This window comes from Lepus europaeus, chromosome 5, assembly GCF_033115175.1.
Source record: "Lepus europaeus isolate LE1 chromosome 5, mLepTim1.pri, whole genome shotgun sequence".
Taxonomy (NCBI): Eukaryota; Metazoa; Chordata; class Mammalia; order Lagomorpha; family Leporidae; genus Lepus; species Lepus europaeus.
In genome coordinates, this window is record NC_084831.1 from 20,598,237 (window position 1) to 20,723,723 (window position 125,487).

General features: G+C 59.2%; 2 protein-coding genes across 8 annotated transcripts; both read right to left on the reverse strand.

The window, feature by feature from the left end:
- Positions 1-2,820: 2,820 nt before the first annotated feature.
- AHDC1 (AT-hook DNA binding motif containing 1) lies at positions 2,821-64,492 on the reverse strand. 6 transcript variants are annotated; one of them, XM_062190736.1, is made up of 7 exons: positions 64,478-64,492; positions 63,747-63,844; positions 23,897-24,074; positions 18,316-18,426; positions 18,125-18,162; positions 12,891-17,831; positions 2,821-3,408 (listed from the first exon to the last, which is right to left on the reverse strand). In XM_062190736.1, the coding sequence occupies exon 6, from the start codon at positions 17,755-17,757 to the stop codon at positions 12,934-12,936; it is 4,824 nt and encodes a 1,607-aa protein (XP_062046720.1). In that variant the 5' UTR covers positions 17,758-17,831; positions 18,125-18,162; positions 18,316-18,426; positions 23,897-24,074; positions 63,747-63,844; positions 64,478-64,492; the 3' UTR covers positions 2,821-3,408; positions 12,891-12,933. The 6 variants fall into 6 exon arrangements, with proteins under 6 accessions (XP_062046720.1, XP_062046721.1, XP_062046725.1 ...); XM_062190737.1 differs by lacking the exons at positions 63,747-63,844; positions 64,478-64,492 and adding an exon at positions 37,964-38,550; XM_062190741.1 differs by lacking the exons at positions 63,747-63,844; positions 64,478-64,492 and adding an exon at positions 32,519-32,538.
- A 7,001-nt stretch (positions 64,493-71,493) lies between these two features.
- Positions 71,494-90,654, reverse strand: FGR (FGR proto-oncogene, Src family tyrosine kinase). Of its 2 annotated transcripts, none has more exons than XM_062193197.1 (13): positions 90,568-90,654; positions 83,510-83,572; positions 82,417-82,649; positions 81,822-81,924; positions 79,806-79,904; positions 75,777-75,880; positions 75,506-75,655; positions 74,435-74,590; positions 74,162-74,341; positions 73,715-73,791; positions 73,308-73,461; positions 72,266-72,397; positions 71,494-72,174 (listed from the first exon to the last, which is right to left on the reverse strand). In XM_062193197.1, the coding sequence occupies exons 3-13, from the start codon at positions 82,634-82,636 to the stop codon at positions 71,966-71,968; spliced, it is 1,584 nt and encodes a 527-aa protein (XP_062049181.1). In that variant the 5' UTR covers positions 82,637-82,649; positions 83,510-83,572; positions 90,568-90,654; the 3' UTR covers positions 71,494-71,965. The 2 variants fall into 2 exon arrangements, with proteins under 2 accessions (XP_062049181.1, XP_062049182.1); XM_062193198.1 differs by lacking the exon at positions 90,568-90,654 and adding an exon at positions 84,500-84,585.
- Between the last annotated feature and the right edge of the window lie 34,833 nt (positions 90,655-125,487).

A 125,487-nucleotide genomic window follows, 5' to 3' on the forward strand; every position in this document is an offset into this window, starting at 1 on the left:
AATCAGACTCTAGGTCAACCTGCTTCTGGCACCTGCGAGTGACCCTGGACAAGGGCACTTCCTTCAGGACTGTGAGCCAGCTTTCTCATCTGTAAACGAAGTCTCTTGCCTACCACCTCCAGGGTTGTTTTGAAGGGTAAACCTTTTAGGTGTGTACTTACTCAATGCTGGCAAAACCTAAGTCTCTGGGAGCCATGTTGCCCTGGTGCATTCTGGGATCAGGTGTGGCTGTGGTTGGACCCCAACATCAGAACAGGGTGATCCCCAGGCCTGTGGGCACACAGAACCTTCTACCCCAAAGGCTGGCTCTAGTCTCCGGCCATGTCTAAGATCCCTCTCGCCCCCTTCCTCACTCTCCTGGAGCCCCTGTTCTGTGTACCGCTTCTCTGGTGCCCTTCCTTCTCCTCCCAGGCATTTCCTGTCCTTTAAGTGAACACCACCACCTCTCTGCACTACAGCCACCTGCCTGAACTCCCATTTCCTTCCTGTGTCTCCCCTCTCTGCCTCAATTCCGGAGCCCTGGGCCCTCATCTCTTCACTGGCCTTCTCCCTTCTCAAAGCCCATCTCACGCTCAGCATCAGTCCTTTGCGTGGAAAAACTCTCCCTGGGGCTGGCACTGTGGCATAAAAGTAACGTTGGTGGGCCGGCGCTGTGGCTCACTAGGCTAATCCTCCACCCGCGGCGCCAGCACCCCGGGTTCTAATCCTGGTTGGGGTGCCGGGTACTAGTCCTGGTTGCTCCTCTTCCAGTCCAGCTCTCTGCTGTGGCCCAGGAGTGCAGTGGAGGATGGCCCAAGTGCTTGGGTCCCTGAACTCGCATGGGAGACCTGGAGGAAGCACCTGGCTCCTGGTTTTGGATCAGCACAGTGTGCTGGCTGCAGCGGCCATTAGGGGAGTGAACCAATGGAAGGAAGACCTTTCTCTCTCTCTCACTAACTCTGCCTGGGGAAAAAAAAAAGTAGCGTTGGTTAAAGCAGTGCCAGCATTCCATATGGGAACTCTGGTTTCAGTCTCGGCTGCTCCACTTCCGATCTAGCTCCCTGCTAATGCGCCTGGGAAAGCAGTGGAAGATGACCCAAGTGCTTGGGTCCCTGTATTCATGTGGGAGACCCAGCTGAAGCTCCTGGCTCCTGGCTTCAGCCTAGCCATTATGGCCATTTGGGGAGTGAACCAGAGTATGAAAGATCTCTCTCTCTCGCTCTGTCTCTCTGCCTCTGCTTCTCCCCCTCTGTAACTCTTTCAAATAAAGGAGTCTCCTTTTCTTTTTTTTTTTTTTTTAACAGAAAACCTCTCCCTCGTCCCCCACACTCCCGGCTCAACCTAGCAGGCCTCACCCTCTTGGCGATCTGTCCCTCTCCCACTCCCCCAAGGCCAGCTCAGCCCAGAGGCCCCTGCTGAGCACATCTCTTCTGGCTTTGGCCCAGCCCAGCCTCGCCCTCTGGTTCTGCCTCCACCCAGCCCCCACCTTGCCCAGAGTGACCTCTCCAAAGCCCTGCCCCCTACCCAAGCAGACCTCACTGTATAGCTTCTCCCTCCTGCCACCCTCTCGGCCCCTGGGCCTTTGCTTATGCTGTCATCCTCTGGGAATGCCCTCATTTTCCTGCCTAGCATCCTAGCCTTGGCTCTTTAGAAACGGTCACCTGCCTGACCCTCGGGGAAGTCTCCCTGCTTCCTGCTCGCCACCGGGAGGCCAGCACCGGTGTGGCATTGGTGCCTCCCAGTCTGCAGGCAGGAAGGGCAGGACAGCGTGTTAGTCTCTGAGCCTTGGGGACATGCCAGGCGGACAGCGCGCGAGCCTGTCCTCTAGCACAGCGGCTGCTGTTTTGGGGACTGTGACCTGAGTCCTGCCTCTTCTTCCAGGCAAGGGTGCCCAAGAAGAGGTGCGTGTTGCCCCCTCAAACCTAGGGTTTTGCTGGTTGGGTCAGGGAGGGCAGGGCATGTGGAACTGCACTGGGTGTCCCCCTGAGCGTCACTGAGCAGGGACATGGAGAAGCCACGTTCAGCAAAGCTGTAACACAAGATATTTGGTCACGGGAAAGCCTCCCAAGGCCCAGAATGGCCTGGCTCAGGCAGGGCAGCCAAGAGCACCCATTGGCCGGGAGAGGGAAACTTCAGCCCCTCCAGGGCCCCTGACAGCTGAAAGCAAGCACAGACCTGTCATGTGGAAGGCAGGAGATGGGAGTGACTGGCCTGGTCCTGTCTTGGGTTCTGCAAAGCAGATGTGGTGTGCTGGGGTCAAGTAGGGGGCCAGAGGCGCAGAAGTTGGGGCAGAGACTCACAAACAGGGGCTCACAGTGTTCTTGGGCTCGGGATGGAATGAGGGTCTCAGAGGTAAGTGGCCCTGAACCAGGCCAGATCGACGGGGCCCCGAGGCCAGGGCCACACAGGACAAATGAAGGGACGTGAAGCAGAGACCTGGGCCCTCGGCTGGAATGAGGGAGTCGGACAGGGGAGACCTATGATCTGGCCCATAATGACCAGGGCAGGTCTCAGGGAGAGGAGACCAAGGACTGGGGGTCCACAGAAAGGGAGACCTGGAACTTGGCAGGGGTGGGGGTCCCAGGATCGGGGTGAAGTGAAGATCCATGAACGGGGTGACTTGGGGCCTGGGTGGGAGTGGTGGGCTCAGGCGGGCAATGGTGACACAGCTCTCGGGCAGAACGCAGAACTCCAAGGTAAGGAACACGCGGAGGTATTTCAACCCCTCTGGGGACCAAACCCAGCCACCCCCACTCACCCCTGTTCACAAGACACGAGGTTGTTTTTTTTTTTTTTTTTTTTTTTTTGCTTTTTTTCATTTCTTTTTAATACAAACTTGGATCTTTGGGTGTGTCCTGCCAACAGAAAACAACAACAACAAAAGAGAAAACCCAAGAGTGAAAAATAAGAAAGAAAGGAAAAAAAAAAGCTCCCGCAAGAGGTTCTTCTCCCTCCCCCCGACCATGCGAATTTGCACACCACGGGACCACAGCAGGTTTACAGAATGCAATATACAATCCACGATTTATAATAAAACAGTATGTACAATAAATAGGATATTGTTCATTTGTGTCAAACGACCTGTAGATAAATTGCTCAGTGCATTCTTGCAGGGGCTCTGGACACCTCGGGCCCCGCTCGCGACCTCTTGCACACTCTCGCGCTCTCTCGCTCTCTCTTTTTTTTTTTTTGTCTTTTTCTAAAACTGTGTTTTGTTTTTAAGTTTTGTACATTTTTAAAAAGTATTTACAATTGCTGGTTTTGTGCAGAAAGGGCTCACCTTCGGCTTCTGCGTGGAGGAGATGGGCAGGGAGGGGTGGGGGGAGATGGGGCGCAGGGGGTGCAGGTGGGGCGGGGCGGAGGGGCAGGCGCTCCTGCCAGAGGACGATGTGGACGCTGGGAGGGATCTTGGCGTTGGTTTTCTGAAAGCTGCAAAGAAACAGACGAGAAGAGGCAGAAGTCAGCGGCAGGTGGACACTGGGCTTTGAGTCTCGGGAGGGACGGGGACCCCCGCCGCGCCTCCAGATTGCAGGGCTAACTGCATTGTCCCTTCTCCCCAGAACTCCACACCGGCCCCGGGGGATGTCAGGGTAGCTCTGGGACCTCTCGGAGCTCAGTCTGCCCGCCGGGGAGATGGGGTTGCAGGCAATGGAGCAGGCGGAGCGCTCTGGCTCTCTCTGGAGTCAGACCCAGCCAAGTTTGGATGGCAGCACACTGAACACTCTCTAGGATCCTGCAAGTCAAGGGTGGGCCCTGTGGGCCTCAGTTTACTCTGCAGTACAAAGGTCTGTCTAAGGACCCAGCAGCTTTATGTGGCATGATCAATTAAGCTAATTACTATTTGTTAGCATTTTCCCAGCCACAGGCTCCCCGTGTAATAGGAGCAGCTCGGTCATTTCTCCGCCCCAGGCTGCTCTGAGGGGTGACAGCCCTAGGCCAGCTCAGGTGTGGATCCCACAAAGTCGCCCTGTTCTGTGGAGGGTGAGGCGTCGAGGAAGTCTGACTCAGGGACTGAAGAAGGAGCCCAGCTCCGCGCCACCATCTGTGTGAGGCTGAATGCCGCCCTCCTGGAGACGCCCCAGCCCCTACTCCGCGCCGCCACCTGGGCTTGGGAGAACCCCCTTTTCTCAGGCAGTCCTTATGTTTGCAGAGCCTTGGGGCCCTGATTTCCCTATCCAGACCCCAGCCTGGCGGGACCCTCTGGGCTCTCAGTTCTTCAAGGGGTCAGTGGGAAGGCACCCAGAACAGCACCTGGTTAGGCCACTCTCAAGACCCCCAGCCATCAGCCTGGCCTTTTGAGGGTCTATCCTCTTTCGAGAGCTGGACCCTCGCCTCCCACCTCCAGCGAGCGACGGCTGTCACACGGGGTGCTCAGGCTCCTCGGCGAGCCGCCCATTCTCCCCACCAGCGGCACGGAACCTCCTCCCCATTCCCTTCCTCAGCTTCCTCGTGCGACGGGGCCACATTTAAATTCCGCTCAGCCTCGGCTGCTGTCTGCCGGGCAGTCAGCCTTGGGGAGGACTTTTGTCCCGAGGCTGGACTTGCCAGGGCTCCCCCGAGGGCCAGGAGCAGCCCCTCTCCTGGTGCACAGACCAGGTGGCAGGCAGAGGTGTGAGAGGGAGGGCGAGAGCTGCGTGTCGGCCCGGCTGTCAGGCCTGCGGTGAGGGCCGACGGGGTATTCGCTGTGGGGGGAGCCATGTGCCCACCAGGGAGGCGGCTGGGCTCCAGTGGGGGCAATAGGTAGAAAAGCTGCTCTGGGGACTCCCCAGTTAGGGTGACAAACAGGCCAGCTGCCCAGAGGAGAGGGGTACCCAGCAAGGGGCGGGGTGAATGTATCTGGGGGTGCAGGCTCAGCCAGGGAGCTGGGGGCCTCTATCTAGAAGACGGCTTTGTTGGGCCGGTGAACAGTTGCCAAGCTAGAGGACCCTTGTGGGGGTGGCAGGTAGAACGTGTGTGGGGGGGTGACAAGTGAGGGGGAGGTTTAGGCAGCTGCTCCAACCCACTTGGCAAACCAATGGTGCTGAACCCCAGCACTCCCCCCACCCAAGGGCCCAAGGGCAGGCTGGAAGTCTCCGCACAAATCCCTGCCGCCCCCGCCCCCTCCAGCCCTTAGCCACTGCCAGTGACCCTCTCCAAGCCAGGTCTCCATGGTGATCTCAGCCCAGCAGGCAGCTCCTGCCAGAACCTTCCCTGCGGTGCCCGCGGCCAGGCAGCAGGAGGCTTTCTCACCCTCTGCTAAGCCGCCAGGCGAGGCTCACCTTCCTCCTCCCCAGCCCTCCCCAGCTTTTAGGACTTGGCCAGCCAGACTCTGGCAGGATCTGGGGGATGGGGCAAAATCGAAGGCCAGGGATCCCGGCGGCAATGGCGGGGGGGGGGGGGGGGGGAGCGCTGTGGCTGTGGCTGTGGAGGGCCTTGACCTCGCTGGGCTCAACTATCCGCCCAAGGGAAGCCAGCATGCCCCAACATGGCGTTGGGTGCTGGGGACAAAGCAGAGAACAGGACAGCTCTGGTCCTGCTGTTGACAGGCTCCCAGAACGGAGAGGAGGCAGAGCAGACCCCGAGCCAGGCAATTACAGTGCACAGAGACGGAGGGCTGTGCCAAGCGAAGTCCTGGGGGCTCGGAAAGAATGGAGGGGGGCCCTCACCCCATCTCGGCAGGAGGGGCCGAGGCTCTGAACTCACTGCTGGGGTCCCATATGCGTGCACACTGAACAACAGAGCCTTAAGGGGTATAAGGGTGGCTGGCGTGTCAAGGTCCAGCTCGGGTCTTGCACACCTCCGGGACGCTCCCTAGTCATGGTCACCCGTTACCATAGCTACCTGTGCACTTGGCATTCCTGTCCTGCTACTCAGGGCAGAGACCTGGGTGCGTGCGGCACCTCTGTACCCCAATGCCGGCATGCACCCGGCCCCCAGGACACCCACCACTGGTCCTACAACTTAACCCTTTAGTGCTCCGCGAGCAGCATCTGCCACACCACGTTCTGCCGAGTCCTCATGCTCTGAGAGTTTTAGCACCCGAGGTGCCAGGGCATTAAGTGGCCTCTGCCTGCCGGGGGGGCTGGCCCTGGCGCCGCTGGGGGACAGCTGAGCAGAGTCAGAGTGCTACAGACCAGCGATAAGTCAGGTTGTCCGGAAGGAGCTGCTCACACCAGTAGCTGCCGGGGCGCGGGTAAGGCCTCAGCTCCCCTCTCCAGCCTCCGCCCTCCAAGGTGGGGGTCTCAGTGTCGAACAAGGCAATACAGCACAAGGCCAGGACAGGACAAGAGAACCCGAGAGTGATTTGCTGTGTGACCTAGAGCAAGGCCCTTCCCTGTCTGGGCTTGTTTCTACTCGGTAAAGTAAGGGTGTTAAAATGGCGCCCTAAATGGAAGGCCCAGCACAGGCGCGAAGGTTGCCCCACCCCCACCTGCAGGTGGTCATGCCTGTCAGTCACCTCAGCGTGCAGAGGATTCTGCTTCCCAGGGCTCAGGCCACACCTGACGGACAGAAATCCCGTCAGGCTGGCTGGGCCGGCAGCCCCCGAGAGGCGATGGGAACTGCGGGGCGGGGGTCCGAGTGGGTCTCCTAGCTCGAGAAGCACCTCAAAGCCTGTGTCCACACTGAACTGGAGCTCTGCCAGTCACTGCCTCGGCAGTGGGCACAGAGGTCACTCAACAACCCGCATGGGGTCCGTACCCACGGTCACTCAGCAACCTTGGGGTGGCTCCTGCCTCCCTGACCCCCACCGCAGCCACCACCAGCCCGGCTGCAGATGCCCTATGGCAAGACGGGCGCTACCAAGGGGCACTACATGTGCCACTGAGGCGGAGCAAGGGGCGAGAACAATGCACTGGGCGGGCCTCACGGGCCCTGCCTGGCTCTGCCCTTCTGTGCTTTGAGGCCTGGGTGGCTCCGAGCCCTGCGGCGAGTCGTTCCCCACCCCGTGAACTGCGAGAGACGGCACTCTGGGAACTGCAGAGGCTCGGTGACCCCAGAGAGCTGCGAGCTGCGGTCGGTGTACTTACACACCTCCTCTGGGCCCCACCTGCAGCCTTTCCTGAAGACAGGGGGCAGGGGGTGAGGGTGCCCCATGCCCAGCCTCTGCCACTCAGCCTTTCTCCCTGTTCTACACATTTGACTGGAGGTTTGTTTGTTTATTTTTTAACAAACAAATCAGAAATGACCCAGGTGTGAGGAGATGCAGTGGGGGAGGGGAGGGTGGTGGGCACAGATGAGTAATGGGCCCAAAGGAGGAGGTGTGGAGGGCAGGACATTCCCAGGAAGGGCTGTCATCCTGCCATAGAGAGCTACAGTTAACTGGGTCTGGGAAGGATCCTGGAATGCTTCTTGGAGGAGGTGAGGTGTGAGTGAAAGATAGGAACTGACAGGTGGGAGACCACGGTGGGCAGGAAAGGGCAACCCAGGCCAGGGAACCGCAGGAACGCAGGGCGATCTGGGAAAGAACACAGCGGAAACTCCCTCCTGATCTGACCCGCTCCCCGGGGGCTGCTAAGGAAGGGGGTGCGTGAGGGAGGTCAGGCTGGAGCAGGCTGGGTGCCAGGACAGAGCCCTGGATACCTCCAAGGCCACGCCAGGAAGCTGGGTCTTGACTCTGCAGGCAAGGAGGCTGGAGCGGGAAGGATGCAATCCAAAGGTGTGAAGCTACAGTCACAGGAGCAGCTGTGTTTTAATCAATTCATCCAATAAATATTTTAGGGGCTCCAGACACCATGCATCGAAGAACGCCGAGGAATAAGCACTTTGGCGGGCAAAATGAGAAGCACGGGGGTGAGGATGGGGGGTGGGCCGGAGACCCAGGTGGCTGAGCTGAAGACAAATACAAGACCCATCTCTGGCCTCCAGAAGCTCCCGATGCCCGCTCGGTTCACATGGGGCCGGGGGTGGTCCCTGGCGACCCCTGTGGGAGTGTTCGGGTCCTTCCCCGGGAAATGGCCACCTGCAAGCCCCAGGAGGGTGGGCCGTCGCCTGTCTTGTCCAGAGGCCCCCTCGGTGCCAGGTGCAGTGCCCGGCCCAGAGCAGGCTGCACGCTCACGCAGGCTGGACGTGGAGCTGACCCGCCTCCCCTCGTGCTGCAGCATGAAGAGAGGGAAGCATGGCGGCCCAGGCTGTGACAAAGACAGCAAGTGCTCCAGGAGACAAGTCACGCGAGATTACAGTCACACGGCCATGTTTCCGGACTGTTTGCTCTGGGAGAGAGGCCCCGGTGGGTCTGTGTGGACAGGGTTCCCAGTGGATTCTGGTTATTTTTGAGTGAGTCTTGTTGCCTGTCAGGCCTTGGGTCCCTGGGGGGGAGGGGGTGGTGTATATCTGTGACTCACCTTGTCCCGGGGCCCCCCAGGGAGGACTCAGCCCAGCTCTAAGGTGAAGAATGAAGTGGTACTTTGGGGCCTCCCTTCAAAGGCCCCAAACCCACATTAGAATCCAAGACCCTTCCTAGGAGAGCAGCTGGGGACCTGTGGTGCTGGGCAGAGGGGCAAGAGGCAGGGTGCACGACTCGGAGAGCCGGGGTCAGAGGCCCCAGAACCCAGTCTGTGGGGAGGAGCCGATCCATCCAACCACCTGCCACGGATCACAGGCCCACTGCATGCCAGCGGCCAGAACCTCACATGGAATCACAGTGGATTCTCCCAAGAGACGCAGAGAGCCACTAGCTGGTGAGTGACAGCACCAGGCCGTGCACGGGGAGGTGGCCAGCCACCAGCCTGGCGTGGGGGCCCTGCTCCAGGACGTGGGCAGCGGGTAAGGAGAGACTGCCTTCCCAGGAAACAAGGACCTGGCCTAAGCTCAGCTGCGGGAGCAACGATGGCCTGAGAGGGGTCCGAGCACAAGCCCAGAAGGGGCAGGGCAGGACTGGCTGAGCCGGGACGTGAGGCCTTTTGCTCAGAGCCAGAGGCAAGATCAAGTGACCTCCTGAGGTTCCAAGACTTAGACAAAGCCCAGAGCAGCCGGGGCCTGGCCCAGGCCTGGGCATGCCTGATGACCCCAGTTGGATGGTGGCTTTGGGAAGGGTTTCCTGCTCCAGTCAGGCCCCAGCTGGTGTGGCCTTGGAGGACCTGTGACATTTGTCTTGGCCTCAGGTCCAGACCCGAGAGGAGAGAGGGACTCGAGATTCCTGGACACTTTGGAGGGCTCATCCTACCCTTCCCGTCCCACCCCAGGGGCTGGAAGGGCCCATCTTCAGCCTGAGGGGTCTCACGTGGAGCCAGTCTGTCTGGCTCTGCTTTCTATCTACGGAACCAGAGATGCCTGCGTGGGCCCCAGGCCCCCCTCCCTGGACCCATCAGCCACAGCTCGGGCCAGCCGGGTCCCACATTCCCGCTTCTGCCTCCTCTGACCTTTCACGTCCTAATTCACAGTGGGAGGTGACCTGCCTTGGCTCACAGTTCCCCCTGCCTGGAATATCCTCCCTCCAGTCTCCTAATCTTGCCTATCCTTCAAGGTCAAGTTCAAAAGCAGCTTCTTCCACAGAACCTCAAAATTCTTTGAAAAATGTCAGACTCAGAAGGAACCGCAGTAATTGCCCACCCCAAGCCATAACTCTGCAGATGGGGAGTTGGGGTTGTGGGGCTGGAGCAGCCCCCAAGCTGTGCAGAGGCAGCGCGGGGTCCATTATGACAGTGGCTTCACCACTGGTGCCAGCGCTGTGGTATGATGGGTGAAGCTGCCTGGTGCAATGCCTGCATCCCCTGTCTGAGTGTTGGTTCATGTTCCAGCTGCTCTGCTTCCAATCCAGCTCCCTGCTAATAATGTTCCTGGGAAAGCAGCAGGAGGGTGGCCCAAATCCTTGGACCCCTGCACCCACGTGGGAGACCCGGATGGAGTTCCTGGCTCCTGGCTGTGACCTGGCTCAGCCCTGGATGTTGCAGCCATTTGGGGAGTGAACCAGATTATGGAAGATCTTTCTCTTCCTCATCATTCTGCCTTTCAAATAAATCAATCTCAAAAACAAAAACAACAAAAAACCAAAAAACCCACACCAGCTCCACCATTTTCTAACTACGCATCCCCTGTACAAGGTTCACAGCTGCACCTGTTTCCTCAACTCTGCAGTGGGGGCGGGGGCAGGCACTCCGCCCAGGCTGCTGTGAGGGCTCTGGGAGGCAGCACAGCAGAAGGGACTAGCACAAATGTGCGTCCCTCCTCTCCCAAGGGGGCAGAGGGATGGCTTCTGAACACAACCCCGGCCGGCTGACATGCAGTCTTCGTCCCTGCCTGCCTCTGGGCACCTGGTCCTGGCTAGCACGTGCTGTCGGGTTCTCTGTGTACTTGCATTGGCTTCCTGAGGTGGACGCTGGGCGCGAGGACAGGGGCCATTTCTGCTTTGTCTGCCCAGCGCCTGGCACTGAACGAGCCCGCTGGGGCTCAGGACGCGAGGCTGAGCTGAATTACTGCTCCTCCAGTGCCCGGCGTCACAAGTGCTCACTGCCCGTTCGTTGGGGAATGAGCGTGTCATTGTCCTTTCTGCTTGTGCTCTCTGGTGACAACATGATTCCCTCTTTCCTGCATCCCCAACCTTTACTCCCTCCCACGATGGCTGCAGCCAGTCCCTAGTCCCAGAGGGTTGCCACCGACGAGGAAACCTGCCTTGGAGAAGCGAGACGGTTCTTCCACCACCTCGGTCCAAGCTCACCATCACTGCCTGCCTGCCTGGACTGCCCCAGTGTGGTCTCCCCACCGCAGCCCCTGGCATCCCGGCTGAGGACTCCTGGGTGGCTCCCCATTTGTCTCAAGACTTCAAGTCCTAGCAGTGCCCTGAACGGGTGGCCCCTCACTCAGCTTTACGGCTGCCCACGGCTTCCTCGAAGCTGAGCCCCTGCCGCCATGGCTCCCTGCTGCGTTCCCTCTGCCCAGAACGCACCTGCTGTTCCCTCGCTTCCTTCAGCATTAGCCGAGGTCTGGTCAGCCTGGCAGAGGCTCTCACAGCCTCCTCGCTGGTTTTCTCCTGCACAGTCCTTTTCATGGCCATAATCATCAAATGCTTTGTGTCACTCTGTTCACTGTCTCTCCCTCCCAACTGGAAGTCCCTCGAGGACCCGAGCCTCATCTGCAGCGTTCACTGTGGTGCCCCCAGTGCCTGGCTTATCGGAGGTGCTGGACAGATGTCCCTGGAACAACTGAATGCATGGGTTTGAGGACAGAGCTGTTAAGTCCCTGCCTGAGTGGGGAGTGCGGCCAGGACGTGGGGCTGGATGGTGTCCCAGTTTCTCCTGCGTCCAGGCCTCCCTGGGTGGCTCTGTTAGGCATTTCACTGAGCTGTGACCTGCCCAAACACCCAGCCCCCACACCCGCTCATTCTCCCTCCTGGAGCCTGGGAGGAACGGTTTTTGGATTATTTCACATTTTTGGATTATCCACGAGACATCTCCCCTCCAGTGAGAAGGATCAAGAGTTTGACATTTTAAACCCTAAGCAGCTTCTTCCTGGCCTGCTTCAGATCTGCAGTGAGACGCAAGGGGAATGGAAGGCCATTTTAATCTTCGCCTGGCCTCGCGAGAAAGGAAAATACGCTGCCAAAGGAAAAAAAAAGACAACAACTTTGGCCCATTGTCTCCGCCACACAGAGCTGCAAGAGCCTGAGAGATTCTTGGGGTCCATTTCCTTGGACAGATGGGGAGACAGAGGGCCAGAGGGGCAAAAGCTTGGTCAAGGGCATGCAGCAAGTGGGTGGTCAACCACAGACCGCACCTGCCCCAGACCTCCTGACCGCCATGTGCGGTCCTTGCCACTGGGCCCTGGGGAGGGGGGTACTGGCAGTAACGGGGCACCAAATGCCCATGGACACGGCCTCAGGATCTCGAGTCACCCCGGCCACGAATGGTGCCCCCAGAGCACGGACAGAGCTGTCCAGGCAACCTGCTCTCTGGAACAGCAGCTCCCAGGAGGCTATGGTGGCAGTAGGGGTGAAGGGCTCCAGGGCTCGGATGTGTCCCCAGGCCACCCAGCTGGGCCACCGTGGCCAGGCCAATCTGTGAAGCTCTCTTGGCCCAGAGGGGGCTGGTTGTGACTGTATTTCTGGAGCAGGTTGTTCTTGGAGAAAATCCCTTCAACCCTGCTCCCTTTCACCATTTTGGGGGCACTTTCTCTTTTACTTTCCTTTCTTAAACACCAAATCTTGAGGATACTAAAACTGACTCCGCCTAATGAGGTCACAGTGCCTGACAAAAATCACACAGGGAGAGCTCGCAGTATTTAACTGAACTCTTAGAAAAGCCTTCGGCTGCAAGACAGGCGATGGCTTCTCCAGGGGCACAACACTGATGGGACAGCCCCTCTGCCAGGAGTCCCCAGCAGTGCACGAATCCCAGCACCCCTTCTCCATCACTGGACCCCTACCTGGCCCATAGTCTCTGACCACAGAGCCCACCTCAGGCCTAAGACATCACAAAATGGCCTGTGGGGGTATCCCCTGGGGGGCCGAGAGCAGACTCCTTGGGCCACTCCGTAACGCCCTCGATGAGTGTGTGACCAAGACCACGCGCTGGCTGAGTCTTGGTACCACTGAGGCGCCCAGGAAGTGGGGGTGGCCCTTCACCTGCTCACACTGAGCAGTGCAAAGCCCTGCCTTGTAAGGAGCCCGGTGGTGAGCCTTTCCCAGGAACTCACGAGCTGGCACGAACGAGGGAACAGACGACGGGGCCCCACCCTGGCCATGGTCTTCCGGCCATTTCAGTAGCAGGACTTCTGGGATGTCCGAGCCCACCGGTGGGCTCCCCACACGAGCACCCAGCTCTTCCCCGCCCAGCTACAAAACATCTAACCCCGAGTCCCTGCTTGCCACTGCCAGGCCCCGCGTCTCGCGCTCAAATGAGACCCAGGGGTCCTGCACATTCCCTGCCCTTCCCCAGCTCCATGGTCCTCAGCCCTCCGCCCCCAGCCTCTGCCCACTGCTCCCATATCCCCAGACTCACCCAGGAACAAAACCTCGCGGTCCAGTCGGCACTTCAGTTGGCACTACAGGGAGGTGACGGTGAATGTGTCCTCAGGGTGAGGTTCTGCCATGGGCCCCAGGAAGCCGCTCTTGGGGCCCCCACCCAGGCCAGGATGCGCCTGCGGCATAAAGCCCGGATACCTGTAGGCGCTGTCCTGCAGGGGCAGCAGCGAGTCCCTCGGCACAGGGGAGAGGGTCAAGTCACTAAGGAGAGGACAGCCATAGCCAGCAGCAGCTGCAGCAGGGCCACGGGGTGGGCCGGGCGGCCGGGCCATCTCCAGTGGCTCTTTGTCGGCCTTGGGCGTGGCCGGTGGGCTAGCCAGGTGGGGGGCACTGAGGCACGCGGCCTCCGTCCTGCCCAGGAAGTCAGCAAGCAGTCCTGCCCCTACCTTGCCTTCATAGGGCGGGCTGCGGGCAGCTGAGCCTGGCGGGTACCAATAGGCTGTGCCCTTGCAGCTGGGGGAGTCGTAGTGGGGCTGGCCCAGGGGCAGGTCCCGGCAGCTCAGGTGGGCCTGAGCTGCAGCCGTGTGGCCCAGGCTGGCCCCCTGGAGCCCGTGCTTGAGAGGCTCGCAGGCAGTCAGCTTTGTGGGCGGCGGCCGCAGTTCTTCCTTGAAGCCCAGCGTGGGCGAGCAGGTGGGCGAGTATGCCTTCTGCAGGCCAGCATCGAACACCGTGGGTGGGTGGGCCAGCGGCGGGAAGTGCTTGCCATCGAGCTCAGGGGCACCCAGGCTGGGCGAGTCACAATGGAAGCCCTGGCCAAAGGTGCCGTCAGAAGGCGTGGACGGGTTCATGGAGTAGGGTCCCATGAAGTCACAGGGGTCTCGCTCTCCCACGCCGAAGGCCCTCGACTGCGAGGGGAGTGGGGACATGCTGCTGTCCCCGCTGTAATAGTCCAGGCCGAGGTCCGGACTGTCCTGGAACAGTGGGTTGACGGGCTGAGGCTTGGGGATGAACTTGGCTTTGGCCGCCGCCCCGCCCCGCTCCTTCTTGGCGGAGCAGGCCCCACCGCCCCGCCCTCCCCGTGGCTGCCGGGGCCCGGTACTGCGTTTGGACGGGTAACCCGAGGCAGCAGCTGGGGCGGACGTCGGGAAGCCGAGGTGCGAGGCCTCGAACAGGTCCACCTTCTTCCGCCGTCCACGGCCCGGCTTGGAGCTGCTCTGGAAGAGGACACTCTGGTTCCAGTTGTAGCCGGGGGCGGAGGAGGCCTCGTTCCAGTCCATCATCAGCTTCTCCAGGCTGGACAGGCTCGACTGGCCCTCGCTGCTCGAGGCCTCGCTGTTGGCACGCCGGAAGCCGCCGCCGCCACCGCCACCCACGGGCTGACTGAACTGGGTGCTGTCGGAGGACGACTCCGAGAAGGTCTCGGACACGGCCGTCTGCTGCTTCACCTTCTGGGGCGTGTAGTTGGAGATGTCCAGGATCACGTTGGGCTCACTGACGTGGCAGTCGAAAGTGGGATTGTAGAGTTGACTAAAGGCCTCGGAGGCCCAGTCCAGGCCCCCATAGCCCTGCCGGAAAGGCCACTGAGAAGCCCCCGCAAACTGACGACAGTTCTCGGGCGAGGGCTGGAAAGAGGAGGACGAGGAGGAGGCGGCAGAGGCTGCAGAGGCGGCAGAAGCCGTGGTGCCCTTGGGCACCATGTAGCCACCGGGCGAGACGGTGCTGGCCCGGCTGTCACAACGCAGGGGTGTCGGGGCGGAGCCGGAGAAGGGGGCCGCCTCGGAGCTGTTGAAGAAGGAGGCCTTGCTGGGTGGCAGGCAGGGGCCCCCGGTCGGCGGTGGGGCATAGCCAGCGCTGTGGGCGCTGCTGGGCGAGGCGGGCAGGCTGTTGCCGCTGCCGTAGGCGAAGCTGCAGTCCTTGCTGTTTGCACAGTCTTGGCCCGTGAAGGGCTTAGCAGGGGCGAAAACGCTCTGTCCAGTCCCATAGCCGCCATACTGGGGTGGGTAGGTGTTGGCAGGCGGGTGGGCCGTGGGCGAACGGGCCACGGCTGAGGGTGGGGGAGCCAGCTTGGGGAAGGTCTCGGCCGCCCGGCAGTCTGAGGTGGCCGGGGTTATCCCATAGCTCGCAGCCCGGCCCGGCGGGAAAGTCTGGCGAGAGGGCAGGACAGGCTGGAAGGAGGGGTCTGCCCCAGCCCCGCTGCTGCCCACTGCCACCGGGCTGGCTTTGGTTCCCCGACTGGGGAAAGTGGCCAGGCCCCGCTGAGCAGGCAGGGCGCTGGTGGGCGGCCCCGCGTAGGTGCCTGATGCCTTCCGGGACTCTGGGCGAGAGGCTGAGAGCGCGAAGTCCAAGAGGTCGGAGGAGTCATCGGAGTCGAGCAGTGAGCGGAAGTAGCCAGTGAAGAGGTTCTGGCGCTCCTGGCTGAGCTCGCTCTGGCCCGAGGGTGTGCCCGTGCCATAATAGCTGCCTCGGCCCGAGGCCCCACTCTCCAGCCCCGAGGAGGCAAAGACCCGGGCCTCGGTCCCCTGAAACCCGCAGTTTCGGCCGGCCTGCCCACCTGGGTGCCCATGGTGAGGGGCCCAGCCGCCGGCCTTGTCTCCGGCCCACTCAGCGCCCGCCTCCCCGAAGCCGGGGCCACCGGGCACCTGCTCCGGGAACAGAGTCCCATTCTTCCGGGACCGCCTTTTGCGCTTGGGTTTCCCAGTCACGGCGTCCACCTCCCCCCGGCCCCGCTTGCGTGGGTGCCCCAGCTCAGTGAGGCCGGGGGCCCCGAGCCCGGCGCCTGCCACTGCCACCACCTTCTTCTTCTTGCCGATGCCCTCGAAGAAGTCACTGAAGGAGCACCGGGCTGCCTTGGCCGCGTGGCCCCCGCCCCGGCCGCCGAAACCGCCTGCTTTGCCCCCGCGCCGCCGGAAGCCCTGCACGCGATGCAGGAAGTGGGAGATGCTCTGGGTGTCAGGGGCCTGGTGCACTGACTCGGGCTCGCTGGGTGTCCAGCAGCGGGGCGGCGAGCACCGCCCGGCGCACTGGCTTTGGCGGTTCAGGAAGGCCAGCTTGGCCAGCACGTCCGAGTACTCAGCCTTGCTGTCGTTGGCGTCGGCCGCATAGGACGGCTGAGGCGATGCCAGCTTCTGCTTCCTCCTCCGTCGCTTCTTCACCTCTGGCATGGCCATGGTGGCTGCTGCCACAGTGGCCGTCTCGGCGGCCACCACGGCCGGCTCTTTGGGCTTACCGGGACCCAGCAGCAGGTTCTTCGGGGGACGACCGCGCTTGCGTTTGAGGATGATGGGCATCTCGCCGGGCGGGAAGACCACCACCACGTTCCGGCCGTTGTTCTTCATCTTCAGCAGGGGCGTGGGCTCCGCAGACACGCGGAGGCCCAGCTCCTTGCCCTCCACGCTCAGGCTGCTGCTCAGGGATGACACTTTGTACGTGGTCTTGTTCCGCCGGCCCAGCGACACAGGGATCTTGGCCATCTTCACCACCATGCGCCGCACACCCCGGCACTTGCCTTTGCGGCTGGGGACCATAGGCGTCTGGGAAGATTCCGGCTCCAGCTCCGGGACTGGGACTGGGCCCGGGCCCGGCAGCGCAGGAGGCGGTGGAGGCGGTGGGGGGGGAGGGGGCTCAGCCAGGGCAGCCGCCAGCCCTGTGGGCATAGGCAGGGGCAGCAGGCGGCCCTCGGGTCCAGCGTCTGCCTTGCGCCCCCGTCCGGCTTTCCGCCGGCGACACAGAATCTTTGGCCTATCAGTGCGCCGCAAGGCGTACTTGGGGTGGCCCTCAGGCCCAGGGGGGCCGTGGGGTGAGCACAAGTCCAGGCGCAAGGGCTCCGCCAGCGGGCAGTGCCCCAGGGGCTGCTGAGGCTCCAGACGGCGACCCGGGACGTCCAGCAACTTGGGCAAGGGGTCGAGCGCCTGAGGGTCGAGCAGCTGCGATTCCAGGGAGTCAGGCAGGGTGTCCAGGGCCTGCAGTGTCAGAGGCGGCAGCCCCAACGGATCGGCAAGCGGCTGCAGGGGTGGCAGCTCCAAAGCTTCCCCGAGCGGCTCTAGAGCCTGTGGGTCCAGAAAGCGGGGCTGGGGGTCCAGGAGCTGAGGCTCCGGCTCTGGAGAAGGGGGCTCAAGGGCTTGGGCCTCCAGCAGCTGGGCCTCAGGGCACGTAAGGGAGGCCAGCTCACTGAGGATGTCGGCGTCCGCGAGCTCCGAGTAATCAGGGCCGTCCGGCTCCGGCTCTGGGGGCAGCGCGGGGGCTGCAGCCGTGGCTCCGGGACTATGGCCTTGGCCAGGCGGGGGACTCTCCCTAGGCTCAGGCTCAGGCTCATAGAGGGGGTGGCTGGGCCGTTCCGACTTGGCATGGGGGGTGGCCCGCTCCTCGGGGCTGCGGATGCTGTTGGCCAGGCTGGGGGAGGAGAAGAAGCTGTACTGGAGGTCGCCGGGTGGCGGGGCAGGCGGGCGGCTGAGCCGGAGCCCACCGCAGTCCAGGTGCACGCCGCTGTGCTGCAGGTCCTGGGAGAGCCGGGTCAGGTCCTTCATGATGTCAATCAGCTGCACCACTGGTCGCAGGGTCACCCGCCCGTTGTCCCAGCGGCGGTGGGAGCTGCTGCTGTCGCCCGCCGGTGTGGGGCAGCGGGCCTGTGAGACGGGCCTGGCTGCCCGCGGGGGCAGTGGGTCGTCCCCCTTGGCGAGGACTGGTGGGCGCCGGGTGCTGGGGTCCCGGCGTGGAGGTGGGCGTGGGTTCTCAGAGAAGGCGTGGGTGGAAAAGCCCTTGTCGGGTGGGCTGGCGGGGGGCCGGGAGGGCAGCAAGGGCCGGGGGGTGGGGGGGCCGCCGGGGTAGTACTTGGGCTCCCGGAGGTAGTCAGGAGAGCTGCACACGGCACTGGAAGTCACCACCAGGCCCTGGGGCTTCACACGCATCCTGACCTTGTCCTCCGAGGGCCGCCGGGCGGGGCCGGGGCTGACATGAGGGTGCGAGAAGCCGGGACCAGGACCTGTTGGGCAGGACAGGCAGGAGGTCCCTCACTGAACAGCTCACCAGCTTCCCTTCTCAGTGAGCCCCTGAGCCTTCCCCCAGCCCTCTCAAAGCGTATGCATGGGCCCCGGTTCTCACTGACAACTCACCTGCCCTGGAGACCCTGGCTATGGGCTCAGGGAGAACAGACCCCTGCCTCTGCAGGGAAGCCCAAGGGAATGGCAAGGGGAGCACTCGGGTTGACTTAAGAAGGGGGCTGGGAAATCCTACCAAGGGCATGGCCTCCCACCTCCCCGCCCCCACCCCACTCACCCTCGGCTCTGCCGCCTGGGCTGTCACACTGGAGATCTCTGTGGACGAGACAGCGACAGGGGACCTGAATTCCCCACGTGGTCTGGGGGCCACAGCTCAGTGCCTGGCCACCTGCCCACTGCTCAGGCCTCCTCCAGGAACCACCCCCCAGCTCCTTAGGTTGCTCTCTGCAGCGCGCATACCCCGCTGACCTGGGAGAGAGAGGGCCCCTGTGCCTGGGGGCGCTGCCAGTCGCTGGCCGTCAGCTGGGGGTGCTATGGAGCAACTTCGGCCTGAGCCCAGGCCTCGGGCGTGGACAGCGCCTGGAAAGGACCATTGCAGCTCAGGTTTAGTGGGCACCTACTGCGCGCCAGGCACTGGGCTGGATGCTGTGTGGGCACCGTTTCATTTAACACTTCATACAGATCCTGTGAGGTGCGGGCTAGTAATAAGCCCATTTTGCAGACAAAGAAATGGAGGTTCTAAGATGAAAGAACTCACTACTTATGGAATGCCTGCTTTGCAAAAGGGCTGGGCAGACAGATACTGATTAGATAATCGTGAATGATTTAATCGTTAGTGGCATAAGAGCTGCAGGGAAGTGAAGCATGCCTAAGGTCAGAGCTTCAGCAGTCACTACTATCGATGCCCCCAAAGACACTGTCACTGCTGCCAAACACGGGGCCATTACACGGCACCCCTTGCCTCACACCCCTGCAGACCAGAGATTGAGGTCAGCACCCTTCCCAACTCCACAGAGCCCACCACTGAAGGCACTGAGCACCATGAAGGCAAGGATCATGTCCCTTTCTGTATGTGGCTTCCAACACCCAGAGTGGCACGTGGCCCTCAAGATGGTTTCAAGAAAGATTTGTGGTGGAGCAGGTGCTATGGTGTGGCAGGTGAGGCTGCTGCTTGCAGTGCCGGCATCCCATATGGGTGCCGATTCGAGTCCCGGCTGCTCCACTTCCAATCCAGCTCTCTGCTATGGCCTGGGAAAGCACTGGAGGATGGCCCAAATCCTTGGGCCCCTGTACCCACATGAGAGACCCGGAAGAAGCTCCTAGCTCCTGGCTTTGGATCAGCCCAGCACTGGCCATTTGGGGAATGAACCAGAGGATGGAAGACCTCTCTCTCTCTCTCTCTCTCTCTCTCTCTGCCTCTCAAATAAATGAGTAAAATAAATTAAAAAAAAAAAAAAGATTTGTGGAATGAGTGAATGAACAAGGCACACACAACAGTCAATCCTGCCTCAAGTGTGACCCAAGAAGGAAGCTGAGGCAGGGAGAGGGACGGGGTTGCAGGATGGGACACTCTCTGACCCTCTGCAGTGCTCCAGCCCAGCCCCAGCCTCGCTCAGGTCCCATCAATCTCCATGTCACAGTCCCCATCACCGGTAGGCAATCACCAGAGCACCTCCCCCGAGGGTGTGGGCTCTGCAGGGGCAGGGATCACATCTGTCTTGTTTACTGCAGCATCCCCTGACCCCAGGACCTGGGCTACCGATGCTCCATAAATGTTTACCAACTGAGCCCTCAAGCTGGTCAGGGCAGAGCTGGGATTTAGATCCAGGCATGTCTGACTCCCAAGGGAGCCTGAAGCCTCAGGACCATGGCTGATCCTGAGGAACTATGATCTGGAGGAGTTGAATGGGCCCTGGTCACTGGGAGGGTTGTAAAGACAGCCCCAGGAGGCCTGGCACTGTGGTGCAGTAGGTAAAGTCACCACCTGCGATGCCAGCATCCCGTATGGGTGTGGGTTTGAGTCCTGGCTGCTCCACTTCGATCCAGCTCTCTACTAATGTGCCTGGGAAAGCAGCAGAGGATGACCCCAGTGCTCGGGCCCCCACCAGCCACATGGGAGAACTACTTGGAGCTCCTTGCTCTTGGCTCCAGCCTGGCCCAGCCCTGGCCATGATGGCTATCCAGGAAGTAAACCAGCAGATGAAGATTTCTCTCTCTCTCTCTCTCTCTCTCTCTCTCTCTAAGTAAATAAATAAATCTTAAAAAAAAAAAAAAAAAAGAAGAAGAAGAAGACAGATCCTGATCATTGTCTAGTGTCTGGCCCTGACCTAAGGGTTGGCTCACAAGGCCTAACCTCCAAAGACACAGGGAGACTCTCACTGGCTGTCACACCTCCCAGAAAGAGTGCAGAGGTGAAAGCGCGATGGGATGGCGTGGAAAGGGACACACCCCCCTGCACCTGTTCAGTGAGCAGTCATTTGCAATCTACAAGCTCCCTCACAGGTGACCCACAAAATCCTCATGGCAACCGGGGAAGCATGGTTTATTACCCCCGTGCTACAGGCTCAGAGGGGTTGTGTGACTTGTTTGAGGTCACCCAACTACTGGATGGCAGGAGTCCTAATTCTGTCCTAAGTCCAAAGCCTCCTTCTACTCCCAGCTCTTACAATTCTCCTTCAGCCACTTCCGAAAATGCTTCTTCTAGAGCTGTGGTCTAATTTAAGGCTGGGAGGAGCCTTCAAGTTATCTAACCCATTGGCTTCCAAACCCTAGGCCTGGGGGAGCCATGCAGCATTCCAGATAGCCAGGCCCTGGTCTGGGTCTCGAACACATCCAAAGGAACATCCGGGAATCTATTTCTCATCAGCCACCCCAGAGAGAACACTGCTCTAGTGTCATCTCATGCCCCACCCATTTTGCAGGTGAGGAAACTGAGACCGGAAGGGGCAGAGAGACCTTGTTGAGGCCCCAAAGGGCCCTTATGGTGCTTGCTAGGGTGGAACATCCCTCTGTCCACCGTCCCTTCCGTCTCTGTAGGCCCTGGGTCTGGAAGCTCCTCCTCAGGGTCCCACCTACTGGCTCACTCAGGGCACTGTTCACTTCCACGCCCGGGTGTGGACCCGGCCCCTCCCAGGTCAGGCGCTCTCTGCTCCAAGGACTTGGAGCACTGGTGCTCTTGCAGGACGACCACGGGGAGCACCTTCACAAAGGAGGGAGGGGAGGGGAGCCCCCAGGGCCACTCTCCAACAGCACAGCCGCCCTGTAGCCCCCAGCCGCACTCTCTGAGGTGCCACCAGAAGCCTCCAACCCATCCTGGCTGAGGGTGGGGCTCTGCAGACCTCCCACTTGGGGCCAGAGGGTGTAATCTTGGCAGGAGAGCAAACCCTCCTCTGCCGTGGCCGGCTTCTGTTCCACCCACCCGTGAAGACCTTTGGCCACGTCCTCCGGCTCTGGCCACTGCTCTCACTTGCTCGCTCGCTCGGAGCCTCCAGGATCTGAGGGAAGCAGCTGGCTCCCCTCCCTACCACACCCTGGCAGCCATTCTCTTGGACCCCTCCCAAGGGTACCACCTAGCCTTGGTCTGTGAACAAAGTCAAAAGGGTCCTTCTGTCTGCCTGTCTGCTTCTGGGTCAGTGTGTCTGGCTCTGCCCATGGGGACAGCAGCCTGCTGGGAGGGGCAGGGGGCCCCAACCTGCTGTGCACAGTGCCGGGAAGCGCCAGCCCACATCCTTGAGTCCCCAGCCCCACCCTCCCCCGCTGTGGCTGTGACCACCCCACCCCTTCCCCAGCTCTCCGCCCCCCTCCCCCACCCACAGCCTCCCCAGGGGAGTCAGCCTGCCAGCCCCAGCTCTCACTTCCGGCCTCATGACCCTCTCTCCAGCTTGCACACTCCCCCGCCCCCCATTTCCCTCCCAGCCTGGTTTGAAGGCCCAGGGATGTCCTCAAATGGAAAACACTGCCTCAAAGAGGCTATTACTGCCGCTCGGAGACCTTCCCCATCACATCACTTCCCTTCCCCTCCTGGGGCCACATCTCCCAGGATCTGCCCATCAGGAACTGGTCATGGCCCTTGTCTGCCTCCTTCTCTTCAGCCCCCTACCCATCCAGCCCTCTGGACCTGAAGACCTGATTTTGGCCCCAAAATTGTAACAAAAAAAAAACAAGTGATGGAAATGAGAGCTGCAGCGGTCACTTTTTGGCATTGAAATGGAGGCTCAGAGAGGCTCAGCTGTGCCCCTAAGGACAAACAGCCGTGTCACCCAGTTCAGATGGAGTCTGAATTTAGGTTTGTTGGGCTCCTCCAAACCAAACCGCTTTGCTGTCCAGAGACTCAGCCCCCTCCTAGGCTGCCTCCTCCAACTGTCCTAGTCCCAACCATTGGTTCCAGTTTTTGACTTCTAATCTATCCTCCTAGCTTCTGGTCACCATCTCCCACTGCAGCCATCCAGATGCACTACCCTCCCTCACCACTAGGTGTCCCCTCGGAGCCACTGATGCCCCCAAGGGGAGCTGGCCATACCCCCCCCAGCCCCCCCAGCACAGCACACCCCACCCCACCCCACCCTACCCCCAGCCACACAGAGCTCCTTTGTGCAGCCCTCGCCCACCCCCTTCCTGCTCAGAGTGGGGCACCTGGCAAGCAGGTCTGCCCCAGGACCGCCCCCTGCCAGCCGCCAGCCCCCTGCCCCGGGTGCCAGGTGTGCGGGCGCCACTGCCAGCTCTCACTGGACCTGAGGGTCACCCTGCCGGCGGCCCTCCCTTCCTCCTCCCGAGGTCACCCAGGGACTGTGCTTCCCGCCCTGCTCCGCCCCCATCCCCTCCTGCCCTTGGCCCTTCCAGACTCCTGTCCTTGTCTTTCCCTCGGGCTCCCGGAGGACTCCCCTCCTCCAGCCCCACCAGGCCCTCCCCCTCGCCTCTCACCCCCGCCCACCTCCTTCCCCCGAGAGCTCCCTGTTCCGCCCCCCCTCCCCGCCCAGGTCTGAAGGACTCCTCCTCCTGGAAAGTTGCTGCTGGAAAGGAAGTGACTTCAGCGATTTGGCCACAAGGCTGGGCACTGCTGAGCCCAGCTCAGCTCCAGGCTCGCCCAGCCACCTCCAGAGCACAAATGGAGCCACGTGCACGCACCACCCCCACCGTGCACCCGGAACCACGAGCACTCGCTTCCCCGTGGGCACACACCACGCCACCCTGGTGTGTTGAGCGTCCACCCACATCTCTCCAGTGCACACCAGCACCCTGCACACACACACACAGCATCCCCACACCTGCGCAGCACACACCCTGGATCTTGCACGCTCACCATTCTGCTGCATTGTGTACACAGCCCTTGCCTGCCCTCCAGCCCCATCTACTTACGTAACTCTTGGATACCCAGCCCTGCGCACCCTCCACACACACCTGCTTGCATGCAAGCCTGAGTGGCCTGCACATTTACAGCTGGGTACCCACAGGTGTACCCCCTACCCTTACGATCCCAGGAGGCCCCACCCCCAGACTTCAGCCCCCAGGAATGCTCCTTTGGAAGTTGGGTGGGGTCCCTGGGCAGGCTGGGCTCTGGGGAGCTTCCTGGAGCCTGAGGCTTCATGTGTCAACTCAGGGTGTTGCCTCTGCTGGGCAGGGCAGCCCCACCTGGCCTCTGCAGCTCCCGAGCTGGGTGGGCTAACTGCGGCCAGGTGGAGGGAGGCCAGCCCTGCCCCTGCCTCACTCCTTGTCCCCTCTGGGTCCTCCAAGGGCTCCCCAGGCCCTCCTGGCTCCTCCCCTTGGCCGGCCAGCTCTGGGCTTCCAGAACCTCCACTACAGAGTGTCAGCGCCTCTGCCCTGAGGCCTGGTCGCTGTCACAACCCCTCTCTTGGTTCACTAAGGGGCAGGCAGGACTCCGGGGGACTCAGTTCCCCTCCCTGGACAGTGGGGAGTTGAAGTAAGCTGGTCAACAGCTTTTAGACTCCTGACATAAAGGGCTCTTTCTGGTCTAAGTGTGAAAGGGTCTCTGCTGGGCGTGGGAAGCAGATTTGCTGGGGTGGGGGGGCAGGCCCGGCTTCCCTGCGGTTACCTGGGCAGGCTGTGCCGACAGGCCCGGCTCAGCAGGACAGGCCTGCCTCCACCAGCATCTCCAGGACGGTCTCCACGGCGGCCCAAGTGGTGCCCCTCACCCGGGGCCCTCTGCACACGCTCAGCTGGGCAGGCTCCGGGGTCCAGGCTGATGGGGAGACAGTCAGGCAAGCTCCCATCTGTGGAAGCAAACACAGGCCCCCTAGGCATAAGCACGGATGCAGGAAGAGCAGGGAACAGAGGGACACTGAGCCCAGATGGGGTCCGGTCTGGCTCCAACCCCCTGCCCAGTGGGAGTTGTGAGCCTGCAGGCTCCTCCTGAGGAGCTGCGTTCATACGTGTAGGAACACACATGCACGCATACACAGGCTATGGCAGCGTGGCCTCTGCCACTCAGATAGTCCTGGACTCGTTGACTCTGCGATCCTTGGCAAGTGGGTTAACCTCTCTAGCTCTGTTTTCTCACCTATAAAATGGGGAGACGATCTTAGCAGTGAGGAGGAGCACTCTGGGGAAGCTAGGCACAGGGCAGGTGTGGGCTGCAGCCCAGAATGATGGCGAATGCAGACTTCCACACGGGTACGCATGCAGCTGGCATTCACCTGTCTATCACCGACCGGTCACAGCTCTTGTTCTCTTTAATAGCCATGGCCTTGCTCACCAATGCCTGCTTCCTGCCTCCCTGGGTTCTGGACCAGAGTCACAAGGGGCCCGGGAAGCTGGTCTCGTGGACTGCTCGTGGATTCTGGTCGCCTGGGAAGCTGATGGCGTGTGTCAGTCACTTCCTGTAGATCACACGCCTGTCTGTGTTCAGCAGTGTGGGTGCCCACACCCGTACCTGGATGCCTGGGTCTGTGTGTGAACCCATGTATGCGAGCAGTTTGCTTGGTTGTGGTCGGTGTGGTCAGCTGAGTGCGTGCCTGGGTTCAGCGTGCTCACACGGTAGATGTGGGCATTATCTGTATTTCTGTTCTATTCGGCTTATGTGTGCCCAGCTGCACCTGCATAGATACACCTGTGAGGACACAGAGGTCTAAGTGTGCTGCTGTGCGACAAGGCGTGCCCTGTTGTCACCGGGTACGCGAGCGCCTGCATGTGCGCTCTCTGCCTGGCTCTCCACATCTCGCTGTGTCAGGAGCCAAACCGGCTCTTGCCTGTTTCAGAGCTCTCTGGATGTGTGTGAGGGGGGCGGGGGCTGTGGCTGATCCTCTGCTGTCCCTGCAGGTTTCCAATCTCGAGGCCTGTGACCACAGGCACTGGTGTCGCTGGGCATCAGCGTTGCCGCCCCCCTACCTCTGCTTGTCTCTGGTTTCCAGGGCCACAGCATGCCTGGTCACAGTGTTCCCATGAGTCTGTTTCACCAGGGGTCACAATGTGCTCACGGGTGTGTCTGTGCATGTGTGGATTTGCACGGCCTGATCACTGTACCTGTGCATGGCAGCGGGCCCTTGTGCCCTGTCACTGGGTCTCTGCTATCACAGCTCGTGTCGGCGACAATGGGCCTGAGAGGGCCTGTGTGCCCAGGATGCCTGTGCACAATGGCACAAGACCTTCTGTGCAAGCACTGTGTGTGCACAGGAAGACCCTTTGTGTGACAGTGTGTGTTGGTGTCACTGTTTGTATGTTCCTGCTCCCCTCCTCCCTCCTCCCTTGCTCCAGCGAGCACTCACTCTCTCTCTCTCACTCTCTCTCTCTCTGTAGGAGCCAGACAACTCCCCAAGCCTGGATTAGGGACAATTTATCCACAGGCAGAGAAGGAGAATTCCAACCTGCCAGAGCCTCCCTCCTCAGATCCGTCCCCCCTTTTCTTGTGGTTGGGTGGGCACAGAAACGCAGCCTAGCAGCTCCCAAGCCCTCAGGGAGCCCCCACCTCTGCAGCTCCCCAGAGGCCCAGGAGGGCGGAAGAGATGGAAATCTGGGTGGCCCCGGAGCCCTCCAGTGGGGGCGGACTGGCTGCCCCTCAACCAGGCCCTCACAGCTCAGCTCATCTTGGCCCTGTTCTCCCGCACATGGTGGGGGGGGGGAGCTACACAGGCTCTGCCTGGCCCTGGGGGCCAAGGAGACCTAAAGAGCGAGGCCGTCCCAGCCTGCCCACAACCCGATGTTGCCCAACTGATACCGGTCAGCCCCCTCCCCGCAACGCAGGAACGCAAGGGGCTGGCAGCATGCAACTGTGCCCACGCAGGCTGGGGGAGCCGCCGGGAGGCAGGCGGAGGGCAGCGTGGCGGGGGAATGCAGCAAGGGGGAGCGCGGCTGGGCTGGGACTAAGACTCCCTTCACGGTGCTCCAGGCGCAAGGCAGCATCACATGTTTCCCATTAGCTGCTCTGGCCTCCCTGTTCAGGGGGTGTCGGCTGGGGGAGATTTGTTCTGGTTGCAGACACCAGCCGAGACCACACAAGAGAGAGAGAGGAGAGAAAGAGAGAGAGGCTGAGAGAGAGAGAGAGGGGGGCTGAGAGATCGCCAGAAGGAAAGAGAAAGACAGAGACAGGGACAGAGACACACAAAGGGAAAAAGAGACACGAGACACGCAGACAGGCAGAAATGGTGAGACAGGCACACAGACACGGGCAGAGAGCTGAAGACTGGCAAGGAGAGGTGATCAGTCGGGGACAGGACAGGCAGGCACAGGGGCGGGGAGATGAGACCCGGTCAGAGGCTCAGCACTGAGTGCAGGTCAGGCAGCCACTCAGTGAGACCAGAGCCAGGAGGGCCAGAGGGGACAGGGCCACAGGGGAAAGGGAGAACCAGGGACAGCTGGTGCCACAGGAGCCTGGCACGGAGGCGGAGCAGGGTGGGCCTGGGGGAAGGCTGTGGGAGTGGGCGGCCAGCCTCGTGCCTGCTGACCCCCGGGGCCTGGGAGATAACAGGCCGAATAGTGCTGACTTGCGGTTTAGAAATCCAATATCCTCGTGGCGCACTAATCGACTACCTGAGCTCCCGGCCCGCGCCGAGCTGCCCCGATTAATCCTGCGGCTCCACAGCCTTAATTAGTTTAACAGTTTCGGGGGCAGAAGAGGCAGGGAATAGGGTCCCCCCTGGAAGCCTTGCCTGCCCTGGTAACAGGGTCCCAAGGTCAGTCATGTGGGACTGAGCCCCCTGGCCCCTCACCAGTCCCCTGGGCTTTGTGGCCTGCCCCGCAAGGGCCCGCCAGCTGCCAGGGTAACCAGTTGTCGTCTCAGGGTGAGAGACAAGCTCCCCAGTTCCTGACAACTTCCTAGCAGCACGAGATATCACACATGTCACTCCCCACAACAGCATGAGAGGGGCACATGGTGACACAGCTCACACACAACAGCCAGAGTCAGGCACACGCGCCCATGACAACCCTCCCAACAGGAAAAGCTGAGCACGTAACCTGTCGCTTCACCCCAAGTGTGAAATGGGCACATCTGATACCCCCAGACGGCACAAGACAGGTACACAAGCTGTCATCCATCACCACGGTGCCACCAGCACACAAGCAGGCGCCCCCCCCAACAGGATGCGGGATGCACAGAGAAATTTGTCTCACTGCCGCCCCCCGCAACACTCCCACAGCCCCATGAGAGAAGCCCCCGCTCCCAGGTGTGGAGTCCTCCCTCCAGACTATGGGATGGGTCCACAACATGTCACCTCACTGACTGCTTTGGACAGGTGACAGCCCACCCCACCCCTCCCCCACCACTGTCGCCAGCCTGGGTGGTGTTGTCCTCTGCCTGCAGAGGCGTCACAGCTCACAGGGCATGAATGTCACCCCAGCACTGCCAGAGCTGGGCACAGCCACACGTTGCCCCAGTGACAAACACCACTGGCCCCAGGAGGAGGAGGTGGAGGCACACAGGACTCTGGGTGTGACCTTGGTCCCTTGGCACCCAGAGGGGAGGTGCTGTGGCCTCCCCCGGCGTAACCCAGTGTTGGGGGAGAAGCGTTCTGGAGAGGAAGCTGCTGGGCACACAGACAGCCTGGAACTGCCACCTCCCCAAGCCCCACCTTACCCCACCTCTACTTGAAAGTAGCTGTGCATCCCGGGAGGGGGCGGAACAGGAGAACAGGCAGTGGAGGCAGGGCTGCCACTGAGGTCTAAGGTCAGTGGGGAGTAGGGGGCAGGGTTTGCTGTCCCCAGGCACTCAATGAGGCCCGAGACCCCCGCTGCTGCCAGGGGTGCCCCTCTTCCTTATAAAGGCCCTCTTTCCAAACTTCAGGCCACAGAGCTGGGGACAAGGAGGCCAAAGTCCAGGGGCATGACTCACCCAGGGAACAGGCCCAGCCTGCTGGCCAGAGTGGTAAGGAAGGCCAAGAGCCAAGAGGCTGGGGTTCAAGTCTGAGCTCCTCCCGGGCCAAGCTGGGTGACCTTGGTGCAGCAGCCCAGCCTCTTTGCCTTTGGGAAGGGGGAGAGGGGCTAGAGCCAGGAGCCCAGGGATCAGGCCACTGCGGGGAGGGAACATGGGGGGAGGACCCAGCAGGGTCCGTGCCTGACTCGCTTCCTCCTTACCAGGAACCCTCCCTTCCTGTACCTCAGTTTCCTCATCTGTAAAGAAGGGACAATAACGCCAGCCTCGCAGACAACGTGGCCAAAAGTGGGCAGCAACTTGAGAAGTGGGAAGTGTCTCACTGAAGAGGGGAAAATTAAACTAAGAAAGGACAAGAGACTGGCCCAAGCCCCAGGGCCACTCAGCAACAGCTGAATTCAGCCTCTGCCTCTGGGGAGCCCACCTGGGTTCTTTACCGCTGCTTGCAGAGGGGTGTGTGTGTGTGTGTGTGTGTGTGTATTAGGTGGGGGTGGGGTGGGGTGCAAGTGTTATTGGAGTGGTCCTGCTGCACGGGACCTGACGCGGAGTCTGTTGTACACCCCCACCTTCAAACCTTGGACTGGGGGGAAGCTTGCATGGAGGGATCAGCCCCCTCCCAGCCTCCAGCACCAGCACCAGCACCTGCTGCTTGGAAGGATTAGGCTCTGTGCAATGTCAATGTCTGGGGCCTGCTCACTGCACAGGAGCCCAGAGAGGGACAGGCCTACCCTGAGGTCACACAGCATGACAGCAGCAGAGTCCAGAGACCTGGTCAGGGACAGCCTCTGAGCTGAGTCCCTCTAGCCCCTGGGGGTGGCTGGAGCTGGGGGGCCCCGGGGGACTGAGCAAAACGTGGCGACAGATGGCCTGCCGAGGCAGCGGCGATCTGGGCGGCTGGCAGGCATGCTTGCTCCCGCGCAGGGAAGCGGCTAATTTTAGCTGAGGCCTCGATGCCAGCTTTGTTCCCCCCCACCCACCCGCTGAGGGGGCCCAGCATGCCTTGCGTGCAACCCGCCTCCCCCAGGCACCCCTACTCCCCCGCCTGGCCCCTTGGTGAGTAGTGCCCAGACCCCAGGGTCCTAGAACTGCCTGCCTGACCAGGCCTCACCGCCCCCAGAGGCAAGAACTGGGCCCTGAAGCCTGGCTTCCCAACCACAGGGCTTGTCTGCCCAGGACTCCAAGCTCCTTCCTTGAAGAGGAAAGACAGGGGAAGCCTAGAGGCCACTGCCCAGACCGAGGGAGGGAGGCCGGACAGCAGGGGCTGCCAGTCCTGACGGAAGGCGGGCCCGTCCTCCACCCTTCACTTAAGGAGACAGGACTGATTCCCCTGGGGGCCCTGGACCGCCCCTGCCAGAGCCCTCCTGTCGGCACTGGAGAGGAAGAGAACGGAGTCACTGGAGCCTTCTTCCTCCTAACTCTGACTTCGCCACGGGAACTCAAAGTCCTTTAGAGAAGTCAGAGAGAGCAAGCGTAGCAACCCTGTGTCCCTGGGGTAAACTGAGGCACGGTCTGGAACAACTAGCATTCTAGCAGGGGGAGACAAATCCCTGGAACTAGGGGGCTTCTTGGTGGGCTTAGCCCCTGGGACCACCCCCTGCCCCGGCCTGGGCTGACGGAAGGTGGACTGAGAGTCTGGAAAGGGAGCTGTGGCGTTTGCTTCCCAGCGCCCCTCTCTGCAGGCTATCAGCACCAGGCCCTCCCCATCTGGGGTCCAACCGCGCATGCTCGAGGGGGCTTCCAGGACATCTGGCCCCTGCCGGGAAGGGGGATCCTTTGGGGTGACGCTGGAGCATCCTCCCCTCTCCCGCTCTGCAGCCTGGGGGCTTTGATCAAGCAGGAAGTAGAGGGAAGCAGACCCAAAAGGCAAGTCAGAGGAAGAGGGGGAGGGAGAGGTCAAGGCAGAGAACCAGAGACAGAAGGAGGGAGAAGGTGGTGGGGTCAAGAGAAAGAGGGCGGGTGAGGCTTGCGGAGGAAGACACGAGGGAGGGATGAGAGGCAGAGCAGGCGAGATGGAGGGAAACAGCAGGAGAGACTCAGGAAGAGAGAGAAGGAAGAAAAAGACAAAGAGAGACAGGAGGAGGATGCAGAGACAAAGACCCACACACACAGCGAGAGGAAGAGACACATGGAGGGGGAGAGCCGGGAAGGAGCTCCAGGAGCCTCCTCAGAGAGGGCAAAGCAGGGGCGCACCCAGGGAGCCGCAGGCAGGCAGAGGGACGGACACACCCAGAGGCCGAGAGACAGTGGAGAGGGTGAGACACACGGGGAGAACAGGCGGGAAGGGGAGACACCAAGTGATCCAGTGTGGGGGAGCAGCAGGAGGAGGCAGAGGCGAGGAGGGAGGGGGCGTGAGGAGCAGGAGGAGGGGCGATGTTGTCGCCAGAACTGGGGGGGACAGAGGACAGAAATGGAATGTGGGTCTGGGCATGAGGCTCACAGATGCATGGGCTCCGGTTTCAGCTGGGGCAGTTGGCTGCTAGGCTGGGGGGAGGAAGGAGCAGAGCTGGCGAGGGAGGGGGGCCTGTTGCCATGGCGGCGGGCACGGCAGGGGCACAGTCTGCTGGCACTTGGAGCTCTGGGCATGGTAGGGGGCTGGCTGAGGGGGAAAGAGGGGGGGAGGTGAAGCAGCCTTGCCCCTGCCCTGGGGCTCAACAGGAAGAAAGTTTCCAGAGATGCTGGGAGTGGCAGGGCTATGGGCCCTGCTCCCCTCCATGGAGGTTGCCAGGGGGCACTACTCTCCAGGTGGCCTGCAGGCATCCCAGATTCCCACCTGTGCTTCCCGCAGGGCCCTGAGGCCCCTCCTCCTTGGCCCCTCCAGTCTAGCTGAAGATCCCGCATGCTGCTGCTGCTGCTGCTGCTGCCGCCGCCGCCACCACCACTGCCGCCGCCGCTGCTTGCAGGGGAGCAGCAAGATTGTGAATTCAGGATCTGTAATCCTAACGCAGAGCCCAGGCCTACCGGGCTCCAGTTGCCAAGGCGACGACGGGTCAGAGGGCAGCGCGGGGCGCCCGCTCCTCCAAGTCAGAATCCCAATTGTTAAAGCCCAAGAATAAACAGCTGAAGCGGCCGTGGGGGGGCCAGGAGGGGGGCTGAGGTCTGCATCGGCTCAGTGTGGTGTTGTCAAGCGAGATGTCACTAATTGTCTGAAGGAACGGGCTGAGGCAGCTCTTAACTGCTTCCCTGCCACCAGAGACACCTTGGCTGCCTGGCCCCATCCCTGGGGCCTCCCAGCATTCCACTGGGCTGGCTTATTGGTGGGGGGAGTGCTGGCCCAGCATGCTCCTTGCCTCCCTTGCACCCCACACACTGCAGCTCCCACACTCCTCTCTGCCCAACTTGCAACCTCCCACCTGCAAGTTAAAAATCCTTACATCCCCAGAACCGCTGCCCACCGTCACTGGGCCCACAGCACTCCCTGCAGCCCAGCACTGTCCCCTTCAGCCTGCAAAGCCCTCCCAGCTGGCCCCATAGCTGGCTGCCCCTCCTTTTCCCTGAAGCCAGGGGTCCTCAGGCAAGCCATGTGCACTGCAGAGGAAGATAGATAGCCCTAGGGTTCCTCTGATCTCCGGAGGTGGGAAGAGACCCTGCTCTGAGCTAGCTCTGGACTTGGTCACCCACCAGAGACCAAGGCCTGAAAGCAGTCAGGAGCCCTGGCTCCAGCTCTGCCAGCTTAACACTGCCCACTTGCTGTGCGACAGTGCACACGGGCCTGTCTCCTCACCTATTCCTCCACACGCAGGAGTGCCTACTGAGTCCCCGGTGTCTATAACCCCTGCCCAGGGGGAGCTTCTGATCAGGTTGGTGAGAAGGGCTCCAGAGCCCAAGGTACAGAGCCATCAGGAAGGCGCCAGGTAAGGCAGTCCATGTAAAACCGTAGCAGGGTCTGGAACACAGGAAGTGGACGGCAGCTGGTACTGTTCAAGGGCCTGGCACCGTCCCCGCTGACAGCGTGCAGGTCAACCAAAGAGGTGGAGAGGAGAGGCTTCCTGCAGAAGGTGGTGGGTGGCCAGGTTGGGACTGGTGAGCAAGAGGGCAGAGCACTCCAGGAAAGAGTTCTTGCGAGGTTCCCCGGATCGCGTGCACAGCCTTGGCCAGAGCAGGAACTGCCTCCCCGCCCCATGGGCGGGCTCAGCCTCCTCCTCCACCTCCCCTCGCCGACTCCACCCACTGCGCGGCCCGAACCCGGGGGAGCGGTGCCCGTGAGGGGGCGGGTCGCCCGCGGGCACCGCTCCCTAAGATTGGTCGCACCTGGAGTGATGTCACGAGAGGCGGGGTCCAGGCTTCGGACACGCCCCCTGCCCCAGTCCCCAGTCCCAGTACCCGGGAGGGGGCGCTCAGCCCGCTCCGACGCACCTCTCAGGTGGGGGCCGTGGTCGGCTGGACCCCGGTGCTGTCCGTGGGCGGGGAGCTGGGCGCGGAAACAGGGGATCCCCTAGAGAGAGCCCAACCCAGCCTGGGGCTGGACGTGTACAAAAGGCGACTTGTTCTTTCTCGCTATGCCTGCGCCTTCTCAAACATACCTACAGCCGCACTCCGGGGACAGCTACACCCTTACAGCCGCACAAAGCCCACCGGGATGGGGGTAGGGGTTGTCGCCAGACTCAGAGGTGGGCGGTAAGAACTCTGCTCCGAAACCCATTCCACCCCATCACATTCCACATCACCTGCATTGGTCCACCGCAGCCCAGGCACACTGACCCAGTCCCATCATCAAACCCTGCCCCCCTCCCTAACCAGCTCCTCTGGAGTCAGCCGGCGCTGCACACGGGCTCCACACTGTGTGACCTTGGCACCCAACAAGGCTCCTTAATAAGGTGCTTTTGTTTGTTTGTTTTTACTGAGCACTTACTCTGTGCAGTCCTCCTAATTATTTCATTAGTCCTATTTTGTAGATAGGGAAACTGAGGTTCAGGTTAACAGCTTGCCTTAAGACAGAGGCAAGGTCCAGCAAGACGTCAGGGCCCATGTGTGCTTCCCGGTGGTGCCGCCTCTGCCTCCCATCATACCATGTTAACACCCCAGCGCCCCACCACGCACAGTCAGCAAAGGCCAAACACCTCAACATCACAGTCTAGGACCAGGGCAGTTTCTCTCACTAATCGGACAGCCTGTGTGGTGGGGGCAGGGTGGGGGAGGGGGGTGTCTCCTACCTCTGAGCGGGTCCCCACCCGGATGCTGGATGCTGGCCGTCAGAGGTATTACAGATGGGGCCCAGAGCAACGGCCGCGGGGCCAGAACAGGCTCACCTCTACCTCCCCTGCCCGCAGGATGACAAAGCACTGCACCCCGGCTGGGGGCGCCTGGCCTGCAACTCTCCTTGACCCCACGGGCCCAGACCCTCCCCTAGCCCCCAACCCCTGCTGAGAACTCGCGGAAACAAACTCCTTCCTGGGGATGTCAAAGCACCTTTCCTGGGGGAGGCGGCGCTGTGATCCCCTGAGCCTGGCTAGGGAGAAGGATCGGGTTACTCTTTCCCCAGCTGTGCTCGGGCTCCTTGGGGCTGACCTTTCACCTCATCCAGGCCAGGACCCAAAGGGGGCTGGAGTCCAGCCCTCACCTCCGGTTAACCCTGTGCATTCCTCATCTTTTCATTTCTGGGCCCCCACCAGGACCAGGGGAGTCTCAGGAAGCCTAGCTGGGAATGCCAACCTTTTCCTACCCTCCCATCCCAGGGTCTGGTTTCCCAGAGAGCTTTACAGAACGCTCCTCCCTGCCCCCTGCCCTAGCTGCCCTGCCGGGATCAGATACCTCCGCCCAAGCAGCTGAAAATGACCTGGGCTATTTTCGCTCAGGGATCACATTGCAAACTCCCCCTGGAGCTGGCAGCTTCCCACACCCCTCCAGACCATCGCCCCCCACCCCTCATCCCTCACCCGGAGCCACTAACAGGGCAGGCAGGCTTCCAGAGAGACCACTGGCCTAAGGCCCTCCGATGGGGACACTGAGGTGGTGAGGAACCGGACGCAAGGGCTGGGCAGAGGACCAGACTCCCTGGTCCCCGCCCAGGTGTCCTTCTACTGTCTAGCACGGTCTGCTCTGTACCCTAGATCTCAGCGCCTCTAACCCAGCCAGAGCCCAGCCAGCCCCCGCCAAGCACCAGAAAGCCACACTGCAGGCTACCCACAAGTCCCTGTGCTGCCCTGCCTGTCAGAAACCACCTTTGCCACACTTTGTGTAGACTTGGGACAGGTCAGTATCTGTGTCCCGGACATGTGGACCACCAGGTTTTAGGGGGTGCAAACTCAAAGGAAAGATGCTGAGCCGAGACTCAGGCTTTGTTTCTAGCCGCCCCTGCCATCTCCTTGCCTCCCCCACTGTAATCCCTACAATTTGGCCTTCCCCGGGGCCTCTGCCTTCTGCCCCTGCCCCTGCCCCTGCCTCAAGCCCCAGCCCTCCTGGGTAGGAATGTGACTGGTCAGGTCTGAGTGGACCACAGGAGAGGCAATAAGGTGACAGACCCCCATTCTCCCATCCCTCCCCCTGCCTGGGGGAGCTCACATACCAAGGGGGGGGGGAGTGCTTTAACCCTTTGCAGCCTAACAGTCCCACAGGAAGGCTGCAGGTGGCAGGGAGTGTGTGTAGGCAGAATCTGCTGCTGTAAGAGGAGTGGCACAGGGGTATCTACCAGGCTAGTCGGTATCCAGGAAAACTGCCCTTTGCCACGCTAAATGCTTAATCTCATTTCCCAAGACACCCAGGGAAACAGTCAGGAGCATCATGAACCCCAACCTCAGGAGCCCCTAGTCTGACGGGAGAAACACAACCCTGCCCTGGGGAGTCTGGTGGGGGAGAACAGGCCCAGAGACAGCCAGGACAAAGAGCTGAGAGCGCAGAAGAGCACAGAGCTACAGAAGTGGGAGGAAGCCAGGGCAGGAGCAGAACAAGCCAGGTGGGGTCAGGCCGGGCAGGCTTCCCGGAGGCCCCTCAGCCCACACCTCTCCCCCCAGGCTCTGGAATCTCGGGGGTCAGGACTGAGGGACAGCCCCACCCCCTGCTCCCCTCAGGCTCAGGAATTCCACCAGCCAAGGGGGGGGGGATGGCTGCTTCGGCCTCAGTCCAAGTTGGCTCCCACTGGACGTAGAACTATAGCTCCTCCACAGCCCCCCACCCCCAACCAAGCCCCTGGGCTGGCCCCCAGCCCCCTGCCCTCCCCCTCCCTGGCTGGCACGGTGTGTGCCAGGCACTGGCAGAAAACAAACCCGCCGGGGTGGGTTTGCAGGGAGCGGGGTAACCTTGACACAGTTGCGGCAGTCGCTAATGGCAGACACACACTCCGCCTGTTCTGGGGGGACTGTTGCCGTTGCTAGGAAACCAGCAGCCGCGTGAATGGAAATGGGTCAGTAAACCTGGGGAGAGATAGTGTGACACTCGAACCACTGCAGCTGCTCCAGCCCACACCGAAATCCCTCCTCTTCAATATTTATCACTCCCGCCAGGGCCCTTAGCTCCTGCCAGACCCCCGCACCAGCCTGGCCCTCGGGCCCCCGACCCCCCAGGGCCGGTGGGGGGGGTGAAAAGAGAGGTGGAGGGGGGCTGCTTATCCACTGTTGGGGGGGCAGGCGGGATAGAACTGGTTCTGGAGGAGATTGAACAGGAAACAGAGTCTAATCCCGTGGTGGGGAAGGGGTTAAAAGGTCAATTCACGCCTGTTCCTGACTTAGGCACCGTGGTAAAATTACTGTGAGAGTGAGCGGGCTTACGGCTGCCTGCCTGCCTGCCTGCTTACCTGCTGAGGACTGATTAAGCTTGGAGATCTCTCTCCTCAGGTCCTGAGGCCTCCCTCTATATAAGGGATGGAGGGCAAAGAGACACCCAAAACACCACCAGGATCCATGCACAGCCTGAAAATACCAGTTGATGGTCCCAGGACACTCTGACAGCACTGCAAATGGCCAGGAGCTGCGGATTGCCTTCCAACCATGTCCAGACAGTCTGCACAACAGCCCTGCACTGATACCCCCCCCCCCCAACAACAGGACAGGACAGCTGCAATTCGGAGCCATCTCAACACCCAGCGAAGAGCCCACACACCCAGGCACGGGCAGCCGTGCGCGCTCGGTCTTGCTGACACTGCCTCGCAGCCCAGTAAGGCTGGTTTCCTGGCTCACGTATGCTTTCCCCTCCCTCCATTGCCAGGCTCTTTGTTGTGCCCACACCCCGACACACTGCCCCTGTGCTAGCTCCTCTGGACACACCAGCCCACAAGCTGATGTTTCCTGCACAGCACCCCATTCCCCGGAGGCTGGCTGGCCCCGACTCACACCTTCCCTCAGCTGGAAGCCTGAGGTCGGTTGCACAGCCCCACTGACACAGCTCTGGTTCTCCACAGGCAGGCAGCACCTGGGTGATCCGCCCCCTCCGCCCATCTCCACCAGGATCCCTGAAGGGTGTGTCAGGAAGGGAGTCACTGCAGCCTTCTGCAGGGGGGGGGGAACACCTCAACAGGAATCTCCCAGCTGACAGGGTGCTCTGTGTGCACCCATCTCCTAGGATACATCAGTCAACACAGGCTAGGCGCCTGTCAGAGCTGGAAGGTGCCTTAGGGAGTCACTAATCCAGCCGCCTCCTCTATGCAGCAGGAAACTGAGACCCAGAGACAGGAAGAGGCCTGCCTGAAGTCACACAGCCCAGCCCCAGTGTCCAGACCTTCTCTTTACACTTCCTCCCTGGGAGCCTCCATGGGTTACAGAGAAATGGGAGCATGTGTGTTGAGAGTGGGGGTGGGGGGCATACACAGTCAGCCCAGACAGGCTGCCCTAAGTTAGAGGGAGCTGGGACTGGCCTTGCTGGGAGGGGTAGTGTGTTGTCCCAGGGAACAGTTCATGAGAACCACCCAGAGCGCACTTGGAGATACGGGCATCTGGCAGCCGGGAACCTGAGCCACACAAATTTGTTGAAGTACATGCTCTGCCAGAATGATCTATGGACATCCATCCTAGCTCCACTTTCTGTCCCAGGGTCCCAGTGAGCTGCCTCCACACACCAAAGAGAAGGGCAGATTACTCTGTTCCCTGTACCTGGCCTTGAACGCAAATGCCTTCAAGTCCCAGGGCATCCCTGCCTTTGATCACTCCTAGCTCTCTGCCAGGAAGCCCTTGGGATGCATGGGAGAAGAGGTGCTCTGATAGGTCGTTTTTATTTCAACGCCATTTTGCAGAAAAGCAAATTAAGGCTCACAGAGGTGGGGTGATTTGCTCAAGTTCACAGGACAACAAATGGAGCCTTGAACGCCTTCCAGTGCACCAGGTCTTTCCCAGTGGACAAGGCAGGCCAATTAAACAGGAAACCAGGAGAACTGGGCTCCGGGAGGTGGGGTGAGGAGAGGCTGGGAACTGACAGGCCCAGGTCCCACATCCTGGCCAGAGGGGGAGCTGAGGGACATGTGTATTTGAATCTGGGTGTCTGGCAGTGGTGGAGTGAAAGGTCAGCAAGGAGATGGAGGGCAGAGGAAAGCGAATTCCACCAGCCTTACAAGCCTGCCTGGGCCATTCCCTGCGGAGCCAGGCCAGCCTGCTCCGCCAGCCATCCCCCACCCCCGTGGAACAACAGAAGGAGCATTGTGCACAGGCTAGGCCCCCTCCCTGGGCCTCGGTTTCCCCATCAGCACTAAGAGCTGGTCTGGCAGGAAGGACTTCCAGCTCTCACCTCCGGTGACCAGCAGGCTCCTCAGTTCCCAGCACAAAGGCAGAAGGCTCTCCCTTTATGATCTGGGCAGCAAATAGGAGTTTTAATAAATAAATGAGCTCAATAAAACACATCTTCCCATCCTCCCCAGATGGGCTGAGAAACACTACTTACCTCGGGGAGCCCAATTTCAGCGTTGTCGGGGGGAGGGGGTGTAGACTTCAGCTACTCTGAGGGTTGCCTCCACTTCCCTCAGTGGGGCTGGATGGCACACAGGTGCCCTTAACTTCCGGCCCTTCCAGTGGGCAAACACTACACTAACTGCTTCTAAGTGCACAACAAGCCTAGGGCCTACCCACTAGGATCCAGTTTTTCACAGGAAAGGAAAAGGAGCTGGTGAAGGGACTGGCTCAAGGTCTCACTGCCAGCAAGGGGCGGGGGAGGCAGTACAGCAGGCTCATCCCCAGGGCTTCCCTTTAATGTGGTAAGGGTGTCTGGGGAGGGGCAGGAAATGGGACAGAACAGGGGCCACTGGCAGGGGGAGAGGGGATCCACCCCGGGCTGGGAGATGCCTGCTGAGCCACCAAACGGCTCGCAGCTTGCAGAGCACCAAATGGTGCAGTAACTTTGTGAAGTTGTGCGAAGGAGCCCCTCCCCTCCCCCACAAAGAACAGAGTGGCCCGCTTTCCCTCAACCCACAGTGCCAAGCGTGAGCCCTTGAGGTCACTCACCTACTCCCCTGGATCTCGGGGTTCCAGCAAAATTAGGTCCCTCCCGCCCGGGGGCCCTCTTCCCAGACAACCGGACCAGTAAGGTGCAAAAGCCGCCCCCCCGCAAAGGAAAGTTGTTTCCGCCGACCGCCGACCGACCGGGAAATTACCCCAGGGCTTTTCCAGCACGCCTGCGCCCCCACCGGCCCGGCAGGGGCTGCCGGGGACCACGGTCTCGCCGCCCTCCTCGAAGCCCCTTGCTCGAGCAGGAGGTGCCTGACGAGGAAAGCGCCTCTGCGCTTTCCCGCCGCCTCTCAGGCTACCTGGCCACCCCCGCCCCCTCCCCGAGATGAGGCCGCGGAGCTTCTGACTCCTGGAGGAGGTGACGGGGCCGAGAGGGAAACCAGGCAGCTGGGGGAGGGGCGGTGCCTGCACCTGGCCCCTCTCCCCGCCCCGGCCCGGAGAGGCGGGACTGGACCCCCGCCAGACTCGAAAACGGAGGGGAGGGGAGGGGAGGGGAGCTCGCTCCTCTCCCGCAGCCGGGGGCCTGGCGGGGAGCCTTCCTCCCCCACCCCCGGAACCCGGGCCGCGCCAGCGCCCCCTAGGGTCGGGCAGTGGGGCGCCCCTGCGCGAGCGGCGCGCTCGGCCCGCTCCCCGGGACGGCCGCGCTCTCCAGCTGCAGGAAATTCCAGAAGCTCTCCATCATCCCGGCGCAGCGCGCGGCCCGGGCTGCCAAGGCTCCCCGAAGGAGAGCCACATGCCGGCCGGCCGCGCGGCCCGCCCTCGCCCCCCACCCCGTCCAACCGGGCCGGGCAGCCACGTCGGACCGGGCGGGGACGGGCCCGGCCGCCCCTTCCCGCGCTCCGGGCCGGGCGGAATGCGTGGCAGCCCCGGCTGGGGGCTATTTTGAGCGGGAGGGGAGCGGCCCAGCCTCGGTGTTTTCGGCTTTTTCCTGGCCCCCGGCCCGCCGGCCCGGGGCCCTCGGCTGCCCAAGGGGGAGAGAGGTCACGTGGCGGGGGGAGGGGCGGCCGCCGCGATCCGGCTCGGCTCGGGTCCCGGCCCAGGAGGCGCCCGGCCGCGGACCGGACCCGCGCTCTCAGCCCGGGCCAAAGCGGAGCGATTATTAATAGCGCGCCTGGCTCGAGCGATGGCTCCGAGGCGCCCGCTACCTGCACGCCCCTCCTCCGGTGAGCCCCAGCGGCGGACTAAGACCTCACTGAATAGCGCCACTGTGCACCAGTGGCCAATCACAGGCCTCGATTTCCTTACCTGTAGATTGGGGACGAGGTACCTGGCTTTATATGGTGAGTACCATATAAAGCTGCTTGCTGCTCGCCTTTCCTTGGGCAAAACGCCTTCACATTTGGGGGACTGTTTTCCCCTTTATAAAGGGGGGGGGGGGTGTCGGAGGAGGCCTTTTCCACGGAAAGGCTCTTACATTTGGGCAATGCATTTTTCACTTGGCGCCCCCTGAGCCTAGCCACCACGAAAGGCTAACGGCCGACGCTGAGCACTTGTCCCGCGTTATTTATTAGCATGGCTCCTTGATTATCAGGTACCCATTAGAAGGCAGTATTATCCCCGTTTTGCTGACCAGGAGACGGGAACTTAGCAAGGCTAAGTGACCACCCAAAGGTCACGCAGTGGCAGAGTCCAGGGGCTGGAAAGCAGGACAAACACTGATTGTACCCCTTACACAGAGGGAAACTGAGGCTCCAGGTGTGATTTGCCAATTGCCCCTGGCCAGCTGCAGCCCAGCCGGCTCCTGTGGCAGAGCAGCTGGAGGACACCCAGGACAGAGTCCTACAAGTGACCACCAAGCTGTGCCCAGTGCCCCAGGGACCATCATCCCTGCCAAGTATCAGTCCCAGACTGCTGGCCCCCCAGAGTTTAGTAACCCATCACATTCTAGACTCAGATCAGCCTCAGTGTCACGGGGTAAGGAAAGATGGCATCCAGGGGAAACAGCTTGGGACAGGACCTGGAGCTGCTTCCTGCGCCGCTTACCCCCAGCAAGGAAGCACCAAGACTGGCAGCCCCCCCCCCCAACTCCGCCCCGGAAACCTGGCAGTTTATTTCTGTCTCTGGGCCCCCTGTTTCCACAGAGTCGCTCCAGGAAGGCTGGTAGCAGCTGGCTGAGAGGGGTGGAGCTCCGGTTCCCTCAAGGGTCCAGCTGCCACTCTGCCCACTCCTCACCTGCCAGGCCAGACTCCAGAGTCAGAGGTGGCACTGGGATGAGGGAGGGAGGGACTGGGGACCTGTGCTCAGAGGTGATGGCCAGAGCCCCGACAGGGATCCCACCTGAGGCCAGCAGGTCAGGGCTCCAAGACAGGGAACTCCCCACTCCCAGCCCGCAGTCCAGATGCTCTCCCAGGCCGAGTCTGCTACACCCAATTCAAGTCGGCTAAGGGTGGAACCTCTGGCACTTCCAGCCCTATTTATTCCAAATCCTTCTAGCTCATGACTTCCAAAGAAAAAGCCTGCTTCTAAACCTGAGCTGCCCAATATAGTAGCCACCGGCTACCTGTGGTTACTGAGCACTGGCAGTGTGGAGGCGCAGTAGGTATAAAATACGCACCTGATTCTGGAGTCCTATAAAAAAAGAATGTAAAACATCTCAGTAATTTTTACAATGATTATATGTTAAAATGATAATATTTTGGATACACTGGGTTAAATAAGATACATTGTTAAAATTAATTTCACGTATCTTTTTACTGTGCTTAATGTGGCTACCAGAACATTTTAAATTACACATGTGGCTTCTATTGTAATTTTGTTGGACAGTGCTGTTCTAGATTCTGGCTTAGGACCAACACGCTGCTCGCTCCAGATCGATATCTGCGTGGCTTTAGTTCACCCACTTCCCCATATTCAGGCCACAGCCTGTTGGGTGGGCCTAAGTCTCACTACCCTGTACCACCCCAGCAGGGGCTCAGCAGGGGATTATGGCTTAGTCTGCTTTAAACCACTGTCTGATACGTTTCTTCGTCAATTCCCAAAATGTGGACCCCAACGAGAGTGCGGCTCTAGAGCAGCGTCCACGATGACCTGCCGTGGACCTCGATTCCAGCCTGTTGTGTTGGGTCATCATAGGATAAGGTTTAAAATATGCTGGCACTGTGGTGAAGCGAGTGGGTAAGGCCACTGCCTGTGGTGCCAGCATCCCATATGGGCTGGTTTGTGTCCCAGCTGCTCCACTTCCTATCCAGCTCCCTGCTAATGGCCCGGAAAAAGCAGTGGAACATGGCCCGAGTGCTTGGGCCCCTCAGCCTGGCCTGGTGCTGCTGTTGCAGCCATCTGAGGAGTGAACCAGTAGATGGAATAATCTTTCTCTCTGTAACTTTGACTGAATAAATGAATAAATAAAACTTTAAAAAAATAATTTATTTTTTTTTTAAATCTACATACCCAGGGAGAAGGATAAGGTTCTAGATCTGGGATTGGCGAACTATGTCTCTGGCCAAATCCGGCCTCTTGCTGGGTCTCTGTGGAACACCGCCCAGTTCACTGGTGTATGTGTCGTCTATGACTGCTTTAGGCGCAACAGCAGAGCTGAGGACTCGGGACAGGGACCAAATAGCCTACAAAGCCTAAAACTTCTCTCTAGCTCTCTACAGAAAACTCCCCATGTTTGACAGATCCTACTTGCCATGAATCTAGATTCCAGACTGAGACATGGCCTGGGCTAACCTGGATCGCCTCCTGCTGTGGTTCTAGATGATGCTGTCAACCAGGATCTGAGCCGGAGCCTATCCCGGGGCCCATGGAGCCAGGAGTCCAGGCTCTACTCCAAGCTCAGCAGGTGGGCACTGGGACTCCTCTTCGGGATGGGGAGAGTGAGCCCTCTTCCTGACCCCACAGAGATCATGGCCTACTGGCCCTTCTCTTCGGGATGGGGAGAGTGAGCCCTCTTCCTGACCCCACAGAGATCATGGCCTACTGGCCCTTCTCTTCGGGATGGGGAGAGTGAGCCCTCTTCCTGACCCCACAGAGATCATGGCCTACTGGCTTCTCACTGGCCTAGGGCAGGGGAAGCAAGGCAGAGCTGGAGACACCCAGCCCTGGCAATGGGGCAGAACATAATGAGGCCAAGAAGAGAGAGGAGCCCCACACTCCACCCCTTCCCTGTGGGCTCGAGAGCAGGGCCGCTAGCCCCTCACCCTTCGTCACCTCAGTGCTGAGCAGGCACGGTTGCCCCCCTTCCCTGACCTCCAGCCCTGCCTTCCGCATGGCTTTCTTTGAAAATCCACCCCCCGCCCTGCCTCCTCCCCTGCCACTTTTTTCCTCCTCAATCCTAGAACCCCAGGCTAACCTGCATGGTTTAGACCTCAGGCTCTGGAGCTGACAAATGCAGACGGAAGTCCTGGTTCTGGCTCTGAGCCAATTATTTCAGCTTTTGAGGCCTCCTCAGTGTCCACATCTGTAAAATGGGATAATAACAACAGGGCCTACTTCACAGGGTTGTTCTACCCCTTTAACAATATCATGAAGTAGTCTGGCTGCTCAGCTTCTGATCCAGCTCCCTGCTAAAACACCTGGGAGGCAGCAGAAGATGGCCCAAGTGCTTGGGTCTCTGCCACCCACGTGGGAGACAAGGATGGAGATCCTGTCTTCAGCCTGGCCCAGCTCTGGCCATTGAGGCCATCTGAGAAGTGAACCAGCAGATGGAAGATTCTCTCTCTCTCTTTTTCAAACAAACACATAAATTAATCTTAAAAAAAAACAAAAACAAAAACCATGAGCTATCATTTTGTGCTGCACCCAGCCCACATTAAGCAGTTAATGCTAGCTGTTATTTTTATTGCTATTGATCATCTGACCTACTTGGCTTCCAGGGGTGGCCTCTGGAAACCTCACAAAAGTTTAACCAAAACTTGTTTTTGTATTTTTCTGGAGAGAAGGTCCCTAGCCTTCTTCATCTTCTCAAAATGGATGCTTAGTCCAAATGATCACAAAGAAAAAGGGGGCTTTAATTCAACCCAAGTGGAAAAACAGGCACACAGAGGGGAAGAGAAGCTGGGCAGGCCTGAGGCTGGGACCCAGGGGTACGGTCTCGCAGGTGCAGGTGGTCTGCCCCCACCACATCTCACCTGCTCCACCGAGGCAGCCTCCTGGGGCTCCCTCTGCAGTCAGCCACGCAGTCTGCCCCACCTGATGCGGAGACCCGGTCCTCAAATCCCATTCTCCTGACACCGCCTCCCCCCGGAAACCTCTCACAGCTCCCCACCGCTGACAACAACATCAAGGCTGAGGTCTTTGGCCGGACATTTAAGGGCTTTCACAGCCAGCTCGGGCCCCGCCGACCTCCTCGCTGGCCCCTCTCTTGTGGCCAGTGGCCGCCTTCTCCCCCGCTCCCGTCAGTCCCGCACCACCCACACGCTCACTCAGTTCTGGACACAGTCTGCCCCTCTGCTCAGTCACACAGTGTCTCAGGCCCAGCTGCTGCCCCCGCTGTGCCCTGGGGCTTGCCCCTGGGTTCAGCCACTCTCCCAGTTCACCCTCATCGGCCAGGCCCGGCTGTGCCGACCACAGTTCTGCCTGCCTCCTCTGGACGCAGACCTCTGGCCCTGCTCTCCACTCAGCCATGCACACTGACCACCTCGGCACTGCCCCTGCCCTCTCCTCACCTCTCAGGGAGTGGGTGCCTCAGAGTCGGGGCTCCTGGGCTGGGCCCTCATGTCCTCATCTCGGGAATGGGCCAGCAGTACCCACGTATCACATGGTTCCCCTGATGGACACATGCCTTGCCAATGGAAGCAGCCCTTTCTACTACAACCTGCTACCCAACTAACACCAACCACAGCCTTCATTTGGAAGTTTACTTAAAACTTCCATAACCCAGAGCCTTGGCACCCTAAGTCCCTACCCTGTTTCATTTGCCTCAGCAGAACCACCATCTTCCGACGTAGTAGACGTGCTGTGTGTTTCCCCTCTGAATGTAAGCTCGCCGAGGGCAAGGATTTTTATCTATTTTGTTCACTGCTGTTGTGCCCAGAAAAGTGCTTGACACCAAGTACGCACTTGATAGTTGAGAAATGAACGAGTGAACTGGTGCTAAGCACTTTTCGCAGACCATCTCATTCTGAAAGTGAGTCATGAGAGGACTTGCCCTGACCGTCGGCACGGAGCAGCCCAGCTAGGATTGGACTCCAGAGCTGCCCTCTTGGTGACCTTGCTCTATTTCCAGTCCATATTGGGGGGGGGGTCCATTTCCATTTCTGCATTACCAAAGCCTCTTGAATCTGTCACCCTCCCTGTGGCCCTGAGGCCACCAGCCTTCTCACGCCTCATTCTGAACCCGCTCAGCCATTTCCTCCACCTTTTCAGCCCTAAACCATGCTGACCTCAGGGCCTTTGCTGATGCTGTGTGCGGGCCTGCAATGTGCTGTTCCCCATCTTTTCAGCTCACCCATTTCCAAGACCCACCTCTTCGGGAAGCCTTCCATCCAGCCCTCACTTGCTCCCTTCCTGAGCTCAGGCCTTGTTTATTCCAAGAAAACCCACTTGGCCCATTCTCCAGCTGTTTGCTGAATTTGAGGCCTGGCCCACCTCTGTCCCTGCCTTTCTACTCCTTCTGTCCCCTCCTGGGTGGGCCCCCGACCTGCTCTGTGACTGACAGCGCGGCCAGGGAGCCTCAGACTGTGGCCGGCGCCGCTCTCCCTGACGTGCCGACTTCCTTTGGGCCTGGCGCTCTCCCTGTCTGAACCTGTTTCCTATCTGCGAAATGGGGAGAATGTGGGCACCTGCCTCATAAGTGGATACCTGGCACGCGGTAAGCTCAGTAAATACCAGCCCGTTATCATGGCGGCAGCATTTTATCTCATCGCTCACTCGTTCTACCAGCCTCAGGCTCTTCTTTTCCTGCCCAGGCAGCCCCTACCTTTGAAGATGAGGATGGTAACAGAAAGGCTGCTAACAGGTAACACGTCCCCCTACCGTCTGCGGTGCAAGGACACACATCTCGCACCCTGCACGTGCTCAGTCTTACTTACTGAATAAATTAACTAATGTAATCCTCACAACCTGGAGAGGTGTGGGGGGAAGCCACCACTATACCCATTTTACAGACAAGGAAATCAAGGCTCAGGAAAAAAAAGTGACTCGCCTTGGCGGGGATCTGACTCCAAAGGCCCCTGCCGCCCTTCGCATCCTGACCTATTCTGATGCCCGTCCAGGGCCAGGACCTTTCCTCTCTCCAGGTGTTGGGTGGCAGCGTTCAGATGCCCACTGAGCCCCTGCTCCCAAGGCCAAACCCTTCGTCTCTTCTCTCTTCTGAGGTTCACAAAACCCTCTGGTGTCAGTGCCACCATCATTTCCTCTTGGCAGACGAGGACGTTGAGGCCTGGAGAGGAGTCGAGTGACTAAGGACACACAGGACTCAAAAGCCCAAACCCTTTCATGGGCATCGAGGTTTTTCCTGTTGTCTTATACAACTGCTGGGAAGTGTTCCCACAATCTGCCTCGCTTTTCCAGTTGGTTAGACAGCAAGCTCTCTGGGGCCAGCCCATCCATGCGCCCCCACTGGCGGCTGGCACTACAGCAGTGTGGGCAGTGCTCCCCAAAAGCTTCCTGACCACTGACTGGCACCCGCTCGGCTGGGCACACCCTGACCTTCCACTTGTGTCCCCCCATAGTGATCCTGATTTGTGGGCTGTGCCTGCCCTATCAGACTTATGGGTGGTGAGGGCAGAGCTGGGTCTCCCTTTCAACCGAGACTAGAGGCTCCCCCAAAGATGCCTTATCTTCCGGAAACTCGGGGCTCCTGTCTCCCACTTAGGGCATTCACCGGGCAAGATAACATGGTGGTTCAGAACAAGGACTCCAGTACCAAGTTCAAAGGCTACCTCCACCAGGTACTGGCTGTATGGCCTTGGACAAGTCACTTAACCTTTCTAAGTCTCAGTTTTCTGATAAGTGAAATAAGGACAATAATCAGAGGGTTGCTATGGTGACTAAATGAATGTGCACTTACAGATTTAGAAGAGTTTCTGGGACAGGGCAAACCCTGAGTAAGTGTTAACTACATGAAAGCAGGCTCCACCAGGCTGCACAAGGGTCCCTGCAGTAGGGGGCAGAGTGTGTAACAAAGTAACCCCAGATACAAACCACAGCAGAGGCCACCCCAGTCAACGGGAAGAGGCGGCAGAGACCTTGCACCTTGCAGACACCCCCTGTGGCAGGGACCCCCTCCTCCCTGCAGATCCTGCACAGCCAGGGGACCCCACTCCTGGTCCCATTAGATTTCTGACTCAATCTGCCCACCCTAATCTCTACTATACTTCCCTTCCCTTTCTCCAAATGTTCGCTGGCCAGAATCCAGATCCTGCCACTTAGTTACTGTGTGACCTTGGGCAAGTTACTTAGCTTCTTCTGAGCATTGGCTTCCTCATCTCCATGGGGGGGGATCCCCCCAAAGGTCTATCCTTGGGGCTGACTGATAACTGAACTCGAGCCCAGGGATGTGTACAGGGTGCCTGGACATGCTGCAGTCCCGTGGGCGTGACCACCTGGATGGGGATGCTGCTGGGCACTTGGGTGGGGAGCAGGGCTGCCCTGAAGAACTGGCCCCACGCTTCAAGGTTTCCCCAGTGGATGTGTGCATTGGGTGCACAGGTTAAGGTGCTACTTGGGATGCTTGCACCCCGCTTGGGAGTACCTGGTTCCAGTGACTCCTCTGCTTCCGATCCGGCTTCCTGTAACGCACACCCTGGGAGGCAGCGGTGGCGGCTCAAGTACGTGGTTCTCTTCTACCCAAGGAGGAGACCCAGGTGGAGTCCCTAGCCCCTGATTTCACCTGCTCAGCCCTGGCTGTTGTGGGCATTTGAGGATGAACCAGTGGATGGAAGATCTCTGTCTCCCTGTCTTTCTGCCTTTCAAATAAAATAAAAATAATTTATTTTCCCAAAAGATTCCTCAACAGCCTGTACCACCCAAGGCAAGGTCCCTGTGACTGCCTTATGACATTAAAATACTGTCTGTTGGGGACAAGGCGTGGCTCATCAAAGCAGTCCCCACATCTGAGGCCCCAGAGCAGCCCTTGGGAGCGAGGCGGGCTTACAGAGGGCCCTTTTGAACCAGGGGGAGTGGGGAAGACCCTGGGGTGGAACAGGCAGAAGGGGGGCCCTGCCGCCAAGGGCCTCCCTCTCTCCCAAGGCCAATCTTGCCATCACCCGGCCTGGCCTCCACCCCTCCCAAAAGGAAGACGAGCTGGCGGCAGCAAGTTACGATCGGCGATTACCCGCCGCTAATTAATTAAAATAAACAGCAAATTAAATACAGCAAAAATTAAAATAGCACAGGAAATTAATTCTCTACCAGCTCCACCTCACAGGTGAGATGTTAAAGGGCCCCTTGCAGCCAGGATGCAGGGCAGCTGAGGGGTCACTAGAAGCCACCTTATGCAACAACCTCCAGCAACCCCAGCGTCAACAGCAGAACCCAGCCACCCACAGGCATTCACATGGCTCCGCCACCCCGCCACTGGCCTCCTGGCTCCTTACTCCCAGGGCCCTCCCAGCCCGGGGTCGCATTCCTGAACCCAAGCCCTCTGCCCGGTCAGTGGGCAGGAAGGGTGCTCATACCCTCCAGGCCAGGGATTGGGCACTATGCCCTCCCGGGCACATGGCCCTTTGTCTACTGCCACACAGGTCAGGGCTGGAGGGAAGAGGGACCTAGGTCCCTCTTCCGGTCTTTTCTGTGACTTCAAGTCAGATCTGGCAAGAACCCTATGCCCTATCTTCTGCAAAGCTGTGCCCCTCACCTGGGGTACCCCAAATCCAACCATGGGCACCCTCACTGAGCTCTTGTGCTCAGAATGCTCTGGAAGAAAGTTCTGCGGAGGCCCAGGATCCCAAGCTCAGACACTCGTCCAGGTTGGCCAGTCCGGCCCATTAGACCCACTGCTAGAATTCCCTCTAACACAAGACCGGATCGGCTCACGATGCTGATGGGGAGACCGAGGCCAATGAGAGCAAGCGGCAAAGCATGAATCGGAATCTCTGGTGGGCACGTCCTGGGTCACCACCCACATCCTGGATCTCAGCCAGACACCCTCTCAGCGTGGCTGCTGGGGTCCAGCTCAGCAGCAGTGGGTGGGCAGGCACACAGGACTCAGCCGATCTCTGAGCCCCAGCCCCAGGGGCCTCTGCTCATACAGCTCACTCTGCTTGCAGCTCCTTCTCCACCTCTGCCTGCCTGGTACCCACCAGCTGCCCCGGGAGCCACCCAGAGCCCACAGGGGCTGCCTCGTCCTCTTTTAAGCTTCCACAGTGCCGCCTGCCAGGCCTTGCCAGGCTCCTCTGCCACCTGTGAGATGGGGGGCTCAGGTGAGCCTTCTGAAGCCAGGGCCGCCTGCCTAGGGGCCCCAGCCCGGCACAGTGCCCCGAACTCAGGAGGTGTTTGGGGATTCTCCAGTGAGGTTTCCCACGCCCAGCTGACAAGTGACCACCCCAGTCACTGGGCCTTGCCTGCCAGCCTAGTGAAGGCTCTGGAACCACAATGCCGCCGGCCTCGCTGCAATCAGCCTCTCCACCTGCACACCTCATCTGGCTTAGCCCGCCACCACTGCCCACCTGTGCTGCCTACCCTGGTCCTGCCATCAGACACTTCCTGGCCCAAATCCTCGGAGCCCAGAGCGTGGCACCCCAGCTCGGGGACATCCCAACTTCTGCAGCATCCTCTCTGCTCCCTGAACATCGCCTGTGCTCTTTTCCCAGCACACCACACTTTGATTCCACTTCTCGACTTGCACACGCTGTTCCTTCTGCCTGGAACACCCTTCCAGGTTTCTCTTCTTAGGAACTCCCACACACCCCTCAACATACAAGATCAGAGGTTACCTGCTCGTCTCACTGGGAGGGACAGGCAACAAGCAAGCAAGCTGGCCAACTGAGGGCTCTGTGAGCAAAGGGCCCAGGGCGCTCTTGGTCACCACAGCATCCCCAGGGCTTACCCTGTAGCCGTGCTCAGTCAGTATCTGCTGACTGACTGAATGAGCGCTCTGTCTATACTTGTTGACTGAACAGAGCAGTGACAAGAGACTAGAAGGCCACAACAGGCAGGGCCGGAGGTAGAGGGGGGAGAGACTTAGGCCAGGAAGGCCAAGGACGCAGTGACAAATACCACAGGGGCTAATCTTGGCAGAGCTGCACTCTTGGCAGAGGATATGTTTGCGAGAGACACAGGAAGAGAAGTGATGGTGAGAGTGCATACGGGTGTGTGTGCGAGAGGTGCAGACGCACGGGAGGGAGTGTGCGTGTGTGCTGTATCTGTGGATTGGCCGGTGTGAGAAGGCGGGGGGAGGGGGAGTGTGGGAGGGGGTGTGCCTGAGTCTGTGTGTGCCACAAAGGCTGTAGCGTGTGTGTGTGCATGTGCGCATGCGCACACGGGGTGCACGTGGGATGCACGTGTCTGCTGGCAGGGGACTGCAGAGACTGGCGGGCATTCATGGGAGGGGCGTGGGGGGCATGTGCAGAGGAGATGGTGTGCTTCGAGTGTGACCAATGAGAAGCCAGGGAAAGAGGTGTCAGGGCTCTGCTAAGGGCGTGGCTGCCGTGGCCTCGGTCCCAGGCCCAGTGCCAGAGGTGGGGGCTGGACGGGGGCCCAGGGTGGGGGGCTCTGACAGAGCAGAAGACTCCTCAGAGTCCTCCCTGGAGCCACAGGCGCCAGATTACCATGTCCCCAGGCAGGGAGGTCGAGGAGGCAGCCCAGATGTGCGTGCGCCTCCACATCTGTCCGCAGCAAAACCTCTGGGCATTTATTTGTCTTTATGTCCGGGTGTGCACGCCTGTGCTTGTGTGAGCACCGCCGGCTGTGTGTCTGTGCCTGTCTTTGTCTCTGGATGTATCTGCACCTTTGTCTCAGTGTGTGTGGCTGCTGGTCAACGCCTGTCTGCGTGCGTGTATCTGCGGGACACTGTGTGTCCCTGACTCTGTGCATGTCTAAGTAGTGAGTGCAAGAGCCCCTTGGACTGCCTGCTGGCAGCTGTGGGTCTGGGTGGCCTTGCTGTGAGTGGGGGTAGGCCACACTGTACTCCCTAGGCTGTGGCGTCCAGGCCTTGGCGTAGCCAAGTGGAAGCGTGCACTTGTGTCTCTGTATGTGCTATAGTATGGAAACGCTTATCTGTGTCTGTGAGATATGTGTGTGTCTGTGCGTGTGAGTGTGTGTGCTGGGTGTGAGGGGTTTGTCACAGACTGGTGAGCAAGTTAATCTCAGACTCCGTGACACGTGGAATAAAATCACGCTCCCATAATGGGATCATTCGTCTTCCTGTCCAAGGAGAGAACCCACTCTTCACCCTCCGCCCTGGGGGAGCCAGTGGGGCCAGGGCCAGGCAGCAGCCCCCACCCAGGCCCCCTTGTGGCCTCAGCTCCCCACCCCCACCCCCTCTGCTGCGCCAGGCTCATTCTGACTCCAGAGTGCCCTGGTGCCCACTGCGGGCTGGGCAAGGCTCCAGGACATGTGACCGGGCCTTAGAGGTCTGTCCTGGGCCCCCCAGCCCCTCCCACTGCTGAGGAGGGCCCTGTCCCAAGATGGGAGGGGGGTGGGTGCAGGAAGGAATCTTTGGGCCCCTCCTCCTCCCGGAGGGGAGGGATGAGCTGCAGGCCCAGCCGGCCGGGATTTTCCATCTCTCAGCAACAAGATTCCTGGTGAGCAGGCTGCGGGGTTTGGCAGGGCGCCTGCTGGAGACCCGCCCTCACCCGCCAGGACTCCTGGGTCCCCAGGGCCAGGCAACAACGGGTTCCCTGGGGAGCTGGGAGGGCCCCAGAGCTCCAGCTTACTGCTGCCTGTGCCCGTGGGAAAGCCAGACCCTTCCAGGCCCCTGCCTCCCAACCAGACATGGCTCCCCAGCCGCCAGCCCCCCAGGCCAACCAGCCCCCTGCCTCTGGTCCCTTCCAAGCCTCCTGGGCCTTTGCAAGAGAAGCCTTGTCAGGCCAACCCCACAGCATGCCCCAGCTCCAGCCACAGCACACACCCGGCCCAGGTTCTGGACCTCACCTGGGGCTCTGAGGGCTCTGAGGGCTCTGAGTGCTGCCCTCCAGCGCCTGGGCCTTCTGGGGACAAGGCTGCGTCTGCCCAGTCCCTCCTGCGTCTTAGCTGAGAGCCTCCAGGGAGGATTGCAAACCTAAAGTCGAGGAAACTGAGGCAGTGAGGCCCCCTGCCGTACCTACGTGGACGCATCCTAGTGGACACTACTGGCTTAGCCTGCCAACAACAGGGGTGTCAACTCTGTCTCGCCTCGGGGAGGTGCAGTTTCAGGAGGGGCAGGAGAGGGAAATGGGCAGGTGGGCTCCCTCGGCAGAACAGCTGGAGAGCAGGTTTGGTAAGAGATTAAGGTGGAGGGGAAGAAACTAGATGCTTCAGGATTTATGAGCCTCTTTCTTCTCCCTTAAATTCCCCTCCAAGCCCCCCAGCCCCACTCTGGTCTCTCCTGGGCCATGCTGTGGCCCGGGGCCAATGTCAAGGCCCTAACTCATCCATAAGCTGTTGCCAGGGAGTTTCCACCCCAGGGGGTTCCAAAGGGAGGAGTTCGGAGACCAGATTGATGGGGAGGGAGCATGGCCCCAGTAAGGAGTGAGCCAACAGACCTCTGCACCCTCCAGGAAGCTCAGGGCTCGCAATGTCCAGGGAGGAAAGTAGGCTGGTGGGTGGGGCCCAGGAGGAGGTGGCCTCCCAGCCCCACCGCCACACCCAGCCCCCCCCTTCCAACAGGCCAAGAGACCTGGGATCCCCTGGGGCCCTACAGCTCTCTCAGGGCGTGCGAGCTCGGGTGGCTGCTGCTCTGCTCTGGGCCTCTGCCTCCCTGCCACACAACGCAGGAAGCGGCTCGGCCACGGCGCTTCAGCTCAGCCCCCTTCACACGAAGGCCTGCCCCCTTTCCAGGGAGGATGTCATCCCGAACCTGGGGTGAGGTGGTGGTAGCTACCTGGAGTCACCCACACCCGAGCTGAAGAGCCCATGGGGACTGTCCCTCCAGCACACGTCCATTTCCAAGGAGTGACACTGGGGCCCTGGGGCTGCACCCAAACCCGAGTGTTCCCAGTGGGGGAGTTAAGAACCTAAGCTCCGGAGACAGAAAGACCTGGACCAACTCCTAGCTGCAGCAGGAACATGTGATGTGAAGTCCCATGCCTTCTCCCAGCCTCAGGTTCCTCACCTGTAAAATGGGGCCACAGTGCCTCCCTCCCAGGACTGCAGAGCTGAAATGAGAACACGCGTGGAAAGGGCTCGATGCCATGCCTGACACAGTAAGCGCCGGAACAACAGCCACTGTCATGCCCATCGTTTGCATGAATACAGACCCAAGTGGCCAGGGGAGAAGGCCAGGAGGGCTGCTGACCCGGCTGGAGGCTGACGCCAGGTCGTGACCCCCAGGGCCTCAGCCCAGGGGAGCCAGCCAAATTCCTTGAAGCCCCCCAGCTGCCTCCCTGATTCATTAAAGGCCTCTCATTAGTGAGCCTGGGCACCTGCCCCTCCATGCGAATAAGCCTCATTAGTATCTTAGCCCCAAGCTCTGAGCCCAGAGTCTCCGCATGTGCACGCGCACACCAGGGTAGGGGGCTGCAACAGGCCACCAGCCAGGAGACAGCATCCCCGCCAACCACACCCCCTGCCTGTCATCCACAGAGCCTGTCACCACCCAGCTTGTCACCTGCCTGCCTCGCACCCGCACCACCTGTCACCCACCCAGCTCGTCACCCACCCAGCCCATCACCTGCACCACCTGTCACCCACCCAGCCTGTCACTGGAGCTGCCTGACAGGCATTTGGGTGGGGGACTGGAGATGGGGAGGACAAGACCACAGGGGTGTGGAGCTGGGGGCCCCAGAGACCCTGTGGGACCCCCACTTCAGCTCAGCATCCTGCAGCATCGCCATGGCAACCTCTCAGCCGCAACCACTTTCCCAAACATCCCCCGCCACCCCCCCCCAGGCCCTGCTCTTAGCTGAGCTGAGGCTGGGAAGAGCCTGAGTGACAGCAGAATGGGGCAGGAAGGAGGGGGTTCATCAGCTGGCCGGCCTTGACCACCCTTCTGCCTTTGGACTCGGTGACTCCATCTGCAAAATGGAGGGGTGGGAGTGGGCAAGGCCCTGGTAGAGCAGGCCATCCCTCTCCAGCCTGGATTGGCTGAGCCGGCTGCCAGTTAACCTGTGAGGGCTGGGGGGTGGGACAAAAGGACGGGTTTCTGGGCTCTTCCACACTCTACTGCCCTTGGCCCAGCCCAGAGTGGCTGGGCCTCTGGCCCAGGCTCACACAGCAGAAGAGAAACAGGCCGAGAGAGGGGCTCTGCCACAGGACTGCCAGCTGGAGGCACCACAGTAGGTGACCCAAGGTGACCGGGGGCTGAGTTGGCCCCCACCTCTGAGCTGCATTATTTATAAAACCTAGAGCTCAGGGCTGAGCAACAGCTGTGGCGCTGCCCCTCTAGGGGGCACATGCCACAGTGGAACAAGGTGCCTCCTCAGGAAGGCCCCCGGGGTCCCTGGCTCCCTCCAGGGCTGGCGGGGGCAGGGCCAGTGGCAGAGGGGCAGCGGCTGGGCTCTCCCTCCCCACCCCCCTCCACTGCGCTCCTCCAGGCAGGCAGCAGCCATAGGATTACTTCTGCATGACTGCCCGCTCCGCAGGGTTCCAGAGACCCTCCTGCCTGCAGCAATCTTTAAAATTCCTCCAGCCCAGCCTCTCTCCCTTTCTCCCAGCAGTGAATGCTCCGGAGCCTGCTGCAATGTACCCACCACCATCACTGAGCAGGCCGGTGCTCTCGGGACCCTGGTGCCCTTGGGCAAAGATGGGCCTGGCCTCAGGGTGTGCCTCAGGCCCTGGCCCACTCCGTTTGACCCTCGGTGCTGACCCCATCCTGCAGACAGACTGTGGCTCTGGCCAGGGCCAGGCGTGCCAGCGGCACCAGGGCGGAGGGGCACTGGGGTGCAACACACCTGGTGGGTGGGCGGGTCTGCTGTGTCTGTTCCACCAGGACCTGGTCCCTCCCTGCCTCACCCATCCCTGCTACCTTGGGGTGGGCAGACAGCTGGGCCAACCGTGTGCCTCTGGCTCCCCAGGGCACAGGAGGCAGGCAGGAGATCGATGCACTGAATTTTTTAAGGCCCTAATGGAGCCTGCATCCCAGGGCTGGAGGGACTGGGGCACAGGCCATGTCTTGGGGACCCCTCCCACAGCACAACAGTTACTGCTGCTTTCAGGTCCTGGAGGTCAGGCAGACCCTTCCATGAGCCTCCCTCCAGCAAGAGAAGAGGCACAAGGGGCCCCTGGGAAAGAGACGGGATTGGGGGGCTGTGAGCAACACCCCCAGCCCCCCCAGCCCTAATGCAGGCAGAAGCAGCTCTGCCTCTAAATCACTCCCCTCGCGCTGCCCTCTGAGGCGGATTCTGTGCATCTGTAATTAGGGGGTGGAACAGATGGTGGAGATTCCGTTTAAAATCATGCATCTCGTAAAGTAACCTTCCCTGTCGGAACTGAACGGAGTCCTAGGGAAACCAAGCCCTGAAGCGTGGGCCTGGGGGGTTGTCGACCCAGCACCCTCCCCAACCCTTCCCTGAAGCCCCAGGCCCAGTGTCCCTCCCAGGTGAGCCAAGGCATGGGGGGGAGGGGGGAGCAATGCAGGTTGGGTAACTCCCCTGCTCCCCCAGGCATGCCACAGCCAGGGCAGGGCTGGCTACTCAAGAGTTCTTGGCTGGGAGACCAGGGAGACTGGGCGCCAAGGGGCTCTGCCTCACTCCCAGAGCAGCTCCTAACCCCAAGCCCAGGCCGGGGCACGGAGCACAGGGTCCCGGGTGGAGCAGCTCTGAAGCAGAAGTTCAGTCTCACCATGCAGGAATGGAAGGCCTGGGGCAGTGAAGGGGTGGAGATGTTTCCCCAGGCAGAGGTGGCTCTGGGAAGGGGAGGCAGGCAGCAGGCGAGGGAGCAACGTGTGGGACTGGAATGTATGACTGGTGGGAGTGAGGGCTGCAGAAGAGCTGAGGTGGGCTCTGTGACAGGGTGTAGTGGGGTGCAGGGGGGGCAGGGACGCACTGCTCAGAGCTTACAGGGGTGAAGCTGCAGGTGTGCACCGGGGCCGCCGGCATCTGCAGAGGTGCAGGGCTGGGGGGGGGGGCTCCCGCGGGCTGAGTAAAGGGCTAGAGCTGGACAGCTGCGGGGGTGCTGGGGTCTGCAGCGGCGTGCGGGACGCTGGCAGGAGCTTCTGCGTGGAGACCCAGGAGAGGCAGAAGCCACAACTGTGTGTCTGAGGAAAACGCTGTGGCTACAGGGGACACTCTGGAGAGCGTCAGTGTGTGTGCATATGTGTGTGGCGCTGGGCTGGGGCTGCAGGGAGAGCCGGGGCTCCAGGAGTGTGAGTGGAAGAGGGCCAGGGCAGCAGTGGGTCCTGGGCAGAGGAGGCGAGGCTCTGGGGTGGCAGAGGGAGTTGATAGGCTTGAGAGTGCCGCAGAAGCGGTGTGTGCGGGTGTCAGGGGTCGTGAAATCCGGGTTCAGGTTACGCGCTGGGTTGTAAATGTGCCTGGAAAGCTGATGAGCTTGTTGGGGGCACAGCGGGTTTGGGGGGAGGAATTGGGGCAGTGTCTCTGAAAGACGCTGGGACTTGCGCCCGGCTCCTGCGAGGACAGGGTGTGGGGCTGTGGGGGGGGGGGGGCTGCTGGCCTGGGTGCGGGTTGTAGCTACATGTTGTATGTGGAAAGGCAAACATGGGTCCCTGGAATAAGAGAGAGCTGAGGGGTTTGGGGAGTCCGTGTGGCCGGCAGCCGGCTGCCCCTGGGGTCCCGGTGTTTGGGGCAGTGCCGCAGCCCTACGGTGGTTGTGTGTACAGGAGGCATGGGGGTGTGGGTATGCAGTGGCTGTGTGTGTGTGTGTGTGTGTGTGTAGGGGTGCTGAGCAGTCAGCAGCTGTGTTTAGAAGGGCTGGGGCTGTGAGTGCAGGGGGCAGTTGTATTTATTTACTTAGGAAGTACTGGGGGCTGCAGTTGGATCCTTGTGTCCAGAGAGAAGCTGGGGCTGCTGGGTGTTGGTGGGGGCCCGTCTGAGGAGACGAGGGGCAAGGTCCTGGCTTTTGCCCAGGGCCCCTCTGTGGGCTACCTGCCAGAACCCCTCTGTTGTGCCGTGCTGTGCCCAAGCCAGAGGAACAAGGGCTACCTCCTGGCTCCCTGGGGGACAGCGGGGATCCCAGCCCCCCCAACTGCCTCAGATGGTTGAGGCAGGAGCCTCCACAAAGCTGCCTGCAGGGCATCGCTGTGTCTGAAGAGACACAGGCTGGGGCGGGGGACTGCACAGCAGACAGTCCTCACCGACGCTCCTTTGAAAACCACTGACGCCAGGAGAGGAAGAGGGAGGACAGGCGGCTCCGTCTGTCCTTGTGCGCGTCTGTGTGGGTCAGTGCCCAGCTGGGAGCCCGAGCCCCTTCTGCACCGACAGTCTCTGTTCAGGTGGTACCCAGGCCTTGGAAAGCCCCTCTCCAACCCTGGCAGCAGGCGCCCCGGCCCCACACTGCAGGGACACCCTCACCTACGCATGGGCCCTGTGCTCCCACACAGCTCCCACACACCCCTCCGTCTGCGTGCATCCCACTGCGTCCTCACACACGCAGCTCACCCCACACCCCCACTCGGCGAGCCCTGGACTGTCATACACGCCCATCTCACACACATCACATAAACACGCATCCACACATGCACACCTGACAGGGAGCTAGCATGCACACCCCCACACACTCCATACACCTCGGCGCTCCCTGTCACACCCAAATCCCATCTCACAAGCACTCAATTTCTGTCTCACACATGGAGACGGACCCCCGCCACCCCTCCTGCACATGCGTGCACACACATCCTCACCAGCCACCAGTCAGCTCTTTCCCGCCACCCAAGTCGCCTGGCCACTTCCGAGTCCAGGTCAGGTCCTGCACCTTCCCAGGACAGCTGCCACCAACCAAGGAGGCTCTTGCCTCTGCACCTTGCCACCTGGGTCAGAGTACAAGGCCTCTCTCTGCTCCAATGTGACTGCCACCGGAGATGTGAGAGTGTGAGTGTGTGTGTGGGGGGGGCAACGTGTCTTAAGAGCCCATGACAGGGTCTGTGGGTCACCGCCTGGATGGGAAAGGAAGCACAGGGACCTGCTCATCAGTTCTATTTGTGAGATGCAGAATGAGTGTGAGGGTAGAGAGTTCCATGTCACAAATACGTGTGTGTGTGCGTGCGTGCATGTGGTGCATGTGTGTGAGAGAGAGGGAGGGAGGGAGGGAAGGAGGGAGGGAGGGAGAGAAGGGGGGCATGAGCAGGGCCTGTGTAAACAGGTGTAAGTATGGGGGAAGCATTTATACAAGGACCCTCCCGTGAGCGGTGAGTGTGAGGGGACCTGTTCTAGAGACAAGCCCATCTGCATGGGGGTCAGCCACTGCCCCTCCCCCAGACAGAAGAGCAAGGGAAGGGGCTCTGGAGGGCTTGTCTCTCTCCCTCCCTTTCCCCCTGACCTCTTTAGCAGCTGGGAACTGGGCTGGGGGGTGGAAGGAATGGAGACTTGGCTGGCCCCAGGCTTTGGGGAGGGAAGAGGCAGAAAACACCTTCCAGATCCTCATCAAATCCCTGCCTGTGGTTTGTAGCCTCAAGCCTCTCCTCTCTGTCTCCCCGGCTGGGTTTCCCCCTTTCTTTATCTCTTCCTGCCTCTCGGTCTCTCTCCCCCATCTCAGTTACCCCGCTGTCTCCAAGTCTCTGCCTTTCGGGTTCTCTCCCAGTCCTTCCAATTTTTCTGACTCCTCTTTCTGCCAGCACCTCTGTCCGTCCGTCTCTCCCTGTCCCAGTCCATCTGTCTGTCTCTCTCCGTCTGTGTGCGTGGGTGTCTCTGTCCATCTGTTCCACCACCCATCTGTCTGGCTGTCTGCGTTAGTCCTTCTAAGGGTGCCCACTCGCTCCCCAAGGCACTCTCTTCCAGGTCAACAAAGGCCCCTCCTGGCTCCCAGGGTGGGGAGGGGGTACAGAGCTGCAGCTTCTGGAAGCTTCTCTAGCAGCTGGGCTGAACAGGGAGTTCGGGGCCGGCCAGCTGTAGAAGCAGCCTCTCCCCTGGGCTCCCAGGCCAAGGACCCCAGAACAGAAGGAGGCGAGAAAGCAGGGCCTCACTGCAGCTGAGCTCTGCATGTGTTGGGGGGCAGTGTAGGGGAGAAGGCAGGGGCCTCACTTTCCCAGTCCCCCAGAGCCAGGCCTGCAGCAGAGTGCCCATTTTCCTCCTGCCTGGCCAGTGGAAGAAACCTGGGATCCAGGCCTTGAGGGAAGGGGGGGCTGGGAGCCACAGCTTCCTGTCAGCTGGGCGGGGGGGTGAGGGCGCCTTCCCTCCTCCCTTCCAGGCAGTCCTTGGAGACCCCTCCCATGCTGGTCCCAGCTCCAGGCATGAGGGGCTGTACAAGCAGTTCTCGCCAGATCCATGGGGGCCATTCCACTTCCCAGCTACCCAGAGCGACATGACATAGGGAGGCCGCACCACATCTCCCCCAGCCCCTGCAGCAATGGAGGCTGCTTTCAGACATGCGAGGACCATGGCCCCACCTAGGAACTGGCCACCCTGAGAGGCCCCAAGTAGCCCCTGCCACTGCCAGACCAGGGCTTCACAGTGCAACCCAGCGCTCCTCACCAGCGCCCCCTCCCCTAGGCCAGCACTCCCTGAGGTGACCCAACCTCCAAGGGTTCAATGAGGGGCCTACTCAAGACCTGCACCTTGCTCCCACAGTGCCCCAGGCTGCTCTGTCCCCCCTCCCCTCCAGTAGCTCACCATGATGGGAAACCGGGGTGCAGGAGGCAGGCATGGGAGGATGCTGGTCACCCCCGCGGAGACCCTGGGGTGGGAGCATAAATGAGGGATGAGGACAGAGATGCTGCCTGCAGGGGCAGAGCCTGGCTCCTTCCTGACCCACCGCGGGCAAAGTCCATATTGGCGGCACCCTCTGCACAGCCCTGCCGCTGGGCCAGGGCCAGGGGCTGGCTCCCGCCCTCTCTCACTCTCCTTGCCCCTGGCTGGGCCCCCTCCCTCTTCCCCCCCTTCTGAGCAGCCCTCCCTGCCCTCTCCCTCCCAGCTCTGGCGCTCTCATCCTCAGCTCTTGGAAGCCTGACTCACTGTTTCCCCTCCTCTCTCCCCTCCCTCCCTCTCTCTCTCTCTCTCTCTCCCTCCCAGCAGTGGCGCCTCCCCCTCCCCTGGGGAGGGGGGTGCCTGGCCACAAGGGTGCCTGACTGCTTCTCTCCCCAGGCTCCGGTCCCCTCTGCACCCAGGAGGCCCCCCCGCAGCTGCTCCACCTCTCCAGCTAAGGGAGGCGGGGTGCCAAGAGCCTAGGTTGCAGCCCAGCGTACCTGTGACCTGGGCAAGCGGCTCCCCTCTCTAGGTTCCCCTCTCTGGGTTCGGAATCCTGTCCAAGGGGGAGGGGAGGTTCCAACTGGATGATGACGCCGCCGGTGCCTTTGGGCCCTAATGTTCCCTGCTTCTGTAACCCAGATGCCTCCTGGCACGGAGCACCCAACAACCTGTGGGTGCTGGACCGACCTCAGGCCCCACCCCCAGCTCCCAGCAAGCGCTCAGTTCTGTCCCCAGGCATCTGAGGAAGGCAGAGGGGAGACTCTGCCCTGGGGTCAAGGGCTTGCCTCTGGCCTCTTGGGTTCCTCTTGGTGCCCCATGCTCCCTCCCTGTGGGAGGCTTTCCTTCTCTCTCTCACCTGTCCTCCCCTCCCACCCTCCCCCAGAATCTGCTTATCTCTCCTCCAAAAACAACCCCAGCATTTGATCTTGCAGGAGAGGCCCTCGGTGCTGTGTCTGGCTGCGGGGTGGGGGGAGTGGTTACACCTGGTCCTCTGGTGCCCTGGAGCCCTGTGCCTGGCACTGTGACTCTGCCTCCTCCTCTCCCTGTGTCATCCCTGGCTCAGTCTCCATCCTTCCCGCTGCCGAGGCCTGTGGCTGTCTGGGTCTCCCTCGCTCTCCTCCCCACCCCCTACTCTCCCCTGTTCTCTCCCTGGGGGGCCCATCTGCTGGCATTAGCAACAATGTTAGCCTTGCACTCTCCTGCAGTCCTTAGCTCCACCCCATGTTGGCTCCCCCCTCTCCCAAGAGACCCAGGGGACCCAGAGACGGAGCTAGGCTCCATCCCATAATAGTGAATCTGCTTGACCTCACCCAGCCAGACCAGAAGGGCCTGGGCATCTGGTACACAGGCATGGCAACCCCCCTGGTCTTGGGTGGCTGGCATGAGACACAGAGCTCTGTATTCCACAAACCAAAAAAAAATAAAAAAATAAAAAAAAAAAGAAGAAGAAGTTGACCTGGGGGTGGGACAGAGGGGGAAGGAGAAAATGAGGGCGTTCAGGTTTGCCTGGAGGAAACCCTGTCCTGTAAGGAACAGAGGCAGCGGCTGGGGCACTGCTTGAGGCAGACTTGTGAGCAGGCACTGGCCCTCCTCTGCTCTACCACAGCAGTGCCGGCCCCCCTGCCCCCCACCCCCGCCAGGTCCAGAGCAGCCCCGGCGATCAGGTAGAGACCCCAGCCCCTAATCTGCAGGATGCAAGCCCAGCCTCCCCAGTGCACTTCCCGACAGCTCACAGGGGTTCCAGAAGCCTCCCTGCCCAGACCTAAGCACAGGCAGTGGGGGGGGGGGGGACAGGGCCCCCAGCCCCCCAGCCCCTTCACCAGAGGTCCCATCATGGGCTGCGGCACAACGCAAAATTATTTTGGAACCCTCACACGCTAAACACAGAATCTCAGCCGAGCCGGCCCACCCCAGCAGCGGGGGTGCGTGCCGGGGCTCCCTGCCCCCTTGACCCTGCTTCCAGACCCCCCAGCCCAGCAACCACGGTAAACAGCAAGCTCTTTTTCTTTATGACACCAAATTTCTCCAAGCCCAACAGCTCCTTCCATCACCACCTCAGCCATAGATCACATTAAAAACTCACAGAGGGCAACTTAAACACATCACATTTGTTTCTCTCTATATTATTTCAAAAGTAACGGCATTAAAAATGGATTTTACTACAGAAAATAAATATCAGCACGTGGGCTGGGAGCCCAGGCGGGGGAGAGAGCCCACCAGGGGAACGTCCCTGAGGGCTTGGGTACAACTTAGGAACTGACCGGCGAGGTGCTGAGAGGCCAGCTGCTTCCTGGTGTGTGTGTGTGTGTTGGGGGGGGGGACACCCGGGGAGGGGCAATGCCTGCCCACCTGGGCACCTGCCCCAGTGTGAGGTCCCAAGGGGGACACGTCACTGCTGTGGGTTGGTGCCCACTGGCCCCCAAGCTCATGCCCTCACTGGTCTTTGCAAATGCTCATGGGTGGGCACTCAGGGCCGGTTCACCAGTCTCTGGGGGTTACTCCAACTATTGGCACAGCAGGAGAAAAAATGAATTCAACTTACTATCCAGTTTGATTTTCCATTACTATAAAAATAAATATACATCTGCTCAAAGGAGGATGAGGACAAGAGGCACGCACATGCCACCTGGAGAGTCCCCCACAGGTCACCACCACAGCCCGGCCCACCTGCCCCCCCCAAGTGGTATAGGATGGACAACTAGTCATCTTTCACTCACAGCCCCAGCTCACACACACCGGGCCACACGGAACAGGAACAAGCCAACAATAGAAACACCCCAGATGCCCCCGGCGGCGGGACTCTGCCCAGACCCAGGCACATGCCCCCGCCCTGCCAGCGGCGGCGGCAGCAGCAGCAGCGGACAAAATGTGGCCACCCTGACCCGGAGGCAAAGCTTGTCCTCACACCCTGAGCTCAGCCCAGGGAGCCAGGGCCAAGTCCCGCCTGACACCAACTGGTCCGGCGGGAAACGCCTGCCGGGCCAGACAGGCACGGGCCCCCCAAGGGTCGCTCCTTGTGCTCAGGGACCAGCCTGGTGCAGCCCGGCCCTGCCTCCCAGGGTGACGCCTGGGCCCAAATTCAGCTGGCCCTGCCAGTCAGGCACTGGTGCAGAACCAAGGGCACCAGGCTCAGCCCCTCCCAGCCCAGCCCCAGGGCCCCCAAGCTGGGAGGGAGGGGAGCCTCCCCACCCCTCCACATCTGGCCCTGGCCCCCAGGGTCTGCGGTAGAGAATTCCCGCCCCCGCCCCCGCTTCTCTCTCCTCTCTCTCTCTCTCTCTCTCTCCCTCCTCCCGCTCTGTGCCCGCTGCCCGCCTCAGGGACAGCCCCAGATCCCGCCTCCGGCCAGCAAGGCCCACATCCTTCCTCCCTCAGCTGGCCCCTTCGCCTGGCAGGAGGCTGGGGGTCAGGCTGCTGGGGAACCCCCCCCAGCTCCCATCAGTCCTCATCCCCAGCCCCCAAACTCTGGGTTGCTGTCCCTTTTCCTGTAGAACAGGAAACAAGGTTATTTCCTAGACTTCGAGCCAGCCCCCTGCCCCTCTGGCTCTGCCCGGGGACCCAGACCCAGCAGGGGAAGGCGCCCACAGCCAGAGAGCACAGAGAGTCAGCAGTTCACCCCCAGCTCCCGGCCCAGGGGGCTGACAGCTGTCACTCAGCACCCCACCCCCTGGGGGAGAGGGGCCCGATTCAATCAGAGCCCCAGAGGAAACGCATTGATAGGCGATTATTTATTTATTTATGCAAAAGTGAGCCGACTTTGTTCGCCAGGTAACCGGGCACGCGGCCCAACCCCTCCGGTCCTGGCCGCCCCCAAATCCCTCCTCCGCCCCACACCCCCTCCGGGTCATCAGGTCCCCGCCCCTCAACTCCCAGAGCTCCAGTGGAACCTTGGGATTTGGGGGCTGGAGGGGAGGGGCTCCTCCCTCCGCAGTCTCCCCTTCTCCCAGCGCCGATCCTAAAATCCAGCCTTGTTCTCCGCTCCCACGGTCCCCCTTCATGCCCCCCCCCCCCCACATTCTCAGCAAGCTGGAGAGCAAATTGCAGTTTTAAATCCAAAGGCGGAGGGAGGGGGAAGGAGGAGGGGGCGCGCGGCAGCGCTGGGCGCGCACCTCGCCCCCGAGCCGGGGGAGCCGCGGGGCGGCCAGGAAACCCGAGAACCCCCCCTCTCCGCCCCCCCTCCCCGTCCACCTCCCCCTCCCCCTTCCCGGCGCTGCCTGCCAGGCTTCGAGCCGAGCCCAGCCGAGCCGCGGGCCCCGGTGGAAACAAAGACCGATCGCACCGCGGGCACCGCAGCCACGGGGTCCGGCGGACCGGACCGGGGGGCGCGGGGGCCCCCCCTGGTGCGCTGCACAAAAGAGCCCAGCCGGCCGGTCCCCAGCGGGGGTCTGGGGCTGGGGAGGAGGCGCCACTCACCGGAGTGCAGGGCTGCCGGCTCCGTGGGTCCGAGCCAGGCGAGGGGCTTTGGGGGGCGTCTGTCTTCCGGCGGCGGCAGCGACGCGGGCGCCCGGCTGCTGGGGAGAGGAGTCGCGGAGGAGCCCTGAGCCGCCCGCCGTCGCTGACAGCATGGCTCGCGCCTCGGCTCACATTCTCCGCCGCTAACTCCGCTGGACACGGCCCCCGCGTCCGCGGCGCCCCCCGCCTCGTCGCTCCTGGCTCTCGCGGCGCCCCTCGCTCCCCCCGCTGCGCACACACTCGGTCGGCCCTGGACACCCCCGCCCCACCCCCCCAAGCGCAAACCTGGGAGGGAACGCGCCCCGCGCAGTCCGCCTGCTCCTCCTCCTCCGCCCTCCGCCCTCCCGCGCTCCCCGGCTGTCTGTCTGTCCCTCTGCCTGTCTCCCCTCCGCGCTCGCTCTGCCTTTCTCTGCTCCCCGAGCTGGGTGGGAAAAGGAAATGAGGACAGAAAGCAGACGCTGGCTTTGGGTGGTGGTAGCTGGATTCCCTCTCTCCCTCCCTCCCCCTCCTCCCTCCCTCCTCCTGCCTTCTGCTCGCTCCGCCGCGAGCGGGTGGCTCGCTCTGCCCGCCCGCCTGTCTGTCTGTCTGGTCCGCCTCGCTAGCTCCCTCCCTCCGTCTCTCGCCCTCGCCCTGCCTGCCTGCCGCTCTCCGTCTCCGCCGCCGCCGCCGCTGCCTCTGCGAGCTCTCCTTACCTTCGCCGCTCACCATCCGGAACCCCAGGGGGGAGCGCGCGCGCGGCACGCCGGGACTTGTAGTCCCCACCCCGGCCGCTCGGCGCGCGCGGCGGGCGGGGCGAGCGGCTGCTCCGACGGCGCGGCCGCGGCGCGCGGGGACCGTGCGCGCAGGGGCCTGGGGCCGCGGAGCCGGCGGTGGCCGACGGGCCGGGGTGCCTCCCGCGGCCCCTGGGCCCCGTGCTGGGCGCTGTGGCTAGGGCGGAGGGTGCGGGTGGGAGCGAAGGGGGCGGGGCCTGAGAATGGAATGGGAGTGGAACGGGGAGTCGGGGCGGGGCGGGGGGTGCCGATCAGCCGGAGGGACTGCGACTTGCCGGGGTGTCCCGATTAAAAGGGAGGGGAAGAGGAGAGAAGCGGTTCTTCAATTTGGGGGCGCTCTCCCTTTCTGAGAAGGTCTCCCGCGGCGTACTTTAGCGCGAGCCAGCGACCCCTCCTCTGCGTCTCGGAGCTCCCACACCTCGCTTTCCTGGACGTCCGAGGGCGGCGAGGGCGCTGAAATCCTGGGTACCCCACAGACAGCCCCACGCGGAAGCAGGATTCAGATTCCACAGCTCTGAGCTCCTGCAGCGCCCGGGGCTGGGCTCAGCACTTTCACCTACCTCCTCTTCAGGTCACATCTGTTCCGCAGCCCCGGGCTGCGGGCCCCCTGCCTGGCCTGACCCACAGATGGGAATGTGCTCGGCCCAGGGCCTCGTCGCGGCTGGACGGCCCCGGAAGAACTGCCGCAGGCGCCGCGGGCCTCCGCGTCCTGCTACAGCCCGGCAAAATTGTGCTGTGGCTGTGGTCCCCTCCTCCATGCGCTGTGCCTGGCTTCTCTCCGTGCCTCTGTGCGCCCTCGTTTAACTGAGGTCTGCAGGGCATAGGCGTCCCGAGGTCCTGCAGGTCCCACCTCCTCCCAGCGGCTGCCCGGTCTGCACTTCCTCCAACAATGTCTTTGTTCTCAGCCCACCTGTTCCTCACTCCTTTCGCCGGGTCACCATCTTCACACCTGCACTCCTCCCAAGCCCCTCATATTCAACGATCTGGAACCCCCAGAGGACAAAATAGAGGATGGGGGGACCGGGGGGGGGCTCTTGTGGGGGGAGCTGTGGCAGTCTAGGATTCCAACCAGTGCACCCCTCGACTTGCCAGCGTGGCTGCCGTGGCCGGCTGGTGACTCCATCCGGGAGCAGCTTTTCAAAGACAAGCTAGCCCCTGCGCTCGAAGCTGTCTTCCTGGAATGGGGAGCACTGAGTGGCCAGATAGGGTTAAAAGCAGGTCAATGTCATTGGAAGCCCTTTGTAGCTCCATCGCCTGAATTGAGTTCTTACCAGTAGATGAGACTTTGGCATTTCGCCTTAGCTGGCCCCACACAGGACAGAGCCTGGCACCGGGGAGGGTGCGGGAAGCTTGGGTTCCTCCTCTTACCCACCCCTCCTCCCTGCCCATTAGGCCCGGCCCACCTGCCCCTGCAGTGAGGCCCTGACTCCTCCATCTAATTCAAGTTTTGGGAGGCAGTGAGATGGGATAAACCAATACAGAATGGCTTCCGGGAGGTATGGCGCCCCAGGTAATTTGGGATGAAGGTGAATTTGGGAAAGGCACGGGAGGGACCAGCTCCACAAATGAGGGGAATAGAAGTTACCTAGGGTTTTTCAAGCATGCCCCTCCCACCCCCTCCCCCTTGCTGGTCACCTGCCCCGTCCCCGGAATATATGGGTGCCGCTAGCCCCCAAGTTGTTGGCTGGCACTGGGAACCAAGCCCTGTAGAGGTCCCTGTTACTTGGGGGCTGGTCTTTCTCCCCCAGCCTCTTCAAATTGCTTTTGGGGTCTCCCCAAACTCCAGCCGAGTCTTCTTGTGGACTGCTGCTGCCACCTACTGTCTAATGTCTGCGCCTGCTTCCGCAGCTGTGGGCCAGCAGGGCGGCTGGGAAGGCAGGAGAGAGCCGACTGCAGGGAGGGGACCCGGATTCTAGAAGAGCCTGCATCAGCCCTTTCTGGGCTTAGCTGGCTCCAACCACTTCTGCGTCACCGGACGCAGCAGGTGGTAGAGCCAGATTCGGGGAAGTATCCGTGAGAGCCGCGAGATAAACTTGTGGGGCCCCCGGCTTTGGAGACCGCACAAGCTAGGAGCCAGGCAGACCTGGTCCTCGACCTGCTGGGTCCTTCACCTCAGTCTCCGTCTCCCCCGTGTGCAAGATGGGGGCGGAGCCGCGGAGACTAACGGAGCACATGGACGTGACCGCACTTTGAAAACCAGCAAGGGCATGAGGAGGAAACATTGAGTCATAATAATAATAATAATGACAATAACTGGGAGGTCACAGCAGCCTGCAGCCCGGCCCTGGGCCTCGTGGAAAGGGCAGAAGGCAGTGAGCCTTGGGAAGGGAGAGGCTGCTGCCTGAATACAGAAGCTGTAGCTAGGGGGCTGCCTCGGGGGACCTGAGGGCGCTGCAGAGGGCCAAGTCCCCAGAGGCAAGCAGCCCTTCAGAGCTGCTGGGCTGTCCTGCACCACTGAGCTGGGGCTCCAGGAGGAAGAAGTCCCTGGGCCCAGAGCCACCGTGGCCCTGGTTTTTCCCTGCTTTGGATGCGAACAGGGCCAAGCCAGGGCCCAAGACACCACAGAAGCAGGAAGCTTCCTCGTTGTGGTACAGTGGGGCCTAAGGCCCCCAGGCTCCCCAGCCCTCCTCCTGGGCGGGCCCCCTCCCTCCCCTGTGCAGTCCTCCCGCATTCTTCCAGGCAACCGGAAACCCCAGCTGCAGCCCAGACTTCAAACAGCTCCTCCCTCTGGGGCAGGGGGTGTGGGAGGGGAGGCCAGAGGCCAGAGGGCAAAGGTCAGCTTTGTTCCTGCCGGAGGTGGTGAGGGACCTGGGGGAGCCTGAGGGGGGCAGGGGCGGGCCCTTGACAGCCACACCGCATGTGTGTGAATTCCTGGGGCCGGCAGGGTGTGCGTGGTTCTCAGGGTTCTCGCTGGCTGCCAGTGCCTGGGCAGATGAGGGGCCTCAGTGTGCTCTCTGCTTGTGCCTCCGGGTCCCGTGTCTGGGCGTCTGGCCGCAATCCCGTGGACACATCGGTGGGTCATCACCTGCTTGCCTGACTCACAGCCTAGTCCAACCGTGTGTCCCTGTTAGTGTGACCTGTGTCCAGGAGAGGTGTCCCTGTCCACGTCCTCCCTTCCCATCACGCCTCCACGTTGGTCACCAGGGAGCTCTCTCAGAAAGGTGACTGCAGCCTTGTGAAGCCCTAGCTCAGAACTCTGCGGGTCCCCAGCAGGTGCATGGCAGACAAGACCTCACCATCTTCATCTTCGCCTTCAGCCACTGTTGCCTCCCCGCAAACTCCACACTCCCATTGCCCCTGTGTGAGTGTAACCCGCACCCCCCACAGTCCCGTTCCCAGCTTCCGAGCTCACTTCGTGCTGTCTGGTCCTCAATGCCCTCCTCTTGCTTCTTTACCAACCAAAATCTGACCTTTTTTTTTTTTGGTGGGGGGAGAGTCTGCAATAAAGGAATACCTCCTCTGGAAAGCCTTCAGGATTTCCACCTTCCCAACGGAGTTAGGACCCTGCGCTGTTCTGCCACACACCCCTTATTGTCATTGTCTGCCTGTGTCTGTCCCCTGAACTCCTGTCACCAGCCGGGACTTTGCTGCATCTCCTGACCGGCTGCGGGAAGTCTGGAAGATCCCAGGGGAAAGTTTCCTGCTGTGCAGATTGTAGTACCGATGTTCCCCACTAGAGGGAGTATGGACATCGCTGCAGGACCATCCAGGCGGAGTGGGGGGGGGGGGGACGGGCGGGGAGGGTGACGGATGGAGGAGGGAGGGAGAGAGGGAGGCTTCCACCCTGCACCTGGGGACAACTACTGGATTGCATTGAGGACTTATCCAGCCCAGTCCTGAGCAGTGGGACTCAGGATAGCTTCCTGCAAAATGGGCCCTGTTTCCTAACCCCTGATGTCTTTTAACCTTTCCCCACAGCTCAGGGGCGATATCCCTTGGTTCCCCCACCTACTTCCTGTCTCTGACCTTCCAACCTTCCTGCATGCCACATCAACACCCTCAGCCCTCCCATGCAAGTTTCACACTTGCCCAAATGGGCCTTGCTCTACCATACCTCTGGGCCTTTGCACGTGCTGTCCCCTCAGCTGGCGATGACCTCACCTTTTAGCTACCTCACCAGGCAGATTTTGCTTCACGTATTCCAAGAACTCTCCCTTGGCTCTCGGAATGACCTTGCCCCAAAGCGCTGATTGTTTATGGCTCTGCCTCCTCCACAGGACCAGCCTGCAGGAGACATCAGTAAGCGCGTGCAAAATCAACACAGGACCTTGTTCTTCTAGGATGAGCCTCAGCATGGACCCTTTGCACCGTGTGCTCCCTGAGCCTGACTGGCCTGGTGTTATACCTTCCCACGCTGCTCCAGCGAATACAGGGATGTGGCACGGTGGGATGCATGAGAGTTCTGAGCTCCGACCCTGGTTCTCCCATCCAGCTGGGTGACCTTGGGTGCGTGTAGTGGCTGCTCTGAGTCTTTGTTCCCTCTTTTGTGAAATAGGGACCATCACACTCCCGCACTGCTTCACTGAGAGCATCCAATTAGACGATGCATGTGAAACACCAGCATCCGTCAATTAGGTGTCCTTCTCCCCCACCATGAACTTGGAAATAAAATTGCCCTCTGAGTCTTAAGCCAGTAAAATCCACGCATGGCAGAGAAGAGCCAGGTGGGGGAGTGAATGAGGCGAGAGATGGTTTTGTAAACGACTGAAGAGTTTGTGAACGGTGCAAACCGCAATCAAGGTGACCCGCCTGTAATCTCAGGGAGGCAGCGCAAGGATGTGATTGAAATTGAGAAAGCAGAAGCCTAATCAATTGCATTGTGCTCTATCTGAAGGGAACAGGAGGCTGCGTAGAAAAGGGGGTGCAAAAGAGAATTCATTCGTTTGCTCCTCGAGGAGAGCCAGGGAACCATCAGACCCGGGGGGCCCAGGCCCTGGAGGCTCTAGTCTCTGTGGAGGAGCGGTCAGGGGCCTCATGGCCACCCAGAAGGTCACCGCCCTGCAGCGCCTGCACTGATACCAAGCGGGCATCAGGTGCCAGGCAGGGTCCTCGGAGGCAGGCGAGAATGCTCTGGCTCCAGGAAAGGCTGTGGATACAAAGTGCACCGGTTTGGGCTCAGAGATTGGGTTAAGCCTCTGCTTCTCCACGCGTGTCCTGGCAACCTTGAAAGAGCTGGTCTGCTTCACTGTGCCTTGGTTTCATTATTAGCCAAACAACGGTGCCACAGCCTCCTCTGCATAGGGTGCAGCAAGGCGACCCAGCTGCACGCACTTCGCGGGTTGCAGGGCACGGAGGAAACACCTTGCAAACGGTGGTGACACAGACCCCCAGCGTGCACTGGGCATTCCCTTGCTGTTTCACAGATGAGGACGTTGAGGCTGGGGGAGATTAACGAGCAGCACCGTCACACGGCTGGTGAGGGGCGGAGGTGGGATTTTCGCAGCCGGCACTCCTGCTCTGGCTCCAGCTCTTGGCCGCTTGCTCCGCAGTAGACACACTGGCCTCTGGCTTCTACATCAGGCTCTTTTGAGTCTGGCTGGGCCCTGGAGAAGCTGTGGTCTGACAGAAGCTGTCTGCAGAGCTAAGGCCCCCACGACAGCCTCTCTGAACAGCCCCTCTCTCCATCTCTGGGCTCACATTCAACCGCCCCACTGCAGGGCTACACACAGAGAATCCTCAGTCTGCCTGGCTCGCTTTCCTGTAGGCCACTCAACTCGGGGGGGATTTCCAGGGCATCCTTCCACGAATGCCAACAGGGAGGAGGATCCCTCACCCACGCAGGAGAGATACACTCTCTTCCCAAAGCCTAGAGGCGAGGTCTAAGAGAAAAGACCACAGGCTTTGGTGTAAGCCCTGGGTTCAAATCCCAGCTCTTTCACCTCCAGCTGTGTGACCCGGATACATCACAGAACCCTTGGCCTCAGACTTCTTGTCTGCAGATGGCACCAAGCAGAGAACCAGGCTCAGGCCCTGAGTCAATGAGAGGCTGGATGGGAGCAGAGCAGACCTCCGGCAGACGCCGCCGCCACCACCACTCCTTCTTTGCAGCCTGCCCGTGACCTCCCCCGGGCGTGGCCGCGTCTTACTCGTGCCTGGGTCCTGCTTAGCCCAGGGCCCTGCAGGGAGTCCATGTGCCATCATTGCTTGCCTATTGCAACAGCGATTGCTGGCCGTCCCAGCCTATTTCCCCAATGAGCCAGGGGACAGCAGCTGCCTCCCCGCTCTCTGATTTCCACACAGAGGCTGCCAGAGTTTCTCCAAGGGGAGCCGGGGGTGGGACATTTCAGGGCACAGGTGCATGGCAGGTTGTTCCGCGCCCCTGATCACAGCCCCCAAAGTGCCAGTAGGAGCCTTCAGTCACTGTGACAAACAAAACTGCCTCAGAACCTCCCCTTGGGGGGCGGGACACCCCCAGTGAGAGCCAATCAGCTCTCCTTCCTCCTTGCCCTCTCCTCTTCCTCTTGGGGAATCTGACAGCTGCCCTGCCCCTGTGGCTAGAGGCCAAGGTTGTGCCTGGAATGGGTGGCAAATCTGCTGAACTCAGGCACAGAATGAGCAAGGCCCTTGCACACAGAGCAAAAGCCATGTTGCTAGCAAAGGGGACATGCTTGATGCTTCTCCCGTCACCTGTCTTCCGTATCCATCTCTCAACTCGCCCTAAACTCCCACGGTATGAGCAGGGGGACTTCCGGGTGCCCTGAAAGGGTGCCCTGTGTGTGCTAGGAGTTGGAGTGCTCTCTCCTGCCTTCCTTCCCTGCCTGCTCCCAAAGCCACGCCAGCTTGGTCACCTCCCTCCCAACAGCCACGCCCCGACCACCATCCCACCCAGAGGAAGCTCAGGGGATGTTCACGGCTGGTGCTTTGGAGATTCATATTGTAACTTTCCTTATTTACAAAATCAATAAACACACACTGTTCAGCGAGGAGGCGAGCCCTCAGCAACCTACCCTCTCTGCTCTGGCCCTGGCCTGCAGCCCCTACCCAGCAGGCGAAGGGGAAGGCCAAGACTCCCTGGCTGGTAACTTACAGCGGCAAGGGAACAGGGAGTCGAGGTAAATTCCTGGCGCCCAGATCAGAGAGGCCCGACAGCAGGGTGGGGAGCAGGGTCAGGAGGTGAGTTAGGGAAGGGGCTATGCCGAGCTATAAATAACCACATAAGGTCAGAGTGTTTGGGGGTGGGGAGAGAGGCTAGAGGCATGCAGGGGGCCTAAGTGGGAAAGGGCAGAAGCAGTGCTTGGGGTCAGAACGGGTGAGGGTAGAGCTCGGAGCCCTCACGCGCCCCATCTGGGTTGCCCTGGCCAGCATCACAGCACCTGCATCTGCTCACAGCCTGGGGGGCTCAGGGTCAGAGTCCTGGGGACTGGCAAGGGGTGGTGGGCATCCCCAGAGGGCGCCCGATGCCCTGGCAGGCTAGGGCTGATCCCCGGGCTGGTACTGCGGTTCTGTGGAGGTGAAGTAGTCCTCCAGGAAGGACTGCAGGTACTCGAAGGTGGGTCTCTCCTCCGGGTCCAGCCTCCAGGTCTGCTCCATGATCTCGTACAGGGACTCGGGGCAGCCTGGGGGACACGGCATGTGGTAGCCATGCTCCACCTGCTCCAGCACTTCCCGGTTACTCATACCTGAAAGGTGGGCTCCATCGGTCAGAGGGCCTGCTCCCTCCCGAAGGGGCGGCCTGGAGGAAGCCCGTCCCCGCCCCCCTCCCCACCAAACCTGGGTATGGGACTCGGCCCTTGCTGATGAGCTCGGTGAGCAGGATCCCAAAGGACCACACATCTGACTTGATGGTGAACTTGCCGAAGAGGGCAGCCTCTGGAGCCGTCCACTTGATGGGGAACTTGGTCCCTGGGAGGTTGAGGGAGGGGGGAAAGCTAGTAATGGAGGTCCGTGGGAACAACTCCCTGCCAATGCCCCGGGAGGGAGGCATCAGGTGATGGCTTAAGTGCCTGGGGCCTGCCAGCCATTTGGAAGACCCGGATGGAGTTTCAGCCTCCTGGCTTTGGCCTGACCTCAGCCTGGGGTTGTTCTGGGCATTTGGGGAGTGAACCAGTGGATGGACAATCTCTGTCAGTCTGCCTTTCAAATAAGCAAGAGAGAGAGAGAGAGAGAGAGAGAAAGAGAGGAGGAAGGAAGGAAGGAAGGAAGGAAGGAAGGAAGGAAGGAAGGAAGGAAATGACATGGGGATCTTGGGGGTCCTGAACACAGGCCCCTAGCAGAGCAGAAAGGACCCGGCTCTCGTTAGGGCCTCTTGTGTGTGTCTAGTGTGGTGCTGGGTGCTTTGCCAGCCTCATAGCGATGCTCAGGTTGACCACAGCCCGTACTCGTGTAGCCTTTCTGATGTGCCTGTCCCTGTTGCACAGCAGGACGGCGATGCTGCCCCTGCCTGCATTTTGCAGATGGGTGAAAGGAGGCAGAGCAGGCAGGTGACTCGCCTGGGTCACACGGCCGGGGGCCTGGGGTTCAGGCACCAGCCCCTTGGCGGGAGTTCGCACTGCTGCTACACCCCGCCAGCGCTCACTGAAGACTCCTAGCAGCACCTGGCACAGAGCAGGGGTCTGCAGACTTGCCACTGGCTGGGGATTTTCATTTTACAGGCTACATGGCTGGGAAGTGGCTGCGCTGGGGCTGGAAGGATCAGGATGAGGGTGACCCCGGGGTGATGACCCAGGGTGGGCAAGGGTCCTGAGGATGTGGGGCCCATGCCCACCCCTTGGTGCACCGGGAACTCCTGGAGGGGTGGGTCGAGGCCAGGCACCTTGCCGAGGGTTGTACTCGTCGTCCTCGATGAGACGGGCCAGACCGAAGTCTGCGATCTTGCACACCAGGCGCTCCCCCACCAGGATGTTGGCCGCCCTCAGGTCCCGGTGGATATAATTCATGCGCTCCACGTAGGCCATGCCCTCAGCTACCTTGGGGGTCAAGTGTGAAGAGACAGGAGCTCGCGTGACCTCACAGGACCACGGCCTGTTTGAGGGATGAGGGGACCATTTGCAAAACCCACTTTCCAGATGGAGAGACTGAGACTCAGGGAGAGGCCCTGCCCTTCCCCAGGTGGCCCCACTGGCACAGGGGCTGGGTGGCACTTCCAGGGGTTGGCCAGGTGTTTCAGGGCACGGTGATTTGCAGGTTAACGGGCAGAGAGGTCTGGGAGCTGAAGGGTACCTGGGCTGCCATGTCCACCAACTGGGGCAGCCTCAAATCCTGGCCCTCCTGGTCCTTGAGGAACTCCAACAAGCTACCTGGGGGCAGGAAGCCAGAAAATCAGTGAGGACCCCCACTCCAGGCCCACCCCGCCCGGTCACCCCTGTGGAACCCCCAGCCCTCTCGCTGGCCTCGCCCACCACCTCCTGCTCTCAGACACCCACCCAGACACATCTCCAGGATCCTCTTCCTCTCCTGGACACGCCCCTCACGGACTCCGCCCAGACCCTCCCTCAGCACAGAGCTTGGCTTCCTTAGCTCAAGCCCCACCCACCGTCTGACCACACCCCCATCCCCTAGGTTCCGCCCCCACTCCCAGGCCTGCTGTCCTCTTGCCTAGGGGCCTCTCACTCACCAGGGTTCTGGTCCCCTTCCTAGAGACCCCCACCCAGCGTCGCACGCCCTCACCGTGGCACATGAACTCGGTCACGATGTAGATGGGCTCCTCGGACACCACGGCGTACAGCTGCACCAGCTTGTGGTGCCGCAGCAGCTTCATGACCTGCGCCTCCTCCAGGAAGGCCTTCGGGGACATGGTACCAGGCTTCAGCGTCTTCACCGCCACCTTTGTGCTGCCGTTCCACGTGCCTGTCCCACGGTCCAGTGCATCAGGACTGCTCCCCATGGGCCCAGGCCTTCCCCACACCCCCCCCCCCCTCCAGGCACCCTGCATCGCCATACCCAGCCACACATCCCCGAAGCAGCCGCTGCCCAGCCGGCGCTCCAGTCCGATGGAGGAGCGGCTGATCTCCCAGGCGTCCTTGGCCAGGCCCAAGGTCTGCGGCTTCATGGTGGCACAGGGCACCGTGAGCAGGTGGCACAGCCCATCGTTCACCTCTGGAGGGAGGGGGGCTGCAGGTTACCCATGGGCCAGGGCCACACCTCCCCCCTACCTCATCCCACTGGTGCCTGGTGCCTGACTGTGAGGAACTAGGCCTCCCAGGAGGGCACAGGCTAGGAGGGAACACATCCCTGCCCCTGAGTCAATGAACACGTATGTACCCAGGGAAGGGCGTGGCACCCCAGGGGGACAGAAGATCCCTATAGTGACAAGGGGTTTTCCTGTAAAGACTGGGGCTCTCACATGGGAGCTGGCCTTGAAGGAGAAGGTGAGATCGGGACAGGTGCAGGGGTGGGGAGTCCAGACAAGGTATGGACATGAGGCCCATTCTTGACCTAACCAGTCCAGGCAGGGCATTGACCCCCACCCGGCCCTTGACCGCCCAGCCAACCCTGCATGTTGGGCCGTTCTGCCTCCACTCTACTTCCACTGCCTGAGTGTGGCCGCTGCTGCCTCTGAGCGCTCTCCTCCTTCCGCCTTGCCCTGGGCATCCATGCCCGACCAGCCGCCAGGGTGTCTCACCGAAGTGCAGACAGCCTCTGCCATCCCCTGCTCTGGTCCCTTCAAGGTGGTTCCCTCCCTGCCACAGGGCAGTCCTAGTGCCCTGCCGGTGCTAGGAGGAGTGGGGGGAGGGGAAATGGGCATTCAAGGCAGATCAATGCTTAAACTTCCTGTTGGGTTCAGGACTTGATGCCAGAAACTGGCCAATTCCCTGCTCAGATGCTAGGGGGCGCTGCTTGGCCATGGTGGGATGCCTGCCTCAGTTTCCTGGTGAAGCCCACAGAGCAGTATCCTGAGCCCGGCGTGGCCACGAGTGCTTTGGGAGAACCCTCCCTTCCCTGGGCCTCCGTCTCTCCTATGGACAAGGGCATCAGCGGGCTGGCTCAGGGACCGGAGGCGCCTGCCCTCACCCATGTAGTGCTTCACCAGCTCCTGCACTGAGTCGAACTGGGCCCGCGTGGTGATGTAGTAGCCACCCATGTCCAGCTTGCGGATCTTATAATGCTTCACGTGATCACCTCTGCTCTGGTCCCAATCACGGATGGACAGGGAGTAGGCACCTGTGGGTGGGACAGGGTCACTGCAGGTGTGCTGTCGGCATCTTCCCCAGTCTGGTAGCCGGAAGAGGCCAGGGTGTGGGGGAGGGGGCCCATTCCCACACTGCCAGGGCGCAGCCCCCACCTTTGGTGGTCTCACTCTCCCGAATGAGGAAGGTCCCCTGGGGGTTGCCTGGGGACAGCAGCTGCCTCTCTGCATCCTTCCTCCCGATCTTTCCGAAGTACCAGCTGTTGGGAGGGCGGGTGAGAGTCAGGGACACTCTGTGCAGACCCCAAGCCAGCCCCCTGGGAGCCACCTCTGCAGCCAAGGCCTTCCTCGCATGTGCAATGGGACTCAGCCTGGCCATGAAGATCGCAGAGCAGCGCATGGAAAATCAGAGCAGCGCATGGAAAATCCCTGGCCCACAGCAGGTGCCCAACAAAGGGGAGCTTTCCCTTCTCTACTCTTTGGGTTTCCTTGAGTTAAAAAACAATTTTTTAAAGGTCTTCCTTCCGGTGGTTCACTCCCCAAATGGCTGCTACAGCCGGCGCACTCCGCTGATCCGAAGCCAGGAGCCAGGTGCCTCCTCCTAGTCTCCCATGCGAGTGCAGGGGCCCAACCACCTGCCTTCCTGGGCCATAGTAGAGAGCTGGACTGGAAGAGGAGCAACCGGGACAGAATCTGGTGCCCCAACTGGGACTAGAAGCCGGAGTGCCATTGCCACAGGTGGAGGATTAGCCTAGTAAGCCGTGGCACCAGCCCTTGAGTTAAAATTTTGAGGGCCGGCATTGTGGTGTAATGGGTTAAGCTACTGCCTGTGATGCCGGGCCGGTTCTTGTCTCCGCTGATCCACTTCTGATCCAGCGCCCTGCTAATATGCCTGGGACACTCATGTGGGAGTCCCAGATGAAGATCCTGGTCCCTGGCTTCATCTTGGCCCAGCCCTGGCTGTTGCAGCCATTTGGGAAGTGAACCAACAGATGGAAGATTTCTCTCTCTCTCTCTTTCTCTCTCTCTCTCTCTGTCTCTGACCCCATAACTCTGCCTTTCAAAATAAATAAATAAATAAGTCTTTTAAAAATTTGTGAGAGCTGGGGCCGGCACCATGGCTCACTTGGTTAATCCTCTGCCTACAGCTCCGGCATCCCATATAGGTGCCAGGTTCTAGTCCCGGTTGCTCCTCTTCCAGTCCAGTTCTCTGCTGTGGCCCAGGAGGGCAGCTTGGGCACCTGCACCCGAATGGGAGACCAGGAGGAAGCACCTGGCTCCTGGCTTTGGATTGGCGCAGTGCCGGCCACGGTGGCCATTTGGGGAGTGAACCAATGGAAAGAAGACCTTTCTCTTTCTGTCTCTCTCTCTCTCACTGTCTATAACTCTACCTATCAAAAAATAAATAAATAAATAAATAAATAAATAAATAAATGAATCTGTGAGAGCAGCAGATCTTGGCACACATTTCAAATGCCACTTGGGACACCTGCATCCTGTATCTGAGCGCATGGGTTGGAGCCTTGGCTCTGCTCCCAATTCCAACTTCCTGCTGATGTGCGTCCTGGGAGACAGCAGGTGGTGGCTCAAGTACCTGGGTCCCTGCCCCCCACATGGGAGACCCAGCTCTGGAGTTTCTGGCTGCTGGTTTCAGCAGGTGGGAGATCTTTGTCTGATGTCTGTCTTTCAAATAAAGAGGCTGTTAGAACCCCAGTCACCGGTGACTGCACCAGGGCGTCTTGAGCCCCTGAGTCCCTCTCCTTAGGGCCCTTCACGCACTCTTACAGAGGAGGAACTCGAGGCTCAGAGAGGGGAAGTGACCGCCTGTAAGACTGCCTGACGATTCCCACCTAGAACTCTTTGCCACTGACTTCTTTGCCCCCTCCCCCCTCCAGGCAATCACTCAGATCCCTCCCTTCCCCCATCTCCCAGCCTGTCCTCCCTGGCTTTGGGAACAACACCCTCTCTCCATCTTCTCTGACACATCCTGCCCAGATCTGATGGCTGCTTTTTCTCCACTGTCTTAAGCGTTGTCAATCCCAACATCAACCTCAGGCCTCACCCCTCCTGCTGGCTCCTGATGGCTCTTTCTGGCATCAAACTGCAGCCGTAAACTGTGTGAGTACACCGTGGCCATCAAAGTGACCAAAGGTGGCGTAGAAGACTCAGATGTGCTGATTACGAAATTGGCCTGTGGCCATCTTGGGACAAATTAGAAGGAGCATAGTTTTCGAATCAAGGGAGGTGGAAATCTCTAAAGTCTGGATGGTCAGCTCACACCTGGGTACTAGGCAGAATTTGGGAAACAGGAGAAGGCCCTGGCAAGTGGCATGGCCAGGAGGACAGGCAGGAGGGGGATCAGGGGCTGTTGAAGGGCAGTGGAGACAGGACACGTCCCCAGGTTGTCTCACAGCCCTGCCCCCACCTGCGCCTATGACATTAGTGGTTTCCTTAATAAGCAATATAATAATAACAGCACTTATTTTGTTTCGAGCTCTGCCTTAATACCGCGTGCATCCAATTGATTCGCAGACCCACGCTTCGAGACGGGTGCTCTTGCTGGCCCCAGCACACAGATGAGGAAGCTGAGGTTCCCAGCGGTCAGGCAGCTTGCCCAAGGCCACGGTGCTCTGAAGCTGTGTTGCCAGAATAGGAACCCGAGCTACAGCTCTAGGGCCTGTGCACTTGACCATGACACTCACATAACCACAGCACCACACTGAGTGCAGCCCAGCTTCCGATGACACTGCCTCCCAGAGGGGTTGTAGACGTGAACCACCGCCCGCTGCCTCCACCTCCCTCCCCAGGCCAAAGCCCCAGCGCACTTGGGCTCTGGTCCTGCCCACCCGCTTCAGCTCAGGGACCCTGTCCCCACCGCGCGAAGCAGCCCCAATGCCCGAAGGGGCCCCGTCTGTCCTGCTCCACCCAAGAAAACTGTTCTGAGTCCTGTCTTGTCACCCACATCCTGCCGTACCCTCCCCCTCCGCTTCTCACCTGGGTCTCCACTTCGTCACCTCCCTCTCACTTCTCACCAAGGTCACCTCCATTGCCCAATGCAGTAGCAGCCTGTGCTCCGCCCCTCGTTTCCTGAAACTTCGCCTGCGCCCTCAGAGCTGTTCTGCTCGGCCTGGCCTGGTTTCCCTCCCTTCTCCAGGGGCTTCTCCTTGCAGGCTGCTTTCCCCGGAGCTGGGGTCAGGCCAGTCTCCTTCTCGCTCTCCTCCTTCCTCCATCACCCTCCCAGGCAGCCTTCCTCATCCCCCTCACTCCGGCTTCCACTCCTCGGCAGGGAGGCCTCTTGGCGACAGTTAGGAAAAGGGCCCCCTCCTCGGGTCTGCCTCAACACGGGCCTCCCACATAAAACAAAAGCTGAGCTCCGGAACCTCAGCCCAGCGCCCCCTCTCCGGCCCCGGGACCCCTGGACCTGGAGCCGCCCCTGTATTCCTCGCCTGAACCAATGGCACGGACACCCACTCTGCTCCCCAAGGAGACGACCAGCCCCCTCGGCTCCTCCCTCTCCCCGGGGTCAGTCCGCCACCAACGACTGCCACACGGCAAAGTGTCCCGAATCCTCTCTCCCCACACGTGTGGGGGGTGGGAAGGAGAGACGTTGTGAGCCTCGGCTTCCTCGTCTGTGACATGGGGATCGTAGTCATGCCGGTGATGTTAGTGTGGGGACTAAAGGACCCGAGGCAGGTGCAGTGCTTGTGTCTGTGAAGGTGTCCATGAGCAGGAAGTAAAGAATTCACGCCGTGAGGCTGCTTTGCGGGTCGAACACTCTGGAATGCTTTAAAGCTCCCGCACTGCTGTCAGTGTGCGTAATGGCAACAAGCGCAGCCAGGTGGCCTGGGGTCACATTCCGGCCCGCCACTCACCAGCCTCGGGAACTTGGGCGGAGTATTGACTGTCTCTGTGCCTCAGCTTCCTCCTTTGTAAAACAGGACCACAAGAGTTTCTGATTCTGTTCCTGGGCAGGAGCCTCCTGTCCAGAGCGCAGCACTGCAGCGTGAGCACGCCTGCCCGTACAACCACGACCTCCATCACCTTCTCCCATTCCCGCAACGACCTCACAGAGCCAGACATAAGGAGGCAGGCGGGGGAGGAGCAATGACTTGCCTGAGAGGTGGCCTCGGAGTCCAGACCCCAGGGCCCTGTCTGGATGCCCCCCCCCCCCAAGCCAGCACTCACTCTTCAGCCTGGATGGAGTCCACGGGGGCCACGTAATTGCTGGGGATGTAGCCAGTTTGTCCAGAGCTGAGGGACCGGGCCTCCCACCAGTCTCCTTCACTGCAGGCACAGAACAGGGGGCAGTCAGACAACCTCAGCCCCTGGGGCACCCTGGGACCAGGCAGGGCCACACAGAGGCCGGCCTGGTCCTCCCTCCCCTCGGACATGCAAACCTGCCCAGCAGCCACTGCCCCCAAGGACTTTCTCTGCAGAAGAAACAAGTGGGGTCACCCAGGCCTCCGGGCCTCTTCCTGGGGTTCAGGGACACAGCGGATGGCTGACGACATCCCTTCCCTGCTAGAAACCCGCCAATGGCTACATACAAGGAGACTTCAAGTTCAAGGGGTAGGGGGGAGGTGGGTGTTTGGCTTAACAGATAAAATGCTGGCTGGGATGCCTACATCTCACATCAGAGTACCTGGGTTCGAGTCCTGGCTCCACCCCTCATTCCAGCTTCCTGCTCACACAGACTTTGGAAGGCAAGCTCCCAGGAAGGCTCAAGTGCTTGGGTCCCCTGCCACCCATATGGGAGACCTAGATTGTGTTCTAAGTTCTCAACTTAGGCTTGGCCCAGCTCTGGCTATTGGGGGTGTTTGGAAAGTGAACCATGATAGTTATGAGGTTGATCAATTAACAACAACAAAAAAAAAACCTCACTGATCTGTACACTTAAGTTCATTTCTTGGTATGTTAACTGTAGTTTAACAATAAAATATTTAAAAGAGAGAGATACAGGGAAAGTGAACCACCTCTGTCTGTCTCTCTTGCAAAAATGAATAAATACATGAATAAAAATTTTAAAGTTCAAGGAAAAATTAAATTAAAAGATAAGTTTAGGGGCCAATGTTACAGCGCACTGGGTTAAGCTGCCACCTGCAATGTCAGCATCCCATGTGAGTGCTCGTTGGAGTCCCAGTTGCTCTACTTACAATCCAGCTCCCTGCTGATGCTCCTGGGATAACAGCAGCAGCTGGCCCAAGTACTTGGGCCCCTGCTACCCATGTTAGAGACCCAGGTGGAGTTCCAGGCTCCTGGCTTTGGCCTGGCCCAACTCCAACCATTACAACCATTTAGGGGGCAAACCTGTGGATGGAGGATCTCTCTCTCTCTCTCTCTCTCAATTTTTCAAAGAAGTCTTCTTAAAAATAATATATAAAAAGTTATTTTGATTCAAAAAATTGAAATTCATTCACAGGTTTTTTTAAAGATTTATTTTATTTGAAACTCAGAGTTAGAGAGGGAGAAGCAGAGAGAGAGAAAGAGAGAGAGAGAGAGAGAGAGGGAGAGAGAGAGAGATCTTCCATTTGCTGGTTCACTGGGCCAGGCTGAAGCCAGGAGCTTCTGGGTCTCCCACGTGGGTGCCGGGGCCCAAGCACGTGGGCCATTTTCTGCTGCTTTCCCAGGCGCATGAGCAGGGAGCTGGATGGGAAGTGGAGCAGCTAGAATTCGCACCAGCACCCCCATGGGACACTGCTGCGCCACAGCGCCAGCTCCCATAGTTTTGTCACAGGACACCTTGTCCGTGAACTTTTTCAAGAACTCACCCTCTCCCTTCTGGACAAAGTCCCGACTCCTCACAGGGCTTCACACTCCTCGCGGCCCCTGCGCCTACCTACTCCCCGGCTTCGGCGCTCCCACTCTGCATCCTGTACTTCATGATTCATCTGGACAGAACAAACCACCTCATGGTCTCTCTCACCCTCTTCCTCTTTCCTCATCTGTGCCTTCACTGGCTCTTCGTTTTTGGAATCGCAACCTAAAATCACCTTCTCCAGGAAGCCCGCCCTGATCACCACTGCCTTGAGGACCCTGTTTAGGTCATGTGCCCATTGTTCCTTATGCTCCCCCACTCCATGTCATAGGCATTGCTCAGGCTGTCATTTATGTGTCTTCAAGCAGCCTGGAGCTTTCTGAGCATGGGAAATGGGTGAGACTCCAGCACAGGCCCCACAGTAGCTGGGTGGCTTGGTCACTTACGTGTTGTTCAGGATGTGGAACTTCTCGCCCTTGGTAAAGGTGAGATCGTCTTCTGTCCGGGCCTCGTAGTCATACAGGGCAATGAACAGGGTCACCCCAGGGCCTGTGGAGCCAGGACCACTCAGCCGAGAAGGGCACAGGCAGCAGCGCCGATGGGGCTGCACCCCCAGAACCCGTTCCCCAGCCCACTGCTGCAATGCCCTGGAACCCACGGACCACTGGAGCCCTGTGGGTTTCTGACTTGGCCCTGGAGGATTCAGGACCTGGGGGTCCTCCATGTTGCTCACTCCTCTTCTTCCTGCCAAGAAGACTTCCTAACTGTGAAGTGGCACTCAAGTGGCCCAGAAGGGTCCCTTTCCCATTTGTACCTGCTACCAGGTCCCCCCTCAGCCTGAGAGCAGAGTTGTATCCCCCCCCCCCCGGAGGACTCCCGGGAGGAGGCTGCACAGGCTCCCCAATCCAGCCTGTGCAGTCATGGAAATAAGGCTGCTCTTACACTGGTTCTGGAGGCTCCCTGGGGTCAAGTCCAAGTCTCCCCTTCTCCCGATTTCTCCCCGGATCCAGGCCGCACCTGCCCCCAACCCCCTGCACTCACCTGAGATGCCCCTGACGGTGCCCCCACTGAGGAAGGTGTGGCTGGAGGGCTGAGGGGAAAAGTTGTTGTAGTTGGGGATGTGTGCAAAGGAGGAGGCTGGCCGGCCCTGGGTGGGGTCAGGGCCATAGCGGTCGGCAGCCCCAGAGGCCCTGAAGTTTCCTTCCAGGCCCACATCCTCCTTGGGCCCTGGCTCCAGCTTCTTGCAGAACACACAGCCCATTCCAGGTGCCCTGCTACACAAGGGGGTGTGCCTCACCAGGGGGTCCCTGCACAGCGCTCCCATGCAACCCTGTGCACACCCTCACACAGGCACATGGCTTCCCCTGGGTTGAGGTCCCCCCTCGTGAAGGGTGAGGGTAGCCCAGGTATGCCCCCCCCCCACTGCCAGCCGGCTCCACCTGCCAGTGGCCGGGGCGTGTTTGGAGACAGCCAGTGGCTCAAGCCCACTCCTCCAGGCTGGTTTTCCACATCAGGATGTTGCTATGGTTCTTTCTTTCATACTTTCGCCTCCCATCGCTGTGAATCCCTCAGGGACTTGTGTCCCTGTGTCTGTGTGTGGCTTGCTGTTATGTGTGTAGCTCCTTGGGAATGTGTGTGTACATGTGCAGGTGTGTGTGTGTGAGTTTGTGCACGTGTCTTGGCACCTGTGTTTGGCTGCGAGTGTGCACATCTGTGCTGGTGTGCCTGTCTCTGAGTGTGTGTGTGTGAACACGTTCCGGTGTGCGTGAGAAGGTATCGCTGTCTCTGTGACCGGGCCCATGGCTCTGTGGGGAGAGCACACGTGCCTGTGTGTACGCCTGTCTCTGTGTGTCTTTGTGTGCGAACGTGCATGGATCTGCACAGCGGTGTGTGGGGGTGCGCGGGAGGGCTGTGTGCCTGCACCTGGAGGCTCCCTGCAGAGGGGATCAAGGCCATTTCCTGTCGTGGGTCCAGCCTCAGGCCTCTCAAGCTGCCTCTTTCTGGCTCCCCCATCCGTTACCTAGCAACAGGCCTTGTAGGAGCAGGGGGCTGTGAGGAGCTGCAAGGCCCAGGAAGGCCACCCCCGGCCCTTTTCCTGACCCCCCAAGCCCCCAGTCCTCCCCGCCACACTCACCCCGAAGGCCCCTACTCCTGGGTCAGTGGGGCTGCGCCATGATCCTTGGGAAGGTCGGGGGACCTGAGGGGAGGCAGGAAACAGTTGCGGACGGCCCTGCCCAGCAGCGTGACTTCTGCCCTCCTTTTCCTCGCCACCACACCTGCGCACTTACACATCGCCCCACGTGGGACAACTCCACACCCACTCCCACACTCATGCCCACCTAACACCTGACACACGAGCACACCCCGACACAGACTCGCATGAGCCTGGCTGAGACACACGGCGCACACACGTGTTCACAAATCCACCTACAGGGCCTGTCTACGTGGACACGCACACGCGTTCAGCTGTCTCTCTGCAGGGCATTCTTGCCCTGACACACTCCTGCTTTTGCGTTGGGCCCATCTCCAAGTGGGTTTCCTCCAGGGGCCAGGCTCAGCTCACACAGAGGCCCCCCAGCTACTGTCTCACAAACACAAACCCCTCCCCCACAAGCTCTGCCTCTGCCCCAGCCTGAGCTGTGCGACCCCTCCCCACAGCAGCCCCAGGGTGGCCTCTGGTCGCAGAGGGGCAGCAGGTACCTACTGCCGAGCTCTGCTTTGATCCCCACATCAGGGAGAGGCCCAGCCCAAAGCTGGGGCCACCAGAGTCCCTTGGGCAGGCCCCCCGCCATGAGCCAAGCCTTCTTAGGCAGCTGAGTCCTCTGAGCAACAGGCGGGGAGGTCATTGAGCAAGGGGTCCCCACCCCCAGACAGAAACTGCCATTGCACCACTCAGAGAGGAACTGGCCGGGGACTGGGCTTGGTTTCCTAAGACGTGGGAGGAATGCAGAGTTAGGGTGGGGCCTCCCTAGTGAACTCTGATTTCCCCCAGAGGGGCCTGAAGGTCCTGGGTACAGGAACCCCCAGCTTCCCTCTCTGAACCCCCAGGAAGCTTCCTGGTGGACATCACTCTCTTTCTCTCTTCCTCTCTCTAAGTCCTAACCTCCCTACCGGAACCACTCACCTCTTCCAAGAAGCCTTCCTGGATCTACCAGGTCCAGTTTCCTGGCCCATGGCTCAGTCACATCATTGCCTTGACCTCACCCAAGCCCCATCAGCCCAATCACCCTCCACGGTAACTGTCTTCTGGTGTGTGTTTTTGGGGAGAGAGGGTGACACCCATGTGGTAAACTGTGAGGCAGGCTGCGGTGGAGGCCACCCTTAAAATAGCCCCTGTCACCAGGCCTGGGCTCACATCCTTCCCCCAGGACCCTCCCCAGGGTGAAGCCGGTTGTCTGAATGGGCCCCAGGCAGCTGCAGTGCCCGGGAGGGTCGGGAGAGAGAACAGAGTGGGCACAGAAGGGACATCTGGGCCCAGCTGAAGGGATTTCTGGGTCCATGAGAAAAGCCGGCCACCAGGGCTGACCCCAGATCTGCATAGCACTCCTGACCCATTCTTGGGCCTCCCCACTCCCTGGGCTGCCCAAGCCCCCCCCCACAGAAAGCCCGGGTCCCTCTGTGCTGAGGACACCCTCCCCGTAGCTGCCCAGCCCCAACTCTGTCCATTTGCAAATATGGGATGGACAGTTGAAGAGGTGGCAGCAGCTCTGTGAAGCCCCTGACCTAAAACACCTCTTGGGATCCTCATCACAGCTCTGGGATTCAAGGATTATTGTTGATGAGACAACTGAGGCACAGAAAAGTTTAGAAACTCGCCCAGTGCCACACAGAATGATATATCCTGGCATTTTGTTCCCATATCACAGCACCCAGCCACCCTTCTCTGTCATGCCTGTCACAGACATGGACAGTGGCAGCCACAGCTCAGTCCTGGGCTGGCACTCAGACCCACGGTGGGCTCTGCTCTGCAAGTGATCCACAGGTCTACCCCTCCCCCACACACAGATACAATGTTGCTACCTCCCAAGTGCACATTGCCGCAATGTATCCCTATCAGTCTAGAGCCTGGCTTCCTCTCAGACCTGCTCTGAATGGTGTTCAGAGACTGTCAGCCCTGGGCAAGGAGGCAGAAAGCTCTGTGGGCCGAGGAGAGCCCTGGCAGCGCTGACGGTGTGGGCGGCAGACAGAGGTGGCAGCTGTCAGAGCTTTGTCACTTCCAGCCTTGATGAGGACCAAAGCCCCAGCTGGGCCTGGCTCTCCGGGGACAGGAATGCTGAGGGCATCAGGGGACGTGGGGCCAGAGTCTGGGGGTCTGCACGGCCCAAGGCAGTGAAAGGGCCACACTGAATGTGACCTGGTTCACAGGATTTTGTCAGAAGAGAAAAAGACATGAGGAGACAGGAGAGGCAGGAGTAGCATGGGCATTTCATCTGCTGGTTAAGAAGCAACTTGGGTTGCCTGCATCCCACACTGGGGCACCTGGGCTTAAGACCTGGGGCCCTGCTACTGATTCCATCTTGCAGCTAGTACACACCCTGGGAGGCAGCAGGTGATGGCTCGGGTATGTGGTATCTCTCAAAAACAGGGGGAGAGAGAGAGAGAGAGAGGGAGGGAGAGAGAGAGAGAGAAATTGAGAGATAAGAGAGACAAAGAGTAAGAGACAGTAATAGAAGCATAAAGACAGAGGGATGTGTGAGAGAGAGAGAGTATGGTGTGCTGATAAACTGAATCTCAAATGAGAAAATCCTGATTTGCACCATTTGCTGATGTCCGTGGTGTAGCTATTCCTCCTGTGGCTGATTTAAAGCTCCTGGAGTGGCTTCCTGAATGCTGGCTTGGGAGATGTGCGGAACCAACATGAGCCAGCATTCGTTGGCTCCACCATCTGCAGCACTGCCAGAAAGAAACAAAGAGACACAGCGACGAAAATGCAAGGTGAAGAGGAGAGGCAGAGGCACGGGAAGAGGCAGGAGCAGAAGGAGAGAACGGCCGAGATGCAGCGAAGAGAGCTAAAGAGCCAAACAGGAAAAAAGAGAGGGGGCAGCTCGTGGCCTCCGCTCAGCCGCCTGCGTCTGGTGGCCAGAGCCCCCAGGACTCCACATCCTCCCCAGGCTGGTTCCAGCCCTGCGCCTCCCACTCTGCAGGGAGTAATTGGACATCCTGGAAGTTTGGGTGGCAGTAAAGATGAGTAACAAATGTGCTCGTGTATTAAACATGTACACAGTGGCTGGCATCGTGCCAGGCAATTTCCAGGCGTAATCTCGCTCAGTGACCCTGAGAGGGAGGCTTCACTTTCAGTCCTGTTTTACAGACGAGGACGCTGAGGCACAGGGATGCTAAGTCATTCGCTGAAGATGGCAGGGCAAGTGAAGGAAGCTAAAACACAATGCTAGTCCGTTTGGCTCCAAAGCCTGCCTTGAGCACCGTTCTGTTTTGTAGCCCTCGTAGAAGCACGATGAGTGTCTCTTAATAAACACCTACTGTGCACCAGGCCCTGCGCTACACACTTGAAATCTCCTTTCAGCCCAGAGAGAGGAGATCGGCCCACACACCCTCAGTCACTGACTCTGAAGCCATGGCTATCTTCTCTCAGTACCAGACTTCGAAGCCTGCTAAGACCAGAAAGGGAGTAGCAGCCCAGAGTGACCACAAGCATTCTGGACACTGCTGGAACTTGGGCTGTGCGCAATGGCTCTTTAAAAAAAAAAAAAAGATTTAATTATCTACATTGAGCAGCAGAGTGATAGAGACAGGTCTTCCATCTGCTGGTTCACTCCCCAAATGTCCACAACAGCCAGGGCTGGGCCAGGAGCCAGAAACTCCATCTATGTGGGTGGCAGGGGTACCGGCGCTTGAGCCATCTTCTGCTGCCTTTTCAGGCACATTAGCAGGGAGCTGGATCAGAAGCAGAGCAGCCCCAGCGTTCGGATATGGGATGTCAGCATCGGAAGCTGAGGCTCAACCCACCGTGCCACAACGCCCATGCCCTGAATATGCCCCTTCAACATCTGCTTGGCGGGAGTCAGCTCTCCGAGCCCCATCAGGGCCAACAGCAGGCCATGGGTATCAGAACTGAGGTCCTGGCCTTGGACCGTGCTGCTCCCACGTCCAGCACCTGCTGCCGTGTGGCCCTGCCCTGCTGTGCTCAGTAGCGACCTTGGATGAAGGACATCAGTCTCTGCACCTGCCACTTTGTGCGGAGCTGCTGGCAGGGCTCGAGGAGATGAGCTTCTTGCCAGGCGTGCAGTGGCCCTGTGAAGTTGAGCACCACAAGCAGCAAAGCTAATTTGGCTCCCAGGGACCATTTATCACCCATCCCCCACCCTGGCCCCAGCCTGCTCCTATGTAGGGGGGAAGTGACTTGCCCAAGGTCACACAGCCAAACAGGAAATTCAAAGTCAGGGCCATTTATTCAGGTCCAAAGCTCTGTTCCCAGGGCTGTCGCGACATTCTCCAAAGCCTGAGGAGCCTGAGCAGCCAGACCGTGCTGTCTCTGACTGGTGCCTGTCCTGCTGTCTACACAGCCCCTGGCCAACGGAACACACCACCCCTGTCACGAGGTAGCTGACCACCCACCAGGAAACCAGCCCTGCCCGCACTCCTGGTAGGAAGACCCACACCCACCCATCGTTTCTTGAGGTCCACACTTCCCAAAGCCACATCAGGGCTTTGAGGTAGAAACGGAATGTTCTGGGGTGCCCCTCCACCCCCAGCCTAGCATCTGTGGGATCCAGAGACAGGCTCAGGCTGAAATTCTCCCCTGCGTGCAGCTCCCTCAGCTGACGTTGCTCTACCTAAAAAACAGGAGTACAAATCTTTCCCTCAAGGGGCTGCTTCAAATGCAGTCAAGCCCCCAACGCATCAGGCGCACAGTGGGTGCTCAGTGAGCGCTCACTCCCCTCCTTTCCCTGGAGGAAGACCCTCCACAGTAGGGGGAGGCAGCTGAGGGCACAGGGCTGGGCAGAGCGGAGTAGAAAGAGAAGTTCCCAGGCGAGGTGGGAGGGCTGGGCTGGCCTCAACCACCATGGGGGATTTCACCAAAAGGGAACTGGGACCCTGGGCAGCAGCCGGAAACCACCATCCTGCAAGAGTTCCGGCTTCTCCTCAAGGCTCCGGCCGGGCAGGGGTGGGGCAGGGGAAAGGCTAAGGTCGGCAGGTGAGTCCCAGTGCCACTGGGCCCCTCGCCAAGACCAGAGCAGTGGCTGTGGGCATCCACCCCGCACCCTGGGTCCTGGCCCGTCAGCCCTAGCTGGCTCCCGAGGGCACCGCTTCTTAGCAGTACCGTGGTTTCCTACCTGCACTGCCCAGGGCTCCCAGTGCCACTTGGCCTGGGCTTCAGCATTTTCAGGAGCTGGCCCCGTGCCCAGGGGCAGCTGAGGGCAGAGGAGTCCGGGTTCCACAGTGTGGCAGACCGGAAGCCCCCTCCCAGGTCCTGCAGGGTGGGGCATCGGGCCTCTCCCACCTTGGGTGGCCCAGTCTGCTCTGTGCACCCTGGCTCATCCTTCCCCAGACTCCGAAGGTCAGGCCATTTCCCTCACCACACCAGCCCCAGGTGGGTGCAGAGGAAACCCAGTGCACACACAGATGCTCAAAGGCTCACACGCATTCACCCGAAGCCCAAACCACACACACAAACACTCTCACACCCACGCTCGCAACTTCGCACCCACTGGGGAGCAGGAGCTGGTGGAGGAGCCCAAGGACTCCCAACCTCTTCCCCCATGTACCTCTTCCCTCTCCAGGGGGCTCTGAGAGATTGGGTAGGGATGAGATGGGGCGGGGGGGGAGACTCAGAGGCAAGGTGCCCTGGACTGTTGGTCCCTACTGTGGGTCCTGCCAGTCACCGACTCCCAAACCTCCATCTCCCCATCTGTGAAGTGGGGATAGCAGCCTGCTTTCCCATCCCCAGCACAGATGAAAAGGTGCCAAAGGCCTCAGGATCCCTGAAGAAACCACTAACTGGAGGGGTGGCCACCTGGGTGTGGCACCAAGAAAGGTGGGGGACAGATCTCATGCCTGCGGATCTCCCCAGCATGGGTCCTACAAGAGATCTACTACATCTGTTTGTTAGTTGCCCACTGCGTGTGGGTCTCTTTCTTGTCCCCCTCCATGTTTTTGAGAAGGCAAAGGACAGAGCCCCTTAGCCCCTTCAGGACCCTCAGCAAAACCTGTCTCACCCGGGTCCAGCAGGCAGGTGTAGCCAGCTTCTATCTCCATAGCTCAAACAGAAGGAGGTGGCCCAGAGAAGCCTCCTGACCTGCGACAGTCACACAGCAACCGAGGACCTAGTCTTGCTAAGAGCCCCCCACTCCAGGATCCCAGATCATGGAACATCAGCACCCCCTCCTCTGTCCCGCACCCCTCCCAAGATAAGGACTCCAAACTGCAGCAAAAGCCGGGCCCGGTTGGGGGGGGGGGGCTGCGCCGGCCACCAGCCCCGCAGCAGCCAGAGCCCAGCTCGCTTCTCCGCCCTCTGGTTGCCATGGACACAGCCCCTCCGCGCCTTCGCGGTCAAAGGCAGGATTTCCGTCGGGGCGGCCAGCAATTCCCGGATCCCGGGAGGAACGCGGACCGAGGCCGCCGCTGCTGGCGGGGAGGGGGCGCCGGGAGAGGCCGTCCCTGCGGAGGGCGGGGACTTCCCCAGGAAGCGCCCTGCAGGAGTCCCTGCGCCGGCCCAAGGCGCCCACCAGTGCGGGGGCGGGCAGGTCTGGGGGCCGCAGGCCTGCGGGCCTAGGCTTGACCCCCGACTTCTGGCGATGCGGGACAGGGGGTACTTACTGGGCCCCCGGAATGGCCCCGTTAATCTGCGCGGGCCAGAACTCGCTCTCCCTGACGCTCTTCCCGAATGTCCCCGCACCCCACGGAACTCCTTCCCAAATGCTGCATTTCAGAGTCCCTCACTCTCTGCCCCGGGCCTCCCCCGACTCTCACCCCGCGTTCCAAATCGCACCCTCCAGGCCCCTACTCCGCCTCCCCGCCAGACCCCGCTTTGGGGTTCCCAGGTGCCCCGGGCCCTGCCCCGCAGGTTACTCCCAGGTCTCTGCGGTTTTCCCCCTCGGCCCTTTTAGGGGTGAGGTTCCCTTGGCCTCCAACTTCTGCAGCTTGTCTAAGTTCAAGTGTCCCTACTGCCTTCAGCCTGCCCCCTCCCCTCCCCGACCCGTCCCAGCCCCCACCTGCCGCGGCCAGACCTACCTGGTGCCAGGGGAGCCTGATTCTGGCCAGCCCCGAGAGCCAGCCGGGACTCCCGCAGCCACGAGTGCCGACGTGGGCGAGGGCTGGGGTGCTGCCCGCCTCTGCCCGCCGCCCCCTCTGGACAAGGGAGGAGGAAGCCGCCTCGGACTTCTCTTATTGCAGCCGCGGGCGGCGGTGGCAGTGGTGGCGGCAGCGGGGAGAATTCGTTGTCACGCCCCAGCCCCGACCCGGCTGCCCACAGTGGGGAGGGGCCCCCAGATCCAGGCCCGCCCGCCCTCACTTCCCGCCGGCCCCTGGTTGTGGGGGTCGGCTCTCCCAGGCCTCTCCCTGCACCCCGGCTGCTTTCCCAGCCCCAGTCCCAGGCAGAGCTTTCCCGATGGTGCCCGCCTGACACCTGTGCTGTGGGCATCCCTGGGGTCGGGGGAAGGTGGGCTTTTCTCTGCCACAGGAAGGCCAGTTCCTCCTGGGGAAGCCCAGGAACAGGTCCACTCCGCCAGAGGACCTCCGACTGCTGTCCCCGGAGCCGCTGTGGATGCTGTCTCTGTGCCTGGGGAGGGTAGGGAGCGGCCGGAGACTTCCCTCGGGCCACATCGAGTGGGGGAGGGGTGTCGCTCCCCGCAGCTCTGTTTTAGAGAAAGTGAAGCCTCCTCTTCTGTTACAGTCCCAGCCTTTGCCACTAGTAGTGAGTCCTGAGCGTGGCCTGGGGTCCCGCCCTCTGCTTCCACCGTTGCCTCTGCAGCCTCAAACCCAGCACTAGGGTCCCATGCTGTGGTGCAGAGGGTTAAGCCGCCACGTGCGTGCCAGGCCAGCATCCCTTCTGGAAGTCCTGGCTGCCCTGCTGGGAATTCAGCTCCCAGCTAATGCTCCTGGGAAAGCAGCAGATGATGCCCCCTGTGCTTGGGCCCCTGCACCCAGGTGGGAGACGGGGGTGGAGCTTCTGGCGCCTGGCTACAGCCTGGCCCAGCTCCTGCCATTGTGGCTATTTGAGGAGTGAGCCAGCAGATGAAAGATCTTTCTCTCTCTCTCTCTGTCACTCTGCCTTTCGAATAAATAAATAAATAAATCTTAAAAAACAAACAAGGACCAGAAAAATCTCTTCTGTCATTGGGAGAATAGATGTGGTAGGGGAGGGAAGTTTTGTGTACTGGACTGTGGTGGGGGAGGCAGGGAGGAGGTGTAAACACAGAAATGTGTGGATGAGAGAGGGAGGGAGGGAGGATGTAGGCAATGACAGACACGGTGAGACGCCGGGACCTGTCAGCAGGCAGATGTGTTTTCATGAATGCACAGGAGTGTGTAGGGATGTGTGTATGTGTGCATACGCTCAGGTGTGTCCCAATGTGACTGTAAAGGCAACAGAGAGGGGTGAGATGCAGAGAGGAAAGCTCTTCTCTCAGGAGAATGGGAGAAGGAAGCCCCAGGGGAGCCGCGGGACTTCCGGAGGATGGCCTCAGCCCAGCACCAGCCTCACCTGCCCCATCAAGCACTGGCTGATCCGCATGTGCAATTAACAAGCAAACATCCTTGCCTGTCCCCTGACAGCCTTAGGGAACACAGAGATGAAAGCGGCTGGTCCCTGCCTGCTGCGCAGTCCTCCAGGGCCTGGCTCACAGCATCTCTGCAGGAGGCCTTCCCTGATTGCCACCCTCAGCCTGGGCAGAGGCGGCAACTGCTGGGGGATGGGCTTGTGGGACGCGTTTTCCTCAAGGGCGAGGACTGGCTCCTGCTCTTACGGACGTCTCTGGTGCCCTCCAAGGGCCTGGCACAGAGTAGCAGGGCCTCTGGGCAGAGGACTGCTGACTCCATCAGGAACAAAGGCGTTAACAGGTGAGCAAATGAAAGCCCCTGAGTAAATAAGCCACTGAAGGTAGGAAAGAGCCAATGGAGAAACCCAAGAATCAGGGACGGGATAAGCAAATGAACCGAACAGAATCGCGTCTGCCTTCTAGAACACACGGTGGGCCACATCAGTCCTTGCTGAAAACTGGGCAGGGGCTTCCCATTCATTTTGCTAGGAATAATAAAAATAAGAGACAATAATAATAATGAATTGTGCAGTCCAGTGCTTGCCACAGCCTCCCAGGTCCTGTGTGCCTGTTCTGTGCCACCTCTGCGGTTCCATCTTCCTCTTTCAGCCACGATGGATTCTTTTTTCAGTTCCTAGAATACATTGAATTTTTGCCTCAGGAGCTTCTTGGGTGCTGGTCCCTCTTCTTAGGACACTCTTCCCTTGCTCTTCACTGCTCTAGCTCTTATTTATGTATTTATTTTATTTGAAAGGTAGAGAGAAAAACAGACAGACAGCTAGAGATCTCCCATTTGCCAGTTTGCTTCCCAAATGCCCCAAACAGCTGAGCTGAACCAGGAGCCAGGAACTGAATCTCGGTGTCCCACGTGGGTGGCAGGGCCCTGAGCACTCGGGTCATCACCTGCTGCCTCCTCCCCAGGTGCACAGGAACAGAAGGCCAGGGGCAGGGGCAGAGCTGGCACTCGGATCCAGGCATTCCGATCTGGGGTGCGGGCATTCCAGGTACTGTCTTACCTGCTGCGCCAAATGCCTGCCCCTGGTCCTGGTCCTTTTTGTCTCTCACCTGGAGTGTGCTACCTTCTCAGAAAAGTCTCGTCTGAACACCCCGTTTAAGGGAGCTCCCCTAATTTTTTTATTTGACGGGTAGAGATATAGACAGTGAGAGAGAGACAGAAAGGTCCTCCTTCCGCTGGTTCACCCCCCAAATGGCTACCAAGGCCAGCGCTGTGCGGATCCAAAGCCAGGAGCCAGGTGCTTCCTCCTGGTCTCCCATGTGAGTGCAGGCACCCAAGCACTTTGGCCATCCTCGGCTGCCTTCCTGGGCCACAGCAGAGAGCCGGACTGGAAGAGGAGCAACTGGGACTAGAACCCAGTGCCCATATGGGATGCCGGCACCACAGGCGGAAGACTAATCAAGTGAGCCATGGCACTGGCCCTCTCCCCTAAATTTTTTAATCTCCACACCCAGTTTGTCTCCTCAAGACTATTCCAGGGCTGGCGCAGTGCTCTCATTTTTCTACTCAGAATAACCCTGGTTAGGGTGCTGGCATTGTGGTGCAACAAGTTAAGCCCCCACCTGCAATGCCATGAGCACTTGCATCCTGTGTGAGCACCTGTTCATGTCCCAGCTGCTCTACTTCCAATCCAGCTCCCTGCTAATGCACCTGGGAAAAGCAGCAGACCATGGCCCAAGTCCTGGGCCCCCTGCTACCCATGTGGGAGACCTAGATAGAATTCCAGGCTCCTGGCTTTGACCTGGCTGTTGGGGCCATCTGGGGAGTGAGCAAGTTGATAGAAGATCTATGTCTGTCTGTCTGTCTGTCTCTCTGTAACTCTGCCTTTCCAATAAATAAATAACTTTGTTTGTTTGTTTGTTTTTTAATGAATAGCCCTGATTAGGGACACAGACTCTGGGGCCAGACTGCTGGCTTATAGACTATCTCTGCCCCTTCCCAGTTCCATGATCATGAGTAAGTTATTCCTCCCTTCTGTATGTCAATTTTCCCACCTGTAAAATGGGGATCATAGTGGACCCCACTTCACAGAAATCTTGGGGAAACCAGTGGGCTGGTTTACCATGCAGGCCCCTAGTTAATGCCATGTAGGTGACATTTCATTCATTCATTCAGTCAAGCCTCAAAGCTTTGTGTCGTTATTCTGTGCAAGGTTGGGTGCTGGAGGCTCAGGTAGGAATCATGACCAGTTCTTGCTCCTGTGTGTGACTCAGAAGGTGCTGGGCATAGGGTCAAGTGGCTACAGGAGAGGCCTGTGGAACCATGCTCTCTGACCCCGGTCTCCCATCCCTCCTGCCCCTGCTCACATGCTCCTTTAAAGCAATTCTTCCTCCACCCCCCCGACAAATGGCCAGAATAGTTCCAAGCCAGGAGCTTGGAACTCCATCCTCTGCCAGGGTGTAGGAATCCAAGGACTTGGGCCATCCTCTGCTGCTTTTCCAGGCCATTAGCAGGGAGCTGGATTGGAAGCAGAGCAGCCAGGACTTGAACTAGTGCCCATGAGGGAAGCTGGCATTGCAGTCGGCATCTTAACCTGCTGTGAGCCACAAGGCTGGCCCCTAAAGCAATTCTGAACCCTGACTCCAAAACTGAAACTCAAAGCCCAGCAAGATAACCGCAACCTCCAATTCATTCTCCACCTAAGCACCTGCTTAGCTCTCACTTGTGCTGTCAGCCAGCCTACATGCTGTTGGTCATCCTCGTAGCCCTTCTGCCGGCATTGCCCTGCCTCCTTCTCCCTCCATGGTGCTTGCCCAGAGAGCCCAGGCCTGCAGGAATCCCACCATGCACCTTCTCCGAGTGGGAACGAAAGTATCACCTGCTAAGCACAACTCCCAGCTCAGAAAGGACAGCAAGCGGGCTCCGCAGCTCTCCGCCTTTCTCAGGAAGCGCTCCGTCTCTCTGCCCAGACGTCTGGCCACATCCTTTCGCCCTATATCCCCTTCCTCACTTGAACTTAGCTTCTGAGGCCCTCACACATTCTGTAACCCCCTCTCCTGCACCATCCATCTCTCCCTACCCAAGGAATTGTCTAAAACACCCAAACATGATCCAGAATTTCCCATTTGAAAAGAAAAACCACAAACCCCTGAGAAAATGACACCTTTATCCTGCCTTTTTGGTAAGAGCTGCAGTTGATGAGGGAAAGCTCTTTGGAGAAAAACATCAGCAAAATGTGAGCACAGGCCAGATGCTGTGGTGCAGTAGGGTAAGCGGCCGCCCATGACACCGGCATCCCAAACCAGAGCACCGGTTTGCATCCCAGCTGCTCTGCTTCCAAACCAGCTCCCTCATGATGCACCTGGGAAGGCAGTGGAAGACGGCCCAAGTGCTTGGTCCCCTGCACCCACGTGGGAGACCCGGATGGAGTTCCAGGCTCCTGGTTTCAGCCTGGCTGGGCTGTTGTGGGCATTTAGGGAGTGAATCAACAGCTAGATGATCTGTGTGTGTTCCTCTGCCCTTCAAATGAATAACATAAAAGTTAAAGAATCATCAATGGGGGCTGATGTTGTGGCTCAGAGAGTGAAGCTGCTGCTTGTGATGCTGACATCCCATATGGCTCGGAGCACCAATGTCCCAGCTGCTCTGCCGCAGATCCAGTTCCCAGTAATGCCCCTGGGAAAGCTGCAGAAGATGGCTTGAGTCCTTGGCCCCTGCCACCCTCAAGGGAGACTTTGTTGTAGTTCCTGGCTCCTGGCTTCAACCTGGCCCAGTCCCTGCCCATGTGGCTACTTGGGGAGTGAACCAAGAGAGAGAAGATCTCTCTCCCTCTCCCTCTCCCTGTCCCTTTCCCTCTCCCCCTCCCCCCCCCCCCCCCGCCATGTCTTTCTACTACTCTGCCTTTCAATTAACAAAATGCTGTCACCCTGGCAGCTTACACAGACACGGATGGACCTTTGTGAAGTTCTGGAGGCCAGACGCCCCAGATCAAGGTCCACTATGGTGGGTTCCTGGGGAGGCCTCCCTTCCTGCCTTGCCAATGACCGCCTTCTCACCGCGTCTTCGCAGGGCCGACAGACGGCCAGGTCTCTGCTGTCTCTCCTTACAGACACCAGGGACTTCCCTTTATGCTTTTGCTTCCCCTGAGTGACTCCCATAAAGGCCCCATGCCCAGTCACACGGAGTTAGGACTTCAGCACAGGAACTTGGCAAGGACAGGTCCCAGACGCAGCAGGTGCAAAGGCCCATAGGTGAGAGACTAGAGAACTGCATGCTCATGCGGGGTGGGGAGAGCCCCTCGCAGAGGATTTCTGTTTGCGGCTCAGGCAGAGGCCTGCTGGAGAGCCCGCACCGGGGCCACATGTGCCCGCTCACGCCATGGCCATTCAATAAACGAGTCATTTATTTAAAAGGCAGAGAGAGCCTCCCCACACACACAGAGGGAGAGAGGGAGAGAGGGAGAGAGACAGAGACACAGGGACAGAGACAGAGATCTGCATCTACTGGTTCACTCTCCAAGTGCCTGCAACAGTCCAGTGTGGGCCAGGCTGCAGCCAGGGGTCTGGAACTCATTCTGGGATCCCTCATCACCTGCTGCCCCCAGGCTGTGCATTAGCAGGAAGCTGGATCTGGAGCGGAGCTGGGACTTGACGGCAGGCACTGCGGACCTGCGGATGGGATGCGGGCACCCCAGGCAGCATCTTCACTGCGGTGCCAAACGCCCGCCCCCAATGACTGCTGAGTGTGCACCACCACTGTGGAGAGTTCTGGTCCTCACAGACGCTCAGCCTCTGTCCAGTCAGGGGTCAGCGAGCCATGGGCCAAGTGTAGCCCTCCACCTGTTTTTGTGTGGCCTGTAGGTTAAGATCTGTTTTTTCATGTTTAAATGATTCAAAAAGGGGCCAGCATTGTGGCATAGTGGGCTAAGCCATGGCCTCCAGCACCAGCAACCCATAGGGGTGGTGGTTCGTGTCCCAGCTGTTCCACTTCTGCTCCCACTCCCTGCTAATGGATGTTTCAAGTGCTAGGGCCCCTGCACCTACATGGGAGACCTGGAAAAAGCTCCTGGCTTCTGGCTTCAGATCAGTCCAGCTCTGGACTTTGCGGCCATTTGGGGAGAGAACTAGTGGATGGAAGACCTCTCGCTCTGTGGCTCCCTCTTTCTCTCTGTAACTTTGCTTTTCAAGTAAATAAATCTTTAAAAGTAAATAAATAAGCAATTCAAAAAGTCAAAAGAATAATAGCTTTTCAAGCCATGAAAATGACTTTCCATGTCTATTGTACTGGAACACATCTATGCCCCAATTACCAACTGTCAGTGGCCGTAGAGTGACACAAGGAGTGCGGCGAGACCAGAGAATTTACTTTCTTCTATACACCACCAGGGGGCCTCTGACACCATGCGCCTTTTATGGGCAGACAAGTCTTTACCTGGGTAAGAGGCAGTGCCTCTGACAGGCTGTGTGGCCTTCAGCTACTGTCCGCCTGTCTCTGGGCCTCTGTTTCCTGCTCTGTACTAGGCCAAGTCGGACAAGATGCCTGTGAAGGCTGTTCAACCTCTACATGTCTTCCTTGGGGTCTGGGCCTCCATAGCACTGGGGACCCCTTGGGGAAGGGGCGACAGTGGCTGAGGCCTCGCCAGGACTCCCAGGAACAGACCGACTCCTCACCACTTGTGGAGGAGCCATGGTGATCTCTCACCCCCTTCCGCGTCAGAGGTTTAGACACTGGAGGGGCAGCACAGTTCACATCCGGGTTCCATGGGTTGCTAGCTTTGTGATCTTAGGCAAATGACTTAACTCCAGGCTTTAGTCCACATCATTATAACTAGAAGAGCTATTCCTGGTTCCCAGGATGAAGAGTAAAGGAAAAGATGGCTTTGAAAATACCTTGGGGTTGGTGCAGTAGTGTAGCAGGTAAAGCCCCCACTTGCAGCGCCGGCATCCCATAAGGGTGCTGGTTCAAGTCCCGGCTGCGCCACTTCTAATCCAACTCCCTGCTAATGCATTTGGGAAAGCAGTGGAAGATGGCTCAGTGCTTGGGCCCCTGCACCCACATGGGAGACATGGATGACATCCTGGCCCAGCCCCAGCTGTTGTGGCCATTTGGGGAGTGAGCCCACAGATGGAACACTGATCTCTCTCTCTGTGTCTCTCCCTTTCTCTGTGTAACTCTGCGTCTCAAATAAATAAACAAATTTTTTAAAAGAATTTTTTTAAAGGAACGAGAGAAGGAGGACTGAGCAGGAGGCTTGGAATCTCTTCCACCACTGCCCCAAACTCTAATCCCCTTAAAATTGTTCGTTAAAGGGCCGGCACTGTGGCACAGTGGGGTAAGTGGCCACCTGCAGCGCCAATGTCCCATATGAGCGCCCGTTCGAGTCCTTGCTGCTCCACTTCCGATCCAGCTCCCTGCTAATGTGCCCAGGAAGGCAACAGAAGATGGCCCAAGTGCTTGGGTACCTGCACCCGCATGGGGGCTCCTGGCTCCTGACTTCAGACGGGCCCAGCTCTGGCTGTTGCGGCCCTTTGGGGGCGTGAACCAGCCTCTCCTCTCTTCATCTCCCTCTCTGTCTCTCCCCCTCCCTCTTTGTAACTCTGCCTTTCAAATAAAGCAAACAAATCTTTAACAAAAATAATAAATACCTTATGTATGTGTGTAAAGCAGATATGTCACAAAGTGTGTGCTCAGTAAATATGCATTGAATGAAAGGGTCGTTCTTTTTTGATTTTTTATAAAAAGATTTGTTTATTTGAAAGGCAGAGTGGCAGGGAGAGGAGAGTCAGACAGAGGCCCAGGCCTCTGTTTGCTCCCCAGAGCCCTGTCCTAAGAGCAGGACTCCCCACTGACGGAGGGAGCGTGGCTGGGCACAGAGCCGCTTGCTCCCCAGGGTCTCGCGACAGCCTGCGCGCAGCCCCTCTGCTTTGGGGCTTACTTAGTTCCTGAGCTGGGAGGCCTGCTGGGCCTGGGCTCCCACCCTGCCTCAGTGGCCCCATAGCCTCTTGCTGCCTGTGAGGTCTTGGAGAAGGCGTTGGTGCGTGGCAAGCGGAAGAGGCATGCGCCAGCTCGGAATGGCATCAGGCCTCCTGGGGACAAGGCCCGCCCGGCACACCATGTGCGGCTGGGGCTACCTTCTGGGCTTGGCTGAGATCTAGCTGCTGCTGCTACCGCTGCGGCTGCCAAGTCCACCAGCCGCTGTTCAGACCCGGACCCGTTCCACCTCCCCCGGCGTGGGCGGCCCCAGGAGCAGCTCCCCGGCCTCGGGCAGGGCCCCACGCACCCTCCCTTCCTCCCTTCCTCCCTTCCAGGGCAGCAGCCCCGCTGCGCCGTGTCCGCACACCGCAGTCACACGCCCTGCCCTGTGCAAGGAGCTGGCTCCGTGCTGTGGTTTCTCAGTGAGTGTCAGCTGCGAGGTCAGCGCCTCCCCGCTCTGATTGGGCTGTCTCCATCTGACTGGGGCCCATCCCCTCCCCCTCTAACAGACTGAGGCTCCCTGGGAGTCAGGAGACCCTGGGGCGGGAAGAGGGGGTCGCTGAGCAGTCCCCGGGCCTTGTCAGAATGCTGGGGACAGCAGTTCAGCATGGCTTGGCATATACCCAGGGCTGGAATGCTGGCCAGGGGAGTGGAACAAGGAAGGGAGGAGGCAACACCCTTCATGTCACACCCAGTGGGTGCCACGCCTGGTTCTAGATATTCTACACTTTTTTTCCCCAAAGATTTTATTATTTATTTGAAAGTCAGGGTTACAGAGAGAGGGAGAAACAGAGGGAGAGAGATCTTCTATCTGCTAGCTCACTCCCCAAGTGGCCACAATGGCCAGGGCTGAGCCAGGCTGAAGCCAGAAACCAGGAGCTCTTTCTGGGTCTCTCATGTGAGTGACAGGAGCCCAAGCATCTTCTGTTGCTTTCCCAGGCACATTAGCAGGAAGCTGGATCCGAAGTGGAGCAGGCAGGACTCAAACCTTTGCCCATACGGGATGCTGGCGTTGTAGGCAGTGGCTTTACCTGCTATACCGCAACACTGGCCCCGATATTATACACTCTTGGTGTCCCTGTAAAAGACAACCCCTCTTTCTGTTATTTGGTTAGGGAAATGGATGCCAGAGAGGTGCAGAATCTTGCCCAAGGTCACTGGGCTAGTGGACGAGTGAAAGGACTGGGGTTTGGCCCATGGTCAACCTGAACTGACATTGGCTCTTCTCCATAGCCCTGAAATGGGCCTTGCTCCTCCGTCTGCACTCTGGGTGAACTTGAACAACTTGCATAAGCACTTTGAGCCTCAATCTCATCTGGCATGGGAGGAACTGAGATACTGCCAGTGTAAGCACCCAATAGCTGTTAGATCAACCCTGCACCTGGGACCACCGTGGAAGAGATGTAGCCCCAACCCCAGCTTGAGGAAAGAGACCAAGTTCTGCCTTGGGGACCTCCCAGTGTGAAGGAGACTCTGGGCAGAGAGGCAGAAATCACCACCACTCATCACTCTGCCAGGGAGGTTGTGGAGTAGAGCACAGCTTGAGAAGGAGACAGGTGAATTCCCCAAGATTCTCCCACAGGGCCAATCTCACTGTCCCCATTCTGCAGCTAGAGAAACTGAGGCCAGGGGGCAGAGTCCCTTGTCCAAGAACATAGTGGTTCAATCACCAGGGACTGTGAGGGCCGGGGCTCCTTTAGCTCAAGGTGGGAGCAGGTGTGGGGTCCAGGGTGCCTTTGTGCCCCGCCAGGTGTGGCAAACCCCATGTTGGACTTCTGGAAATGCGACCAGGACCTGGCCTCCAGCCCCTTGGAGCACTACTGTAATGGGCTAGGGGGCACTTCCAGCAGGACCTGGAGCTGTGCAGGCAGACTTCCCCGCTGCCTTGAGAGGGGGAGGCTGGCGGTGCTCCTGCCTGGGGAGAGTCCCCAAGCTTCCCATCTGTCCTCTTTCAGTGTCCTCAGCGCCACCTGCCACCTGACGGGGCGATCCCCACCGTTCAGAGGAGGAAGAGGTTCAGAGTGGAGCCAGGCCTGCCCAAGGTCGCTCTGGGAGAACGCAGCAGAGACCGGGCTGGAAAGCAGAGCTGGCTCAGCCCTCAGTCCTCAGCCTGGCCCTGCCTTATTTTTAGCCACCAGGCCCCACTCCAACGCCTGTCTTTTCCCTGGCAGGACCAAAGAGGGTGTGCCCGCTGCAGGGTCCCCGAGCAGGCAGCAGGCAGATGGACCCCAGCCCCACCCTGCCCCCAGATACTCAGTTGTTAGGGCTTTGTTATAAACATCTCTGTAGCTGCCTTTCCCACTGGATCCTTGAGAGCCTGGTCCAGAGGTGCATCTCTCGGTGTCAGCGGATCGAACTGAAAGCCAGGTTTGGGAGAGTCCTACGGTGAGCCAGGTCTGTGCTAAGGCCTTTCTACGCTTCAGATAGGTCAGTGGATCGTCACCGTGAGCTGATAAGTGGGGGCTGGCGTCCCCCTCTTACAAACATGGAGAGTGAGACTTCGAGATGACAGCGGGGTGCTTGTACAATATTGATTTATTGGAAAGGCAGACTCGGAGACAGGGAGACGAGAGACCTCACATCTGCTGGGTCGCACCCCAGATGCCTGTGACAGCTGCTACTAGGTCAGGTGAAGCTGGAACTCAATTGGGGGGGGGGGGGCAGGGACCTCCCCTGCTGCCTCCCAGGGTGTACATCAGCAGGAAGCTGGGATGGGGAGCGGAGCCGGGACCTGAACCCAGGCACTCCAACGTGGGGTGAGGACATTCCCAGCTGCGTCACAACCCCTGCGTGAAACCCTGGCCCCTAGTCCGCACTTTCGCTGGTTTTGTTCCATAATGAGTGTGTGGATGAATGGGTGAAGCCAGGGTGGAAGGGAGACAGACGGTCAGGTTTGCCCCTAACAGCTGCTCCGTCACCCGGGTTCACTACCTCCCACACTGGGCCCACCGCTCCTCGTGCCCGGGTCCCAGCCTCCTGACCGCAGGCCTGGGGGCCCACTGAGACCCTGAAACAGAATAAAGGGAAAATTGCATGGCAAGCCTGAACTGGGGACTCCACAGTGGGGGTCCCTCCTCCCTGTACCCCAGCAACCAACAAAAGACTACAGGAAACTATTGGCCCTCGGAAACGGAGCGGAAACTTGTGCTTCATTGCAGCAAGAATGATTTCAGCTAGACTGCAGAAGGCACTTACTGACAGAGAGGAGGACTGAGCCAGAGGGGAAATTCTTTGCCAGAGTCAGGAAATGACACGGGTCCCTACGGGCAGCTTTGGGAGTGAAGAGAGCTGGAGGGAGGCGAACCACCGTTCCCACAGTCCCCGCACAGGGCCACCATTGTCTGCTGGCAGAGACAAATCACACCCTCAGGTCAACAGTCAAATGGAAAGGCCACTGGGAAGAGTGAGAGCAGAGTGGGAGGGGAGCAGAGGGAGGAGGGAGGTGTTCCTGGAGGGGGGGGCGGGGCGTGTGGGAAGGTGTCTCGGGAAGGGAGGGGAAGGGCCGCTGAGCAGCCCAGCCTCTACCTGGGCCCGGCCCAGGCTGGGTGTTCACAGATCATTGTGTTTCATTCTTGCACTGGACAAATACACACAGGGTGCGCCAGGCTCCCGGATGGGGACCGGGGCACAGCCGTGAACTATGCAGCGGGAGGAGAGGCGCGATGGGGGGCGGGGTGATGCCTACCATGCAGGGACTGGGGCAAGCTGTCACTTAGGGGCCAGGGCTGCTTCACACCTTTTTTTTTTTTTTTTTTTTTTTTCCTGTGAGCGAGTGCCCCTCTGCAGAGAGGCCATCTAACAGAGAGCTGAATGCAGCAAGGGAGCAGCCCGTGCAAAGGCCCTGCGGTGTGGGGCTGCCGGGAATCCTGGGTGCCGGGCAAGGGAGGGGGTGTGTGAGTGAGAGTGTGACTGAGTGTGTGAGTGGGGGGGGGGAGCTGCTCACTGCTTCTGTGCCTTGTTAGCCGCAGGGAAGGGCATTTGACTTCATTACAGATGTGACGGGAAACTACAGGGGCTTTCTGAGCAGGAGCGTCGCAGGATTCATGCTTTAAAATAATGTGTTTTTTTTTGTTTTGTTTTGTTTTGTTTTGTTTTTTTTACAGGCAGAGTGGATAGTGAGAGAGAGAGAGAGAGAGAGAGAAAGGTCTTCCTTTTTGCTGTTGGTTCACCCTCCAATGGCCGCTGCGGCCGGCGCATCACACTGATCCGAAGCCAGGAGCCAGGTACTTCTCCTAGTCTCCCATGCAGGTGCAGGGCCCAAGGACTTGGGCCATCCTCCACTGCCTTCCCGGGCCATAGCAGAGAGCTGGCCTGGAAGAGGGGCAACTGGGATAGAATTCGGCGCCCCGACCCGGACTAGAACCCGGTGTGCCGGCGCCGCAAGGTGGAAGATTAACCTGTTAAGCCACGGCGCCGGCCTAAAATAATGTTTAATTTTCGAGCAGATAGTATATTCATTTGGATCAAAAAATAGGAAAAGCCTGAAGAACAAAAAGATTTTGCAAAATATTGTGCCCATCTCTGTTTTGCATTTTTGTTATTTTAAAATTATTTTTAGGGGCTGCTGTTGTGGCGTAGCCAGTGAAGCCACTGCCCACAGTGCCGGCATCCCATATGGGTGCTGGTTCGAGTCCCGGCTGCTCCACATCTGGTCCAGCTCTCTGCTAATGGCCTGGGAAAAAGCAGCAGAGGGTGGCCCGAGTGTTTGGGCCCCTGCCACCCACATGGGAGACCTGGGGGAGGCTCCTGGCTGCTGGCTTTGGCCTGGCCCAGCCCTGGCTGTTGCTGCCATCTAGGGAGTGAACCAGCAGATGGAAGATCCCTCTCCCTCTCTCTGTAACTCTGACTTTCAAATAAATAAATATATCTTTGAGAAAAGTAAAAAAAAATATTTATTTGAAAAGCAGAATGACAGAGAGAGATTTTCTGTCTGTTGGTTCATTCCCCAACTGCCTGCAACAGCCAGGGCTGGGGCGAGGCCAAAGCCAGGAGCCAGGAGCCTCCTCCGGGTTTCCCATGTGGGTGGCAGGGACCCAAGCACCTGAGCCATCGCCTGCAGTCTCCTGGGATCCTCTAGCAGCAAGCTGGACTGGAAGCAGAGTAGCCAGGACTCGAACCAGCATCGAACTGGCTGTGCCACAACACCCGCCCCTGCCTTTCCTTCTCTCTCTCCCTTGTACAAACCACATTTATCAATTGCTTGGTCGTCCTACCAGATGCAAATATATGCAAATGCAAGCAAGTGTTGATCTGACATTTCTACAGCACTACTTCATGTCTGATTCCGCCCCAAGTTTCCAGAAGACTAACTCGTGGAATCCTCCCAACCCCGTGCAGGGAGGGGACTATTATTTCTGTTTTCAGACAAGGAAATCAGGGCACAGCCACGCTAAACAACTTGCTCCTGATAGCACAGCTCTGGCCTGGCCGTGGCGCTTCCTGGGGCTCCCATAACAAGTGACCACAGCTGGGTGGCTCTACACAAAGAGATTGGTTTTCTCACGGAGACTGCATGTCCAAAAACAAAAGGCTGGCGAATCCATTCCTTTGAGTGGCTCCAGGGAGAATCTGTACTGCACCTGACCCAGGTTCAGTAGCACGGCAGCCCTCACCTTCCATGGCTGGGAGAGGCTCCAACCTCTGCCCCAGCCTCCACCTGGCTCTCTCCACTGCGTATCTAACTCTGTGTCCAAATTGCCATCGTCTTCTCCTCTTCCTCCTCCTCCTTCTCCTTCATGTTTTAAGGTTTATTTGAAAGGCAGAGTTATACAGAGAGGGAGTGACAGAGAGAGAGAGAGATCTTCCATCTGCTGGTTCACTCCCCAAATGGCCGCAATGGCTGGAGCTGGGCCAGAATGCAACCAGGAGCCGGAAACTCCATCCATGTCTCCCACGTGGGTGCAAGGGCCTAAGCCCATGGGCCATTCTCTGCTGTTTTCCCAGGTGTATCAGCAAGGAGCTGGATCTGGAGTAGAGCCCGTACCACAGGTGCCATCCCCAGTTGTCTTCCTTCTGTGAAAACATCAGTCTTATTGGATTTAAGGCCCACCCTAGGGGCCATTGCTGTGGCACAGCAGGTTAAGTTGCCATCCGCAATGCCAGCATCCCATATGGACACTGGTTTGAGTCCCAGCTGCTCCATTTCCAATCCAGCTGCCTGCTAATGCACCTGGGAAAGCAGTGAAAGATGACCCAAGTGCTTGGGCCCCTGCACCCACATGGGAGACCCAGAAGACTTGGCCTTTGCAGCCATTTGGGGAGTGAATCAGTGGATGGAAGATTCTTTCTCTTTCCCTCTCTCTCCCTCCCTCCAAATCTCCCTCTCTCTGAATAACTCTTTCAAGTAAATAGATAAATAATTAAAGAAAAGTAGTCACTCAAAATAAATTGCAATCAGGAAAAGTACACCGAGACACCATTTTGTTATCAATTTGGCAAAAAAAAAAAAAAATCTGGAAATTTCATAGCAAAGTCTGTAGACACTTCCGTAAGGACACAGAACCCTCACACATGTTCCCACGGGTTTCTCACATGTCTGAATATAAACCAGTACAGATTCCCAAAAGAGCAATTTGGCAAAATCTATCAAAATTACAAACGCATGCGGGTATCCTACTTCTGGGAATCCATTCTTCAGACACTTGTCTGGTTGGGAAGTGATGTATGGACAGAGTTACTCTCTGTGGCATTGTGTGCAATAGCAAAAGACTGGCAAGCACCCAGCTGTCTATTAGCAAAGGGTTAGATCAGTTGGCACAGGACCCATCCACCAAAGGGAATACCATGCAGCTGAGAAGAAGAGCAGGGGAGGTCCGCGTGTCCTAACCGGGAACGTTCTGTAAGTTTAAAAAGCAAGGAGCAGGAGTGGGCGTTAGGCACAGTGGTTCAGGCCCTGCTTGGGATGCCCCCATCCCATCGTGCAGCCCGGGCTGGAGTCCCGCACCTCCTCCAATTCCCGCTTCCTGCTACCCTGCACTTCGGAGGCAGCCGGTGGTGGATCCTAGCACTTGGGCCCCAGTACTTGAGACCTGGATTGGGAAAAACGAACGCTGCACCATCAAAGTCAGTCTTTGCAAAAGCAATATGAAAGTTTAATTAAAGTCATATATGACATGGGGTCTCTCTCTCTCTCTCTCTTTTTTTTTTTTAAGGTTTATTTTAGTTTGAAAGTTACAGAGAGAGACAGAGACAGAGGTTTTCCATCTGCTGGTTCACTCACCAATTGGTTGCAAAGACTGGAGCTGAGCTGATCAGGAGCCAGGAGCTTCCTGGTCTCCCACGCGGGTGCAGGGGCCCAAGGACTTGGGCCATCCTCCCCTGCTTTCCCAGGCCACAGCAGAGAGCTGGGTCAGAAGTGGAGCAGCCTGGACTCAAACCGGCGCCCATATGGGATGCCGGCGCCACAAGCCAGGGCTTTAACCCACTGTGCCACAGCGCTGGTCCCTTTATTTTAAGATTTTATTATTTATTTATTTGAGTGCAGAGTTACAAAGAGAGGGGGAGACAGAGAGAGGTCTTCCATCTGCTGGTTCACTCCCCAAATGGCTGCAATAGCCAGGGCTTTGCTGATCTGAAGCCAGGAGCCAGGAGCTTCTTCCGGGTCTCCCACGTGGGTGCAGGGGCCCAAGCACCTGAGCTATCTTCTACTGCTTCCCCAGGCCATAGCAGAGAGCTGGATTGGAGACACGAACCAGCTCCCACAGGGGATGCCAGTGCCACAGGCAAAGAAAGGCTTAGCCTACTATGCCACAGCTCTGGCTCCAATATGGAATCCTTTTACTATGATTTGTGATTGGGGAATTCCCAAAAATCATTCCTAGAACCCAAGAAAGTGGCCAGAAGCTGAGTTTGCTTATGGTCAGAGATAATAGGCACCTGCCATCTACTTAGTGCCTACTGGACGACAGGTGTGCCAAGCGTGACATCATGAAACAGATTTACTGTTGTACCCACTTGACAGATGAGGAAACTTAGCCACTGGAATTCATGTCACAACAGAAGTGGTCACAGAGCACTCTGCCCCTAGTTAGCAATGTGACCTTAGGTATCCACAAAATAATAAAGATTAACATAATTATAATAATTGTTCCTTAAACTTTCACAGAACTTCACAAGGTATATATCTTCACTATCACATTTAATCTCTCTCAGCCATTATCCAGACTTTCAAGAAAAAATGAAGGAGGGGCAGGGCGGCACTGTGGCATAGCGGGTTAAGCTGCTGCCTGCGGCACTGGCATCCCATTTGGGTGCCTGTTTGAGTCCCGGCTGCTCCACTTCTGATCCAGCTCTCTGCTAATGCACCTGGGAAGGCAGCAGAGGATGGCCCAGGTGCTTGGGCCCCTGTACCCATGTGGGTGACCTGGAGGAAGGGGGTAACCTAGCGGATGGAAGATCCTTCTCTCGGTCTCTCCCTCTCTCTTTCTCTGTAACTCTGCCTTTCAAATAAAAATAAATCAATCTTAAAATAATAATAATAATAATGAGGGCCCAGCCCTGGGGCATAGCAGGTAAAGCCACCATCTGCAGTGCCAGTATCCCATACGGGGACAGCAGTGCAGTCTACTGCTCCACTTCCTATCCAGCTCTCTGCTATGGCCTGGAAAAGCAGAAGATGGCTCAAGTCCTTGGGCCCCTGCACCCACGTGGGAGACCCGGAAGAAGCTTCTGGCTCCTGGCTTCTAATCGGCACATCCCCAGCCATTGCGACCAATTGGGGAGTGAACCAGCAGATGGAAGACTCTCTCTCTCTCTCTGCCTCTCCCTTTCAAATAAATAAATAAATCTTTTTAAAAAAAAATGCTTAAAAAAGAAAAAAAACAATGATGGGTTGGTGTTGTGGTGTAGCAGGTAAAGCTGCCACCTGTGATGCAAGCACCCCATATAGATACCAGCTTGTATCCCAGTTGCTCCACTTCCAATTCAGCTCCCCACTAATGACCGGGGAAAGCAGCAGAGGATGGCTGGGGAGCTTAGGCCCTTGCACCCAGGGTAGGACCTGGAAGAGGCTCCTGGTTCCTAGCTTCAGCCTGGCTCAGCCCTGCTCACTGTGGCCATTTGGGGAGTGAACCAGCAGAAGGAAGATCCCTCTCCCTCCTCGCTGTACCTCTTTTAAATTAAATAATTAAACTTTAAAAAAAAAAGAAAGAAAAAACTAAATGATAAACTTTTTTTATTTTTATTTATTTGACAGGTAGAGTTATAGACAGTGAGACAGAGAGACAGAGAGAGAGATCTTCCTTCCATTGGTTCACTCTCCAAATGACCGCTACAGCTGGCATTGTGCCGATCCAAAGCCAGGAGCCAGGTGCTTCTTCCTGGTCTCCCATGTGGGTACAGGGGCCCAAGCACTTGGGCCATCCTCCACTGCCCTCCAGGGCCACAGCAGAGAGCTGGACTGGGCCACAGCAGAGAGCTGGACTGGAAGAGGAGCAACCGGGACAGAATCTGGCGCCCATATGGGATGCCGGCACCTCAGGTGGAAGATTAGCCAAGTGAGTCATGGTGCAGGCCCCTGATAAACTTTTTTTTTTTTTTTAAAGATTTACTTATTTATTTGAAAGTCAGAATTACACAGAGAGAGGAGAGGCAAAGAGAGAGAGAGAGAGAGAGAGAGAGAGAGAAAGGGAGAGAGAGAGAGAGAGAGAGGTCTTCTATCTGCTGGTTCACTCCCCAAATGGCTGCAATGGCTGGAGCTGTGCCGATCTGAAGCCAGGAGCCAGGAGCTTCTTCCAGGTCTCCCACCCAGGTGCAGGGGCCCAAGGACTTGGGCCATCTTCTACTGCTTTCCCAGGCCACAGCAGAGAGCTGGATGGGAAGTGGAGGAGCCGGGTCTTGAACCAGCGCCCATACAGGATGACAGCGCTTCAGGCTAAGGCATTAACCCACTGTGCCACAGCACCGGCCCCTAAATGATAAACTTTTTAAAAAGTATTTATTTTATTTATTTGAAGGGTAGAGTAACAGAGAGAGTGAGGGAGAGACAGAGTGATTTTCTATCCACTGGTTTAGTCTCCAGAAGGCTGTAATGACCAGAGCTGGGCCAGGCCAAAACCAGGAGCCAGGAATTTCTTCTGGGTCTCCCATGTGGACGTAGGGGCCCAAAAACTTGGGCCAAGTTCTGTTTTCCCAGGCCATTAGCGGGGAGCTGGATGGGAAGTGGAGCAGCAGGAACATGAACGGGTTCCCCTATGGGATGCTGGTGTCACAGGCAGCAGCTTTATCCACTACGCCACAACGCTGGTCCTCTTTTGAGTGATTTTAACTCACTTGTATTTACTTTTCTGGGAACTGTCAGCTCACATCCTATGCCTATATTTCTAACCTTTTCTTGGCCGTTTTCGTCAATTTCCAGGAATTCTTTATAAACTGGAGAGATGACCCTTTGTCTGTCACCCGAATTCCAAATACTTCTGCCATTCTGTCATTTGTCGTGTGACTTGATTTGTAGTGTTTTCCATGAAGAAGCTCTTGATTTTTAATATAGTTGACTTTATCAGTCTTTCTTAATGGTTGTTTGATTTTTGACTCATGGTTGGCCTTTTTCCACCATGAGATTATAAATTCTCCCGTGTTTTTCTCTAGTGCTTTTTGGGTTTTATTTTGATTTTTCCGACATTTAAATCTTTGATCCCCTGGAGCCCACCCTGGTGTTCCACCGGAGGCACAGGCCTGTTTCGCTTTCCTGGCTAGCGGCCTCACCTCCCAACGCCGTTCATTAAAGGGACCTTTGGCCACTCTGAGACGCCCCCTTAAGCAAGCACCAAATCCCCGTGTGCAGCTGCAGCTATTTCTGGACTCCGCTCTAGACGGCTGGTCTGTCCGCCTCCTCCTGAGCCCAAGCCAGGTCGCTTTCATCACCAAGGCTTTCAGCAGGATCGGCTCAGAGCGGTGGTCCTGTTCCTGGCGCTGTTCCTTCTCTCGGGATTTTCCTGGTGGTTTCTTCCTCCCTCGCTCTGGGGAGCAGTAGGCCCCTGGGTGCTAGGGGAGGGGGACTCCGAGCCCCCCCTGGGGGAGATGGTGAAGACACAGCTGCCTGGCAGAGCGAGGGCAGGGCCAGTGCAAGGCCTCAGGCTGGCGGCCGGTGCGGCTGGAGTAGAAGGTAGGAAAGAGAGCACCTGTTGGGGTGGGGGTGGGGGGGCACGGACAGGCAAAGTCCGGAGGGCGGTGGCTCTGTGGCTCTGCAGCAGCTCCGGAGAGAAGTGAGATGTGCTAGAGTGGGGAGTGGGCAGCCGATTGGAGGGCTGGCTGCTCAGCAGGGGCTCCCCCAGTGCCCGCCCAGCCCCGGAGCAGTTTGCACTGGAGTTGCCCCTCCCAGGGGCCCTGGACACGGCCTCCATTCCTTGTAGCAGGGTTTGTGGAGAGGTACCCATAGAACCCCAGGAGGGGGACTTCACTCCTTCTACAGGCAAGAGATTGACCTCCAAGAAGGAAAGGAACCTGTTCAAGGGGCCCAGGCAGGTTTCAGGGGCGTGGCTCCGGCAAGACAGCTCCTGGGCCTTCTGATTTGGTCTGGGTCCCTCTGCAGGGTTGGGGAGTAAGAGAAGGAAGGGGTGATTCCTGGCGTTTGGTCAGCTTTTGGCTGCTACCAAGGCATAGCTGTGGAGTCCCCCTGAGGGCAGCCCCCAGTGGTGGGGAACAGGAGCTACCAGACCCTCCAGGCCTCAGAGTGCTTTCTGGGAGCAGGACAGCTAGGCAGGGGCAGAGGAAAGAGGTCAGGCTTCGAAGTTAGGCCACTGATTGTGTGGCCTCCGGTACACGGCACGCCACCGGGAACCTCGGTTTGTGCATCTGTAAGATGGGACCGTGGATCCTGCCTGATGGGGCTGGCTTGGGGGTGGAATGAGGCAAGAGGAGCCTGGGGCAACCTGTGCTAGCTGAGCGGAGGCCCTTGTCTGCGCAAGAAAGAACTCAGACCCGAGGCGCAGAGCAGCAGCTAGCCAGGTTTAACAAGAGCCGCACCTGGCAGGCCGGGAAAGACCTGAGTGCCCGCCCCTTGTCTGGATGCAGACTGGAGTTTTCATGGCTATGCCCTCCCCTTCTCCCCTCCCCTCCCTCTTCTGGGTGGAGGGCGTGGAATTCCTGAAATTCCTCCCAGGACCTTATCAGCACAGCGTTACTGGACCTCCCAGCCCCCTTGGGCAAGGGGAGGGGGGAGGGGGAGATTCCCCTCCCAGCTGCCCCAGGGGAGAGCAGGGGTCCCATCTAGCAGGGTTATTGACCGAGGGCTGGTCTGCCTTCAAGGCTTGCTTCCTCCTTCCATGGCACAAAAATCCCCATTTTCCTCAAAAATCTCTCATTTTCCTCAGGGCCTCTGACACACGCAGGCTCATGGCTGCAGAGTGAGTGAACACCTGCAAGTGCTTCCTTCCGGGCCTCCTCCCCCCAGGTGGATCCTGGTTTCCCTCCCCCACCAGATGCTGGCTGGCTGCTCCAGGGCAAGGGGGAAAAGGGCGGGGTGGGTTCCAGGCCGACAAGGGGAGCCAGGCGGTGGGTGACTCGGCCAGGGCCGACGCCTCAGACCCCGCTGGGGCCAAGCCAGCCTGCACAGGCTCCCAGGACACGGGAGCAGGGCCTGGCTCTGCGCCATGCACCTCAGACAAGGTACACGTCTTGTCTGGGCTTCAGTCCAGGAAACCCCTTGGGCACTGGGCAGGGCGATGAGGCGCTGGAGCACCTGGAGAGGGCTGCTTCAAGACAGGCACTCCTGGGACCCGGCGCTGTGGCGTGGCGGGTAAAGCCACCGCCTGTGGTGCTGGCATCCCATACAGGCGCCAGGTCAAGTCCCGGCTGCTCCACTTCCCATCCAGCTCTCTGCTATGGCCTGGGAAAGCAGTAGAAGATGGGCCAAGTCCTTGGGCCCCTGCACACTCGTGAGAGACCAAGAAGAAGCTCCTGGCTTCAAATTAGCACAACTCTGGCCATTGTGGCCATTTGGGGAGTAAACCAGTGGATGGAAACCCCCGCCCTCTTGCCTCTGTGTAACTCTGACTTTCAAATAAATAAATAAATCTTAAAAAAAAAAAAAAAAAAAAAAGACAGACACTCCTGCCTCCGCAGCTCTGTGAGCAGAGACTGGCCAGGCTCCGAGTAGAGGATCACCCACCCCTTCATTCAGTGAAGCCCTGTTGCAAATGGACTTTGGGCCAGCCAGACCTGTGCCCATGGTTGTCATGGGTAGGGTTAGTGACAAGGCATCCTTACCCTCCCATAAACAGTGCCAAGAAAGCAAGTGCTGGCCACGGAGCCTCTTTAGGTCTGAGAAAGCAGCAGGTGCAAAGGCCAGAGACAGGCAAGGCAGGTGTTTTCAAGGTCAAAGTTCAGCATGGACAGAGGGGAGGAAGGAGGCATGGCTGAGGTCGGGAGGTACTCCGGGTCCTCACCTGCACAGGGACCCATCTTAGGGGTCAGAATCCATCTTCTCATCAAAGGGACAAGAATAAGGAATTAGCCAGGTGCAAGGTGAGGGGATGGGGCAGGGAAGGCGTGGTCCCAACAGAGGGAATTGTGTGCAGACACAGGCAGAGAGGAAAGAGAGCTGTGGGCAGCTCTGTCTGGCTAGAGCCCAGCCGCAAGAGGAGAGGAGGCTTGGCAGAGCGTGGAGACACAGCCATAGCCTGGGGGGTCTCGCTGAGGGGCCCACAGCCGGGAGAGTGACCCACGCTTGGAGGGAATGAAGAAAGCTCTCCCTGGAGGTTCCTTCTGACTTCCCCAGCACCATGCGTTTGTTTTCATTATTCATTTATTTATTTTTTTCATTTGACAGGCAGAGACAGAGCGAGATATCTCCCATCTCCCCAAATGCCCACAACAGCCAGGGCTGGGTCATGCTGAAGCCAGGAGCCTGGACCTCCATCTAGGTCTCCCATGTGAGTGGCACGGACCCAAGCACTTGGGCCATCACCGCTGCCTCTCAGGGTGTGCATTACAGGAATGGAGGAGGGGCTGGCACCCTGGCGCAGTGGGTTTGGTTACCTCACTGCCTGCAGTGTCAGCATCCCACATGGACAGTGGTTCGAGTCCCGGCTGCTCCACTTCTGATCCGGCTCCCTGGTTATGCGCCTGGGAAAGCAGCAGCAGATGACCCAAGTCCTTGGGCCCCTGCGCCCATGTGGGAGACCCAGATGGACTTCTAGTCTCCCGGCTTCTGCCTGGCCCAGCCCCAGCCTTTGCCCCCATTCGGGGAGTGAACCAGCGAATGGAAGATCTTGGCTCCTCTCTGTGTGTCTCTGCTCCTCTCTGTAACTCGGACTTTCAAATAAATAGATAAATCTTAAAAAAAAAAAAAAAAAAAATCGCTGCCGATCCTAAGGCCCAAAGCGCCATTGGAGAGCCCAGCCGGCTTAAACACCTGCTCGTTAGCGCCATCTCAGAGACTGGAAGCTTCCAGTCAGAGGAACCTCAGGGAAGCCCAGTGCCAAGGCTGCAGGACCCGGAGCTGGGGGATGGGAGCCTGTGGGCAAAATAAAAAGGGGAGGGGGAACTGCCTAAAGTACAAAGTGCAGCCCCCAACCCCCGCCCTGCAGGACCCCAGGAGTGACTCAGGAGGTCTTAGCCTCGAGGAAGGGCGATTCTCACAGCCTAGACCCCCAAGCTTCAACCCCATGGCCCTAGGTCACGGGGCAAAGCACTGGCAGGGCAGGATCAGCGTCAGAGGGCAAGAGCCCCGCTCCCCCGAGCCGGGCCGCGCGCAGGTGCAGCGCCTCATCACAGAGGAGCGCGCTGGGCTTCGGAGGGCGGCCTCCGGCTCCGCGCCAACAGGACCCGGGACCGACAGACACCGCCCCACACCTCTCTGAGGTGTCGGGCCGAGGGGCGGGACGGGTGGGGCTGCTTCTGGGACTTTCCTGGCTGAGCTCAGAGCCCCCGAAATAGCCGCTCGCTCCGCCCGCTCGCGGTGGGGAGCCCTGCGGCCGCAGCGTACGGCCCCCCCCGAGGGCCCATTTCCGCCTCGCCGGCTCCCGGAGAGCGGCCCCGGGCGACGCCGGCGCGCTGAAGCCGGCGCGGCTACACGGTGGGGCGGCCGCACGCCCGAGCTCTCCCGCGGTCTCCGTTTCGACGCCAGCGGCGAGGGCGGTGGCCGGCGCCGCCGCGCGCCCGCCAATCAGCACGCAGAGGCTGGCTCCGGACACGCCCCTCGGTGACGTCAAGCAGCCGGGCCCCGGGAGCCCCGCCCAGTGGCCTTGCCTGGGAAAGGCGCCAGGGACCCGGGTGGTGGTGGGGGCTCTGGGAGGGTGGACGCTCCCGTGTCCGTGGCGCACGCTGTGGCCGCCCTAGAGCACAGGGACTCCTACTGTGTAAGTGTTTTTGTTCGCTCGGTCACCCACCCCCCGCTCTCCCTCCAGCCGTCCATCCGCTCAGCCGAGGTGGTTGGGCGCCCCCTGGCGGCGGCCGCTGGGCTGGGAGCCGGGGGAAATCCAAGCGGTCAGCCTTGAACCCTGCGCTTGTCCTCAGGGGTCCCCGAGCGGAGCCAGGAAACCCGACAGCAGTGCATTCTCACCCCGGTCAGCCCCAGGGTGGGGAGGGCCGGCGGTCTGGGCGTCCACTGTCCCTAGAGAAGTTACCCTGACCAGGCTCCTGAGGCAGCAGGCCTTCCAGGGTGCCTAGGAGCTTGTGCCCAGGCGCTGAGGTTGGCAGGCGCGGGAAGCGAAGAAGGGCAGGCCGGCTGGCAAAGACACACGATGAGACGGGCTCTGAGGTTTGCAGTGATTGGATGGGTCCAGACCTCGAAGGCCCAGGCAAGGCAGCAGGCTTTGGTTCCAAGTGTGATGGGCAGCCGCTGGGTACTGCGTGTGTGTTTGAAGATGTCTGTGTTTAGTTGAAATGGGGAGAGAGAGAGAGAGAGAGAGAGAGATCTTCCATCCACTGGTTCACTCCCCAAATGCCTACAACAGCCAGGGCTGGGCCAGGCCAAAGCCAGGAGCCAGCGACTCCATCTGGGTCTCCCACGTGGGTGGCAGGAACCCAGGTACTTGGGTCATCCTCCGTGGCTTTCCAGGTGTGCATTAGCAGGACCAGAGGCAGAGCAGCTGGGACTCAAGCCAGGCACCCTGATGGGGGTGTGCGCGTCCCAGGCTGTGGCTTGACCTGCTGGGCCACGTGGGTCTCCCCAGCTCTGCGTGGAGAGCAGACAAGCGTGGACACTCGGAGACCCTGCGGGCCTCAGGGCAGAGAGCCAGATGAGATGGGCGCCCCCCAGGCAGAGGGATGTGAGCAGGCTCCGGAAATACTGGGAGGGCACAGTGCAGGGGCCGGCCAGCGGGGGGACTGACCGCGGCCGACAAGTGAGCCGGGGCAGGCTCAGGCTAAGCCAGTCATCCGTGGGACAGCACTTGCGCCGGCTCCGCAGAGGCAGACTCCAACCCTGGCTTCAGGTCCTGGCCCTGTCATTTGCTGCCTGTTCACCTTCGGAAGTTATTATTTGGCCTCTGTGTGCCTTGATTTCTCTATCTGTAAAGTGGGGGTCCCCGAGGATTGCTGTGAGGGTTAAGTGAGCACATTTAGATACAGTCTCGCATCTGGGGGCTCACAGGTGGCTCTGAGGCCGGGACCTTGGACTTGAGTCCCGGGGTGAGCAGGCCTCCGTTTCTCACTGGCCTTATACAAGAACTAAAACACAGCAGTGTGTTAGAGCAGTGCTTCCCACACTGGTCTCACCTTAGAATCGCCTGGGTTGCTTTGTTTTGAATTCCAAAGCCCAGGCTGAACGCAAGACAATTTAATCATGGCCCAGGTTTTTTTTTTTTTGTTTTTTTTTTTTTTAATATTGATTTATTTGAAAGGCAAAGAGAGAGAGAGAGAGAGAGAGAGAGAGAGAGAGGTGTTTTCCATCCACTGGTTCACTCCTCAGATGGCCACAATGGCCAGAGCCATGGTGATCTGAAGCCAGCAGCCAGGAGCTTCTTCTGTGTCTTGGGCCATCTTCCACCGCTTTCCCAGGCCACAGCAGAGAGCTGGCTTGGAAGTGGAGCAGCCAGGACTTGAACCAGTGCCTATGTGGGATGCTGGCACTGCAGGTGGTGGCTTTACCTGCTACCCCACATAGCTGGCTCCAACGATTGCCCAGTGTAATTGTGGGGGTGACTCAAAGGTATCAGTATGCTTGAAACCCCTCTCCCTTGAGGTGATTCCAGGTGCAGACATGTTTGGGAGTCTGCTGTGGAACATAGGGGCTTCTTTAAAGTAGGTGGTCAGGGAGGGCTTCCTGGAGGAGGAGGTGACACTTGAGATCACAGAGTGAAGAAGAAGCCATCATTGCAGAGTTGAGGGAAAAGCCTTTGGGACAGCGTCTGGCCTGTGGACTGTGTGGCTGCAGGTGCCTTTGCCTGAAGTGGGATAGATGACGAGAGGAATGAACTTGGGTTGGTGAGTTCCACAGAATGCGTGAATAATCGTGGCTGTGCTCCTGGGAGCTAGGGGGTGCTCAAAAGTAAGTCTTGGCAGCTCATCCAGAATTCACCATCTGCGACACCAGCTTCCCACATGGACACGGGTTCGAGTCCCAGCTGCTCCAGTTCTGATCCAGCTCCCTGCTAATGGCCTGGGAATGCAGTAGAAGACGGCCCAAGTCCTTGGGCCCTTGCACCCGTGTGGGAGACCCGGATGGAGTTCCTTGCTCCTGGTTTCAGCATGGTCCAGCCTTAGCTGCTGTGGCCATTTGGGGAGTGAACCGCAGATGGAAGATCTCTCTGTCTCTCTGTCTCTGACTTTGCCTTTCAAGTAAATACACTTGTTGAAGAACTCGTGGTCACCCGCGCGAGGTGCCCGTGTGACCGCCTGTGAGGTCCCCACTGCCGCCTGGCTCCCTGTGCCACCCCGAGCAGGGGTTGAGCAGCCGCCCTCCCCCACCCCAGGCATCTTCCTCCTCACCCCTCACCCCTGCCCAGCAGGGACAGAGCCTGGCTCAGCGGTGTGCAGCCCCGCCCTGTGCCCCGCCCCTACCTCAGGCTGGCTTCCGGAGGCCCCCCTCTGGGCCCCAGTCTGGGCCTCTGGCTCTGCGTGTGCTGGGGAGAGCCGGTTCTTCACCGGGCGAGGGCGCTGGTGCCTGGAGGCTGGGTACCACCAGATGGGCAAGCGCGTGCAAACTGAACGCCGTGAGGCCACTGATTCGGGTTTCTGTGAAGATGCGCGTGCCTGGGCTGGCATTTCCCTTGGTGTTGGCTACAGGGTCAGGGTCAGGGTCAGACTCTGTCCCTGCTGGGGACAGGCTGACCCGTGGGGTCATTTGCTCAAACAGAGGAAGAACCACTGGGCCCTGCCAGCATCTGTCTGGGCACTGAACGCCCACCCGGGAGCTTGTGCTTGGGTCTCGGGACTGGGGACTGGACATGTGAGGCCAAGTACTCGAGGCTGGGTGTCTGGGGCTGGGTGCTAGGGTTGGGTACTTGGGCTGTGTACTAGGATTGGGCTCCCTGCATTTGCTTGAGATCTGTGTGGCTCAGGGCTGGAGGTGAGACCTGGTCACCGACAGTCTCCAGTGCAGGCCCGGGAGTTTAGAGATTCCCAGATGGTGCGACGGAAGGCCTGGAAGCAGGGGAGGGGCAGGCTCTGCAGCGATCCTCGATCCTCGGGGTGGCCCTGTGCCTGTGCACCGCGGGAACTCCTGCTGCAGTCTCTACGTGGTGCTGGGGCCCGCCCCAGGCACGGCTGCTGCTGACAGCGAGGGTTGTAACCGTGCCACGGTGGGGCTGCACTGCCACCTGGTGGTCACACCAGCACACAGCAGCCTGGAAAGGCGGAGTCCCTGCCCAGGGGAAAAGAGAATGTTCACACAGGTGTGGGGGCCTCCAAGGCCCTTCAAGAAAAAGAGAAATCCCTAAGCAAACGGATCTTTGTTAAAGAGCAAGGCACCCCTAAGCTGAGTTCTTGGGGAAGATGTTCTAAGTCTGGATGAGAATTCAAGTCCACTGCACTATTTTAGACTGAGGTCCGGAGCGTGACCATGAGGTCTGAGCCGGGCTCTGTTTCTGGGTCGTCTGTAGGCACAGGTGTGGTGCTGGAGTGGGGCGCCGCACCCCCATGTGTGGACAAACATGGCGTCTCCCAGCACCATCACAAGGTGGCCTTGGGCTGCTTCCAAAAATAATAATCTGCCCGGACAGGGCCAGATCTGCCAAGGTCAAGGGGATTCCAGAGCACGTGCTTCCGGCTCCCATGTTTTAAAGCTAGGGGCTCTGCAGACTATGAGATTCAAGCTCTCTGGTTTTAAAACCGGGGGACTTGGGGTCGATGCTGTGGCGTAGTAGGTTAGCCATCTGCCTATGGGGTTGGCATCCCATATGGGCACTGGCTGGTGTCCCGGCTGCTCCACTTCTGATCCAGCTCCCTGTTGATGGCCTGGGAAAGCAGTAGAGGATGGCCCAAATGCACCCATGTGGGAGACCCGGAGGAAGCTCCTGGCTCCTGGCTTTGGATCAGCCCAGCTCTGGCTGTTGCGGCCATCTGGGGAGTGAACCAGTGGATGGAAAACCTCTCTCTCTGTCTCTCCCTCTCTCTATCTGTAACTCTACCTCTCAGGTGGATGGGAGGGAAAGACCGCTGACTTCCAGTTCAATTCTGCGCACAAGTATTGAGCACCTACTGTGTGCCGGGCTGGGCCCTAGGGAGGACAGAGGTTACATACAATGCCCTCCCCAAAGTGGTGAGGCCCACATGCTTGTGTCTCTGGGACGTGAACCCTGTGGACGAAGTGTGTGTAATGAACAGAGCTCCATGGGGCGTGTGGCTTGAGGCCCCTCGGCTCCCTCCAGGGGCAGAAGTCCACTCTGCCTGCCCCAGCCAGAGGGCTCCGAGCAGAGGCCGCAGTGTGCCAGCCTGTGGGCCGGCTTCAGCTCTGGGACGGGAGCCTTGGGCGTGGTGCCTCTCCCACCTGCACACATCTGCCCTCAACAGGTGGCAGCCAGCCGAGGCCAACAGGTGCCACCTGCAGAGGTGGCGGGGGAAGTGGGCGGGGTGAGCTAATGGAGGCTGCCTGGCAGAAGGTTGGGTGTGAGAGGCCTGAGGGCAACTGGTACGGGGTCCTCACCAGCTCACCGGGCTCTGAGCACTTCCTGGGGGCGCAGCGCTGCTCCTCGCATGCCCCTTCGCTGAGCAGAGCCACAGCTGGGCTCCCGGTCAGCCGCGCTGGGGCCCAGCAGCTGCATCTCCACAGCCTGTTGGTTCCGCCAGCCAGGCTGTGCCAGTGGCAAACCTCCCCAGGGGAGCTTGGGCGGCCCCTCCAGTCCCCTCGCCCCATGGGCCTGTGGGCTCTGTGTGCCGACTGCCCGCCCTCTCGCCGAGTCCTAGGAGGAGAGAGGCCTCGCGGGCCCTCCAGAAGCATCCGTCTGGGTCACTCCAGTGCCGTCTGTCCTCTCCATCTCCGTCTGATCAGAGGAGCTGGAAGCTCCGCTCAGCCAGGACAGAGCCGCACCCGGGAGCCAGGAGCGGGAGCCTGGAGGGCAGTGCCGGCCTGGGAGGAGGACGGAGGTTTTCCAGGACATTCCTTCCGGACAGCGCGTGCTGAGGCCCAGACACCACAGCGCCTGGCTTTGTTCCGGGCGTGGGGATGTGGGCGCGGCCGGCTGGAGCCGGATCTCGGGCAAGTCACGGGAGGACAGAGTGTTTCCTGAGAGTTTGTTCTTTGAGGTCATTGAGACAGGGAGGGAAAGTTCTGGAGGACAGCTGGGAGAGGGAGGGCCAGGTGGCGGGAGCGGCTCCCTGGGAGCTGCCGCCATCGTTTCCAGGTGCTGTGGGCTTTGTAGCCCAGAAGGGCACCTGTTTTGCCCATGAGGACACTGCTGCCGCCAGCTGCATTAAACCGGGCAAGACTGGGCCCTGGGGCCAAGCGGCAGGCCTGGGAACCCACTGGCAGAGTTCCCACTGGAGATACAGGGCCCCCAGAGGAGACGGGATGCCCCCAAATAGGGCTCCCCCTGCTCGCGCCTGTAATGACGCCGCCGTGTCGCTCAGAAGGCCAGCAGCGGCCACTGTGCACGTCCAGGGGGCTGACAGCCAGGGGACAGCTGGCACCCAGCACAGGGGTGCCCTGGCCCGCAGCGGAGTCAGGGCTGGGGCTGTGGGCTTCTGTCATCCAGACTTGAGAGACAGCCCAGGATTCAGAAAAACACAGGGGATTTGTCTGTGGAAGGGGTGGGGGGGATTTTCTCCTGGGTTTTGGAGGCTGGGAGTGGGGGTGGTAGGAAGGAGGGAGGGAAAGTGGGGGAGGGGACAGAGAGAAAGACGTGAATGTGATTTTTTGGAAGAGTCCCTCTGAGCTCTCCTAGCCTCTTCATGGTGTCCAAACATAGAGGTCAAGGGCAGGGTGGCGGTGGCACTGGGACCTAGGTTAAGCTGCTGTTTAGGACATCGGGCACCCCTATGAGCACCGGTTGAATCCGGCTTCTCAGCTTCTGATCCCGCTCCCTGCTAATGTGCCTGGGTGGCTGCACGGTTCTCTGGGGTTGAGCAGGTGCAAACAATGGCAGACCCAGGGTGACAGAGCGAGACACCTGGCCTGAGGGGCCGACGGTGGGGCTTGTGGCATCCTCCCCGCTGACCAGCATCCTTCTCTGGTTCTAAGCCCGCTGGGAGAATGGGAGTAAACAGCTTAATTCCTTGGCACCTCAGTTTCCCCACGGGAATGTTGGAAATGACAGCGCCCACCCCGCAGAGCTGAGTCAGCATCCCTGGCTCATGTCTGCTCTGTAGCCTGGCCCCAGCCCCCAGGTCCCCTCCTGCCTGAGGCTCAGGACCCCTCCCGCAGAGGGGGCTCACCATCCTGCCGCTTCAGACAGACTCTCCGAAGGAAGGGCCTTTTCCTGAGTGGTACAAGCTGGCATGAAACACATTTTGGTAGAATCCAGGAACTGACAGCGATTCGAACCCTGCGCTGTCCGTTGTAATAGCTCCAGTAGTTCAGAAACACGTCCGACTCCCTAGACCCGGGGTCCAGAAACTCCCCACCCCCCAAAGTCCTGCCGGACCCTAGGACCCTTACACAGAGCGCACGGCCAGGGCGATTCCGCCTTCTGCCGCATGGTGGCGCCGCGCTCAGGCATTGTCGCAGAGCCCGGGCGGGGGGAGAGAGGGAGGGGCTCAGCAGCTCGGTCGGAGCCTAGGTGCGTTTTCTGGGCCCCACGGATTCCACTTCCTCTCGGTGTCACAGCGGCGGGCCGGTGTCTGGCACGGGGAGACCGCAGCACCCAACAGTCGTCAGTGCGGATGCCGTTGCTGGCCCTGGCCCGCCTTCTGGCTCAGTGACTGTGGGCTGGGTACTGGGGGATTTCAGTTCTCTGGGCCTCGGTTTGCTCATGCTTAAGACTGGAGTGATAGAGCCCAAGTCCGAGGGTGCTTGGGAGCTTAGAGACGGCAGCGCCATATCTTGGAACAGTGCCTGGCCGGTCGAATTGACTGTTGCCAAGTGATCCTTAGGCAACAGTTAAGACATCCAACATGGGGGCACCTGGGTTTGAGTCCCAGCTGCGGCTCCGACTCTGACTTCCCGCCAAGGCAGCGCCCCGCGCCCCAGGCAGTGGTGGTAGCCAAGCGTTTGCATCCTTGCCAGTTCCAGTCCTGGCTGCTCCACTTCCAACCTGGCTCCCTGCTGATGTGCTTGGGGAAGTGGTAAAAGGTGGTCCAAATACCAGGGCCCCTGCCACCCAGGTGGGAGACCCAAATGGAGTTCCAGGCTCCTGACTTTGGCCTAACCCAACCCTGGCTGTTGTGACCATTTGGGGAATGAACAAGCAAATAGTAGATCTGTCTCTCGCTCTCGCGCTCTTTCTCTTTAAAAAGAAAAAAAAAAAAAAGTAGATGGAAGATCTCTCTCTACATAACTCTGCCCTTCAAGTAAATAAATACAGCTTATTATTTTAAAAAATATTTTACTTAAGTTTATTTACTTGAAAGAATTACAGAGAGCCAGAGACAGAGAGGGAGAGAGGTCTTCCATCCACTGGTTCACTCCCCAAATGACCACAATGGCCAGAGCTGAGCCGATTCAAAACCAGGAGCCAGGAGCTTCTTCCGGGTCTCCCATGCAGCTGCAGGGGCCCAAGGACTTGGGCCATCTTCTGCTGCTTTCCCAGGCCATAGCAGAGAGCCGGATCAGAAGTGGAGCAGCCAGGGCTCAAACTGGTGCCCATATGGGATGCTGGTACTGCAGGCTGCGTCTTTACCCACTATGCCACTGTGCGGCCCCTTAAACGTATTCTTAACAATGCATTGAATATAGACACAAAACAATGGCCGAACACTGACTTCATTTATCAGGAAAACTGATGCATAGAGGAGTAAAGGAGCTTGCCTGAGGTCACACAGCAAATTGTGCTGCTGGACACACGCTCTGGGCTGTCAGAACTCAAAATCTGGGGCCAGTGCTGTGGTGTAGCGGGAAAAGCCACCACCTGCAGTGCCAGTATCCCATATAGACGCTGGTTCATGTCCTGGCTGCTCCACTTCCAATCCAGCTCTCTGCTATGGCCCGGGAAAGCAGTAGAAGATGGCCCAAGTCCTTGGGCCCCTACACCCGCATGGGAGATCCGGAGGAAGCTCCTGGCTCCTGGCTTTGGGTCACCGCAGCTCTGACCATTGCAGACATTTGGGGATTTGGGGATCTCTCTCTCTCTCTCTTTCTCTCTCTCTCTGCCTCTGCCTCTCTGTAACTCTTGCAAATAAATAAATAAGTAAATGTTTTAAATAAATAACTAGATAAAAAATTCAAAACCTATACCCTTCCCATTATACCAGAACATAGAAAATACATAAGCCCCCAAACTCACTTTTACTGTGACCTTTGCTCAGTGCTATTTCCTTGAATTAAAAACAACAAGAGGACAGACAGGGGTTAGACCAGGGCAGCACAGCCAGTGAGGTGGGCGGGATCGGCCCTGGTGCTCTGGAGCCCAGGAGGGCAGTCACAGTCCACAGTAATCTGTGCTACTTCTCAGAACTAGAGGAGAACGAAGGCTTCCAACACATACAAATGATGAACGTTTGAGCAGATGGAAATTCAGATTAGCCCGATTTGATCATTACACAATGTACACATGTATTCAATTATCCTTCTGTACACCATAAATAATACAAATATGTATGGGTCAATAAGAAAAACCTCCTATGATTTGAGCGCTTGGCACTTTATGACACATGATCATTTACACTCATAACAGCTCCACAGGTAGGTACCATCCTTATGAACCACATGTTATAGATGAGGAAGCTGACGTTCAGAGAGGTTAAGTAACATTCCTGAGGATGCCCAGCAAGGAAGTGGCAGAGTAAGGATTTAAACCCACAATTGACCAATGCCCAAGTCCATGCTTTGTTTTTTAAAAGATTTATTTGGCAAAGTTACAGAGAGAGGGAAACAGAGAGAGAGGAAAAAAACCCTTTCATCTGCTGGTTCACTCTCCAAATGCCTGTAAGAGCTAAAGCTGGGCCGGCGCCGCAGCTCAATAGGCTAATCCTCCGCCTTGCGGCGCCGGCACACCGGGTTCTAGTCCCGGTCGAGGCGCCAGATTCTGTCCCGGTTGCCCCTCTTCCAGGCCAGCTCTCTGCTGTGGCCCGGGAGTGCAGTGGAGGATGGCCCAAGTCCTTGGGCCCTGCACCTGCATGGGAGACCAGGAGAAACACTTGGCTCCTGCCTTCAGATCAGCGCGATGTGCCGGCCGCAGCGTGCTGGCCGCGGCGGCCATTGGAGGGTGAACCAACGGCAAAGGAAGATTTTCTCTCTGTCTCTCTCACTGTCCACTCTGCCTGTCAAAAAAAAAAAAAAAAAAAAGAGCTAAGGCTGAACCAGGCTGAAGCCAGGAGCCAGGAGCCTCATCCTGGTCTCCTATCTGGGTGGTAACACTCACGCCATCTTTTGCTGCTTGCCCCTGGCGCATTAGCAGGGAGCTGGATTGGAAGTGGAGCAGTCAGGACTCGAACCTGCGCCCATATGGGATGCTGGTGTCACAGACAGTGGCTTAACCCGGTACACAATGAGTGCAGTCCTCCAAGTCCATGCTTTTAAAAACTATTTATTTTATTTATTTGAAAGGCAGGGTGACAGAAAGAGAGAGATAGGGAGGGAGAGAGAGAGGGAGAAAGAAATCTTCCATCCATTGGGTCACTCTCCACATGCCTACAACATCTGGGGCTGGTCCAGGCCAAAGGCAGGAGCTGGGAACTCCATGCAGATGCCCCATGAGAGTGGCAGGGACCCAGAAACTTCACCATCATCTGCTGCCTTCCAGGCACATCAGTAGGAAACTGGGTGGGAAGTGGAGTGGCTGGGACTTGATCCCAGGCACACCAATATGGGTGCAGGCATCCCAAGTGACAGCTTAACCTGCTGTGCCACAATGCCCACGTCAGCCCCATAATTTTTTATTATTATTAAAGATTTATTTATTTATTTGAAAGAGTTATAGAGAGACAGAGGCAGAGAGAGAAGGAGAGCTCTTCCATCTGCTGATTCACTCCCCAGATGGCTGCAATGGCTGAAGCCAGGAACCAAGAGTTTCTTCTGGGTCCCCACCAAGGACTTGGGCCATCTTCCACTGCTTTCCCAGGCCATAGCACAGAGCTGGATTGGAAGTGGAGCAGCCAGGGCTTGAACCAGTGCCCACATGGGATGCTGGCACTGCAGGTGGCGGCTTTACCGACTCACCACAGTGCCGGTCCCCAACCCCATACTTTTAACAGCCACTCCAGATGGCTTCATGTATCCTCAAAGATGAACCCACGGGTCGGCATTGTGACATAGCGGGTTAAGCTGCCCGTGTCGCATATCAGAATGTGTGGGATTGAGTCCTGCCTCCATTTCTGATCCAGCTTTCTGCCAATGTACAGCCTGGAGGCAGCAGATGATGGCCCAAGCACTTGGGGCCCTGCCACCCACATGGGAGATCTGGACTAGGGTTCCTGGCTCCTGGTTTGGCCTGGCCAGGGTTAAGTGGCTTCTTCTCCATTCTGCAGTTAGTACTAAGGTCCAAGAGGTGAGGTGATGGGGTTAAGGCACCTCTAAGCCTCTTGGAATTTCACATCCCATCACCTAAAAGCCCCAACCCGTCCTCTCATGCTAGTCCCAGTCTAGGGCACTCAAGGGGACTCAGGGACACTGTTTCCAGCATGTGTAAGGCCACCACAAAACACGCAAACACTGGAGTTAGAGGAAAGGTTTATTGTCGGGTGGGAGAAGCCCGATGGCCTGGGAGAAGAGGATTAAGAGAAGAGGAGAGTGTAAGAGAGAGAGAGCGAGCATGTGTTAGGGAACAGGTCCTGTTAAACCTCTGGGTTGGGGGCCAGGGAAGTTGAAGCAGCGAATCCCATTAGGGTGGGGGTGGAGTTGACACCAGTGGTTGGGCCATGGGACTCAGGACCGAAGCCTACTATGCAAGGTGGCGAAGGGGGGTGGGGGTGGGCAGGGCCTAAGTTGGCGTCGGGGGCATAGATGGCGCCACAGATAAGACTGCGCCATTTACTAACAGCATGGGCACCCACTCC

Bases quoted from the DNA above. Each gene is read 5' to 3' on its own strand.
- AHDC1 (XM_062190736.1), bottom strand. From the start codon at position 17,757: ATGCGTGTGAAGCCCCAGGGCCTGGTGGTGACTTCCAGTGCCGTGTGC.
- FGR (XM_062193197.1), bottom strand. From the start codon at position 82,636: ATGGGCTGTGTGTTCTGCAAGAAGCTGGAGCCAGGGCCCAAGGAGGAT. The intron at 73,792-74,161 runs GTGAGGGCGTGC...TCCTGCCCCCAG, and splicing joins GACCGAGTTCATGTGCCACG to GTAGCTTGTTGGAGTTCCTC. The intron at 72,175-72,265 runs GTTTGGTGGGGA...CCCACCTTTCAG, and splicing joins GGGCCGAGTCCCATACCCAG to GTATGAGTAACCGGGAAGTG.